General features: G+C 40.0%; 1 protein-coding gene and 1 long non-coding RNA gene across 4 annotated transcripts; one reads left to right on the forward strand and one right to left on the reverse strand.

Moving 5' to 3' along the window:
* Positions 1-22,231: 22,231 nt before the first annotated feature.
* Positions 22,232-90,450, reverse strand: AQP9 (aquaporin 9). Of its 3 annotated transcripts, XR_003969432.1 has the most exons (7): positions 89,947-90,450; positions 60,907-61,033; positions 57,282-57,419; positions 55,584-55,702; positions 50,173-50,390; positions 23,769-24,053; positions 22,232-22,946 (listed from the first exon to the last, which is right to left on the reverse strand). XR_003969432.1 is itself a non-coding variant. In XM_030318090.1 (6 exons), the coding sequence occupies exons 1-6, from the start codon at positions 90,055-90,057 to the stop codon at positions 23,984-23,986; spliced, it is 783 nt and encodes a 260-aa protein (XP_030173950.1). In that variant the 5' UTR covers positions 90,058-90,450; the 3' UTR covers positions 22,315-23,983. The 3 variants fall into 3 exon arrangements, 2 of the variants coding, with proteins under 2 accessions (XP_030173950.1, XP_030173949.1); XM_030318090.1 differs by having other exon boundaries at positions 22,315-24,053; XM_030318089.1 differs by lacking the exons at positions 22,232-22,946; positions 23,769-24,053 and adding an exon at positions 43,620-45,529 and having other exon boundaries at positions 89,947-90,443.
* LOC116738140 lies at positions 46,957-64,081 on the forward strand. The gene is made up of 3 exons (XR_004343785.1): positions 46,957-47,046; positions 61,470-61,472; positions 64,046-64,081. It is a non-coding gene; the product is annotated as an uncharacterized LOC116738140 (long non-coding RNA).
* Positions 90,451-144,179: the final 53,729 nt, after the last annotated feature.

Genomic DNA, 144,179 nt, shown 5'->3' on the forward strand with positions numbered 1-144,179 from the left:
CCTCTGTGCTTTGTGGGGAGTTTCTGTGGGTGTGGTACACACATACCACCGCGGGGTCCGCAGATGTGGAGATTCATCGTAGCTACTGCTCACCAGACAGTCTAGCAGCTTGTGACTCAGGGAGAGAGAGAGGGCTATGGAAGAGGGGGTGAGTGGCCTCTCCAGAGAGCTGTCAGAAGACAGGAGACAGAATGAAGCGAGAACAAGCTGCTTAGGAAGTCCACAGGGCGTAGAAATGTGTAACCCAGTGTGAGCAGGTAAGGAGGAAATGACTTAGCCTCTGCTGGGAATAGAAGTGTGGTTCTGTTGGCACTAGGTCCCCAGGAATGCTCACACATCCAGGCGTATCCTCTGCTTGTAAATTCTGTGTCCTCCACACTCCCTTCACCAAGCCGAGGAAGGCAATATTGTGCAATAAAAATAACAACAAAATCAGTAATAAAAGCTAACACATATTGGGCACTTATGTGTGCTGAGACTGTTGTAAGTGCATTACATGTGGTAGGTCTTTGATTTCTCCCAACAACCCTGTAAACTGGGTACCATAACTGTCCCATGATCAAGATGCAGAAGTAGAGGCACAGAGAGCTTGAAAAACACGTCCAGGTGGCAGTGAAGGAGGGTTGGCCTATGTAGGGATTGAACGCATCAATTTTGAGGTCAGACCATGAGGTGCTCCATGTTTGGCTTTGGACAAGTTAATTAACACAAATGAGTTTTAGTTTTTCATCTTTAAAATAGGACTAATGATAGTTCCTCTGTCTCAAGAGTTGTGGTGAGGATCAAACATCATTCTGGCATTTGTACGCCTGGTACATAAATTCATCACCAAATGGTCTACTATGAGCATTACTTCCTAGGATCTTTTAAGTCTTTTTCACTCTAGCTGCTCCCCACCATTTTCCTCCCCACATGCCCATACCGTTGCCATCTAAAACCCGTGTGCGTGCACATGTGTGTGCATGCAGACGTGTGCACTCCTGGCCACTGGGGAAGAAGAAAAATGGGGAAATGGCGCAGCCACTCAGAACTCAGGCTTGGGTTGGGACTTACACAATTGGCTGTGGCATCCCTGGGGTGTCCTCTGCCTGCCACTTTTTGTTTGCTGATTTATTTTGATTTGACACACCAGGGCAGATGGCTGCGGGGGAGGGGGTGGGTAAGAGTCAATATTTGGTGACATGGGAATAATGCATTTGCGGAATTAATCAGCCTTATAATTTTTGGCTAGTTGCCGTGGCTGTGGAAAATCATGTGTCTTGTATAAATCAGAGTAAAGGGATGGCAGCACTTCCCTGCTCCTTGTTTTTCTTTATTCAAGCCTCCTGCCAGCGTTCCTGCCCTCCCAGTCAAGGTCATGCTCTCAGGCACCTTAGGTACTGCCAGCTGTGAGAGGCTCACCAATGGCTCTGAGTGGTGGGCTGGACTTAGTGCCTTTCAGGGGTCATGTGCATTTTAAAAGGGCAGTGGTTCAAAAACCAGCAAACGGGTTTGGAAAATAATAGAATCACCAATGTTTTGTTTTGCCATAAAAGTGCAGTTAAAAAAAAAACCTAATATTTATAAAAGGGTATTTTAATACTGAAAGGTAGGAAGAACATAATTTCAGAATAGAGGATAGTTCTTGAAATAGAAGAAATTTAGTTTAATGAAAACACTCTCCATCATCTTTATTTCTCATTTCATTGATGACTAGCGAAAGCCTCCTAACAGACTAGCCATGTGTTCTTTGTATGATATGGAGGCAAGAAGACAGACAACTGAAATAGAGCTTCATTTGGAATTCAAGTGGGTATCATGACTGGAGATGTGGGGGCAGAGGCATGCTACTCGGTTCCTCAGTATTCCCAATTATAAAATGGGTATATCGATTTCCACCTCACTTCATGAGGTGATTCTGAGGCTTAACTAGACAATTTAGATAGAAACAAATGGCAATCTCTTACCATATTTGAGGGGCCCTTGGGGGGGCAGTGACAGAGGTGTCTTTCGGTGGTGTCCCTAGTGTCAGCTGCATAGAAGGTGCTCGATACAAGTCTAGTGAATGAATAATATACAACAGGTCAAAGGTCAAGGGAGTGGCTACAAGAGCAGGGAGTCCAGACAAGACCCGAGGGGAGGGCACTCCCAGGACAAGGGGCTTAGCTGTTTCTCCTTCCCCTTTCCAGGCTGGCCACTGCATTATTCTACTTATTCATAAAGACTAGATACAACACCCAACAAGACTCTTAAAACTCCAGTAAACTTCAGCTTGGAATCTAGTTAATTTTCTTTTCCTCCAAGAGAACCGTTCAAGTTGTGACTGTTGTTAATGTTTGTGACACACTGGGTTAGGGTATGGACTTTGTAGCTGGACTGCCTGGGTTCAAACACTGCTTTGCCCACTTAGGAGCTGCATGCTCTTTGGCCAATTTCTTAATCTCTCTGTGCCTCAGGCTCCTTGTTTATAAATGGTAATAATACCAGAACACTCCTCATATATGAGGATGAGATGAGTTAGTACACACCAAGTTCTCAGCATTATGCCTGGCACAGTGTAGGCACTCAGTAAATGTTAGTCTGCTCTTATTAATGCTCAGTGAGATTCCCTCAAAGAATAGGGAGTGAAGGGGCACCTGGGTGGCTCAGTGTGTTAGGTGTCTGACTCTTGATCTCAAGGTCGTGAGTTCAAGCCCCACATTTGGCTCCATGCTGGGTGTGGAGCCTAGTTAAAAAAAAAAAAAAAAGAATAGAGAGATAAATTATCTTTTCAGTGTCCAAGTAGATCTCAACAGTTTTATATTTTGTGTGTTTTTTTAATTTTTTTTTAAGTTTATTATTTTGAGAGAGAGAGAGAGAGAGAGAGAGAGAGAGAGAGAGAGAGAGAGACACAGCAGGTAAGCAGGGAGGGGCAGAGAGAGGGAGAGAGAATCCCAAGCAGGCTCCACACTGTCAGCACAGAGCCCAACGCAGGGCTTGAACCCACGAACCTGTGAGATCGTGACCTGAATCAAAATCAAGAGTCAGGTGCTTAACTGATTGAGCCACCCAGGCACCCCTAGATCCTAGCAGTTTGCGTCAAAATTTGAGAGAGATGTGTGGCTTTCAAGACTCTGATAATTGACTATTTTGACTTAATATTTTAATGTGTTTAAAGATAGATGGTGTCAATCAAACACAAGGGCATAGTCACCATGGAAACTAAGAAAAAGGAGAGGCCCCAAGACAAAGGGGGGTAGTGTCCATCTGAGCTCTGTCTTGGTTGGTAGTGGTGCCTGGAGAATTAACCCTCATCTTTTCAGGGTTCCCAACTTACTGTTAAGTCAGACTCTAAAGTAGAGATGTTTGCCCCAGGCAGTCTTAACAGCTGCCACCTTTCACCTGCCTAACTCCTCTCTGTCCTGACTCAGGGCCACAAAACACCTTTCCACAGCCAGTGGGCTTCTCTTCCAGATCCACCTTCAGAAAGAGAATGGCATCATGGCCATGTGACCATGATCAGTTGCTCTGTGTCTACTCAACACCAAAGGTCAGATCATAGACCACAGTCAGGTCATTAAGTGAATAACTGCCACACTGGAAACCTCTCAGAAGACAACTGTCAGTCTTTTTCTTGAATTTCTGTAGACAGAAGCCTTTCTCTGTCAGCTGACATAGAGACAAAGGGGTACCTCCCAAGTCCGGGAAGGGCCAGCAGCCAATGTGCTATGCATTGCTGACAAGGGACAGACATTGAACACCCTTGACCAAGATCAGACCCACCTGCAACAAAAGTCCCCAGGTAGCTTTTCCTTCTCTCAATGAACTCTGCTGCTGAGCCTGGCAGATGCTACGTGAGACTCAAAGGGCCCTGTAAGAGTTGATTCGGGAAGTGAAGTAAGCCACATCAAGCTTTCGATTGTCCTGGAACAACAGTGACCACAACCATGTCTTTGACCCCAGCTGTGTCACTAAATAGAAGACAACCTTAGTGACAGGAATGTGGGCTGGATCACCTCGGAGCAACTTTCAAAATGTCCTCAGTCCTACTGCCACAACAAGGTCTTAGCAGTTGAGAAGGAGCAAAAGGAGTTAGAGAACTTTCTTCTCTTCCCCACACCCTCCAGACTTCTCATGCTCCAAGCCACCACTTGTGCTGCCATTCCAGCACAAAGGAATGGCAAAAAATGCCATATTTCCCTGTCTCTGACATGCACCCATCCTCCAAAACTCAACCTGAACAGCAGAGCTGAGGAGTTTGGAGGCCCTGGATCCGTGGTTCTTGATGCCTTCACCAAGAAAATTCCTTCCATCGCTTTACTTTATGGGCCCTGTGTTTTGAAAGATTTTCGTCTCCCAGCTGAACAGCATTTAATAAGTAACAATAAAATAATTAACCCAAGACTTATATAATTGCCAACTGAACTTTCGCTTGGCAAATAACCATGCTGAATTCATATAATTCCAGCCCCAAACAAAGAAATTTAATGTTTTTTGCAGTCTGGGGCAACCAGATCTCCAGTAAATATACCTTCAGGTAGGCTGGCTTTCTGGCAGAAAATTGCCCGAGGCATCTCAGTGACTGTTGTCTAGGCTCTCTGGAGGTCTGCAGGCCCTCTAATGGGGACCGTCAATCCAACCTCAAACTTCATTTTTCACATAAATTCATGTATTTGTTATATTGGGACAAATGGACAGGTAGCTGACATTTATTGCATTTCTACCATGGACAGGACATTGGGCTAGGCCCTCCTACGTATGTGACCTCATTGAGAATTCACATCATCTTTATGAAATAGGTGGTGCTATCATATCATCCCATTTCACAGATGAGGAAACTGAGGTAAGGGTAAGGCCATACAATTAGTTAAGTGTCAGAATTAGGACACTGACCTGGGGTTTTCTTGTTTTGTTTTGTTTTTTAATGTTTTTTCTTTATTTTTTGAGAGAGAGAGAGAGAGAGAAAGAGAGAAAGAGAGAGGGGGAGGGGCAGAGAGAGGGAAGAGAGGGAGACACAGAGTTTGAAGCAGGCTGCAGGCTCTGAGCTGTCAGCACAGAGCCCAACGAGGGGCTCAAACCCATGAACTGCGAGATCACGACCTGAGCCGAAGTTAGACGCTTAACCAACTGAGTCACCCAGGCACCCCTTTTCTTGTTTTGTTTTAAAAATGTTATTCAAATATAATTTATAGACACTCACCCACTTAATGTGCACAATCCAGTGGTTTTCAGTATATTCACAGAGTTGTGTAATCATCAGTACATTTTTAAAAACTTTCATCACCCCATAAAGAAACCCTGTACCTGTTAGCAGTCACTCCCCATTTCCCCTGCCTCCTCCTCCTGGCCCTAGGCAAACACTCATCTACTTTCTGTCTCTGTGGATGGACTTGCCTGTTCTGGACATGTCATAACAACTGACCCCGGGTTTTAGACTCTAAAATCCACATACACCAAACTCTAGTCGAGGGATCAAGGGAGATTACAAATCCTTTTCATAATTTTATACACTATTTCTTCTTTAGCTTTGAAAGTACACAGAATGCTCAAATGGTACATCCTTCTTGTTCAAAGCCCACAAAAATGCAAATATTATTCCATATCCGAGTAAAAAATGGCATGCAATTTTTTAGCTGTCATATAAACGAATTTAAATGGTTACACTTGCTATTCTGCCATACCAGTCTTCCAGGCAACCCCCGAGCATTCTGAGAGACAAGACCTCTCTGTTTGTGCCCTCTGTAAGCCCTCCTGTCATTTGGGTTTGAGCCAGGTCACCATGGCTGCCTTCAGATTCTCTAGTGTGTCTCCCTCTCTGGGTTCAGAGGGTCCTGGCCCGGGAGGTGTGAAGTCCCCTTCTACCTGAGAGACCTTTCCGTGTGTGTCCCAGCTTTCCTGTTCCATTCTCCTTAACCTTCCCTTACCTGCAAATTGCTGTTGGCAACATGATTTATTCTCTTGCCATCGATGGTAGGGATGTTTAACACCCATGTCTAATCGTTTTCCATAGAGAATTCCCCTCTTGTCAGTTGCTCTGTCTCTCCGATTCAGGTTCTCTTTTCCCAGGTGATTAATTATTCCTGCTAGATTTGTCCTTTGGTATCTCTGGGGTCTGTTCTGAAAGTCTATCTTGAGTTTGGCTTGTGCCTTGGGTATCAAGTGAAAACTGCTCACATCCAGGTTATAGCGGGGCTTAGACAGGCGTGAGGAGTTATCACCCCATTCATTGACTCATTCGTTTTTTTTCATTGGCTTGTCCGGAGCATTGTCGTCTTACCAGGCACTGAGGTGTGTGGGATACGGCCCCTCCCCAGGCAGTGCTCTTTCCACCAGCCCTGCTTCTCATTTGAAGGACAAATGCATGGCGTATCAGACATGGGTCTGAGCTGGGCTTCACGAAGCTTTCAGATAATCAAGGGGCCTCTCTCTGGAGGGTCATATTTGCTGAATATTTCAGGAGGGAATTTTTTTCTTAAATCAAGGGCTGATTCATTACAGGGAAAATTAAAAATTAGCATGATTTTAAAAGATGAAATGTGAGATTTCGAACACATTTTTGGGCTTGTGGGGACTTTCTTTGACTCCACCCTCCCCCATTGCCCCAACCCCACTTATCAGACCCACGCCTAAACCAGCTTCAGGTAGACATTCATAACTCTTTGCTGAGCATAAGGGTCTCTAGGTCCAGGGAGATGAAGGAACCTCTTGATTCTGCTTCTCTTACTATTCATTTTGGAAAATCTGTAGACAAATCTACAATACAGTGTTTGGAACAGTATCTTTTTCACTGGGTCTTTCTGACAGGCATCTGGCAGCGATTTCCCACCCAAGGGCCCAGGTCATCCACTGAGCCCTCCCAGCCTCAACCGAAAGTCAGAGAGGTACATCTTCTTCACTGAGCCTGGAATGTAAAAGCTGTTTTGTCACGCAGGGCTGGGCCCTCTTTTCCAGACAGGGGAGGTGAAAGAAGATGTTAATTCTCAGATAAGCACCTATGCTGCAGTGTCTCTGGTTTGAGCCACTGGCAGTGTGGCTGGCATCTGCTTCCTAATCAACCAGTGCCCATGCTCGACTGGTGTTTAAATGTTTTGAAATTCATATCTAACATCAAGTCGTCGTTAGTCTTCTTAAAAAATGTTTACTTATTTATTTTGAGAGAGAGAGAGAGAGAGAGAGAGAGAGTACGAGCAGGGGAGGGGCAGAGAGAGAGAGGGAGAGAGAGAATCCCAAGCGGGCTTTGCACTGTCAGCGCAGAGCCTGTCACAGGGCTCGAACTCGCGAACCGTGAGATCATGACCTGAGCCAAAATCAAGAGTTGGCCACTTCACTGACTGAGCCACCCGGGTGCCCCCAAGTATTCTCTATTTTTAACACTTCATCCTATTATATGATCTTAAATGCTTGCTTCTTCCATATGAATGTTTCTAGGCACCCCCTCAGATTATCATGTCTAATTTACAGCCAGGGATGGGGTCACCTCTCCCACCACTGCTGTTGGACCAACCAGCAGCACTATAGTTCAGAGCATGGACTCACTAGCTGTGAAACCTGGGCATGCTCCCTAACTTCACTCTGCCTATTTCTTCATCTGCAAATGTAGCCACTAATAGTTCACACGTTGCAGAGTTGTTATAAAATGGGCCGAAATATGCAAGGCCCTGAATGACATACCTGGCACATTAGGAAGTTTTAATAAATATTTCCTGTTAGTTCAAGAAGAGTGTATTGAATATATATGTGGCTGAGAACTTTTCATACCAGGAATAGCTTTATTATTTTGTCTTCTTGTGCCCCAGTTTAGGGACCAATGCCATAACAAAAGAATGAGTCCGTTTATAGGGATAGAGTTACCTTAGTGATTTCCCTTTTTTCCTTTAGGGATTTTAAGGTTCATTTCTGTTCCTTTTCTTTTGACGTTATGTTTCTCTTCTGCTTTTGTGTGTGTGTGTGCGAGCACGTGTGTGTTTGCTACTTCAAGATATGTAATATTTGCTTAATTTCTTGTGTTTTGAAAGACTTACAAATTATTAGTACTTCAAGGGACTGGCCTCTGGATCCCAGGGCATCCTTCTGGGATACCATCGCAAGGGTCCATCTAGTCTAATCCACTGAGTGAGATGAGGGCTCTGGCGTATCACATATCTAACAAGATTTTCTCCCTAACTCTAGAAGATATGCTAAGCCTGCCATTTACATCTTCCCCATTAGTAATTATAAATGCACACCATTATTTCTCTTTTGGTTCTAAGACCCACTTAGCAAGGTCACAGTTTGGCATCATATACCTTCAGAGAAAGAAAAAAAGCCTTTCCCTGTAACAGTGAAATCCCTCTTTTCTCTAACTAGGGAAATCTGTGCATTGTTGGGCTCTAATTTTATCTCTTTGTCATCTGGGCCCATCTTTCTTTTTAAAAGATTTTTTATTTGTAGGTAATCTCTACACCCAGCATGGGGCTCAAACTTGCAACCCCTAGATCAAGAGTTGCATGGTCTACTAACTGAGCCAGCCAGACACCTCCCCACCCCCAGGCACATCTTGCTTAATGGAAGCCTCTGTCTTTATTTGTTTTTTTTTGTTTTTTTTTTTTAATGTTTATTTAGGCAGAGAGAGAGAGGGAGACAGAGAATCCCAGGCAGGCTCCACACTGTCAGTGCAGAGCCCAGCATGGGGCTCGAACCCACAAACTGTGAGATCATGACCTGAGCCCATATAAGAGTCGATCGGATTGCTTAACCGACCGAGCCACCCAGGCACCCCTGCCTTGTTTATTTCTAGCAAACCTGTCTTCTCCGAGGGGCTAGAGGATTTAAAACCAAACTCCCTCCTTTGTATTAAGAGGTCATTTGAGCCATTATGATACGGGTTTGAAAACCACTCTCATAAAAGGGTTCTATAAGAGAAGTTTGATCAAGACTGTCTAGTTCGATGACTTTGGAGCTCTCTCCTCTCCATTTGAGCTCACTTTTAGCTTGATTCAGATCTGGACCATTGATTCTTTGAGTTTCAAGTGTAGAGTTTCACATTTCTTTTTAAGTGAATGGAACTCAATATGCCTTTTCAGTGAGTTATTATATGTGATCATAGAATAGATGACATCACTTCCTTTATAATTATTTTTATACATCTCTGCCTACTCAGCCTTACGATTAGGTACAAACCATAAAATGTTGGAGGTGGAAGGAGATTTAAGATCATGTAGATTTAATCTCTCACTCTACAGACAAGGAAACTGTGAGAAGTGAGGTGATTCAGAGTTACACAATTACAACAGATTAAGTTTCCTTATAATTTTCCTCTGCTATGTGAAAGTAGAGAGCCTTCCTATGAAATCTTTCATAAGCAGAAGTGGTGTAAAGCAAAAAGAAAGAAGGAAAGAAAGAAAGAAAGGAAGGAAGGAAGGAAGGAAGGAAGGAAGGAAGGAAGGAAGGAAGAAAGAAAGAAAGAAAGAAAGAAAGAAAACGAACTTACCATTAATTTACATGGAAAAATTGAGCATTCCCAGGCCTTAAAAATTAACCTCCTTTAGGCTTTTCTGATACTTTAGGACCCATTTTGCTAAGGGAAGCACAAAATAACTGAGATAAAGCACGGATACTCCTACTCCGCTTGACCCTGACATGCTGAGTGTAGTTCCCGGAGGAGCTTGGTGGCGCCACTCTCTTTCTCTGCTCTAGCGCACCCTACCTCTGGAATGACACACTGCAAAACAAATACTGAACACTAATTTCGTTTCCTCCCTTTTCTGTAGAAACAAAAATCCCCTTTGTATTTCTTTTGGTCAGCAAAAACAGGTACCAATGTTGGTTTTTCTTTTAAAAAAAAATTTTTTTTTAATGTTTTTATTTATTTTTGAGACAGAGAGAGACAGAGCATGAACGGGGGAGGGGCAGAGAGAGAGGGAGACACAGAATCAGAAGCGGACTCCAGGCTCTGAGCTGTCAGCACAGAGTCCAATGCAGGGCTCGAACTCAAGAACCGTGAGACCATGACCTGAGCCGAAGTCGGCCGCTTAACCGACTAAGCCACCCAGGCACCCCCAGTGTTGGTTTTTCTTAAAAACAAAGTGGTGCAATGTGAACTTTCCAAAAGCGGGGAATATCTGTAGTTGTTTGATTAAAGCGGCACTTTGGAGCCACTTGTGTTGTAAGTTGGGGGAAAGTGTGAGGAGGAAGAGAAAGTTTGACATATCAAAGTCAATGACAGAAAGCAAACTGGAACATTGTGTGGCTGGTGGATGTCAGAATGGGGAACTGGAAGGTACCAGATAATCAAAACTAAAGATGGAGTGCAAACAGGAGATGGAGGTGAACAGTCAGCATGGGGAGTCACCAACAGCTGGTCAAGTGTCATGGAGCAGAACTGTGAAAAGATCCTGGGGGATCCATAAGCTGTGTTCTTAACTGCATGGATTCCTCTCACGGGCTCATCTCTTTTAAAAATATGTTTTCTGCGTTTTTTTTTTTTTAATTTTGTAATTATATATATATAATTAAGAAATCTGGGGCGCCTGGGTGGCTCAGTTGGTTAAGTGTCCGACTTCGGCTCAGGTCATGATCTCATGGCTTGTGAGTTCAAGCCGCGCATCGGGCTCTGTGCTGACAGCTCAGAGCCTGAAGCCTGCTTCAGATTCTGTGTCTCCCTCTCTCTCTGCTCCTCCCCCACTCATGCTCTGTCTCTCTCCCCCTCAAAAGTAAATAAACAATTAAAAAAAGTAAAAAAAAATCAAATAGTGCTAAAATGCTTATGATATAAAACAGTAGTTCCCTGCCCAACCCTACATCAGCTGCCAGTCTTTTGCCAAAGGGAACTGCTTTGAAATTTTATCTGGTTTTTCTGGGAGTTGCCTTCCCATGTTTAAAGAATAGGCATACGTTACAATTTTTAAATGTTACAAGAGATGAAGATTTAATATCTCCACCTTTCTTTCCACATCCTCTCCCCCAAATTTTATCATACTTTTAATTATATCAGTAGTTAGTATTTGCATGATTATAGCTGCACATAGTCTTCACTGCAGGTTGCATCTTCTCGCCACGTGCTCCATCATGTAATCTATCATACCACCCTTTGCCTGGGTCCCCTTCTTTTCTGAATGCTCCTTCATACCTCCCTGCCTTTTCCTGCTCTCACTGTGGAATTGTGCCCCTCTAGGCCTGCCCCACAGGCATCAACCTGGCATCTTCTCTTATTGGCTTTTCTAGGTTGGATTTACTGTTTCCAGGTTGCCATGTCTTCCTCTTTCTTGGCTTACTTATTGGTCTTGCTGGTGCGTATCCTCTAGTCACTTTCTAAGAAAAAAAATTCCATTTTCTGAGTCGAATTCTGTCGTCCTACTTGATTGATGGTCTGGATATAGAAGCCTAGGTTGGAAATTTATTTTCTTTAAAGTTTTGAAGTTGTGGCTTCATTGTTTCCTTGCTTTTATGGTTGCTGTTGAGAAGACTAGCACCATTCTGATTCTCATTCTGTTGCAGCTTGTTCCCCTGGAAGATTCTGGAGTCATCTTTTTTATCCTTGGTGTTCCAAATTTTCACACTGTGGGAAGTCTTTTTCATTTGTTTGCTGATCGTTCAGAAGGTTAAGTGTCCTGACACCAGAGTCGGATGGCCTGGATTCAAAACCTGGCTCCAGCAGGTGCCAGCTATGGTGCGGTTAGGTTACCAGCCTTCTCTGTGCTAGCATCTTTGTAAAATCATGAAGAGCCTCATGATATTGTGTGAGGATTAAAATAAATAACACACATGTAGTATTTAGAGTAATCCTGGCACAAGGTGGCAACTCAGCACAAGTTTTTGCTGCATTGAAACAGTCACTGCCAGCATTCAGTTCTCTAGACTGCACAGGAAAGTGTGTCGTATTCTATTATGTATCTCCCCCAATAGGTCTAGCTGCCATTCGCTGATGGCCACATCCAGGAGGATCACTGGCACCACAGGCCAACATTCTTCAAGGCCTCACAGCGGAAGTTTTGATCACTGTTGACTTCTGTCTCTGTCAACACCAAGCCTTCAGTGGCAGCTGCTCAGATCCTTCCTGCCACTGACAGGCATGATTCAACAGGGATTCTCCTAATTCCTCATGCCACCTGTCTTTGCCACCTGCCCTAGGAATTCCTTGTTCCCACTGAGGCATGAGACCCTATGGGTCCGCTCAGCACCCACGTGTGCCTGCTAGCTTCCAGCTGAGACACTGCAGCAGACACGCAAGCATGTGGGTGTGTCACTGGCTCACGCCCACCTGCCCAGCCACTATATTGCTCCTGCCACTGCATTGGGATCCCTTGGTGGCCTCTGGAAGCTGCCTCAAGGCCTCAAGAAGTGCAGGGGAGGGAGGGTAAAAATCCCATCTGACCAATGACAGTCTCCTACTTCCTCCTGTTTGGAAGGTGAGGAGGCCAAAAAGCAATCTTCTGTGTTTGTTACCCATCCATTGCCAGCCTCGGGGCACCTTCTCTTGTATTTGTTCCCCCTCCTTTCCTACCTTCCTCCTTCTTTTCCCTCGTTTCTTTCTTTCCTGCAATTGCACTTCCTGATGAAGAGTTAGCAAGTAAACTGGTGCCTTTCATAGGCAACCCAGACTAAGACACATTGATTTCAAGAGCACGGGCTCTGGAGCTGGACTCTGGGTTTGAATCCTAGTCCTGGCCCTGCTGACCACAATGCACTGGACAGTTACTTAACCTCTCTTGTGCTTCAGTTTCCTCATCTCTGTAATGGGATAATAACAGTAGCTACCTCACAGGGTTATTGGGAGGAGTAAATGAGTTAAAACTTATAAAACACATAAAAAATACCCAATTAATGTTAGCTATTGTGGTTCAGTTATGTGAATTTTTCAGTATCATTTTTTTGACAGTTCTTTTCTTGGTTCTCTGTTTTCTAAAGTATCTCTTAGGTCAATATTGGTCTTTCTGAATCAATTCTCTCTGTGGCTTTTATATTTTCTGTCATATTATCCATGTCTTTATCTTCGTGTCCTACTCTATGAGAGATACCATTTTCTTTATATTTTAAGCCTTCTATTGAGGTTTTATTTGGGAAACCGGATTAGAATTTCCAAGATTATTTTCTTCTGCTATTGTTTCACTTTGATCGTATTTTCTTCTTTTGGGGAGATGTTAAAACAACAAAATTCAACCCTAGTAAATTTGAAGATCTAATTGGCTTCCTTAAGTGATTCATGAATGGATCAGCTTCCTAGCCAGCAAGCTCAGAGATGCTCCCAGGAACTGCACAAATGCGAAGGCTTTCACAGGAAAGAGGGTGGGACAAGAAGTTATTAGCAAAAGAAAAGAAAGGACCGTTTGAGTCTGTGTCACCTTTCCTGAGGGGAAAGGACTGGGGTCTCATTAGGTGGATTACCTCATCTTCCTTTGCGGGATGGAGAAGGCCCATGTGACAGATTACCTCATTGCCGCTGACCAGAAAATTCCTGACTGACCGGTTAAGACTGCATTTCTGGGGGAGGCTGAAACAGTAATTAGGTTAGTTATTAAGCCCCAGTTTGGTGACATGGCCTAGCATAAGTTATTATATTTGGGGGCTGATTTTTTTTTTTTAACAGGAGGAAGAGTATGTAATGTTTTCTTGTATATTTAAGGATCTAATTAGAAGTTTCAAAGGTTCCCCCCTCCGCCCCCATATTTGACATTATTATTGATAGGGGAAACAAAGACAAATGAAAAATTAAATTTCCTTACTGCCTGCAGCCCACTGACAAGTCCTTGAAACAGGCAGACTGACATTCCTCTAGGAGCTCAGCTGCCTCGATGATGACACTTTGCTAGGGGCAAAAGAGAACCTTAGCTTAGCATTATCCCAACCTCCAGGATCCTGTAAGTCTACTTTAACATATAAAAATTCCTCTGGAAAGTTCCTTTATATCAACCCCCCCCCCACCCATGATATATGTTGGCAATCATACTTCAAGCTTATGGCCCCCTGATATACATCTGAAGGGTCTCAGGACTGAGTTTTTACTAAACAATAATAAATGACCTTTTCCTAACAGCAGCTAGCCCCTCAAGGTCCTGGAAATTTTGCTCCCAAAATTCCTTATAGGTTTACGGTATCCCTAACCCCTTCCCTACCTGAAGGTTTATAAACAGTCACCCCCACCCTGTCACAACCCCAGTGCAGATCTTTCTGCCCTTTGGTCCTGTCCCTGTGCTTTAATAAATCACCTTTTTGCACCAAAGACATCTCAGACATCTCAAGAATTCTTTCTTGGCTGTCAGCTCCAGACCCCCACCACTCCAAAACCACATCATTACCTATTCATATAGGTTTTGGTTTTTTTTTTTTCCTGTCTCTATTGGTCATTTTCAAAGAGGGGAGGGGAGATTTCCGGGAAGAGTGGGAAATTTCCTCCAATGATTGATGATCCTTGGTTGTCGGTTTATATTTAAGACTCTTGCATAAATAAACTGATTGGAAGTTCTGTGAGTTACCTTTGTGTATGGGGCAGAGGGGCACAGCGAGGGCAGCATGTGGAGGTCCTTCCCCTGAGGCCATTCCCTTTCTCTGGGGAGGAAACTTCCCCCTGTCTGGGGTTGGGATGGGGCCTGCAGTCAGTGTCCAGGGCAGAGGAAGGCGCCTGGGCCCCAGTCACTCCATCTGCAGACTTTCAATCACTCCTACTATTTTCAGTCCAGATGACTTGTCCCTGTCCTCAGCTGTACCTGCCGTTTCTAAGACTGACACCTTTCCCTTTCAGTTTCTGCACAGATCCCCTTGCCAGGGCCACTCTGCCAGCTGCTGGCAAGGGCTAAGGGTTGTCATTTTCCAACCTTCGGTGACAAAGCCAGCTTCCATTCCTCTGGCATGCCTGGCCACTCTGAACTGACGGCCCCCACAAGTTCCAAGAGCTTTCCATTCACCAGCTCCCCACTTTCTAGAAATCAGCTGCAGTCTCTTTCCTTTATGCCTTCCTGTTCTTTCATCCTTTCCCCTACCCCCTTTTCTTTCATTTGAATGGGTCTTTAATCAGAAGAACTCTGTCACCTCTTCTGAGAGGCCTGTCTTCCACCATTTAAAAGGGAACATTATATGCCCCAACATGACCAACAGAATAGTTTTCAGTGCCTGATCATTCACTGCAGCAGAAACAAGGTGAGCCAAAAATGAAGCTTTTTGGAGGGGCTCTTGGGAGCTTCTGTTGTGGAATCCAACATTTCTTCTCCATAAGCCTGGGCTTGCTCACTGTTGGAGCTTCTCCTCCCCTTGGGTATGCTGATCCTTGTCCAACTTCCTGTTCCTTTGTCTTAGTGACAGCACTCCCCCCCCCCCCACCAGTTTTTGCTTTTTGTTCCCAGATGCGGCAAATGCAATTCCAGTTAAATTTGAACTTCAGGTAAACAATGGATAGTACTTTTAGTCTAAGTCTGTCCTGTGCAATATTTGGGACATACTCATAACCACAGTATTTTCGTTGTTTATCTGATATTTAAATGTAACTGGGCATCCTGTATTTTATCTGGCAACTGTATCCAGGTGGCCTTTCTTTGATACTCGGAAGGTCAAGGTAGGCTTCACTCAGCAGTACAAAAGGGCTTTGTCTTCACACCATTTCTTGTCTTAAAGGGACCTACAGCTATTTACATAACATATGGCAGTCTCACACTCCGTGCAGTTGTAAATTAGAGCCTGCTTATTCATTGTCGAGTTAGGAACTCAACCATATTTCTCAGCTGTCTTCGCTTTCCCAACCTCAGATTTCATAAATAAATGTGTTGTTCTAATAGTGTTTGTGCCATTGTGTCGCCCTTTGTTCATTGTCTGTACACACTTGGGGCCCCGGGGCGAGATGGCCCTGCCATCCTACTGTGACACTGCCTCCACAGCCAGCATGCCTGGGTTATTCTTCGGAGAGTGTGAAGGTAATTCTTACCAAATCTCAGTTTTTAAGAACATTATTACCACATCCCGTGGGGTTCATCATTAACAGGTGCTGACAGGTGACAGGTGTCTGGAGAAGGATTTGTTAGTACTTTGTGCCCAAGGACACAAACTTGACGGAGGACACTTGTCCTACAGAAAAGCTAAATTATGATTGAACCAATTACACGAAAGAACACAGGAAATGAATAGAATGAATATAAACTGCTCGGGAAAGCAATTCACAAAATAACATTAATGTTTTCATCTAATCCCCATTGAATCATCCTCCTTTTTTAGGTCATTTCCTTAAAGATACTCTTCTTTTTAAGTTATAAACCTGTCTGCGTTATTTCACTCCCGATTCTCTGTCAAGAACTCTCCTAGGTACATTCCTGAGGAGATCCAAGGGGGTCAGCTATTAACAGAGCGGAGCTAAATATATCCCTTCTGGGAGCCTCCAGCCGTTACTCCAGAGTTGGCATCCTCTGTCAGCTGGAGTTGATTTCCTTCCTGCTTCCTTTCCAACTGGCAGGGCTGCCTCAACAGGGGCCTCAAGGGTCAGCCTCAGAGGTTGGCATGATGAACTGAGAGACTTTTTTTTTGGGGGGGGGCGGGGGTGGGGGAGAGCACAAGTGGGGGAGGGGCAGAGAGAGGGGGACAGAGGATCCGAAACGGGCTCTGTGCTAACAGCAGACAGCCCCGGGTGGGGCTTGAATTCATGAACCACGAGATCATGACCTGAGCCGAAATCAGACGCTCAACCCACTGAGCCACCCAGGTGCCTGGAACTGAGAGGCTTCTTAAAGGTTCTATTTACATGACGTGGTTGCCTCATTTGCTCTGCATTGCCACCACACCACACACATTTATACTACTCTATATATCTTGCCTTCATGTGAAACATAAAGCATACCCCTGACCTAGCAGCAAAGACTTATGCTAAAGGAGTGCTTTTATACAGAGGATTTGCGGGGTTCATCAAATGGTGGGGATATTTTGCCTCCCCACTCCCCCCCACCCCCATGGAAAGAAATGAGGGTCTTCAAGCAGAGAGTCTGAAATGGAAAGTTGGATATATATATTCTTGGTTTTCTTGGGACTAAGGGGGTTTTCCTGGGACACTTTAGGACAAACCAGGACAGCTGGTCACTCTCCATCACCTTCCTCATCCACCCTTCAGCATTTGTTCTTGGACTAGCTGAGAGAAGGAGAGGCAGGGAGATAGGTCACCGCCTAAAACTGAGCTTTGGGCCAAACAATCCAGAGGTGTAGGGGGTTTTCCATGAAAGCAACATAAGGAGGTACCAATAATTTTTTTGGAAAGTATTTGTGAGAAAAGGAACCTTAAGAGATTAAAGGGGAAAATGTAATTGCACTTCTCATTTGTAAAACCCCTGTAAAGAGCTATTCAAAATGTTTGTTAATAGCTTGTTTGCATTTTTCTATTTTAGAAAATGTTTCTAGTAAATTAGAAATTTGAAATTTTGTGATTTTAAGTCTTAGGGCTTGAACCCAGAACCATAATCTGCAATTTCGCAAATTCTCCAACTACCCTTGCAGACTTTACAACCCATGGCACTCTGCCTCCACCTGGTGGCAGTGTACGTAAATTAATCTTGGCCACCACTCCAACTTCCATTTTTTTGTACATGCTGAGAGCCTTCCTTTTGAGGAATTGAATCTTAAAAACCAAATTATAAAGACACCAATTTGTCTCATATGATACAATGGTCCTTCCTGTTTGGAATGCAGGGTCAATGTTGAGCACAGACTATGTTTTTCTATTTGCTTTATACCTCTTCCTGTGAAGTCCTATAAGCCCATGAAGCCTCATAAAATAATTGATTACCTTAATCTCTTAGAGAGCATAAGAATATTATAAGTTGACACTAGGAAGCGCATAATTTGTGAAACTATTATAAGTGTGTAGATCTTAAATTATAATAATCAAATAATACTTGTTAGAAATTTATTGATCAAAGATGGGTCATCATAACCATTATCACACTGAGTTTGACAGTTCACATTGGGGGACTTGATTGTAATTGCTTTTGCACAGGTAAATCTCCCCCCCCAACCCCCACTTTTTAATATTTTTTCTCTTCTTATTTTGTTGTTTCTTCAGCATGTGAAATAATTGCTAGAGTTCATGGATTATTTTATCATCGGCATACTTTGCGGAAGCAGAAGACTCAAACCTCACTTGTGCACATTCCTCATTCTTTGCGGGAAGTCATTTCACTTCCCTAGGGCTGGGTTTCCAGGTGTGTAAGGTTGAGATGATAATTATGTATGTCATCAGCTTGGTGTAAAAGTCAAATACTCATGTGTGTGTGCATACACGGGTGCTCTGTTATCCAGATGTTAGTCTCAGGGGCTTAATTATCACTTGTAAATTGAAGACAACGTTTCCAGATATTCCTTCCTAGCTCCTGGCCCCCTTTCGCTCTCTGTTTAGATCCCAGGACTGAGCCTCCCTGGAATATCGCCAGGAATCCTGACTCCCTCTCAGTGAGCTGGCCTTCATCCCTGCCAGGACCTCCCACAGGCCCCTCACACTCTCTGCTCATACCTCCCAGCCTCTCTGTCCCCCACACCAGATGAGAGTCACCTGTGCCTGAGGAGAAGGGGCACGGGGCCTGGACTGGGTGAGGATTCTGTGGGGTGGGGGCCGCCATGGTGGGTGTGGGTGACACCAGGGTTTGTTGCCACAGAAGGAGCAGCTAGAGCTAATGGAAATAGGGGAAGTGTGGGGCGTGGGGAAAAGAAAGGTGGTCCTCCCCCATCCCACCCTCCATCTAAGTCCTCTGACATGAGTAAAATAATTAAACTTTAGGTCTAATTTTAGGATCGATCTGTTCCAGAAAGAGGAGAATCCTATATCTCCCTGCCCCTCTCCCCCATCACAAAAAATGGGGCGGGGACGCATAAACACTCTATCCTATCTTCTACCTGCTTGTGTGACTGATGTTCCTTCAGTAAGAGGCAGGCCTCTGGCTTCACTGAATGAAAGATGTGAGAAAGTGTTCTGGAAACGCAGAAGGACCAGGCTGGGGGTAGTTGAGTGGGGGTTGGGGGCTTGGGGGGCTGCAATAGGAAAAGAATCCCAGATGGTAAGGTTTGCACCCACTCCTGAGGAAGTACAGTTCAGTCAGTTGAAAAATGGAGTGTGAGAAAACATGGTCCTTTCCAAGAAAGGCGAATGCTATCCTGTCCATCTAAGCCTCCACCATTCCCTCTTCTGAGCTGTGTCTGGGCCCCTCTCCACATGTCACCCTAACCCACCCCCCTTTGCACAGAGGCACAGACAGTTGGCTTGTTTACTGGCAGGGCTCGTCCGGCAAGCACAGGATCGTGTGGCATGCATTTTTGGAGAACCACTTTGACGACACGCCTCATCTCACTAACCTGGTTTTATTTTTGCCTTCCTTTCGATTTCTTCATAAAATAGAAAAAAAAAAAAAAACCCAAAACCCTGTCAAATCTTTTTTTGAAATGAAGTTGAGGTTTCTGGCATTTGGGTCATTTTCATAAGCATTCAAACTCACTGCAGTTGGCAGGCTCTAAGTGCTTCCTGTAACTCTCTTCTGTGTAATGTAGCCATGTAGGGTTTACTTCTTGGCTTCTGTGCCATTCCCACCCTTGGTGATGCAGTTTCTGAAGGAGAAGGAGGAGGAGGAGGGGGAGGGGGATGGGGAGTGGGAGGAGGAGGAGAGAGAAGGAGAAGGAGGAGAAGGAGAAGGAGACAGAGAAGGAAGGAGAAGCAACAACAGCATTTCCATCTGCAGATCCTCCTCCTGCTGCTGAGGCTCATGCTGTCTGGGCAAGAGCACATGTTGGGTTTCAAACCTTCTAGAATAAAGTGGCAGTCTGCCCTCTCCTGTCTGGAGTCTGAGGCCTAAACCCATGGAGGACCTGCCAGGGCCATGTTTGGAGAATGGTTCATCCTTTCATGGAAGCCTGCGGCCAAACCTTGCTTTAGCACATCTGACATTGGAGAGGCAAGGCCCACCGCAAGCACCTGCCAGGTGTATGTCCAGACTCTCCAGGCTGTGGGGGGTGGGGGCTACATTGGAGGAGCCAGAGCACCTGGGCCCTGTCTCCAGTGTGGCTGGCAGAAACATTCCTGAGATACAGTGTGCCTTCACAAAATATTTCACGTGAGGTTTACCCATTTAAAAAGCCTTTCTGTGTTTGTGAAACCATAAATGGGATACTGTCTACTAGCTCATGTAACACCTTTCATATAAAACCCAAAGGAAAATCTTTTGCAGGAGATGAATGCCAGAAAACATTTTGTCTCTCTAGATAAAATTCTGGTGTGAAAAAGAAAATTAAAACTATGTAATCCATTACATTTTCCTCCAAGTCCTGGGTGTCAGAAAGCTTAGAGTGAAAGTCATTGTCCAAATGTCCTCACTTGCTCAAGTCAGGTGGCTGAGACATATTTTCCTTCAGCTGTTTTTAAAATTACATGATCTGCTTGTTTGTCCATTGACATATCTGTCCTTCCATCCACCTATTTTTTTTTTTTTTTGGATTGAGTTTTAATCTGTAAAAATGCTCAAGTCCTTGGCAGAAGCAGATATGAGGGTACAGACTAAACTTGCAACTAATTCCTCAAGATGTGGAAGAAATGGCCAATTCAGAATTGCAAAATTTCTTCACATAGTACATTCAAACATTTTTCAAGCATTACATGGTGAAGCTAGGAGACTCACAAATGTAGATTGGGACCAATTTTGATTTTTTTTCCACAGGAGTGTTGCACTGGGTGAGTGAGGGGGTACAGTGTTGCAGGGCCAGCAGCAGTGGGGCATATCTGGGGTGGGGGAGTAAGGGTGCCAGCAGCCACATTCTAAGGGACTATTTCTGTTTGTGAGACCTTGACTGTCTTTTCCTGCCATAGTTCTAACCCATGCTCTTGGGGTTAGAAAAATTGGCTTTTCTACTACAAAGCTGTAATCATCAAGACAGTACAGTATTGGCACAAAAACAGACACATAGACCAATGAATTAGAATACAGAACCCAGAATTGGACCCACAAATGTATGGCCAACTAATCTTTGACAAAGCAGGAAAGAGTATCCAATGGAAAAAAGACAGTGTCTTTAGCAAATGGTGCTGAGAGAACTGGACAACAACATGCAGAAGAATGAAACTGGACCACTCTCTTACACCATTCACAAAAATAAACTCAAAATTGATGAAGACCTTAATGTGAGACAGGAAACCATCAAAACCTTGGAGGAGAAAACAGGCAACGACTTCTTTGACCTCAGCTGCAGCAACTTCTTACTAGACATGTCTCCAAAGGCAAGGGAAATACAAGGAAAAATGAACTTTGGGACCTCATCAAGATAAAAAAAACTTCTGCACTGCAAAGGAAACAATCAACAGAACTAAAAGGCAACCAATGGAATGGGACAATGTATTTGCAAGTAACATATCAAATAAAGGGTTAGTATCCAAAATCTATAAAGAATTTACCAAATTCAACACCAAAAAACAAATAATCCAGTGAAGAAATGGGCAGAAGACATGAATAGTCACTTTTCCAAAGAAGACATCCAGATGGCCAACAGACACCTGAAAAGATGCTCAACGTCACTCATCAGGGAAATACAAATCAAAACCACACTGAGATACCTCACATAGGTCAGAGTGGCTAAAATTAACAACTCAGGAAACAACAGATGTTGGTGAGGATGTGGAGAAACAGGAACCCTCTTGCACTTTTGGTGGGAATGCAAACTGGTGTAGCTGCTCTGGAAAACAGTGTGGAGGTTCTTCAAAAAATTAAAAATAAAATTACCCTATGACCCAGCAGTACAACTACTAGGACTTTATTCAAAGGATACAGGAGTGGTGATTCATAGGGGCACACGTACCCCAATGTATATAACAGCACTATAAAGAATATTTTCCAAATTATGGAAAGAGCCCAAATGTCCATCAACTGATGAATGGATAAAGAAGATGTGGTTTATATATACAATGGAATACCACTTGGCAATGAGAAATAATGAAATCTTGCCATTTGCAACAACGTGCAAATGGAACTGGAGGGTATTATGCTAAGTGAAATAAGTCAGTCAGAGAAAGACAAATATCATATGTTCTCACTCATATGTGGAATTTGAGAAACTTAACAGAAGACCATGGGGGAAGGAAAGGGGAAAAAATAGTTTCAAACAGAGAGGGAGGCAAACCATAAGAGACTCTTAAATACAGAGAACAAACTGAGGGTTGGTGGAGGGTGTGGGGAGAGGGGAAAATGGGTGATGGGTATTGAGGAGGGCACTTGTTTGGATGAACGCTGGGTGTTGTATGTAAGTGATGAATCATGGGAATCTACTACCATAGCCAAGAGCACACTGTATACACTGTATGTTAGCTAACTTGACAATAAATTATATTTATAAACAAACAAACATTAAAAAAACAAAAAAGAAAAGCTGGCTTTCCTGCTTCTAGCCAGTTTTGTGAGCTCCCTGGTATCTTGTCTGTAGATTTTCTTTCTCTTTAAATAAATCATACTGAGTTTCTATTGCTTGCAGCCAAGACTGCTGATGCCTCTCTTCCAAATTAAGTAGTTTAGTGATTTGCTTACTTAATCAGCATTCCCTAAGCAACACACCAATGTGAGGTAGGCATTATTTCTCTTCATCTTATGGATGTAGAAATCGAAGCTCATGAGATTTGTTTTGAAAATTAATATTATAATCTAGTGTTTGGTGGTTAAAGTGGCGTTTTCCATTTCTTTATGATCTTCCTGTGGGCAGAAGTCAACATTTCACCTCAAACCCTGGAGAATTTTGAGGTCTCCTCACGAGGAAAATGCCCATGTGCAAGACTCCAGCAATGACCCACCCAGTTGGAGTTGTGCCCATTGTCCACAGGGAACCAGGGTTTGATGACCAGAAGACCCTTCATCTGTAAGAACTACAAAGATCCCAGTATGTGGGGTTTTTGGTGGGATCTTTTTTGACCAGCACCACTGGGTGACTAAATGGGGGAGTGGGAGATGATTTTTCAAATGAATTCCACTGAAACAAAGCTCTTCTTCCTCTGGTATTCAAGGTTAGGCTTAACCTTTCTCCCTCTTCTGGAAAAAGAAAGAAAAGCAGTATCATTTGCTTGTAAAAGATAAAACCTTTACTTCCCACAGTCCTGGGGGCAGGTAACTGGAGATTTGTGATTGTTTGATGAAACTATGTAGACAACCAAGTAAAGGCAGTTCTGCTAACTTGAAGGTCCCTCTTCTGAAGGGCATAGGCAATAGAAGTCCTCCTGGCTTTTGAAGCCTTGTTGATAAGTATGTAACAAAGGAAGTAGAGTTGGGAGACTGGATAGGAGAAACTTTTGGAAAACTGGTGGGAAACTGGTGGGAAAGGATAGCCTTTCTGGGAGAGAGACCAAGGCTTTTCTGGAATCATGTGAGTTGCTGGTAAGGGCAGGGGTGGAGTGGGGAGGAGAAAATGGACTCCGGCTACATTCTGCATTTTTAACAACCTGCAAATGAACTACAGAACATTGCAGAAACTCTTAGCCTGACACCCCCTCTGCCTGTTGTTCTTGTGTTTTGCTATTTTCTAAGTCTACATTCTTTTGGCACTACAGCTATTTCCAGTTATCACCATCTCCACCTTTTGGGGAAGTAAGTTTGCTCCACTGACAGTCATGTCATTTTTCAGTTCCCACTGTGGAAAAGGTAAAGATAGAGCTGGCCTATGATGCGTAGGGACTCAGGCATCATCAGGTCCCTCTCTTGACCATTATGTATTGGCTTTATGTTTTCCTATTACAGATGAAATCTCTCTACTCAGCAGGGGATCTGGCTACCAGCAGCTGTAGGTTCTTACACTCAGAGCTTTGCTAACTTTTTCCCCCTAGTTCTAACTTTTACAGCCCCCAGAAGGGACTCTACGTGGCTTGGATCAGGTCATATATTAATCCCAGGCCAATCATTGCAGCTAAAATAGCCACCTTAAAAGATAGCCACTCTGATTTGGGTCACATAATACAGTGTAGAATGGGATGGAGGGAAGGTCACTTCCCCCCTTGCCTCAGTGTCCACAATTATAAAGTGGGGAAGTTGGTTCGCTGGATCTCAAAGACAGTTTTCAATTTTAAAATATTCCATCATGGTGTCAGGTACTTGCTGGCTCTTGCTTCATGATGTCTCGTTTCATAAATATGCCTCTGAAAAGACCTGGAGATACATGAAAAAGAATGAGGAAGATATTTACAAATTGATTTGGAGTAGCTTTCGGGACATATTGTTGGGTTAAAAAAGTGAGGTATGATAACGTATATTGTACAATATTCTTTGCCCAGAAAGATGGGAAAGTGTGTGTGTGTGTGTGTGTGTGTGTGTGTGCATGTGTGCACACGTGTGTTTTGCAAAAAGAAACACAGGAAGAATAAACCAGAACTGAAGTGGAGGGAATAGGTATGGGAGCATGTGAATGTCTTAGATACTTGAAAAAATAAATTGAAGGGGGCAGAAAGAAGCAAACTCTAAATTGTAATACAGTTTAAAAAAATGAATCTAGCTGTATATAATATCAATAAAATAACCACACAGAGAAAAGAACTGATTTCATTGAGGAGGGCAACTGTTGGGATGAGCGCTGGGTGTTGTATGGAAAACAGTTTGATAATAAATAATATATATATACATATATATAAAATAAATAATTTATAAATATAATAAATATATAAACATAAATATGTAATATAATATATATAAATAAAATAAATTAAATTTTAAATAAAAATAAAATTAAATAAATAAATTTTAAATAAAATAAATAAAATAAAATAAAAAATATATATATATATAAAAGAACTGATTCAAGTAAGTTTTGATATGAGGACCCTGGCTGACCATCCCTTAATAGGATGTATTCTAAGAATAAAAAGAATTCAATGGCATCCAAAACTTTAGTGTATTTATTGGGTATTAGGAATGTCAGCATTATAATTTTGAAACTATAAATAATATAGGAAAAAGCAAATAAGTAGACATAGTAATATTATTAGGAATCAAAAGTTTACTATAAAGTAAATGAAAATAGAAAATAAAAGAATTTTTAAAAACCTATATTCAATTTGAATATATGAATTCTTGAAAATATATTCTTTGAATATATGAATTCTGGAATCTATATCTATATCTATATCTTTGCCCACTTGAAAAGACTTATAAGTAATGACACTTAGTTACTATGAGCGTACTACTGCTCAGATCGATGTGAATATTATTCTGCATTAAAAGGAAACAAGGAAACAAGACTCTTTGGAGAATGGTTGAATTTAGATCCAGGTAAGGCAAATGTGAAGTGAATCAGAAATATTTTATATTGCTAGATAGCAAGGAGGAACTCAAAAACCCATGTGTTCTTATGAAAAGGATACAAGATCCACCTTAATGGGGCTCCCTCTAGCCAAATTTGGGACCATTTGGACATCAAAAAGAATAAAGAGAGTAACTGATTACAAATTAAATTTTAAAGGAAATTCACGAAACCATAGTAATATAAAGTAAAGGAAGAAGGAGGGGGGGGCGGGCAGAGAAACACACACATGCAGAGTGGAAGAGAGAGAGACGTAGGAGAGACAGAGGAAGAGAGACAGAGGAAGAGAGAGAAGAAATAAAAAAGGAAAGTTCATCTTTACAGAAGAATGTTAGCTAATAAATATAGAAGGGAAGATAAAATGAGGCAATCCCTGCAAACCCAACATAAGGATGAATTCAGGTGAGGATCTCAATGGTGTTAAGACACTTAGGTGAAAGGTTTGTTCGTATGACATCAAAGTGTTATCCCACAGATTACTAATGACAAAGCAGGAGAAACAGCATCTTTACTTTGGAGAGATCTGGCCATCACCACCTTAACCAAGGGTCAAACTTAACCTGACGACTACTGGGGCAGCCTGACATGAACCTGCTCCTGGTGGGAGGCAACATGAAGAAGAAAAAACTGCCCATGAAGCATTCTTGTCCGAGGTGTTTAACCTGAATGTGACAAGTCACCAGCCCTAACTTTCAGTGTACAGAAAATATAGAGGGAGGAGTGTGCAAGATTTCATGACAGAGAAATAGCCATATCCAGAATGTGTGAAATGTTCTACAAAATAACTGGACTGCTCAGAAAGTGAATGCAAATAAATTTTTAAAAAGAAAGGAAAAGAAAGAGAAGTGTTGTCCAATATGTTAAAATGTTAAAGTCTAAAAACCTAATTGACTGGAAGAATTTGGTACAATTACAAATATGAATGCAAGCTGGATGTTAGAGTATATGGAATTATTGTCATTTTCTAAGATGTGATTATGATATTGTGGTTATATGGATGGATAGGTGATTGGTAGATTGTAGGAGATAGATAGATAGATAGATAGATAGATAGATAGATAGATAGATAGATAGAAAAACAGACAGGAACAGAAAATTAAAGTCAGCAAAATGTTCACAATCGGTGAAACTAGATGAAGAGTATATTTCTTTCCTATAGACTTGAATTTTTTCCCAATAAAACATCAGGGGAAAATGCCTGACTGTATAACATCTGACTTGGAAGAGTCCTTCGATTTTTACCTTCTAAATCTTTCAGTTTGTGAATTGTAAAATTAAAACCCAAGGAGGTAAAGCAGCTTGCCCAAGGCCCCAGAGTCAGCAAGCAAGACAGCTCAGCCTCCAGTTATTTTCCACTACTCTTTGCTGTCTTGTGAAAATTATACTCACTTTTAATGTAAAATTCTTTTTAATCTCTTCTTGTATTGCACTGGCTTCCATATTAAAATGAGTTGGGGAGGGGAGGGCACAGTGACATCCATGCCCTGTCTCTCTCTCTCTCCCTAGGGCCCTGGTTTCCACTGCTTACTAGACCTGAGACTCTGGACCACAGGACACCCTGGCTGTCTCCTAGATGGTCTCACTTAGCCCCCATCTCAGCTATCAGGGTTTCCCAGTCTCCTTGTTTCATTAACTTGGTGCCACTCCCACTGACCTGGCTGAGTCATGTTTCTTAATATTCTTGGGCTGATTTTTAAAAAGCTTCTTTGAAGTATTGAAACAATGCTAATATAACCAAGTCAACATAATCACATTTGGCCAAGCTAATAGGAAACCTCAGTTTTAAACAAAAGGTTATACTCAGGACAGTATCTTCCTACAATTTCCAGAAAAGTAGCCTGCAGCACACCTACCTATAAATACAACTACAAGGCTAAGAACATTTTGTCAGTTAGTGACACCATGAAAACAAAACATTTTCCAATCAGCCTTTCTTCTCCCGTAGGAAGGGAGATGGTGGAGATACCACTCTCTGGAAATGAAGCGTAAACCATGGGGCTTACACCTGCTACGGTGGAAGAGTAGAAACCACTCAAGGATCTTCAATAAGTTTGGATTGAAACACTCTGCTAGTTGACCCCTTCCCCTTTTTTCATTTGCATTCATCATTACATTTTCTCTTTCCCATTCTGATGTGCCTACAGTTTATTTTTGTGTGTGTGGTTGACTGAAACAAAGTGATTGTTATACTTCATGTGTATTGGAAGTTTGGTATAGAAGATTCTAGACACCCAACTCCTCTCCCCCCCACCTAGTTGTTGCTTACAATGAACCTCTTTTCAATGAATATCTAATGAAGGTAGCTGTTAAATAAAAATGAATGCTATGTATAAAATTGTGAAATGTTATTTTCTACCTTGTAAAGAAAAAACATACCAGTGTGGAATGTATAATTTATAGTCAAGCTGGAAGACTGTGGTAACTCAAATGGCATCAGGCATGGAGTGGGCAGAATGTAAAGTCACCAAGAAAAACTGGAAGATATTCTAGAGATTGCAAAAGAATCCTCAGGAGTTCAGTGTGTTTGCTGAGTAAGGTCCTTGGAAAAACATTCCTGTGGGTTCATATTATTGGCACTCCAAATGAGAGACATAATATCTTTTCCTGAATTTATTGGGCTGAGTTTCTCAAGTCTAGTGTGTTGTGTGTCTGCTGCATATGGCACTCTAAAATTAACTTGAAAATAACAAGCTGCTGGCCTGGATTTTATTTGGTCTGTGCAACATTTTTGAAAATCAGAAATTTGCACATAAAAGCCCAGATTCCCAACTTTTCTCAACATGTTGGAAGATCTGACAATAGTGGGCTTAAATTTCTTCCCAGTAAAGGTTGTCTCCCTTGGCCATGAACTCTGTGGTTTGCCATAGTCCCTAGAAGTCCCTGTTGTTATATATCCAGGCAATTTTATTTAATTTTTTTAAATGTTTATTTATTTTTGAGAGAAAGAGTGTGAGTGGGGGAGGGGCAGAGAGAGAGGGAGACACAGAATCAGAAGTAGGCTCTGAGCTGTCAGCACAGAGCCCAATGCAGGACTCGAACTCACGAATGGCGAGATGATGACCTGAGCTGAAGTCAGATGCTTAACCGACTGAGCCCCCTTGGCGACCCCCAGACAACTTAACTTAAATGGCTAGCTTCTGTAAGCATCTGAGTTTGAGACCCACATTTTCTATTTTCAATTCATTTAGATAAAATAATTTCTTTTGACAAAAATGGGTGTTTATATCTATTAAGGCACCTCATGTGCTCAAGGCATGAAGTGCCTTACGAGACATTTTATATTGCATTATTTCTTTTGCTCCTCCTTTGAAAGAAGTATAATTATTATAACCACTTAAAATCATAGAATTCTGAATCTTGGAGAGGCTGTGTAACTTGCCCATGGTCACACAATTAGTAAGAGGCAGAGCCAGGATTCAAACCCAAAGACTACGCTATCAGATAAGTGAGGCAAAAGAGAACATTGAAGTTGCAATAATCTGTAGCTAATTTCCTTGAAGAACAAGAAAACAATTATAGTAGCGTATGAAAGACCACAAGTCAAAGACCCAGGAACCAGGATTGAGACAGACTTGCTTTTCGGATAACCTTACCACTTATTATTTTGTAACCTTGGGAAATCTCCTTTCTTCCATTGGCCTGTTTCGTAATTTATAAAATGAGGGTAGGAAGGGTGAATAAGGACACCTCTAAAAGCCCCTGACCTGTCTCGCTCTTTTTGGTACCTAATCAGAGAAAGGATTTGTTCCTTTTCTTTGGCTCCCTCTGCTGACATAGAGCAGGAGAACACATTTGTTGCCCAAACCATTTCAAATTTAATTCAACTGTTCATTGAGGGTTTGCCCTTTACAAGGTCATGGTGGGAACCTGGTTACTTGGTCAGAAAACTTAGACCAGCGATAATTATGAGTTACTTCCTGATTGCTGCTGAGAAGAGCAAAAGAAGTGATGGTCTAAAGTGATTCAAGATTTTATTATATACATGGAAATCATAGAATCAGAAAACATCATCATTGTCGTCACCATGGGAATAATGAAAGCTAATATTTATTAAGCACAGAGAATAGGCCAGTTGCTATCTAAAGTACTTTATCTACTTTCATTTCCATTTTATTCTTAAAGTAATTCCATCAAAGTTGTTGTTTATTATCCTCACTTTGTACTGGGAGGGAAATTACAATTCAACCCCTTCCTTTTTCAGAAGAAATTGAGGCCCAGGGATATTAAGTGATTTATCCAAAATTATATGGCAGCTGACTGCTGGGAGAGCTAACACTAGAAGCTGTCCAGAAATATTTGTATTTATTTTGTTTTGTCCAGCTTCTTTAATTTAAAATCTGACTGAAGAGATGGAATATACCAAGGAATAATTAACAGGGGGAGGTGTATAATTAGAAACTTAGTTTTTGAGGTGGAAGGGGGCCTTGGAGTCTATCTAGTATGACTTCCTGTTCAGACAGAAGCTTCTCTCCACACCCTTGACAATTGGATACATAGCAGTTGAGTTGAAACCTACCCCCAGTCCTAATTTTGTGCACTGGAGCTATACAGGGTATATTTAAGCTGTCTTCTGTATACAGTCCTCCCAAAATTTGAAAACTCTTGTGAACTATAAGACATCATGTCTGTGCTAAAATCTCCAAATGTATTTGTCTTTCACCTTATATATAAATTTTATTTTATTTTATTTTTTTAAAATTTTAAAATGTTTTTATATATTTTTGAGACAGAGAGAGACAGAGCATGAGCAGGGGAGGGGCAGAGAGAGAGGGAGACACAGAATCTGAAGCAGGCTCCAGGCTCTGAGCTGTCAGCACAGAGCCTGACGTGGGGCTCACACTCTCGGACTGTGAGATGATGACCTGAGCTGAAGTTGGACACTTAAACAACTGAGCCACCCAGGTGCCCCATCACCTTATATATAAATTTTAAAATAAAATTAATTATAAAATTCATTGCCTTCCTCCAGTGGACTCCAAAGATGGGCTCCAACGAATGATTCCTCCTAGTATTTATGTCCTTATGTAGTCCCTCCCATCCTGAATTTTGACTGTCCTTTGACCTACATTGAATGGGCAGAAGTGACTGTGTCAGTTTTGGTCCTAAGCCTTGAGAAAGTCTGACACTTAGAGTCATTGTGCTCCGTGGAAACAAGCCAACACGTAAAAAGTTTAGCTGCCCTGCTGGGGAGGAAATGCCTGGGAGGATAAGATAGCATGTGGAGAACTGAGGTGTCAGCTCTGTGAGTGAAGACGCCATCTTGAATGTTCCTGCCCAAGGGCCTCCAGAGTGCTTCAGCCCCAGCTGTGAACTGAGCAACTGCAAGAGAGATTCTGAGCAAAACCAAGAGAAGAAACACACGATTGAGACCAACCAACACACAGAATCATGAGAGATAAGAATAAAATTTATTAAGCTACCGAGTTTGAGTGGTTTTATACCAATAGAAAACTGAAACAACCCACTCAGAAAATATTTCCAGAACCTAAATTGGATGTCTAATGCTGAGGATGGAAAGAATAGTGTCTGTTTATCCTGGCACTATTAACACTGCCCCAGACTTATTTTCCATTTAACAATCATATCATCAGATTGAATGTGTAGTTAACATCTCTAGCATCTGTCACAGGATGGCTGTGTGCCTACTTCTCTCCAATGTCTTCCTTAAAGGTACTATGGACCTAAATAAAAGATTCTGTATCTTTTTTCTTCATAATTTTTATCTGGTCTGCTGTGACTCAACATTCCAACCTGATGAGATTTTTAGAAAAAATTTTTTGCTCTGTTATCTAATAATTATTTCTTTTGTCCTCTACAATTTGACAAACATGCCATACATATTTTATTCAATTCACTGATAAAATTGTTGACTGGGCCAGGCAAATTCAGAGTCTTTCAGCAGGGCACTGGAGGCTTCCTGATGAGTAGGTTTGTTCCACTGTTTGAGCAACACTTTTAGGAAATGATCATTCCAGCTACAGGTCTGTTTAGTCTGTTGTCCACCAAGCTGTTTTTCTTCTTCTTTATTCTTTACAGTGACATTGTACAGCATTTTCCTTCCCTGACCTTTGTGGGTATAACTTTCCAGTGAAGTGGTTTAAATATAGTCTGGCATGATGGGCTGTTCATCAACTCATGTAGGCTTCTAACAAATACCACTTTATTTTCTACACAATCATAAACAACTTGTTTTGGAATCTGAACTGCACAGGTTTGGTAGTTAAACACACCTGGGTCTAAATCCTAGCTTTTTATTGTGAGCTACATCAAGTTATTCAGCTTCTCTGAGCCTCAGTTTCATCTGTCAAATGAGGATAATAATACCTTCTTTAGGGGTTTTATGTGATGATTAAAATGAGATCATGTGTGGAAAACATTTAGTACCATGCTCATCTTGTGATATCTCAATACATGTTGCATTTCATTATTGTTCCTGTTTTATTATCGTAACAATAAGTTGTTCCTCAATCTGCGGTTTCTAAAATTGACCTCTTTCTTTTCACTTTTCTGAAAATTTGAATAATATATGCCAATCCCTAGTTTTATGGCACTGTGTTGAAGAATATAGCAAAAATAAAAATAGTACTTCTTTCTATCTGCCATCTGTTAACATTAACCATCTGCCCGAAGCTGTAGGCCTCTCGCTTTTTTTTTCTTTCTGCTCAAAACAGTGATTAAAATGAGTCCCCGCCCCTGCATCTAACTCATACCTTTTGTGTTCCTAACCTGTTTCACATGGTTCAACTCATCTGGGGCTCCAACCTCCATCAGACAACCCCATTGGACCACTCTTTTGCTTCTTTCATATTTTGCATAGGTCTGTTATCCTGTCATAGTTCTGTCAACTCAGGAGTAGGTTAGGCCAGACCTAGAAGTTATTAAGCTCTGCCAGAATGGTGTAGAAAGCCACTCAACACTAAGAAGTCATTTGCTCGCGGGTTAGGGAGCAGGGCTTGGAGAAGCAAGAGAGCACTCTAGTCATGAGGGAACTGGGGCACCAGAAAGGGAAATGGAATAGAATTATAGTAGCAAGGACCTGGGTACCAAGTCATAGGATGGGGTGCAAGGCTGACATAGTGAGATACTAAAAAGTATCAAATCCAGAGTTCCTTACATCTCCCCTCTAAAACTGGTGGTATCAGGGTGCCTGGGTGGCTCCGTCGGTTAAGCGTGTGGCTTCGGCTCAGGTCATGATCTTATGGCCTATGAATTCGAACCCCGAGTTGGGCTCGGTGCTGACAACTCAGATCCTGGAGCCTGCTTCAGATTCTGTGTCTCTGTCTCCCTCTCTTTCTCTCTCTCTTCCCTGCCCCTGCTTGCATGCTCCCTCGCTCTTTCTCCCTCCCTCTCTCCTTCCCTCCCTCTCTCAAAAAAAAAATAAACATCAAAAAAATTAAAAAAAAATTTTTTTAACTGGTGGTATCAGATCTTAGGTCTGAGTTGAATCTGTAAGTAGGATTAGGTGGTCCACTGGTGGGGGTAATTACTGTGCTGCCCCAGCACAGAGCCAAGTGAGATACTGAGATGTCCTCTAAGAGAATTTCCAAGATTCCTGACACTTGCTTATCCTATCCAGTTCTTCCAGCTGGTTTTGAATTTAATCTTGAAGAGCCTTTCTTTTACTGATTTCTGAGACTTTTGAAACATCGCCATATTGTAAGACTAGACAGAAACCTATCAGATACCTTTCTTTCAGCAGGATGATAATATTTGACTACAGCTGAGTGGGATCCAGGTCACTGGTGACTCTCTGAGTACTCAATATGTCAATTTTATGTTAGAACAGATCTGATTAGAATGGAGAGAGGCAGTGATGGGTTACACTTCACAGGGCAGTCATTTTTAATCCACTTTAACAACCTAAGGGAATGGTACTGGTTATAATCCTTTGGCTGTCTGCAGCATCAAGGTGCCCTTAAATGTCACTCAAGGGGCGCCTGGGTGGCGCAGTCGGTTAAGCGTCCGACTTCAGCCAGGTCACGATCTCGCAGTCCGGGAGTTCGAGCCCCGCGTCAGGCTCTGGGCTGATGGCTCAGAGCCTGGAGCCTGTTTCCAATTCTGTGTCTCCCTCTCTCTCTGCCCCTCCCCCGTTCATGCTCTGTCTCTCTCTGTCCCAAAAATAAATAAACGTTGAAAAAAAAAATTAAAAAAAAATGTCACTCAAAAGCTATCTAAGACTTTTGCCATTTCTTAATCTTTTTTAAAAAATTTTTTAATGTTTGTTTTTGAGAGGGGGGGGAATGGGGGAGGGGCAGAGAGAGAGGGAGACACAGAATCTGAAGCAGGATCCAGATTCTGAGCTGTCAGCATAGAGCCAGACACAGGGTTTGAACCCATGAACTGTGAGATCATGACCTGAGCTGAAGTCAGATACCGAACCGACTGAGCCACCCAGGCGCCCCCATTTCTTAACCTTTTAAAACAAAACAAAATATTCCCTTCCCATTGTTTTTAAAAGAGGTGGAGAAGTAGAGATGGGGAAATAAACCTCACCTCCTAGAGATAACATCTCTTAACATACTGGAGTGTATTTGAGCTAGCTTCTCTCTGCCCTCCTCTCCTCCCTAGTCCTTCTTTCTTATCCTCCTCCTCTGTCTCTCCTTAGACCTCAAGGGCAGAAAGTTGAGTTATTTACACTTCTCAGTCATGGCACATTGTCAACATTTGCATGTCCTTGGCTTTGCTTCTATTTTATTTTATTATTTTCCCCCTTCATTCTGAGTCTTTATCCCAGTCCTCACTCCTGCTAAGGGTAGCCATTCTAAGATGCTATATTCTTGCATTTGCATATATCATTGAAGAATATGTTATATTTATGCATTTTTAATTTACACAAATAGTACTTACTATAGATCTTGTTCTCTCTCTTTTTATTTTTTAACTTGACACTGTTTCTAGGATCTATTTAAAGTGCAAGATGTCCATCTGGCTCATTGCTGCTAACTGCTGCATGATGGTTGATAACATGCATCCACCACATTTCATTTCCCTAGTGATGGACTTTTAGATTATTTCTAACATCCTTCTGTCAAAAACAACACAGTAAACATCCCCATGCATATGTCCCTATGGATCTGATTATCAGAAGTATATGGACAGGAGGGAGGTGCTGAATCACAGGAATACAAGTACCTACTACAACTAAATGCTTCTAGGTTGTTCTTTAAATGGTCATGATACCAACCTGGCTAGCCAAGTTGGTAGAGCATGTGACTCTTGATCTTGGGGTTATGAGTTCAAGCCCCATGTGGGGTGTAGAGCTTACTTAAGAAAAGCTTATCTAAATGGTCATAACATTCTTTTTTATTGAGAGATAATGTGTTTCCTGTAAAATTTGCTCTTTTAAGGTATATAATTCAGGTTATAGATTACTCACAGAGTTGTGCATCTAATTCCAGAACATTTATAGCACTTCCAAAAGAAATCTGGTATATATTTGCAATCACTCTCCATTTCCTCTTCCTCCAGACCATGGCAACCAGGTCCTGAAAACCCTACTGTCTGACTCTATAGATTTTCCTGTTCTGGACATTTTGTATACGTAGAATCATATTATGTGTGGTCTTTTGTGTCTGGTTTCTCTCACTTAGCAGATTGTTTTCAACGGTCATCCATGTTGTAGCATGCATCAGTACTTCATGCCTTTTATGGCTGAATAATATTCGGTTGTATGGACATACCACATTTTATTTTTCCACTGATCAGTTGATGGATGTTTGTGCTGCTATTTGGTGTAATGAGTAAGCGTCTATGAACATTCATGTGCAAGTTTTTGTATAGACATTTTTGTGTAAATATTTTCAATTCTCTTGAATATGGACTTAAGAGTGGACTTGCTATGTCATATGGTAACTCTCCTTAATCACTGAGGAACTTTTTCTGAAGCAAACATATCATTTTACATTTCCACCAGCAATATACGAAGGGTCCAGTATCCAGACATCCTAACCAACACTTGTTGTTGTCTAGCCATTCAAGTAGGTGGGAAGCAGTATCTCATTGTGGTTTTGATTTGAATCTCCCTAATGATTAATTATTTTGAGCATATTTCTATGTGTTTATTGGGCTTTCTATGTATTCTATGTGCTTATTGGCCATTTATATATCTTCTTTGGAGAAATGTATATTTAAATCCTTTGTCTGCTTTTAAATTAGTTATTTGTCCTTTTATTATTGATTTCTGTTAATTTTTTATATATTATGGACATAAGTTCCTTATCAGATATATGATGTGCAAATATTTTCACCTATTCTATAGACTGTCTTTTCACTTTCTTGATGGTGTCCTTTGAAACACAAGTTAATTTTGATGAAGTCCAGTTTATTTTTTTTCTTTTGTTGTTTATGCTTTTGGTGTAAGCCATTGTCTAATCCAAGGTCATAAAGATATATGCCTATGTTTTCCTTTAGGAGTTCACTAGTTTTAGCTTTTACATTTAGAGTCTTTGATTCATAATGGATTAATTTTTGTATATGTTGTAAGACGTGGATCTACATTCTTTCCTTTGCAGGTATATATCCAGTTGTTTCACTATCATTTGTTGAAAGAAACTTATTTCTCCATTGAATTGTCTTGGCACTTTTGTTGAAAATGAATTGACTGTAAGTGTGAAGGTTTGTTCCTGGGCTTTCAATTCTATTCCATTGTTCTATGTCTATCCTTATCCATACTGTCCTGATTACTTCAGCTTTGTAATAAGTTGTAAAATCATGCAGTGTAAGTCCTTCAACTTTGTTTTTTTCAAGATTGTTTCGGGAGTGTTTGACAGTGTTACCATTAGTATTAGTTTTCTATGGCATATATAACAAATTGGCACATAGTGGCTTCAAACAACACAATTTTGTTACTTTACAGTTCCATAGGCCAGAAATCCCACATGGATTCACCAAAATCAAATCAGGATTGCATTCCTTCCTGGATGCTCCAGGGAATAATCTATTTTCTTTTTTAGCTACCAGAGGCCACCCTCATTCCTTGATTCATCACATGCTTGTCCATCTTCAAAGCCAACAATGGTAGGCCAAGTCCTTCTCATGATATTCTCTCACTTCCTCTTTCTTCTACAGTCACATCGCCTTCTCACAATGTTTTACAGTTTTCAGTGTACAAAGCTTGAAAGCATTTTGTTAAATTTATTTGTAAATTTTATCCTTTTTGATACTATTATAAATGGAATTGTTTTATAATTTCATTTCAGATGGTTTGTTGCTAGTGTATAGACATAAAGCTGATTTTGGATTCTTGATCTTTTATCCTACAACTTTGCTGAACGTATTTATTATATCCAATAGTGTTTTTTAATTTTTAAATTTTTTTAATGTTTATTTATTTTTGAGAGGCAGAGAGAGACAGAATATGAGCAGGGGAGGGGCTGAGAGAGAGGGAGACACAGAATCTGAAGCAGGCTCCAGGCTCTGAGCTGTCAGTACAGAGCCTGACATGGGGCTTGAACTCATGAACTGTGAGATTGTGACCTGAGCTGAAGTCAGAGGCTTAACTGAGCCACCCAGGCCCATGATATCCAGTAGTATTTGTGTGTGTGTGTGTGTATGTGTAATCCTTAGGATTTTCTACATACATGATTCTGTCATCTGGAAATAAACACAGTTTTACCTCTTCTTTTCCAATCTGATGTCTTTTACTTCTTTTTCTTGCCTAATTGTACTGGCTAGGATTTCAAGTAAAATGTTGAAGTATCTGAGTAGACATAACTTATCTTGTTCCTGATCTTAGGGGGAAAGATTTCAGTCTTCCATCAGTAAGTATGATGTTGGTGTGTGTTTGTTGTAGATGTCCTTTATCAGGTTAAAGACACTCCCTCCTATCACTAATTTATTGAGTGTTCTTATTATAAAAATGTTTTAGATTTTTGTCAATTGATTTTTCGGCTTCTACTAAAATGATCATGTCATTTTTGCCTTTTATTCTATTATGGCTTATTACACTGACTGTTTTTCATACATTGATCCAATCTTACATCCTTAGGATAAATCTCTGTGATCATGGAATATAATTCTTTTTATATGTTGCTGGATTCAGTTTGCTAGTATTTTCTTGAGTATTTTTGCATCAATACTTATAAAAGATTTTAGTCTGTAGTTTTATTGTAATATCTTTGTGTAATTTTGGTATCAGGATAATTCTGGTCTCATAGAATGAGTTGAGCAGTGTTTTCTCCTCTTCCATTTTTTGGAAGAGTTTTTGAAGAATTTGTACCAATTCTTCTTTAAATGTGACGTGGAATTCACCTGACAAGCCATCTAGTTTTGGGTTTTTCTTTGTGGGAGGTCTTTTGATTATCAATTTAATCTTTTCATTACAGGTATGTCCAGATTTTCTATTTCTTCTTGAGTCAGTTTGAATGCTTTTTGTCCTTCTCAGGAAATTTTTTTTTTCAAAGTTATCTAATTTGTTGGTATATAGAAGTTCATAGTATTCCTTTATAAATCTTTTTATTTCTGTATGTTCAGTAGTTATGTTCCTTCTTTCATTCCTGATTTTAGTAATTTGAATCGTATTCCTTTTTTCTTGGTTAATCTAGCTGAAGTCTTGTCCATTTTGTTGATTTTTCAAAGAGCCCAGCTTCTCATTTTGTTAATTTTCCCTATTGTTTTCTACTTCCTTTTGTTTTGAAAGTTTTTATTTATTTAGGTAATCTCTGCACCCAATGTGGGGCTTGAACTCATGACCCTGAGATCAAGAGTCATATGCTTTTCTGACTGAGCCAGAGAGGCACCCCTGTTTTCCTGTTTCCTATTTCATTCATTCCTACTTTAATCCTTATTATTTCATTCCTTTTGCTTGCTCTTAAGGTGTTTTTTTTTTTTATTCCAGTGTTGTTAAAATTGTTCCGAGTTTAGTTTGATCTTCTTTTTCAGTGTCTTAAGGCAGAAGACTAGGTTGTTGATTGGAGTTTTTTTTTCTTTTAACATATGCATTTATAGCTATAAATCTTCCTTTGAGCATTGCTTTCACTCTATCCCATAAATTTCCATATGTTATGTTTTCATTTTCATTCATCTCAACGTATTTTCTAATTTTCTTTGGATTTCTTCCTTGACCCATTGATTATTTAATAGTGGTTGTTTAATTTACACATACTAGTGAATTTCCCAAATTTCGTAGCTATTGATTTTTCATTTCATTGTGGTCAGAGAACATATATTGTATGATTTCACTGCCTTTTTAAAATGTTTATTTATTTATTTTGAGAGAGAGTATAAGTAAGAGAGGGTCAGAGAGAGAAGGAGAGAGACAATCCCAAGCAAGTTCCACATTCAGTCTAGAGCCCCACATGGAGCTTGATCTCAGGACCTTGAGATCATGACCTGAGCCGAAATCAAGAATCCAACACTTAACTGATGGAGCCAATCAGGCACTGCTGTATGATTTCAATCCCTTTAAATTTATTGGGATTTGTTGGCCTACTTATAGTCTGTCCTGGAGACTTGTCCTGCTTCATGTATTTTGGAACTCTACTTTCAAGTACATGTATGTTTACACTCCTTAGGTCTTCTTGATGCACTCTTTTATCATTTTTAAATGTTCTCTTGGTTTCTAGTAACAGTTTTTCATTAATACCTATTTTTCTGATATTAGTAGACACTTCTCTTTTGATTACCATTTGCATGGTGTGTATCCTTTTCCATCATTTTACTTTCAACCTATGTTTGACTTCCAGTATAAAGGGCATCTTTTGTAGACAGTATAAACTTAGATGATATTTTCAGATTCATTCTGCCAATCTCCATCTTCTCACTGAAGTGTTTAATCTATTTACATTTAATGTAATCATTAAAAAGGTAGAATTTACAATTGCTATTTTGTTATTTGTTTTCTATATGTCTTATGTATTTTTATTTTTTTATTCCTCCATTATTACCTACTTTTGTGTTAAACATATTTTGTAGTTCAGTATTTTCATTCTCTTGTCTCTTTTACTATTTTTTTGAGTTATTTTCTTAGTGGCTGTCCTGGAAATTACAATAAATTTATTAATTTATACAACCTAGTTCTGATAAATAGCCACTTGATTTCAATATTGTAAAAAAAACCTAGCTCCTATACAGCTTCATTCCCTCCTCACTTCATGCTGTTGTCACACAAATTACATACTTATACGTTATAAAACTATCAATAGAACCATGTAATTGTAGTGTTATACAGTTATGTTTTAAAATATGCCATGTGAAAAAAGTTATAAACAAAAGACATGTATACTGCCTTTGATATTTACCTATGTAGTTACTTTTATCAGTCTATTTCTCATGTGGATTTGATTACTGTCTAATGTCCTTTAATTTCACCCTGAGAGATTTCCTTTAGTATTTCAAGCAGTGCAGATCTATCGGTGACAAACTCTCTCAGCTTTTGTTTTTCTGGCAAAGTCTTAACTTTTCCTTTATTTTTTAAAGGGTAGTTTTGCTGGACATATTTTTGCTGGACATAGAATTCTTGATTGATGTCTTTTTCTTTTGTTACTTTGAATTTACTATCCCACTGACTTGTGGCCTTTATAGTTTCAAATGAGAAATCATATATTAATATTTTTAAAGATTTCTTGTACTATTTACATACAGTGAACTGCACAGATTTTTCAGTGTAAGTTTTGACATATGTATACATCTATATAATCTTTAACCCAATCAAGAAATTTAAAACTTTTATTTCCAGAAAATTTTCTCTAGTCCTTTTATAATCAATACTGCTGCCCACCTCTGCAGCAAATAATACTCTGATTTCTTTTTCCTGCCCTTGAGCTCATTAAAAATTTAACCATACAGTATGTACTTTTTATGTCTGATTTCTTTTACTCTGCATGTTTTAAAGATTTATCCATGTTATGGCATGTGTTAATAGCATGTTATTTTTAAAGTTTGTTTGTTTGTTTATTTGAGAGAGAATGAGTGGGGGAGGGACAGAGAGAGAGGGAGAGAGAGAATCCCAAGCAGGCTCCACACTGGCAGTAGAGACCCCAACGCAAGGCTTGAACTCATGGACTGTGAGATCATGTCCTGAGCCCAAACCAAGAGTTGAACATTTAACTGACTCTGCTACCCAGGTGCTCCTTTAGCATATTATTTTTGATTATTGAGTAATGTTTCATTGTAAAAATATACCACAAATTATATATCCATTTTCTTATTGATGGGCATTTGGATTTTTTCCAAATGAGGGCTATAATGAATAATGATGCTATGAACATTCTTGTATAAGGCTTTTTGGAAGACATATTTTGTTTTACTTGGGTCAATACTTGAGAGTAAAATGCACGGTCATGGAATATATGTATGCTTAATTTTATAAAAAAACACTTTTACAGAGTAGTACCATTTTACACTTCCACTGATAATATGAGTTCAGCTACTGTTATTAAGTCTATTTTGGAATTACCCATTTTAGTGCCTGTAATTTAATACATTATTGTGATTTTAATTTGAACTTCATTCATATTCTTATTGGCCATTCATATATATTCCTTAATAAAGTGTCTATTTAAGTCCTTAGCTCATTTAAAAAACATCTGTTTGTCTTTTTTATTGAGTTGAAGGAGTACTTTAGATACTCTGGGTGCAAGTTCTTTGTTAAGTATATGTATTACAAATATTTTTTCCCAGTCTGTGGCTTGCACATTCATTTTCTTAATGGTACCTTTTAATGGGTAGAGGTTTTACATTTTGCAGAAGTCTGATTAACCTATTTTTATTGCTTTATATTCTTTTACAAGAATTCTTCTAATCCTAAACTTGTAAATATATCCTCCCATGTTTTCCTCTAGAAGCTTTAGCCTATGATCCATCTTGAATTAATGTTTGTGTATTATGTTACTATGAAGTAGGAGTCAAGATTTCCTTTTTTCTATTCCTTTATTCATTACTATTTTTTGAAACCTGTGTCCTTTCTCTATTGGATTACATGGACTCCTTTACTGAAAATCAATTTACCGCATAAATGTGGATCAAAGTCTGTATTCTCTATTTTGTTTCATTAATCTATTTGTCCCTCCTTAGGGACATGCTCTGTTAATAGCACACTGTCCCTGGCTGTATAGAAAGTACTGAAATCAGAGAGTATAAGTCCTCCAATTGTGTTCCTTTTTTCATTTGTTTTGGGTCTTCTAGTGCCTTTTCATTTGCATATACATTTTAGGCTCAATATGAACTTCTCACTTGTAACTGCTTTTGCTTCATCCCACAAATTTTGGTATATTTCCATTTATATTTACCCCCATGGTATTTTTTCATTTCTGTTTTGATTTCTTCTTTGACCCACTGGTTGTTCAGTAGCATGTTGTTTAGTCTCCACATATTGGTGGATTTCCCAGTATTCCTCATGCAATTCATTTCTAGTTTCATACCATTGTGATCAGAAAGATGCCTGATACAATTTCAATCCTCTTAAATTTGTTAAGACTTATTTTGTGGCCTACCACATGATCTAACCTGGAAAATCTTCCATGTGCCCTTGAGAAGAATGTATGTTCTATTGCTTTTGGATGGAATGGTCTGTATCTATCTGTTTAGTACATCTGGTATAATGTGTTGACAATAAAAATACCTAGCTAAACCATAAAACTTGTGTTATTTAGGACAGTATGACCAGTCTGACTCCTCACACAATGGAGTCGAACCAATTAGGAATTGACAACCCAGCACCTAAAGTTGTCTAGCCAGTAAGGGAAAGAATGATGGGGGAAGGGACATGGGTGCTGACCAGAACCTTATAAAACAAGGACCCTTACCTATAGTTGCAGGCATTAGCTTTTGAATGCCCCCTCTCTGTAACGAGAGCTTTCATACTATTCTTTTCTGGTCTTATACTCTAATAAACTTCTGCCTGCTGCTCATTTTGTGTCCACCTCTTCATTTTTCGAAGTGGCAAGACAACGAACCCGGGTATTGAGGTAAAAAAAAATTCTACAACATTTATATAAGACGTGTGTGTGTGTGTGCGTGTGTGCGTGTGTGTGTGTGTGTGTGTGTGTGTGTGTGTGTGTGTAAACAACTTAAAGGAAACAATAATTTATATCTTAAGGATCAGATTTTTAAATGTGACATTTATCCTTTGCTTATCCTGTTCAACAGCTGAGTATTAACCTTGGTTCTTACTAGTTAGAAAAGTCTGGGGTGCCTCGATGGCTCACTAGGTTAAGCGTCTGACTCTTGGTTTCGGCTCAGGTCATGAACTCATGGTTTGTGGGTTCATACTCCGCATTGGGCTCTGTGATGACAGTGCAGAGCCTGCTTGGGATTCTCTCTCTCCTTGTCTCTCTGCCTCTCCCTACCAATAAATAAACTTAAAAAAAAAAGTCCTACAATATTTGACATGCTTTGACATCTCAACAAGTTGGAGAATCATAGAGAAATTCTGTTTGTCATTAAAATAAATACTTTCTATTAAGTTTCATGATTGACAAGGAGGGTGGGGGATGTTAAAATTCCAGCTCCTAAAATGTCTATTTGAAAAATAGGTTATTTGGCTCCAATTGACTTCTGATACTGATCATTCAACCACAAAGACATTATCTTGCATAAGAACCTGCCACAGGCAAACTCACTTGTAAACTGGGGCAGAGAGAGAATGTGAGCACCTAGAACAAGAGGAGCTTTTTTTTCCATTGAAAAAAAAAGGCTTCCTGGGTTTGATTTCCATAAGTGTGCATTTCTTCTTTATAATTTCAGTCATTAATCACCAAGTAGTGTTTAATGAGCACCTGCATAGATCATAAATTACACAATTTAACCTGAAAACTAAAATTTTACATTGCCTCTTCCTCTAATAAGTATAATCTACCCTGGGGCTGTTCCTGACTTGTTTGGCATCTCTGTTTTTGCAGAACTTGAACCAGGGCACAGGGTTTCAGTGTCTTCTCTTATTCCTCACCTCACTTTTTTTTTCCAAATCCAGGGTCTCTTAACCTCTGCATTATTGCCATTTTGGGCTGAATAATTCTTTATTGTGGGGGTTGGGGTGGGGCTGTCTTGTCTTTTGTAGGATGTTTAGCAGCATGCTGACTTCTATCCACTAGATGCCAGTAACTCTTCTGCCGCAATTATGACAACCAAAAACCTCTCCAGACATTGCCAAATATCCCCTTGCAGGGGGTGGTGGAAGGGAATGGAAAGGGGGCAAAACTTCCCCCTATTGAGAACCACTGCTCTCAAATCTCTGAGGATCCCAAGCCTATGAATGCTACCAGGAATCACCTGGCCACCTCCAGACATGGTTCTCAAAGAAAGCTTAGACACATATAATTTAACTAACTCAATGTTCTCAACCCTGGCTATGCATTTGAATCACTGTGATATTTACAAAAGAATAACTGGGTATTAGTAATTTTTAAAAGCTCCCCAGGAGATCTGAATTTGTAGACAGGATGAACATATGTACTTAGAAGTCATAATACTCCTAAAAACTTAAAAAAAAACACTAATTTTATTTCAGAGAGGAAATATCCAGGTAGTTTCAGAGCAAGGAAAAAAAAATTCCAGGTTGGTAGATGGTAGAACATAGGCCACTGGAAACATTTCACATTTACTTTTTGTTCTGCGATCATCACAAATCAATTGGGAAAGTGGATACCTCTGGGAAGGCTGGGCTTTTTAACAGTTTGAGAATGAATCACTTGGTGTAGGGCAATTTCTCTGGTGCTTGTGAGTTACAAGCTTGTGTAAACTTGTCACCAAAGCAACATCAATTAGAGCACTTCACAGGGAAGAGCCTGACCAACAGGAAATTCCCCAAATGTAATGTTTGTGATTGGCAGAGAAGGAAGGAGGGGGAAGAGGAGCAAGATTTAGCAAGTGCAAGCAAGAGAGGCCTTCTGATAACGTTTTTCAGCACATGAAAAGTACAACCAAATTGCTACCTCTTTCCTTTGTTAGTGCTTCAGTAACAGTGGAAATAAAACCAGATGATAAAGGTCTTTATATTTTAGGATCCCAGGAACATTATGTCCAGAAGATGTGCACATTCTGGCAACTGCCAATCCATGTCTTCTGGCTGGCCAAGAATCTTGGCCAGTTATTGATCTTCAGAAAGGTGTAGGATGCATTAGACAAGGCTCAATTTTCCTTGTGGCCTTCGGCAACTCACTTAACTTCCCTGAGCTTCTGTTTCTTTATCTGAGAAAATGGGAAGCATGGCATATACCTCAAACAATCACCATGAGAATTAAATTAGATAATAAATATGGAAGTGTTTCGTGAGTTGTAAAGCCCAATAAGGTAATGCTATCTTTCCAGGGACCTTCTATCCTGAAGATTCCTCTAGTCCAGGTTCCAGTGGCTTTCAGTTTTGACTTCTAGGGCATGTGAAGAATAATGGATGAGTGCAGCCATTGACATCTTTTTTCAAACGTCTATCCTCAAGTGGACAATTAGGAAAACACGTTTGAGTTAAAAATACAGAGTGATGTATTTTTCATGACTGAGGTTACAGTTGTATTTTAGGTTATTATATACCAAAGACAAGGAAATTAGTTGGTGCCCTCTAAAATGCAAAGAGCAAGAGATTAATCTGATAAATGGTTTCCGTTAAAAAATTCCATTTGGTTTCCCAAATTTGTCTTGTCTCCTGAGGTTTCTGAATGCCACAATGTCCTTCCCCTGTGCTTTCCAGCTGTAGTCTACGTTTCCTTTATTCCCAGGTTTGAGGAATATCTGTATTCATACAAAGATAGTGGCACAACATAACTACAGAGTTAATGCTAATCCGTGGACATATTAACTGAAATCACTATTTTGTCTTTCAGTTTAGTTTTGGTTGATACTCAAAAGGTAATCTTTGTGGAATTTGAAAACAAGGCTTTTGTAATGTCATTTCATACAAGTAATGCAGCTAAGATCATCCAAATAAGTCCATGGTCAAAGTTCTAAATGATTAGTGCTCCTCCACTAATAAAGATTCCCATCAAAGGATAAAATAAACAGAGCAGGGAATATTCAGTGCTATTCTGGGGGAAGCTGGTGGAGAAGAGGTCGGCATTTGCAAGCTTTTACTTGAATGCTTTTACAGTTAGGTGCCTCACACGGCTAGCAGAGAAAATTGGATGGATTCCATCCTAGTCTTATGAAAACACAGATGCCTGGATGCCATCTTTTCTGAAGAGAATACTAGTTCAGCCAATTGCAAACCCAGAACTGAGCACACTACTACATTATCACACTAAGTTCATATTTATCTGTTTTGTCTTCAGTTTGCTCTGTCTCGAAGTCTGGGTCAGGGTCTGGGTGGTGGATTTCAATGACAAGCACATAGATGAGGCCTCCAATGACAGCGCCAACCAAAGGGCCCACTACAGGAATCCACCAGAAGTTATTTCCAGCTCTGAAATCAAACAAGAAATTAGTGATATTGCACTTGGACCTTTCTCCTGATATTATTGTTTAGTTATCCACTAAACAAGCCAGTCTTTCTCAGGCTCATGGTTCCCTTTTAACTCAGCAAGAACTAAGCATAAGGACACTCACTGTAGCTTGGCAACCATCATCCTGGATTTTCCATTTACCTGATTTCAGATGATCTATTCCATTTTCCTATGAGTACTCTTGAGAGAATATGCCCCATTTATTTTCCTTTCAGAAAATATAGTCCCTGAACCCACTGTCAAAACTGAAGACATCTAGGGATAGTTCAGGTTGATTACTCAGGAATTGCCTTTCTTGTATCCTGAAATGATGAATCCTGGGGATAATGAATGGAAAGGTGTGGAGGGGTTCCTGGAAATCATCCATCTATGAGGGCAACCACAAAATAAACAATCAGGAAATGTTTATCAATGAATGAATGAATTTTAAAAAATGAAAGGTGGATATATGAATTACCTACTAAATATAATTTAGTTACATGCTTATTTTTTGAGGTCACAGCTTAAAGTTCCTCTCTGATAAGGGTTTTGTGCCATGATTCTGTCTTCTGAAGAAGTCTTCAATGACGGTACATTATACTAAAAGTATAGTTATGGGAGAAAGCAGATGCCTTTGTAAATTGTCACCATCTTTTTCAGAGACAGGAAATTGATTTAAATAGCTCCATAGAAAGGAACATGATCTTCAGAAGCAAGCAAAACTGTACAATATATTGTTCAACGACCTATATATTTCAGATAAAACTTTTTAAAGCGGGGGAATGGTAAACACAAATATTCAGGATAATGCAGAGGAGGCAGGGGAAATAGCAAGAGCACACACATATACTTGAGGACTTCACATTGTCCTACCTAGAAAAGGTTGATGGCTTTCCTTTTTATCATTCTGCTTAATAACTACGTATATGTTCCATGTGGCCTTTTGTTTCTATCACAGTTTGATTAGAAAGGATAATAAAGGAAATAAGCCCTGCCCTTGAACTTCGTTCTTTCATCTGCATGGTGGTCTCTTCTACCTGGATCATTCAAGCACTCCAAAATCTTAGATTAGGAATGCAGGGTGGAGGGAAGAGCACCGAGGGTGAGCACAGCAGCCACCAGATGTCACTCTTACGGCACGGGAGAGAGGAAGCTGCACTCGCTGCTTTCTCAGTGCCCCTTCACAAGCCCCCAAGGACTTTCCTAGGAGAGGCACGTGGGCTTTAAAGAGCTAGGAGACTTCTCTTTGGTAAACACATGAAGCAAGTCTAAGCCATCTAATTTGTCTACCATTTTCTTTCGTTCATCATGATTTAATGGCGTATCTCACTGTCATTTAACAGATTAGTGTCCCAGATATCTGCCAGGACACATGTGCTCTTTTCACTGGCTGGGCTCTTCCTTCTATCAGGGCTGAACCTGTTGTGCCAAGGTCACAAGTCATAAATGAAGGTCCTCACATGTAGTATCCTTCTTGGCCCAGTCTTAAAAGTCCACAGTGTCATTTGCACGCTGTGATTGGGATATTCCAGGAAAACGTCTGTGTTACTTGCTTAAGGTACATACCATCATCAGGGATTCATTCCTTTGGGTAAACTATTTAAAATATTAACAATACTCCTGAGATCCTTCATCTATGAAGTCATAAACAACTTAATATGAATTAGTGGAGAGAGCTTAGATGGGAAACATCCTAATATTTAAGGGAAAAGCAATAGTCAGCTAGAGTCTGTTGACTTGCCCTCGTTGGACCCTCTGGTGCCCCACTCCGCCATCATCCTCACTGCCTGTCTTACAGGGGCAAGTGAGGACTTGAGAATAAGGCAGTCTTGGTTTTATCTGAGACCGTGGGTGTAGATCCAAGCTGGGATATCTTCTGAGATGCTTATCAGGGATAGGGAATCCTGAAAGGATGGGAGAGTCTGGGAATACTTTGGAGACCTGTTATCCCTCAAAGGTTTTCTCAGAAGTTTTTGACAATTATCGGCCAGCCAGCTCTTTCCTAACTGGTTTCTGATCCTCTACTCTCCTTTTTATCCATTTTATGTAGTGATGTCAGATTAATTTTGCTAAATTGGAGCTCTAAACACATCAAACTTTTGCTCTAAATCTTTTGCTACTTCCCATAATCTACACAATAGGGAGTGGCCAAAACCCAATTTTTTCATTCTGGGACTTTAGATCCTCTGTGATCTAACAAGAGTTGTCCTTTCCAGCCTTCTTCATGCAGCCTTCCAGATAGACTAGATCACATGTCATTTGAACATTTGTCTTCGTATACAGCAGCATCTCTGCCTGAAATATTCTCTTTGTCCCTGTTTAAACATGTCCAAATACTATAAAATGTCCCTACTTCCACCCCTATAATTCCTAAATTTGAAGCTGAAAACCGTTCAAGTGCTGGTTTTAATGAGTCAAATCTGTTTAATGCCATTTGACAACTTCAACTTGTGTGAGAGCCTATGCTAACCCCTCTGAAACAAAACACAAATAAAGCTGAAGGACAGCAACTGGTTTTTGTCATCTCCAGCACAGCTCCTTGAATGAGAGCTCAGGTAGCTGCATGGATGAATAAATGAATGAATGAAGGGAGAAGACCCTGACAGAGGGACACGGAGCTCTATTTGGCACTAGGTGATTGTAGCATTTTGCCACAGACACGATCTCCTGCATATACATAATAAAGCCAAGAGAGAGTAGGGAAAATCTCTGCCTATCTTAGAACCACGATCACTCTTAGAGCTTTGGATGAATCACCAAGCAGGGCTCAAAGGGAGGCCTTTGAGGCATCTTTGTTCAGGGTCTGTGTGAAGCTAATTGAGGTGACCTGGTCATGGGGGCAGTGGTCTCCTAGAGCGAAGCTCAAGAAGGTGGAATTAACGAAACTCATAGGTTAATTTTGGGCTCTGGTTATCTTTCTGACATATGTTTTTCATTCTCTGTTGGAAGAATACAAAAGATCCTTCCTAGTTGGAGACATTTTGTTCAACCTTTTCATGTTCTAGTGGTAATCATTCTGGAACAAGAGCCCTTCACCTGTGGTACTCTTAACAATTTGTCTGAATAATTCTTTGTTGTGGGGATCTGTTGTGGGTACTGTAGGATGTTTGGCACTATCCCTGGCCTCTACTCACTAGATGCCAGTAACAACTTTCATCTCCACCCTCCCCAGTTGGGACAACCAAAAATGTCTCCAGGCATTGCTAAATATCTCTGGGTGGAAAAAAATCACCTCTGGTTGAGAACCACTGCTGTAGAAAATTCACTGCATTACTAGTTTCTTAAAGATAGGGGATGTGGCTTGGTTTTCTTTGTATCCCTCATCTCTTAGGACATGTCTGGAATATAGTGTTTATCCATTATTTCATTCAGACATTTATTAACTTCTATGAGACTCTGTATATGACAGGCCCGAGTCTTGTCACTGGGAGTGCAGCAGTGAGGAAGCTGCCAGGTCCCTGTCCTCAGCATGCTTATACTCTAGCAGCTCTCAACCCTGTCTCTGGTATTCTGACTGGTATCAGTTATTTCAATAGCTAGTTTTTCACATTGGAGAAGACAACCCAGCTTACACTTAAATAAGTCATAACATGTATATGACTATATGTATAGGTCAGTGTTTAGAAACACTCAAGTCTTTTCTCATAGCAAATATCAAACTAACATTTCCTTACACATGTCTCTCCTGCCTCTCTTTCTCTGTATTAGATCCCTGTTTCCTGATGAACCAAGTGAGTTCCTTTCCCAGAGAGAAATGTGATAAAGGGATGGGGACAGGCCACTGTGATTTTATGGGGCAAAAGTGGGAAGGAAGAAATGGGTACAGATTGTCCTGGAAGACTGGTCCCGACAGTTGGCATGTTTCCACAGCACATTCTGAGGTAGAAAGCATGGCGTCTTGCCTTTTCTTATACACAGGCCCTCTTTTATGTCTGTTCTACCAGGGACTTCCTACTCATACCTCAAGACCCAACTCAGCTCTCACTTCTTCAGTGATGCCTTTTCCAATTTCCCCAGGCATAGCTAGCTAGTTACTCTCTTGTCTAGCACTTAGTTTTAGGAGTTGCCAAAGCACTTATTATGTTGCTCAAGGCTAGTGTCTTAGCTGATTTTGAAATTTCCTTACCTAGCACAGTGACCACAGCACAGATAGTGTTCAGTAAAGATAGGTTGAATGACTGAAGCATACATAGCATGATTCCCTAGAAAGAGCCCTGTAGTAGTATCGGAATATGTAAATTCTTGCCGCAACTTTGTATCAAAGTGAATCTGCAGAGAAGTTATACAACCAAAATATCCACATAAAACCATATATCAATTGAAGATTGATTATTATTATATAGGGCAAGGCTATCTCTTTTGGAATTTACCTGGAGCCTCTCTCTCTGTCTCTTTCTCTCTCTCTTTCTCTGTATCTGTGTCCATGTCTGTCTTCCCCACCCATCTCCTACCACACTGCATACCACAAATCACTAGCAAAATATTCCATACTGATGACCAGAGTGTGCCCTTAATCTCCGTGCTCCCGTCTGAACTCTCTTTGACTTCCATAGTCCAAACACAGCTCTCCCCAGTAAAGCATAGCATGAATCTTTCTCTCTCCCCTGACACCACTGTTACTTACGTGAAGACCTCAAACCCCCATCCTGCCAAAGCAGTGAAAAGCCTGGGACTCAGGTCTCGAGCTGGGTTCATGGCACAACCACTGTTCAATCCCAAGGAGGAAGAAATGACAATAATCAGGAGGCCGATGGCAATGGGTTCTAGGCCTTTGGGGACTCCCAAATTTCTGGAGTCAAAAATGGCAAAGACAATCATGAGGAGGAACATGGTGGCCACTACCTGCGGAAGGAGAAAATACATAAGGGACTGAACTTGTATTCTACTCATTTGCCCACTGCAGAATTTACCTCCTCTTGTTAAAGAACAAACCTAGTAATGACTAACATGCATTGGTGAGCAATCCTAGATGTGGGTGCCAGTGTCATCCTCATTTACACATTAGTTACGTGCCAAGGTCAAACTCAGTGAGCGGCAGTCAGGTGTGGACCCAGAGAGTTCAGCTCCGGTGACTCTTACCTTCACTACACCATTCTGCTAAGCTACTACCCAGCTAGCTAAGCAAGGAACTAAGGCCCTCAGTCAAACTGGCAAGACACCAGTGGATAAACGGGTAAAGGAAATGAACAGAAAATTCATAAGAAAAACAGAATTAAGAAACAAATAAGTGGGAAATTCTGATTCATAATGGAAAAATGCAAACACTACTAAATGTTAGGGAAATGATACCAGTTTCCTCAAGCTCTTCTGGCAGAACTAAATGTACCACTCTCAAAAGGAAATTCAGCAGTAATTTAGCAATATGCATTAAAAAATCCATAAAATTATCTATTCAGTTTGACCCAGCTAGGTATCTGAAAACCATACCCCAGAAATAATCTAAAATATGAAAAAAAATCATAAAACAAACATGCTCACTTCGGCATTATTTATAGTGCTAAAAAATTGGAAGAGATCTAAAAACATATTAAATAGGGAAAAAGCTAAAAATAATGGGAGTGTCTATTTATGGTCTACTCTACAGCCATTAAACACAATAAGTATAAAAACTATGTGATAATATTTAAAAGTGCTGATGATATTAAGTAAAAAATATATGCACGTTGTATTTCATATTTGAAAAAACGTGCATAAAAGAAATACTGTAAGAAAACATTGTAAGAAATATTGTAAGAAATACAATAATAGGTATTCTGAAGTAGTGCATTCTAGTTGGTATTTTCCCCACTATTTATTTTCTGTATTTTCCAAACTACTTAACCACTAATTGATGGACACTATTCACTGAATACCTATTATGTGCCAGGTGTTTCATATGTTTATCTCATTAGCACTTCCTAATAACCATCAGATAAATCCTATTATTATTATTATTATTATTTTAAGTAATCTCTATACCCAACCTGGGGCTCGAATTCACAACTCCAAGATCAAGAGTTGCATGCTCCACTGACTGAGCCAGCCAATTGCCCCAAGACAAATCCCACTATTACTCTCAGTTTACAGATGAGGAAACTTGCAGAGAAATAGGTTAAGAAACTTGCCCAAGGACACACAGCTCATAAGCAGAAGAATCAGGATGAGAACCAGGCAACTGATTTTAGAATTTGAGTTCCTCATCCTTTCATCTGTTTTCTAACACAAGAAGATTAAAAGTGTTTGTATTCAAAGAATCATGTTATCCCAAGGGCGCTCTTCCCTGGAAAGTCTTTTCCCACTCTCCCAGGCAGGATAGAAGCTTCCACCTCTGGACTCCCATTACATTCGACTTTACTCTTATCACAATCCTGATCACCCTGGTACAGAGGGATCTGCTTACTTGTCAGATTGGGCACCAGACCCTGAAAGTTGAGGAAGGAACAGCCATGGAGCTGTATCTGGCTCAGTAGATGCCAACAAATATCGGCTGAATGAATGTTTATTAATTAAATTGTGGAATATCCTTGAACAATACTTAGAGGTAAACAATTTTGTGCTCTTGAGATAAACTGACCCAGAAATACAGCCATGGTGGCCAGAGTTCTGTTGTGTGTCCACTGACTAACAGTTGGTACTCTCTGGAACTCTCCACAAAGCCTAAAGAATACAGAACCTTCAGGGGTAGCCCATGGTTGGAGCATCAGGGTTTTCTAATATTCATTTTCTCTACTTAGCTATGCATAATAACTGGCTTAAACCCACAGCTCTTAGAGAAACTGGCAACTCACTTTGAGAAAAGGTGAATGAAGTGAACACAGTGACTGAGGCTTAGGAGATCATATGGGGATAAGCATCGGGTAAGAGATGGCAACCCTCAGTGAGGCTGGACCTCCACTGACCAGAAGACCAAGCAATTTTCTTGTCACCAAGATACTCAGTGGTACATCTTGAAGACAGGAATTGGAAGAGCATGTAACATGATATAGGATTGCATTATAAGAACAAGTTTGGGAGGGAGAGAGGGCTGGCTAAAAATTGAAAAATAACTGCTTATTGAGGGATTTTACTGCTACCTACCGTGTATTAAGCAGGTATTATTGATGCCGTTTATCAGAAGACTAACCTGAGGCTTCAGTAGGTTCTGAGTGACTTGTTTCAGGGCAGATGCTTGGAAAGAGGCAAGACCGGGCCCCATCTCTCAGCACACTGCAGAATTCTGAGGGAGGCTTGTGTCACTCTCCTGCCCCCGGAGTGGCGCTGTGTCAGGGATGGCTTGGCCCCAGCTAACTCTCAGGAGGAGTAAGGAGGACAGCATTGCACCAGGACTCAGGGGGGAAATATGTGGGGCTAGAGGCTTCACTTTGCTCCTCACATTCTCAGAAAAGCCTGAGAGCACAGGGATGAAACCCTGTGACCACACTGAATGAAGTATGCAAACCACACTGAATGAAGTATGCAGTGAAGCCACTGCCCTTTTCAATGCAAGCCAGGGTTTCAGAGAGAAAGTCAGTATTCTTTCTCTCTTAGCTCGAATGGAAAGGACCTGAAATCACAGGAGACATCTCTAAAGGTCCCTCAACAGCTCTTGACTCTGCTCCCCTCTTCTTCATTATGAGATAAACTGTGCCTGAATTTAATGGAACGTAGGGATCCCTGAGAAACCCAACTGTTTGCCATCCCCAGGGTCCATTCTGAGGCAGCCCCTGCATCCCTTACTGATTCAGCAACTGCGCCAGTCAATGTGAACTGTTCCCACCCTCCCTGTCCTCCAGGCACTTTGAACCATTATCACCTTGCCATTCTCTCTCACTTAATAGAGACTGATGCCCAGAGGGGTAAAGGACGCCCACCATCTTGTCTCCAGCAATCCTGCGTTCTCTCCCCTCCCGTCTTTTTCTGTGTTGCTGTCCCAAGTTTATGAAACAACTTCCCTCCTGCTCCTTTCCTTCAGATGACACCAGTTTTTCCTAGTTTCCAACTGGCTAATTTAGTCTCCAGGCTGGAAAGGACCTTAAAGGGGACACATCCCACCATGTCCATCATCTGGTGTTTGAATCTCTGAATCCAAGCTTTCCAGCCCTGGAGGTTACCCAGACAGGCCTACCACTAGACAGCCCTAATGACTGTTGTCCTATGACAAAAGGGTCTATATTTAGCCCAGCCCCAATTGCTAGAAGAGTCTTCCTTTTATTGAATATAACTTGATCTCACCATAATTTCATTCATGTAGGGATTAAATATTTTATAATTAGTATATAAATACTGGTGTACAAATTTTACATACTTAATATGTAAGTATAGTAATAAATATTTATTGAGTACCTGCTATGTACTAATTTCCACCAAATCTCCATGGAGGGTATACACACCAAGTCTAACTTTTTTTGCACTTGACACTCCCTCAAATCTTTGAAAGCTACTGGTACATGATGATCACATACATCCTCCCCAGCTCCTGCACGCACACCTTCTCTAGAGCAAACATCCCTACTCTCCACTCATTGCTGTGTGACCTTTTTGGATCCTCTCTTTCAGTAGTATGTCCTCTTGAAGTGTGACATTTGGATGAGTCTGATACTCCAAGTATGGAAATAGAGTAAGACCCTAAACTACTTCATTTGAATACAATCTTCTATTTTTTAAGCTTATGATAACATTCCTTTTTATGGCAGCTACATCTCTCTGTGTCTTTTCCACCAAAACTTTTCTTATCATCCCAGCTCACTTAGACTCTCTGTTCCAAATTACTAATGTGACTCCTACAGTCCAGTTTCCCATCTAATTATCTTCACTTTTGCAATGTTCCTCTTGTTCTTAGGTGATCATTTTGTTTTTCACTGGATTCTAAATTCCTGAGCAGAGACTGTTTACAATACATTTTCCTCATATTATTCATTTTATTCTTACAAGTAATTTGATAAGTACTACTACTATCCCCACTTTACAAATGAAAACCTGAGACCCTGAAAGTTCAGTAGTTTAGCTAAGGCTACTCAGGGATTTGGGGCAGAACTGTTATTTTAAGTCAGGTACTCAGACTCCAAATCTTGGATCTTTACAACTCCTGTTTACTTGTCAGTCCCTCCAGCTCCAACACAGGGCTGAGCATACAGAAAGTGCTCAAGAAAGACTTGTTGCCTATTTGATTTATTGATAAAAGTGGGAAGGAAAAAGGCTCAGGACATGAGGGCATAGTTTCTTTCATCTATCTTAAATGGAGGTGGACAGAGTTGGCAAACTGGAAGATTCATTTTATACACATGCTCACTCTTCCCTGTCCCATTGTATAAATCCTGATCACAAGAGAACAACTTAGAGTTGCTGGCGATGTCCTCTCTCCCTTTTTTCCTCCCTCCCTCCCTCCTGGTCTCCTCCTACCCTTCCTTCCTTCCTTCCTTCCTTCCTTCCTTCCTTCCTTCCTTCCTTCCTTCCTTCCTTCCAGGTTGACCAGCAACCTTCCTGGGATACAGTAAGGGAGGAAGAGACTATCAGGTTGATAATGTTGATCCTCCAACAAATAGACCAGAATAACTGTTCATTTGGCTACATCATAGATGGTGGGTGCATCTTGTTTAAATGCCAATAAGGTGGAGACACTTCTAGCTACCTTGAGAGTTTAGATAAACCTGTGCATATGAGGAGACACAGAGGATCAGTGATACTCTAGGCTCAACTACCACACTTCACAGTCCTTGAATTGAGATAGAAATGTCTTTTCTTATGGCCTCCCCATTCAGATCATAAAAGAGACCGTAATCCTGAAACAAACCCTATTTGCTCCTTGAGGGGTTGAAATGTCTAGTCATCTGCTCTCTTCTGGACCTCAAACAAAGTGAAACAAGTGTATGTATTAAAGAGGAACCAGAAAACTTTTTTAGTAGTGTCAACTTTGGTAAAGGAAAAAACTTGTTAACAAAAAGCTTGGGTTATGCCTAATGACCTCTGACTTTGGAAACACAGCCTTTCCTTTCTGCTAGCCTATAATGCAACTATGCTTTCCCCTTACTAGATCATATCTTTTCACCAGAGTTAGATCTTTGTTAAATGTACACTTACTTGGTCTGCAAATGCATTTGTCAGGGACAGATATGGAGCTGGGTATGTCGCAAAAATGTGTGCTGTTGCATTTTCTCCCACGATGAGCAATTTTCCACCAGCAAAGGACATAAGTCCATCTATGGAAGACAGAGTTCTGGAACATTAATGCCCTCCTGGCAAAGCTGAGTGCAGCCTATGTCCTGTTTGTGCTAAATAGCTACAATCATTCAGGTTCAGCTTGGCAGATCCACACTGTTTGCCACTCCTCACTTCATAGCATGGTAGTTTTATGTTTTTCTTTTTTTTAAGTTTATTTATTTTGAGGGGCGGGGGAGGCATGGAGAGAGAGAGAGTGGGAGATAATCCCGAGCAGGCTCTGCACCATCAGCGCAGAACTCAACACGGGGCCCAAACCCACAAACTGTGAGATCATGACCTGAGCCGAAATCAAGAGTCAGGCACTTAATCGACTGAGCCAACCAGGAGCCCCCATAGCATGGTAGTTTTAGAGATGTCCAAAGAAATTCCAGGATACCAGGTCAAAGATGGAAAGCCCTGGTTGCCCTCTATGGTTCACTCCAAACTTGAGCCAAATCCTTAGCCATTGGATCTGGGGAACTAATATTCTCTGGGGGAAATTCTTGGAATTTTTGATATCAACCAAATGTCAAAGTGGAGCTTTGATGTACTGTAGGCAGAACTCATAATTCCCAGAGGGTTCTCAGTAACCCCCAATATGAGCCCAGAAATTGGGGGTGTGCTGTTGTACAGTGAAGATGCCCTCAGAACAAGGGAGACAGCAGTCCTCGACCCAGCCAGCGCTGGCCCCAGGCCCTCCTGACACAGCAGCTGGCTCTCCAAGTTTCTGATGTGGGCTGCAATTCTCTGTCATTCCTCTTAGGCTCTCTTTCTCAGAAAGACACTCTGTGGGAAGAAGCCTTCTTCCACGTTGTATTTCTCTAAGGCATGGTTTCATAAATTCTAGTTCTTAAGGGCTTCAATTCAAGAGTCATAATGTAGGAGACTTAACTTGGGTTAGACAGAAGGATCTATTTTAACAGTTAATTTCATACAATCTCAAGATTTTTTAGTTTGAAGAGTCTTAGAAGTCAATTCTCTCATTTTCCGGAGAAGGAAACTGAAACAACAAAGTCAGATGACTTACTTAAGTCACACAGCTCTTTACTCACACAGCACAGAGTTAAAGTCTGGGGCTTCAATCGTCAGGGCTGTGTTTTCACCCCAAGACTGCTGCAGAACAGAAGTCCTGGTCGTTGGACGGAATGGAGAAGAGATCCCCACCTTGCCTATTCTCAACTATGCCTCTTCCTTCAAAGACTTTGTTCCAGATTCTTTCTCTAAATACTTACTCATCATATCCTTTGCTACCTACCAGTCAACACCTCCTCTCCCAGCCAACTCAGAGAAAGCTTGTGGAGAAGCCACTGGCTTATTGCTTATTTTGTGCATGTTCACATTGTGGTACTGATTGGATCTAAAAATAGACTTCAAGTTCTGCCCTCCGTTTAAGCTTGTGACCATTTTCTTAAACAGGCTTCATGAATTTGTCCTAATGATAATGTTGGTCCCATTATTTAGAACCTAGAATTCTTAGAACTGCCTGTCAACTGCGGAACTTGTTCTGCTCTTGCCTTATCTTATCTCTTCCTACCAAGTAATTCTGACTTTAAAATCATGGCCAGCTGTCCTACTCACCATAGTAAATGCCAAAGAGGGCTGCAGCTCCTACAAAGGCTCCCAAAAACTGGGCTCCCACATAAAAAGGAAATTTGAACCATTTCATCCGTCCAAAGAGACACATTGCAAAAGACACAGCTGGGTTGATGTGGCCACCTACAAGAAAGATAAGATGATTAGGGATGTCAGCAGCAGGCCAGGGAGAATTATTATGAAGAAAGCCTTATCTAGAGATCCCAGGCAGAATTCAGTCTTCTAGGTAGAGAACTGTATGTGAAGAGACAGAGACTTAAGCATTTGTGAGTGTAAGTATGTGTGTAAGTGTGTGTGTTTGTATTTGAGTGGGGAGGAAATGGGAACTAGTAACCTGCAAGTGTCATTAGACACTGTTTAGAGAGTTAAGCTTTCTGAAAAGGGAGTCAGATATAGAAAGAAACTTGGACTCACGAGGCTTACTTTCTGTCTATATCTATCATCAATCTACCATCTAGCCATCATCCATCCACTGGGCTTTATCTATCTATAAAACGGTAACCTCAAAGAGATTGATATAAACTGATAACTTCAATATATTTTTAAGTCAGTATATTTATACAATATATTGTTTAAGGCTTAAATCTGCATCTAGTAATTCCTTGGTCCACATCCAGAAGGTCTAAAACAATCTTAAGATGGAAAAGAGATGTTTAAGGGGAAATGAACCCTCATAAGCACTCTGAGACAGAGACCTCATTCTTCACCTTGGCCTTCACACAATGAAAGGCACATAGCAAGTGTTCAAAATATGAAAGCCGAATAAATAAATAGTCAGAGGATTTTATTCAGGTAGCTCAGACTGCAAAAGTACTGAGAGGGAAAGTTGTTTGGGAATTCGAGAGGGTGTGTTCAGGATGGTGCCTTGCAAAGCAACAGGTGATTTCTCCTGGCAGAGATGAGCGCACAGCCTGGAATACTGCTGGACAAAGCAGAGCGGTGTAGTGGAAAGAACATGAGTGTGAGGCACAGAGAATGCCGCCCTCAAGTCTTGGCTCTGCCAAGGTTGTTGTAACGATCAGATGATTCATACGAAGAGCCCGGGGTGGAACTGGAGCCTACCAGGCCTAAGACGGACGTCTTATGCGAGCAGATTGAACCCTTTCAAGGTGCTGTTCTGGGCAAGTGACCCCCTTTCCCGCACTCAGAGACCATTCTGTGATAGAGGCAACCTTAATATTTTATTTGTCATCACACAAAGCTCTTTTGTTTTTTCAAGGATTTATACTGCTTATAGAATGCTACATCCAAAACAACCACCATAGCCTAGGTAACAGTAGGCAGTGTGAACACTGTCACGGGGGACGTTTCAAAATTAATGGAGGAGTTGTGAGATCCGATTGGCCAGATTTGAATGGCAGACCACTGGCATGTTCACAAGGAAGCAGGGTGTGGTAACTTCCTTCCAGTAAGGTAATGTTTTCTATTTCAAAACCAGATGTCGTTTGACTTCACCAGTCTGTGACCACAAATGAGATCTTATTTATTTTTATGCCCAGTGCGCATTGGTTATTTTTGGAATCCTCAAAGAGGGCCTCGTATGTGCCCACAAACCAGTATGTTAGCTGTAGCCACGTGAGAAAGTCATCTCCCCCACAGTCTTCCTATCCTAGTCCCGTGGCTGCTGAGACAACCAATACGGGTGTCTGTGTGGATGTCAGTGGTAGGCTGGTGTGTTGTCCCTGCACCTTCCCACCAGTGGGAATGCACCAGTCTTCAAGGAGCCTCTCCAGAGATGGGGAGATGAGCTTCCTTTCCAACCCAATGCCATCTTGTATCAACCGGACTTAGAAACTGCTGTACTTGTATTTTGGGGTCTCACAGGCTCTCGTGAACAACTTGGTCAGCTCTTAACCCTCACCCAGAAACAGCCTCTAGTGGAAACAGTCCCATCAGCTCTGGTTCTCGCCCCTCTGGCCACAGGGGCTTAACCCAGGTCTAGGGGCCAGATGGGAAGACTTCACACCATCCCTCACCCTCTCTTCCTTTTCTTGCTGGTCTCTGCCCCTTTTTTTCCTATGGTGACTGCCCATATCCCTGAGTATATCAATGGATACAAACAGACATGGGCTCCAGTGGTGATGAAAGCAATTTCTTACACTCCTAGGGCCTGGGGTCAATTTTTCTAAATAAATAGAATTCAATTCAGGGTGTTATGCAGGTGAAATATTCCCAAACCGTGTCACTACCTAAAAAACAGCTGAGAATGCACTCATGTTTATATCCCACGGTTTGTGGAAACCACACTTGTTGCGTGAACATAGGAGGGCCTTGGGGGGCAGCAGTGGAGCCTCCTGCATGCTTGTTTTAAGCCACAACTATGATCTGTGCCTGCTGTCAAGGCCTGCACTGTAATCTGGCCTTGGCACAGTCAGGATGGTCCCCTGTGTGCTCTTGTGCTTAGGTAGGCAGTGCAGCCCTGGGATCACAGCAAAGGCTTGACGAGAGAGTGAACATAAACACTGTTCATGCCAAACGAATCACACATACAGGCATCTCTAGCCTGGACCACCCCAGGATCTGAGTCCATGTGCTATGGAAAGGGTGCCAGCCAGCAAATGACTGTTCCAGGTGCCCAGCTCAAGGAGGCTCCCCCAGGGTCTAGGCAACCATTCTTCAGCACTCCAATGGCAGTATCTGTCACCAGGCCAGCTGGCTAGCATGGTTGTCTGGCAGGTCTGCTCTGCCCAAAGGCCCTGCTTATAACGCCCTTCCCATAATAGACCACTGTGAATATTGTGTGACCGTGGGGACATGAGGTTTGCTGTCACGTAGACCTGCATCAAATCTTTGCTCTGCTCTTTGCCAGTTGTGCGACTCCAGCAATTTATTTAATATCTTGGCGCTCCACTTTTCTTGGTGGGATGTAGACAGTAATGCCTGCCTTAGAGGGCTGCTTTAGAGAAAAGAGATAAAGTATGGACAGCCCCAGGATAGCACCCAGCACGTGGTGTTTCCCTTTCTTCCTTTATCCCCAGTGGTCCTGCCTTAGTGTTCTGACAAGGATTCTGAAAGATTCTGAGTGCCTTTGAGAACTGGATCATTTCCACAGTGCTCTCCTAAGTCCCCAGACTGCGTTAAATATCATCATTTCATTTTGCTTCTCAGAACATTGTGAGTGGCTTCTAATCAGGGCAGAATTAGCCCATGATCTGCTTGATGAGACCTGCACTTCCATGAAAGCACCAGTCATTTTGCAAGTGGCATAGACTTTTTCATTGCTGTGGGTAAAGGTCCAGGGATTTTTCTCTCTTGGAGTGATCTTCACTGGGCTCGGCATGGGGTATCCGAGAATGGCTTCCAGGCATGGGGTAGAGAAGGTAAAAGATCATATTGATGGAAGAAGAATACAATATAGTGACTAGATTTAGGGGTCAGCTAGTTCTGAATCCTAACCCCATCTCTGTCTCTTGCTAAATGTTGCCTTTGCACAAGTCACTTACCGTTTGCTGTCCCCTTTGATTTTAACATCTATAAAAATAGAATCAAATACATATTCTTTCAGGGTTGTGGAGATCCAAATAAATTGAGGTATGTAAAGCATCCAACACTAGGCTAGCACACTGGAATGGTTGAATTAACAGCAGCTATTATTATTTCTATTACTTACCAGAGACACCTCCAGTCACATAAATGGCCATTACAACTGCCATTGCAAATCCAACATTGATAGTGACAATTCCTCCCAAGTGTCCACGACTGAGGATAGCTTGGGCAACAGAGCCACATCCAAGGACCTGGAATGAGAGGAAGCTTCATAAGTGGGGATGGCGACTGTCAAAGACAATGGAAAGCCACAGGAACAAGAAAGATGTTTTAAGCAAACATGGAGATTGGGCTGCCTCAGGCTTCATGCAAATCAAATCGTAATGATCCCGCTGTGCACAGAGAGCGAAATGGTGGTTCTGAAGCTGTATCTGGCTTACAGATGAGGTTTCTGGGCCTGCAGCATTAACATTTTCCCCATACTTGTAAATCGGGTAATTTCACACCATGATCCAGGGTTCTGCTCTTAGTTTAAATCAAACTTTTTATTTGAGGCAGTTGTAGATTCCCTTGAGGTTATAAGAAATAGCACAGAAAGATCCCATGTACTTTTTACCACTGGTTCCTTTTCATCAATCAGAAGATCTAGCAACCACAGGGAAATAATTTCCTGTAGCAGAGCAGCAGCTGGTCACTCCCTTTAAATTAATGTTTATTTTTGAGAGAGAGAGCATAAGTAGGGGAGGGGCAGAGAGAGGGGAGGCTGCTCACTCCCTTTAAACAGAGCTTGTATGCTCCCAAGCGGCTCACTCACTTCACTCCACTCACGGAGGTCTCCTTCCTGGCCCCTATAGGAGAGCTGGCAATCCCTGCCCTAGAAGTTCCCAGTGTAAGCCATCTCAGGCTCACAGTCATATGCACATCTGACAAATGGAAAGGCCATTTGTGCCATGTACAAAGCCATGGGAAAGGGCATCTGATGTGCAAGAAAACAAAGGAAAAGTGGCAGGGGGATAGCATTGGCAATCTAGCTCTCCTCATCCCCATGTCTTTTCTCCCTGATGAGGCTGTACTTTCTTAGGGAGCCGGGCTGCCAAACTTACTGCTCCCCATGTCTTTTCTCCCTGATGAGGCTGTACTTTCTTAGGGAGCCGGGCTGCCAAACTTACTGCTCCCCATGTCTTTTCTCCCTGATGAGGCTGTACTTTCTTAGGGAGCCGGGCTGCCAAACTTACTGCTTCTTGCATTCCCTCTGGCACCAAGCACAGAGCTGTGCTTATAGGAAGCACTCTGCAAACAGTTATACAGTAAAGATGAAGTAGGATCTTCCATAGTCTTCAGCTGTAGAGGGTATTTTGGAGAATGGGATAAGTATTCAGAAATGTCTGGAACAAATATATTATGGTACATCTACTCAGCAGAGTACCATGCAGCTGTATCACAGAATGAAGCAGATCAGTGTGTACGGAAAGATTCCCAATATATACTATTAACTTTTTTTCATATTTATTTATTTTTGAGAGAGGAGAGAAAGTACAAGCAGGGGAGGGACAGAGGATTTGAAGCAGGCCCTGCACTGACAGCAGCGAGACCAACACAGGGCTCATACTCATAAATCATGAGATCGTGACATGAGTCAAAGTCAGACGCTCAACCAACTGAGCCATGCAGGCGCCCCTATATTAATAACTTTTAAGAAAAGATATAGAGCAGTGTTAAAGCACACTGCCAATCGTATTCAAAATATATTACATTAAAACCTTGGATTGTGAGTAACTTGTTCTGCAAGTGTTCCACAAGTGAACAAACATTTCTAATAAATTTTAAGTTGATAAATGAGTGATGTCTTACAATACGAGTAGTATGTGATGCCTAACATCACATGATCACAACCAAGTTAATGATTCTCTCTCTCTCTCTCTCTCTCTCTCTCTCTCTCTCTCTCTCAGTGGGATTGTAGATGATTGTTTCTCATGCTCAGATGCTCGGTCTCAGGCTGCAGTGTTTGGCAGTTATCATTGATTTTTCAGAATGTTAGAAAGTGCCCACAACTGACACTAGTGTATTTTTTGTCACTTCAGAGCACCTATGGACAGTCCTCTGCTTTTCCAAACAAAGTAAGCTTAGGAAAGAATGCTTTGCTTCATTCTAGGTCAGACTGCCTGCAGATAGAGACCCCTTCTTCTGCTGCCTTATTGACAATTACATTAAATACAGTATATGACAAAAGTTTATTAATATTGTACTATAGTCAACATCCATATGAGCATATACAATGGCCCCCATGCAGAAAAAATTCCATTGAGTCAGTAGATAGCAGTGATTCCATAAGGGATTGTGAAAGTCGTCCTACACAATAACCCTTCTCTCTCTTGTCTCCCTCACACCAGCCACAAAGGTTTTCAAAGGCAAGTAAAAAAATTTTTTTTTATTTTCTTTAGTATTTTGTATTATATTACAGGACTGTAATCATTTCTACATGAATATTTTTGAGTTGTGGAATGAATCATCTGAGTTTCCATTATTTCTTAAGGGAAAATTTGCTTTGATATACAAGGGCTTTGGATTACAAACATGTTTTTGGAACTAATTATACTTGCAAACCAAGGTTTTACTGTGTATGTATTTCTTTTTACATTCATGAGCCATGTCTATGAACACAGATCAGGAGATGGTACTTCCATGGGGGGAGCTAAATGGCCAGTGCAGATACTGGGAGAGCAATTTTCATTGCATACTTTTTTTTTTTAACCATGTGTTTTAGTTTGTTTGTACCTCTATAACAAAATACCACAGACTGGGTGGCTTATAAACAACAGGCACCTATTTCTCACAATTCTGGAGGCTGGAAGTTCAAGATCAGGATGCCAATATGGTCAGGTGAAAGCCCTATTCTGGGTTGCAGTCTTCTCTGTTGTATCCTGCAGAGCAGAAGGAACTGAGCAAGCTCTCATAAGTCTTTTAAAAGGGCACTAATCCTATTCATGAGGGCTCCATCCTTGTGATCTAATCATCTCCCAAAGGCCCTACCTCTAATACCATCACTGTGGGCATTAGGTTTTTAGCAAATGAATTTGGCAGTGGTGGGGGGGACACAAATATTTGTAGCATCATGCATTTCCTAATTTTTAAAAAATGAGTCCTATATTTTCACTGAACAACTAAAACCATTTAATCACGGTCCATTAAGGAAACATTTGATGAGGGAGTGTTACTGGGAAAGACAGATTAGTTACATGTAAGTCTGTTAGAAAAGCAACAAGGGGCGCCTGGGTGGCGCAGTCGGTTAAGCGTCCGACTTCAGCCAGGTCATGATCTCGCGGTCCGTGAGTTCGAGCCCCGCGTCGGGCTCTGGGCTGATGGCTCAGAGCCTGGAGCCTGTTTCCGATTCTGTGTCTCCCTCTCTCTCTGCCCCTCCCCCGTTCATGCTCTGTCTCTCTGTCCCAAAAATAAATAAACGTTGAAAAATTTTAAAAGAAAAGCAACAAGACAATAAATGGCCATCAGCCATCCTCATGCTGTGGTTTAAACAGCTAGTATGCTCCTGGAGGAATAAGTTCTGGACTGCAGGATCATTAAATCATTGCTCTTTATATTTTGAATTGGCCAAACTTTTTCTAGAATACATGGCTCAGCTTGGGTTTCATAATGAAACAACAACTTCAAGAAGGACTCAGCATCAAGTAAAGAATATTATTTAAGGACACGTGAGGAAAGGTTTCAGAAATAAATATGCTCAAGGAAAAAAGAGATTAAACATGTGAATGCCTCTTATCAGGAAGATAATAACCAGCCACTAAGTGTCTCTTCACAAAAGGATGAGAAGTGTGAACCTGAAGTAGGAGAGGTAGCACATAAACAATTTCTTGACAGTGATGGATTAATTCTAAACCGCTCCCCCAGGGTGCATTTGTGAGGTCTTTCATAGAAATATAATATACAAACAATAATTTCATACATATAGAATGATTTTGTTTTACTCCTCCCTGAAGGCAGAGAAATTATCTTGATGGTCTTTCAATAGCCTCTGTAATCCCCAATTCTAAGACATATTGACTCACCTCAGTGCTAACTGCTGGATGGTAGGGTTAAGTAGGTGGCTTGATATCTTGAGGGACGCCCTTGGGCTACCCATCACACATGCACTGGCTTGGCTCCAGACCCTACACTGAATCCTAAGTGAGGTTGTACTAGGAACATGTTCCCCTTTCCTTATTCAAAAACATCCCCTGGGTCCATTTCATAGCCTATCAATTTCACTTACACTTGACCTATTTTTTTCCCAGAATCTCTATCTATTATAATAACTCTCTGAATTAAAACCACCACCACATTGGTGTCTTTCTTTCTAATTTAAACTGAATTAACTGCCCTGTGCACAACTTCCAAAGTAACTGGCATTTTGGCAGCATCTTCAGAAAACAAGAATAAAAGTTTAGTGACAACTGCCATGACTTGATTTAGACAATGCGGTGTAATGAGACACATCCGGACACAGGCCAGTCCTGAAATATTACTGCTTTCCATATAAGCATCTTCCTGCTTTTATGGTCTGATGTGCGTGCACTCGTGCTAGTCTAGAGGGGACAGAAAAGTTTTAAATGGCCTGAGTGGATTCAGGGAGGCCTCTGCCCTGTCAAATTTCATAATGATTAATACTCTCCTTTTCCACCCCAGATGCTGAAATGGTTTTTTTGTTCTTTCCTCGGGAGGATAATCGATGCTGTGTGCTGTGGGAAAGGAAGGAGGACAAATGAACAGTGTGGGGACTTCCCTGACCATCAGAAATTGCCACTCAGATTTCAGCCCAGATTTACATCATTGCTTTAAAATTTTAAAATACATTTATTATAGTCTCAGAGGCAATGAGGAAGTCAGGCAACTACCCTCTAGTATCACCCCTTGCCTGCCTCGTCCCACCTGAATTTACTGCACAGGGAAGCAGTCCTTGGATATCCTAATGTATCGTGGCCTGATTGCTAGGGAACTGGTCACCCACTCTGGTTTCCTTCTTCTGTGTGCCCAGTGTAGTTTTTTTCCTTCCAAAATGAAAGAACTTTCCTTCATGGTATTACTGAGAAATTTTCCAACCAACTCCCTGCCCTAACCTTTGAAAAGCCTGTCCTACCATTCTCCTTCTTAGATACAGAGAAAGCCTATTATCATATCCACTTTGTCTCAGTTTTCTGGTCTCCCTATCTGGAAAGCTGTTTTGGACCCATTACCCATTCATAACTCACCACACCTAACCTTTGTTCTTTGAAATTCAATCGTACTGTCCATACTATACAAGTAGTGCTTAGTTGTTTTCCAAATGCCGGACCTTGGTTTCCTTATCTAGAAAACAATTTCTAAGATTCCTTTCCATACCCACAGCAAACACTAGGCTGGTTTATTTTGTTTTATTGTTTCCTTAGGTGTTGTGTTTCCCACGCCCACCATCCCCTCCTTGTATGTGGAGGCCATGTACAGACCTTCAAGTTCTGTTCCACCTTCTTGTCAGGATCTAGCAACTGCTCAGTCTAACTGCCTTCTCCAGGAGAGTTAGAGAACTCACAAAAGCATGTAGAGGAGGAAAGGTGTTACAAGTCATGGATCTGGTCCTCACTGTGTCCTTCGCTGTGCCCCCAAAGCTCCTCATTCATCTCTCATTCATATTCTCCCAATAGCTTCACCAAGCTTTCTCTTCTTTCGTCTGCCAATCCACCAACCTCCTTTCTGCAAATACCACCACCTTCTACTTACTCCGTGCCTGTAAGTTGCCTTGAAGCTCAATGACAATGTAGAATATCACATTTGTATTCGTTATCCAGCACTATGTAACTACCCCTGAACTTAGTGGCTTAAAATGACAACATTTATTTTGCTTGTGAGTCTGCAGTTTGGGCAAGGTTGGTCAGGGCATTTCAACTCTGCTCCATTTGGTGTCAAGTATGATGGTTCAAAGTTGATAGGATTATAATTATCTAAAGGCTAACACATTCACGTGTTTAGTGGTTGATATTGGCTCTCAGCTGATGCCTTAGCTGGAGCATTGGCCCAAACACCTACAAATGGCCTCTCCATGTGGACTGGCTTCTTTACAACATGGTGGCTCGGTTCCAAGTGTGAGCACCATAGTCTCCAGAGCCTGGGGTCTTAAACCCTGCATGATGCTCTCTCCTCAGCCTTAGCACCATGCTGGTTCTGAACTCAATGGCACACATACTGGATCTTATATAGGCATTTCACCAACAATATCCTAAACAGGTATTCATCTGGTCCATGTTGGATTACTGTGAGGCATAGGGAGCTCATTATCACATCAGGCAGTTTGTGCTATATATTTTTTCATTGTTCCATTGGCTGGGGAGTCCTTCTTTATATGAAGTTGGAATCCTCTCTCCTGTAATTTCTGTCTATTAGCTCTAGGCCCATTCTTGGGACTATAAAGAATAAACTTCTTTCACATACCGGGCTTCTAATAAATGGAGGGAGCCTAAGGTCCTCTCTAAGTTCTCTTTCCTGGATGCCTGTCCCTTCATTTTTGATTCCTGAGAGTCAGATTCCCAGTGAGTCTCACCTGGTTGAGCTCTGGGTTGTCAGCATTCCTCTTAAAACACAGGGCCCAGAAATGGACACAGTCCTCCCTTATTTGTGTGTCATGTTCTGACATGGTAATTTATCCTATACCCTCTGCTCATTGCTTCTACTGCCATCTAGTGGGATACTCAGGCACAGGATGTACTTGAACTGTTCACGTATCTATGCCTGATTTTCCCAATTTTATAAGGTATACAAGATCATGTGTTAAACTTCTTTGTCTCTGTAACAGCATCTAGAATATTGGATGTAATTAAATAAACAGATTTTAGCTGCTGTTTCCAGGTACGACTGTCGGTGTCTGTGTAAATGAACATGTCAATTCTCAGTCTCAGCTTGATTATCTATTAAAGCGTAATAGTAATACCAGCCAGGCTTGTTTCATAGGATTGTTTAGTAAAGGTGCAAATGGGATAACAACAATGAAAGCACTATTTAAATGACAAAGGGCAATGACAAGTGCAGGATATTATTGCTTTTAATATAAACTAAAAAAGAAAACCCCCATTTTGGGTGAGTAAGTTAAGACCAACGGACTCATGAGCTTAACCACTGACTCACTGATGGGTAATAAAGCCAGGGAGAAACACATCTATGACATGTATTACAAATAGTTGCTGTTTCATTCCTAGTAGTGGGATAAATTTGCAGAAGAGAGAAAGTGGGAAGCTGACAAGAGCTTCACATTGTTTTGCCTATTTATGATTCCTCTCCAAAGATGGGTCCTTTCATATTTGGTGGGGTTTTAGTGCTTTTGGTAGGAAAGCAACACAGAAAGGGGAGAGGGTAAATACTGTTGTTATTATCAGGCACCACATGTGGCAGGAGTGGGAGAAAGAATTTCAGTGGAAAAGCAAGAAGGACATTTGAAAGGCAGTTGGACTGGTGACCAGTCATTCTCAATCACCCAGGCCAAACATTCTGGAATCATTTGTATTCCCTCCTCTTCTCTCCCTTTGCCATTCATACCCAATCATTCTCAAATTTTCTGAGTCTTCTTCTGCAGCCCCCAGCCAGTGTCCTCACCCCCAGTGTCTCCCCACTCAGTGACCATGCCAGATGAAGCACAACTTATATGCCATTACTCAGGAAGTAGCAGCACAAACACCTCCACCTGGTCCTCAGGGCCCTCTGGTGCCTTGCCTCGTGACTCATCCACTTTCTGCCCGGTATTCTTCAGCATAAATCTGCATCAGCCAGGCTGGTGTCCCAGTCACTTGAGTCCTTTGAGCTCATGACATTCATTCCCACCCTGTACACCTGCTCATGCTATACCTTCCAGCAAAATGTCCCTTCTCTTCACTTTCCCCAGCCAAACCCAATCTATTCTTAACACTGAACTGAAATCCTACCTCCTCTGTGGGGTTTTTCTTTGACAGCTTCAGCCTGCAGAGGCCTCTTCTGCTTCTTCTACTATGTCTTTACAATGTCATTTCATTATATTCCACCTTGCCTTGTGTCACCCCACCAAGACTGTAGCGTCTGCCACAGCAGCTCAAACAATATCTGATGTAATATATTAAAATGTCTAAACATAATCAGGGAAAATAAAACCCTGTGTAAATGTCTTTTCAAGAGAAACAGTCAATTTCAGGGTGGGATGTGAGAAGTGGGAGGTGTGATTTCTAAGAAATATCAGTTGGGCTGCTGGCAAGTTCCCAACTGAGCCATGACCCCTACGACAAGCTGATTACTGGACACAGATCAAGTTATTATCACAGACAAATGCTGGAGATGAGGAGAAAGGATAATAAGCCTACTATTCTCAAAACTCTTAGGTATCTATTACCTCCTTTACAGTGCCAACCAAGATATTCCCAACACAGTACACAGTGCATAATAGACCCTCAACAAATATTTATTTAGTCAGTATGTAAAACAGAGACTCAATAAACATTTATTTAGTAAGTAGGTAAAAATTGAGCCCTTTCAGAAAAACAGTCATTAATAAAGGCTAGGGATTCTTTAGCAAAATGTTTACAAATGTTTGCAAATGCTTGCAACACGAGGCCAATGATCACTAGGGAAACTTGTAATTATTATAAGGGGTCTGTGATTCTTTGTGTGCATCAAACATGGTCCAAATAAGGGGAAAAAAAACCATGTCTCATATCTACTTTTTGTAGTTCAGTATTTTCAGAATTAATAGATACTGAAAGAAGAGTTGAAAGGACTTCTTGGGAAATACTGTCATGGACTTTGGAGTTAAGGCTCCATGAAATGCTTACTATCTTTACTCATCCATTTAGGGTAGCATGGATAAAGAAATATAAACACCAGCTATGACCTATTTGGTGTGTTCTTTGTGCTGGGTTCCATGCTAAGTGCCTTACCTGTATTACTTCATCATTATCAACTTATGTTCACCCTAGGAGAAAAGTATGGTATTATTATCTCCCTTTTATGGATGAAGAAATTGAGGCTGAGAGAGGCCAAGCAATTTCTCTAATGTTACATAATAAAAAATAAAAGAGACAGAACCTGGATTTGATCCCAGGTCTGTCCTAATCAGAGGCCTGTGCTCTTAACCATTACACATTGGGTGGAGTGAGAGGTCATCAGAAGGAACAAATACCCCCGAGAATTGATAGAAATATTCAGGTAGAATGCTGGGCTCCCACAGTGTGGGATCAGGGCACCAGTTTTCCTATCTCATACTGCAAGTGAAGGGCTGTCCGGGAATGCTGAAGGACTTGGAGACCCATGATAGCAGCCATCTGTTATCAATCTACCCAGTGCAAACAACTGCATTGTAAACCAGGTGTATCAGTCCAAGGGGGCTGAAGGCCTGAGGATGATGCTCATTTGGGGACTCTTCTTATAGTTCTTGGGCTCCTGTACCAGGGCACGTGGCGTTTCTGATGATAACAAACATGGTCACTTTGGTCCGACACTTGTGAATTTTTACCAAAGTTTCTAGTGACCCAGCGAAAAATCTTTTCAGGCCCATTTCCCTTCTTTCTCAGAGACCAGTGAGATAGGCTGGTTGACTAAGTGCAGCTTTTCAGTTTATGCAAAACCTGTTTCACTGATTAACATTTGCTTGCTCTCTTGCTCCTCCTGCCATAGGCAACTTCCACTTTTGTCTGTCTTCTTTCCTCTTGGTGTCTCGCAACTTTGTGGTCATCGGGAGAAGGTACACTCATGTGCCCGATGCTGACCAAACCTGCCTGGTACCGGAAGTGAGTGGGCTGAGATAATGGTGGGGCAAGGCCTTTATCTGTACTGATGAACCACACCCACGAGCCACATAGATGGCACTGGCCAGCATTCTGGGGCCTTATTAGCACTCCTATCTGTTCTCAACACTAAGATCCAAGAAGTGAAGCCATTCCCCCACTCTCACCTGCCCCTTTAACCAGACCCAAGAAGTAACCCAAGGGGCCATTGTAAAATGCCCCAACATTTCCCAAGCTCACCTGGCTAGTATTTATTTATTACCATTCTCTTGAAAACTTTTCTAAGAAGGGAATATCCTCCTTTAATTTAGTAATGCCAGTTTGGGACATGTTTGTTGCGTCTCACGTGGGAAGCAACCATGTGAGCCAAGAATGTGAGTCATGTATGACTGTTTACCTTGTACATTGGTGCAGGTCTTCTTGAAATTTAGGGGAGGAATATATTTTAAATGAAAAATATCCTTTAGTGGAGAATTTGTCATTTAATGTAAATGTTCATAAAACAGAAGTCAGTATTCAAAGAGTATGCCTGTGGCAACATTTGTAATTTAAATGAACTGATTTGTTTACACACACACATATATGTTACAAATACTCTCTTTTAGTCCCCATAATAACTCCAGGGAAGGAAAACTCTGCTGTTTTCTTCTAAAGAAACCGTTGGACAAAGAAATTAAGTAATTTGCCCGAGGCCATACAACTAGTGAAAAGATCTTTTGGAACCTAAAATTAACATTTGTGTCCAAAGGTTGTGTTTCTTTACTTACCCTAAACTGCCCTCAACTGTACCTGAACAAAATAAGTAGTGTGTCCAGATTTGTGCTTTACAAGTCTGTCTTTCAAAAAATGTAATATAATAAACTAAGATCCCCAAATCTGCAAGTAGCCCTAATTGTGATCTGGCATTCACCCAGCCATTCCTTCCTCTCGTCATTTATTCCTCCATATATATGTACATTCGGCACATGTGGTGCCTCATGGTAGCAGGGGTGCAAACAAAATTCAGACACAGGTCCTCTAAGAGCTCACAGAGTAGTGGGAGAGGTAAGATAGCTGAGAACCGGTAAGAAAAATATGGATGAAGTGTGGTGCTGTTATTTAATATTCTAAGCTTGTTATTTTTTTTTTGATGTTTATTTATGTTTGAGAGAGAGAGAGAGAGAGAGAGAGAGAGACAAAGCGTGAGTGGGGGAAGGGCAGGAGAGGGAGACACAGAATCTGAAGCAGGCTCCAGGCCCTGAGCTGTCAGCACAGAGCCCGATGAAGGTCTCAGACCCACGAATTGCAAGATCATGACCTGAACAGAAGTTGGACTCTCAACTGACTGAGCCACCCAGGCACCCCACTAAGCTTGTTATTAGTAAATGGCTTAAACATTTATGGCTAGAGAAAGTATACCTGGAAATATGGTTTTATAGTTTAGTTTTACGACCTAAGTGAGCTATTTTGACATTTCAGTCTCCCCAAATTCTTGAATTATCTGATTAATACCCCAAATTATTGAATCATCGTAGTATTTAATAATACTATTAAATCTGAGATGTATTAATATATGCACATAACAGATTGGCCTAATGAGCAACTTGATTAAAATTATATGAGATCAAGATTTCTCTTCTGGTACTGCCTGAAATAAAAATGGTTTTCACATGATTGCCTCAATCAATTTTGCCAGGTGTTAGGATGAGAAAAGAAAAGGATGACAATCTTGCACTGAGGAATTTGATTTCCAATAGCAGGCCTCTTATAAACAGATGATATTGAATAGAAGGCTGAGGCCCTCACAATCTCTCCACTTGCCCTTTTCTGGTGAGAATAGTTTGTAGAGTGTGGTTAAGGACATCTTGAGAGCACAGTCACAAACTGGTGGTCCATGACTGAAGACAGTCTATGAGTGGGATTGACTCAGTGATATGCTTGGCCTACATGGTGATTTTTTTTTTAATTTTAGAAATTGTTGCTAGTATTTAATCTTATTTTTTAATGGTTATTTATTTGTTTTGGGGGGTGAGGGGCAGAGAGAATCTAAAGCAGGCTCCATGCCCAGCGTGGAACCCAACGCGGGGCTCCATCTCATGAACCATGAGATCATGATATGAGCTGAAATCAAGAGTCTGAGCTTGACCTACTGAGCTACCCAGGCACCCTTGTTGCCAGTATTTAAAAAGAAAAATTACACATAGACCTTTTTTTTTTTTCAAACTTGAAAGTCTGATAAAAATCTACCCCATTCCTACTTGGCCACAGTGGAGACAGTCTGGGTGGCAGATGCCTCCTGAGACAGGACAGACACTTCCTTCTTAACCTTGCCATGTCCACTTCACCCATATATGTTACCGGCCTCATCTCAATAAGCTTTGGGGCTACTGACTCCCATCTTAAGCCCTGGGAGGAGAAATCCATTTCGCTTTTGGTGTCGGTGACTTCCTGACCCCACAGATATCCTGGTGATAACAGCCCCAAGATGAGATGCAGCACAGACTCTCAGTTCCTGGAGAGAGAGTCTGTGGCTACCTTCAAATGAAAGACTGACTATGGGCAAGACTTTAAGGTAGCAGTGATAGGGAGACCAAAAGCACAGTCTCCATTATTATTTTGTACAGTTTATTTTGAGAGACAGAATGCATGAGTTGGGGAAGGACAGAGAAAGAGGGAGAGAGAGAGAATCCCACGCAGGCTCCACACTGTCAGCGCCGAGCCTGATGCAGGGCTTGAACTCATGAACTGTGAGATCATGACTTGAGCCGAAATCAAGGGTCAGACGCTAAAGTGACTCAGCCACCCGGGTGCCCCGTATAGTCTCCATTCCTGAGAAGGGAGTCACTTTGGGCCTTTGCCAGAGGTTCTCCTCCTCCTATAAACATTTTGTTTTTTGTAACTGGAGAGGAAGGAGAACAAATGCCAATCTGTCAATACATTCTCTGCAAACCTTGGCCCTTCAGCCTGTGCTGTAGGTATATGTTACTATAAGTCGCACATCCTACCTATCATACATCTATTTAGTTTTTGTGACTATATCCACTGGAAAATGTCATGATAATAGAAACAACAACAACAGCTAATATTTTATTGAGTGCTTTTTATGAGTTAAGTACTTTCCATACATTAGCCCATTGGTCCTCACATCAACCCTTTGAGTCAGGTCCTCTCTCCTACTTCCTCCATTTTACGAACAAGGGAATGAAGTTTAGAGAGGTTAAGAGAATTTCTCACATTCACACACATGGGGCCCAGGTTTGACTACACATGATTTTGACCACTGGATAGGTGAATGTATCACCTGTCATGTATAGCACATGTATCACACTGTCATGTACATTGCTTCCATTATTCTTCCCAACATTTAATCCGCATTTAAAAATTGGAAGGCCAGGGCGCCTGGGTGGTTCAGTTGAGTAAGTGTCCGACTTCAGCTCAGGTCATGATCTCATGGTTCGTGGGTTTGAGCCCCAGGTTGGGCTCTGTGCTGACAGCTCAGAGCCTGGAGCCTGCTTTGGATTCTGTGTCTCAGTCTCTGCCCCTCCCCGGCTCTCAGTCTGTCTCTCTCTCTCAAAAATAAATAAACGTTAAAAAAAATGTTTTTTAAATAGAACAAAAAGTGGAAGGCTGGAGAGAGACAAGCCAACACAGACTCTTAACTATAGAGAGCAAACTGATGGTTGGGGTCGGGGTAATGGGTGAAATAGGTGATGGGGATTAAGGAGGGCACTTGTGTTGAGCACTGGGTGTTGTATGGAAGTGTTGAATCACTATATTGTACACCTGAAACTAATATTACACTGTATACTAACTGTAATTAACATAAAAACTTTTTTTAAAAAAATGGAAGACTGGATAACCGGACAGAATTCATACAGCTAATAAGTGGCAGAATTTGAGTCTGGAACCAGGTCTTCTGATTTCTAGCTCTGTGTCCCTCCTGTGCCAACTGCTGCTGTTTTGGTGGGTCTGTTTGTTCCCTTTATTAGGACAGGATGCATATTTATGCACAGCTTTCTAGTCAGTTAGTTTTCAAACTGGAAAATAAAATGTTCTCAGTCATAACAAAAATAGTCACAAAAAAAAACCCAAGACTGAAACCTGGACCTTCTGGTTAAAAATAAAGTATTTGATGGTATGTGGCCTGAGAAAATATCAGGATAAGATCAATCACCCCTCAAGAACCAGCTGTACTTGAAAAGAGATGATGTTAGGGCAAGCTCATAAAAACAGAGGAATCTGAAATTTGAGAACCAGGTGAATGGGCGAATGGCCAACCTCAGTGCTCTCTAAGTAGAAAAGAGGACCAAGCACAAACTTGGGTCTCAGAAATATAAGGTGATAAACATCATTCTTTCTCATAGGATGAAAAGAATGCTCTCCTTTTCTGGCCTATATCAGGTGTTCATGTCCCTCCACTCATCCAAAATAATGCTAGCTTGGACAAGAACTTGGTCACAATCCCTGGGTCAGAATTAGGAACTAATTAAACATTTATTTATTAAGGTATGAGTGTTCAATAGGATAAGCATGGGTCTGATGATGCTGTACATAGATGGAGGGTTGCTGAGGACAGTTCTCTCCCCCTCCCCCACTTTTTTTGGTAAATGTTTATTTATGTTTGAGAGAGACAGAAAAAGCATGTGAGCAGGGGAGGGACAGACAGACAGACAGAGAATCCATCGCAGGTTCTGCACTAACAGCAGAAAGCTTGATGTGGGGCTTGAACGCACAAACCGTGAGATCATGACCTGGGCCCAAGTCAGATGCTTAACCAATGGGACCACCCAGGCACCCCAAGGACAGCTCTCTCTTTATTCAAAGTGGCCTAACAATGTTAAGAACACCTTGGGTCACTTTCAGTCTGGAAGATACCTGAAGACAGGAATTCTGGGCAAATTTGTTTCTTAGATTCATTCCAGACCCGGTATGTTCCACAGACCATCAGTTCCATGAGATGCTCCTCAAAAAAAAAAAAAAAAAAAAAGGGATCTGTGCAGGGGCCATGCTAATCTCTGTATTTTTCTAATTTTTCTCCAAAGAAGACATACAGATGGCCAACAGACACATGAAAACATGCTCAACATCACTCATCATCAGGCAGTGCAAATCAAAACTACAATGAGCTATCACTTCACACATGTCAGAATGTCTAAAATAAAAAACACAAGAAACATCAAGTGTTGGCGAGGATGTGGAAGAAAGGAACCCTTATGCACTATTGGTGGGAATGCAAGCTAGTGCAGCACTATGGAAAACAGTATGGATGTTCCTCAAAAAATTGAAAATAGAATGACCATATAATACAGTAATCACACAAGTGGGTATCTACTCAAACAATATGAAAACACTAATTCAAAAAATATATGCACCTTTATGTTTATTGCAGCATTATTTACAATAGTCAAATTATGGAAGCACCCCAGTGTCCAATGATACATGAATGGATAAAGAAGATGTGGTATAAATACACACAATGGAATATTATTCAGCCATAAAAAGGAATGAAATCTTGCCATTTCCAAGGTGATGGATGGATCTAGAGGGTATAATGCTAAGCAAAATCAGTCAGTCAGAGAAAGACAAATACCATATGATCTTACTCATGTGTGGAATTTAAGAAACAAAACAAATGAACAAAGGAAAAATAGAGACAGACCAGGAAACAGATTCTTAACTATAGAAAACAGATGACTACCAGAGTGGAGGTGGGTGTGGGTGATGGGTGAGATAGGTAATGAGGTTAGGAGTACACTTATCCTGATGAGCATTGAGCAATGTATAGAATTGTTGAATCACTATATTGTATGCCTGAAATCAATATAACACTACATATTTACTATACTGAAATTAAAATTTTAAAAAGGGATTTGTTGGCGTGACTGGGTGGCTCAGTTGATTAAGCGTCTGATTGTTGGTTTTGGCTCCAGTCATGATCTCATGGTTTGTGAGATCAAGCTGAGTCGGGTTCTGTGCTGATAGAGAGAAGCCTGCTTGGGATTCTCTCTCTTTCCCTCTCTCTCTCTGCCTTTCCTCCCTCTCTCTCTCTCAAAATAAATAAACATTAAAAAAATAAAAAAGGAATTTGTAGTCAAGTAAGTCCAGGGTCTATATATTCTATTTCCCTCTTAGAGTTTATAGTGAACATTAAAAGCTCTGATAAGTCCTATAGTTGAAGAAACTGCTTAACTTGGTTTAAACCAGTGTTTTCCAAACATATTTGGGACGGACAGCATATTTTCTTTCACTTAATTCTTATTTGCATTTCACGGAACTAGTATTCTTCAGAATACATTATGAGCAACTACCTAAAACACCTTGAAGGGAGAAAATCTGCTGAGTCAGCTCTTTTAGGGGAACAGGGGATTGAAGAAAATGTACATGAATATGTAAATTTTTTTTCAAATACAAAGGGTATACAATAAAATATAAGAAATTTATCTCTTGGTGTGTGTGGGTGGCTCAGTCAGTTAAGCATCTGACTTTGGCTCAGGTCATGATCTCACCTGTATTGGGCTCTCTGCTATCAGCACAGACCTCGCTTCAGATCCTCTGTCCCCCTCTCACTCTGCTCCTCCCTTGTGCACAAGCACTCTCTCTCAAGCAAAAAAAACTTAAAAAATAAAAGAAATTTGTCTCTTTCCCATCCCAGATTTTATATTTTATTCTTTACAGTAACTAATATCACTACTTCCTGGTATATCCTGTAAAAATGTGTGTGTGTGTGTGTGTGTGTGTGTGTGTGTGTGTGTATGTGTTTATACAAATAGGAGTATTTTATACATACCATTTTCTGCTGGCTTTTTCAAGTTGTTAGCTTAATGAATCTTTTCATAACAGCATATAAGAATTGGCCTCATTATCTGTAATTCCTATATAGCAGTTCATTGTAAGGATGCACCCCAATTTCTTTAACCACTTATTTGTTGATAGAGGCATGGGTTTTTCAGGAGGTTTCCTCCCTAGAAAATCTAAACTTTGAAATAGAGACTAAGGCATGTGGGCTGATTCTAGGCTGGGAGAGAAATGAAGCCCTCAGATCTTTTTTGGTCTTGGCTGGTCATGCCGGGACTGTGTGTCTTAGCATGATCAGCCAATCTATCATGATGGAGAAGGGGGGCACATTTTGCTGGCATATTTTCTCTTAAAGCATTTTCTTTGCTTGGTGGGTTCAGTGGGCTCAGCAATCCTACCAGGACATGAAATAAGGTGCCCACTACATGTATGGAGTAGACTTCATTGCTGGGCTGTTGTAGCATTTTGATCAGGCCTATCAGCTACCTCACTTTTATGAGGCTTCTCTTCCTCCCAGTCCTTCAGTTTATGCTGTATCTTCATCATAAGGCTGATGAGTAAAGAGGAGACAACGTCTGCTCTCATTTCTATGTTCTCCTTTCTTGTCAAGTAATGGAAACATGTTGCAATGGGCTTTGTCACTAAAGAAAAAAATGAACCAAACCCATTCTGGAAAGTAGAAAACAAAAATACTTCCTCTTTGAAAGTCAATGAATGTAGCAAGTTTTCTGAGTCAAAATTCAAACTCAGGGATCAAAAACAGAGTTCTGTTTGGCAGAATTGTTTGGCTTTAGGAATCTGTAGCCTTTAGATCAATGACCCAGAACAGACTTTTCTCCCCAGGTCTTTTGGAACTCTGAAATTTTCCAGGCCAGTCTGGCCCTTCATGTTCACTGTTGGTAAGGGGAACTCTATAGGAAAGTCCTCCTTCAGCTGATCCTGACTCAGGCTGTAAGGACTAGAAGAGAATCAGCTTCATTTGGAGAAAGCATGGGATTTCCTAGTTAGTCATTCATGGTCACACATCCCATGTGGGGGAAAGGGAGCAGAGAGACATTTTTTTTTTAATGTTTATTCATTTATTTTTGAGACAGAGAGAGAGAGTGAGTGAGGTGGGTGGGGAGGACAGAGAGAAAGGGAGACAGAGAATCCCAAGCAGGCTCTGCACTATCAATGCAGAGCCTAATGTGGGGCTCAAATCTACAAAACTGTGAGATCATGACCTGAGCAGAAACCAAGAGTCAGACACTTAACAGACTGAGCCACCTAGATGCCCTGCAGAGTGCCACTTTTTTGGGGAGAGTGCTCTTCAACAGGGTATGCACATTCATCAGTCTTCCTTTTCTAGTTTTCCACTTTACAACAATCATTTCTTGTTGGTGACATGCCCAAGCAACCTCCCAGAAACAAATGTAAGCCTGCTGTGGAAGAACAACCCCACAGTGCCGGCCGTACAGAATTCCCACAGAGAAAAGCAAACCCTCCTGGAAGAGTTTACACTACAAATTTACAAAACACTAAAGGAAGTTTTCTTTTGTGAATGAGAGTGCATAAAATAAACAGGATTATTAGTTCCCCCAAAACTTGAGATGAACAGAACAATCATAAAATACCATCAGTACATTAGGCTTTAGTGAGTTAGGGAAAAGAAACACATGAGAAGAGAAAAGAAAAGCAATTTTTGAAAAGAACCAAATAGAACTTCTAGAAATGAAAACATATTAATGAAACTAAAGACTTAATGAATGTATTAAAAGATTAGATACAACAGAGAGGAATTCGTGCATTGGAAAATAGATTTGAGACAACTACATAAAATTCATCATGGAGAGATTAAGAGATACAAATATGACAGAAGGGTAGAGACGTAAATAAAAAAAGTAAGAAGGTCAGGCATATATGCACATTTAATAGGAATTCTATAAGGAGAAAACAGAGAGACTGGGGAGAGGCAAGGCGATTAAACTAAGAATTTTCTAGAACTGTATAAATTGTGAATCTTTAAATGCTGATAAACAATGAATCCTGAGCGTTATGTGTAAAATAAAATAAGCCTTAGTCATATTGTAGTGAAATTTCAAGGGAAAAAAAAGGGAAAGTCTTTTTGTTGTTGTTGTTGCTTTTATAATTTTTAAAATTTCAGTATAGTTGAAACACAATGTTACATTAGTTTTAGGTGTACAACATAGTGATTCAACTTCTCTATATGTTATATTCTGCTCCTTTCCAATGCAGTTACCATCTGTCACCAAACAACACTATTACAATACCATTGACTAGATTCCCTATGCTTTTATTCCTGGAAGCCTGTATCTCCCACTCCCCTTCACCCATTTTGCCCATTCCTCTATTCTTCTCCCCTCTGGTGACCATCATTTTGTTCTCTGTATTTATAGGCCTGATTCTGCTTTTTGTTTATTTATCCATTCGTTATGTTTTTTTAGATGTCACATCTGAGTGAAATCACATGGTATGTGTCTTTCTCAGTCTGGCTTAAATACCCCCTCTATCTAGGCCTGTCCATGTTGTCGCAAATGGCAAGATCTCCTTCTTTTTTTATGGCTGTATAATATTTGTGTGTGTGTGCGTGTGTGTGTGTGTGTGTGCCACATAAAAAGAGAAACTCTTAATAGAAACTAGGGAAATTCAGATTAAGACAAGAATTAGATGAACACTAGACTTGTCAACAGCAATAAGAGACATTGGAAGGACACCTGCGAATTGCCAAGCAAAACCAGTTGTCAACCTCAAATTCATCAGCCAATCATTGAAACTTGAGAGTGAAATAAAGAAAAACTCAGGCAAACAAAGACAGGGAAAGTTTATTCCTCACACACCCTTTCTGGAAAATTTCCTAAGGAAAGGTTTTTTTACTGCACAAAGAAGGAAAATGCACCTAAAAGTAATGCATATATGTATAAGTAATTAGCAAATAAACTGATAAGTGGTAGTAAATTTAAATAAGTAATCATCATTAAAAATACCAATAATAAAAATATTGGAGGTAGAATTTAAATATCAGACAATAATGACATGTAAGATAGAGTGGTTGATTACAATCAGGATTTTAAAAAGTTTTTGTGTTGTTCAGACGGAAAGAAGTTGATTCACTTTAAACTTTGTTAACTCTAGAATACATTTTTTAAAGATGAAAGGGTAAATACTTAAAAATAGAACAAGCACAGGAGAAAGGGGAGAAAAAGAAACCTGTTCAACTCGATGGAAAAATGTAAGAAAGGTCACTTAAAAAGGGGGGCCGGGCACCTGGGTGGTTCAGTCAGTTAAGGGTCAGACTCTTGATTTCTGCTCAGGTCATGATCTCACAGTTTGTTCATGAGATTGAGCCTCTGCTTGGTATTCTCTCTCTCCCTCTCTCTGCCTCTCCCCATTCATGCTGTCTCTCTTCTCTTTCTTTCAAAATAAACTTTAAAAAAAAAAGATCAAAGCAGAAATTACTGAGTGAAAAAAAAACACATTAAAAATTAGAGAGAATCATCACAAGTACAGTAGAGATATTAAAAGCCATATGGAAATACTATGAAAAATTATTTCACAATTATTGCTTTCACTGTATTGATTTTGAAAATATTAGCAATTTTTAAAAACTATGTTTGAAAACACAAGTGAAGTACAGTTTCCTAGAAAAAATATAAATTGCTAAAATGTAATTAAGAATAGAAAATCTAGGGGCTCCTGGGTGGCGCAGTTGGTTTGGCTGAGTGTCTGACTTCGGCTCAGGTCATGATCTCAAGTTCTGTTGGTTCAAGCCCTGCATCAGGCCACATGTTGACGGCTCGGAGCCTGGAGCCTGCTTCATATCCTGTGTCTCCCTCTCTCTCTGCCTCTCCCAACTTGTGCTCTCTCTCTCAAAATAATAAATAAACATTAAAGAAATTTTTAAAAAAGAATGGAAAATCTAACTTAGACAATTAGACATAAGTTTTAGAGAAATCTTGTACACTTCTCTCTCTCTCGCTCTTTTTTTAGTGCATATGCTAAGTAATCTTCAAGGAGTAGGTAATCCTTACTTTATACAAAGTGTTTCAGAAAATATAAAAAGAGGGAAAGAACTACTTTTCATGGTGCTAATGTAATCTTGGTGATTAAATTAGACAAAGGACAACATAAAAAGAAATTATAGTCCAAATCCTTAATAAAACATTGCAAATGAAATGCCACATGATTAGGTGGAAATTCATCTCAGAAATGTAAGGATGGTTTAATGCTAAAAACATTGTCAATGTAATTTTCTTCATCAACAGATAAAAGAGTAACCCCTATGCTTATCTCAATAAATATAGAAGAGATACTTTTTTAAAAATTCAATAAACATCCCTAATGAAAGTTTTAGTAAATGAGGGGCAGATAGGAATTCCCTTACTCAAATCAAGAATGCCTACCCAAAGCCTATAGGAACTATCACACTTAATGGTAAAACATGAGAAGTAGATTCTTTAAAGTTGGGAATAAAATAACAATGCTACAATGATAGCTTCTAATAACCTTGTACTAGGAAGGTTTTAACCATGGTAATAAGAAGAAATTAAATATTAAGGTCTAGAAAGAAAGAAAATAAAATTTCTCATATTCTCAGGGAAAAAAAATTGTTTGCACCAGCACAATCCAATAGAACTTTTCACATTAAGAAGGGCACTTGTTGTGGGAGCACTGGGTGTTATATGTAAGCGATGAATTACTGGGTTCTAATCCTGAAACCAATATTGTGCTATAGGTTAACTAATTTGAATTTAAATAAAAACTTGGAAGAAAAAAAAGAAAGTAATTATAACAAAAATATATGGCATTGGTGCTGGTTTGGACAGAGAAATCACTAGAACTAAAAAAAGTTTTGACATACAACCACCTTTATATATGAACTGATATATGATCTATCTAACTGGTATATGATATCATCACAATCAGTAGAAGCAGAACAGACTGGTCAAATACATTACTGAAACAATTGGCTATTTTACCAGATAAAGGGCACCTACTCTGCACCATACACCAGAATAAATTCTAATGATTTAAAGACTTAACTATGAAAAGTAAGATGTTAAGCTATAAGAAAACACAAAATATCAAAATCCTATTATAATCAATAAGAAAAAGTTAAAAAATGCAGAGGATATGAGCAGGCAATTTAAAGAATAGGAAAGCTAAAGCTTCAGTAACCTTGAAAAAGCTGGTGGATTGCACTAGAAATTCATTAAAATTACTAGTGAAATTCTATTTCTTTTTTTTTTAAGTTTATTTATTTATTTTGAGAGAGAGAGAGAGAACGCACGAGGGAAAGGCACAGAGAGAGGGAGAGTGAAAATCCCAAGCAGGCTCAGCACTGTCGCATGTCAACGCAAAGCCTAACACGGGGCTCAGTCTCACAAACCGTGAAATCATGCCCTGAGCTGAAATCAAAGGTCAGACACTTAACCAACTGAGCCACCCAGGTACCATAGCTTCTTATATGTCGAATGGGCAAAAATCTAAAAGTTGGATAATATCAAGGGTCAGTGAGTACATGGAAAACGGAGACTCCTATGTTGTTGATGGTACTTAAATTTAAAACCACTTTAAGAGCAATTTTACAATATGCATAAGTTGAAGATGCACATGCCTAGGGCCACCAAACCTACTTCTAAGTATGTACTCAGAAGAACTCTGGGACACACTTACAGGACACGTACAAAGACGTTCACTGCAGCAGTGTTGGTAATGTGTTGCAAACCACGTAACAGTTCACGAGGGGAACGGATACACACACCCACCGTACTACAAAAGTAAAATGAATTGCCCACACCTACATGTCCCCAAATAGATAAATCTCAGAAAGCGTATTTGGGAGGAAATTTTCAAATCGTAGAAGGCATACAAACTATGAAGCCATATATGTACATTTTGAAAACATATAAAACATATATTGTTTCAGGCAACAGCAGTGGAAGTTCAAAAGCATACATGAGAACGGTAATTTCAGCATGGTGAAGAAAAACCAGAGATTTGATTCTAATCCCAGCTCCACCACATATTTGCCTGTGGGCAAGTTGCTCGATCATACTAAGCCTTCATTTCCTTATCTGTAAAATAAGAAAAATTCCCTTACCTCATGAGATTTTTCCAGAACCAATGATTGTCTGGGTACAGTGTATGTTCAACAAATGTTTACCCCTTTCCTGGTCTTTTGTCCTCATCTCATCACCATGCTGGAAGGCAGAGAACCTTCTGCATCAGCCTTCTCACAGCTGCTAAAGGTACAGGGCAAGGGCCCACATAGAACCTTACATGCTTAGTTCTTCCACACTTTCATATTTAGAACTTGGGACTTTCTTAAAGTGACAGAACACCCAGTACAGAAGTACAGACCCATGAGAGGCTGAGAACTAAACGTAAATCGAAAGTAAATAATAAGAATCAGGTGGAATTGACTGTGGTGGAAAAAGCATTTGACAGAATCCTGTGAGTGTGTGGGTCTCTGTTTCTTCATCTGAAGGACACAGAGGCATGGCATTTGGGGCCAGAATCAGCCAGGCACTGCTGACAGCAGAGGCTTCTGCCCAATCATATGTTGGCAGACTGACAGCTCTAGCTCAGTGGGACCCTCATCATTGGCAGCCAGGCTTGGAGGGGGACAGGTCTTTGCAAAGTCATAAGCCAGACCAAGCAGAGAGGAAACAGAGAAAGGGCAGGTGACTGTTGAGCAAGAAAGTGTGAGAGAAGAGTTATGGTGTCCCTTTATTCCCCCTTGCCTATTGGTCCCTTGCTCTGAGCCACAAGGTGTCCTCAAGGAGAATCCAGAAAATAGAAGCTCTAGGGGAAACACAGTGCATTGCATGGTCAATGTGTTCATTAAGGACATGAAGATATGACTGAACCACCTCAGAACCCTAGTGTTACAAGAGCTTTGAGTGTGTTTGTAGATACTGAAGTGGTCCATAAAGTCTATGCTAATAGAGCTTCTGTAAAATTTCTCTGCCAGGATCATATCTGCTCTATATAATCATCTTTTGGTACCTTTACTATCTAATGTATTTTAGGCTATAAAATTAGTAAAGTTCTCTTGAGCTTTCCCATGAAAGGAGTTAATTCTCATCAAACAATGGTACATTAGTAATAACTAAAGCCAAGATATCAAGCCCAGCTCTCACATTCATGGGCTGGGTGACCTTGGGTGAACCTCTTAATTATGTTATACCTATTTCTCCCACCTGGCAAAATGGAGTTGATATCTTTCTCTGTATCTCTTTCTTTCTCCTTCTCCCTCTCTCTTTCTCTCCCTTCCCCCCAGGAAAGATATAAATATAACAATAAACAAGAATCTATATGAGATGTGCAACAACATGGATGGATCTAGAGAGTATAATGCTAAGTAAATAAACACCACATGATTTCACTCATATGTGGACTTTAATAAACAAAACAAGCAAAGACAAAAAGAGACAAACTCTCTAGAGCACAAACTGGTAACCAGAGGGAAGGTAGGTGGGGGCTGGATGAAATAGGTAAAGGGGATTAAAAGTACACTTATCATGATGAGCACTGAGAAATATATAGAATAGTTGAATTTCTATATTGTACACCTGAAATATAACACTGTATATTAACCAAAATGAAATTGAAAAAAATAATCTACCTGAGAAGGCACTCTATGCCTCTTGGAGGGAAAACTCAGTGGAAACCAAGAGAAGTTTATGCTTAAGGCAGTGTGGGCTCCACACTGACTCAAAGGACATATGATTGCATCAATCTGTGTGTCAGCTTCCCCATCAATAGGAAGGGCCAGCAACATCTATCTCATCCGGTTCTCAGAGCTGTCCTACTAGTACCTGGAAATTCTAAATATGTAGCAGTCCCAAATGTCCTGAATTATGCCCTGCAAAGCATTTATTTTAAGAACTGGCTTGTTTTAAGAATTTTCTTATTTTACTCTAAATGCTAATCATATATTCTTTTGTTTCAAAAGCTCTCCAGTATGAAATAGACCCACTCTAAGATCTGAGCACACTTTGTAATAATAATTTTAAAGACCTAGAATTTCTATAGTTAGCATATCTGGTATCTCTCCAAGAACAGAATGGCAAACTCAGTGACTTTGGCAAGGTGGGAAGTTTGGTCATGAAGTCACGGAGGAAGGCAGAAGCAGACATGGAAATCACTGTGGGGTTTGACATTTGTCATGTGCCATCCATCTCACTTCCTCCCTCCCTCCTGCACTGCCCACTCCCTTATGCCCTCCACATCCTGTGTCCCAGGTCTCTGCTCATTCTATTTCACCTTCAGGGCACAGATCGAGGCTATTACTTTTAGCAGAAATATTTACATTTTTTCAATCTTAGAGATGCCAAAAGGTAGATCTCTAATGTGCAAGCTTGACAGAGTGAGACAAGAATTTAGAGTCTTTCCCAATACACAAGGAGATGATCACCCACTCATAAATTCTGCCCTGGAAGGATGCCCTTCCACTACAAGAGGAAATATAGCTGCTTGCCGGGCTGTTCACCTCAGCATCTTCAATAGGATGAACTCTGTATCAAAGAATCCGGAAACATTTGAAGACAGGAAAGGTGCATGGAGTGGTGAGGAGTAAACATAGCTGCTACAAGAAACGACTAGAGATTCTGGGAATTTCAGCCACCAAAAGACATTTTAATTGAACACACATTTATGGGGTCCCATTTACGTATGTGCAGAGTTCTGTGGCAGATGTTGGGGAAAGGAGCCTGCAAGATGTCCAGAAGGAGACAAAGAAGCCGTTTTCAAGTACTACAAAGACTCTGAAGTAGAAGAGGGGAAGGGGCGAGCATGGGGAAAGGGAGCCAGCATTTTATGAGCAGTTCCTATCTCAGGAGCTTTACATGTAGTGGGTATTTAATGTGCAGTTTGAAATCCCCAGGCCCTGAGCCATGTGCAGAAGGCTAAGGATTCCCCTGCTCGCTCCCTTCCCCTTGTTGAGCAGTGACCCTTGTTGAGCAGTGTTTTCTGCTTCAGAAAGCTTTGGGGGTACAACTCATGGTCTGGCCTCATCAGGTGCCCACCAGTTAAACTCACGTGACTGCAAGCAAATGAGAGAGCTAACTCATGGCTCCAGTCTATGGAGACGTTCAAGTGGAGGGAGTCTGATTTACTATCTATCAAGGACATTGTGGAAGGAACTCCAGCAATGGGTGGGAAGTGTAGGCTCTAGAATTAGAAAGAATGCCAGTTCAGTGCTTTCCTGGTTTGGGCCAGTGACTTCATCTCTTTGAGGCCTCATTTCTTCAATTGTTTATGAGTAATAATAAAGCCTTCCCAATGCAGCTATTGTAGGATTAAACAAATGTATGTAAAGAAGCTAACATATGGTAGGTACTTAATACATACTCCCTCCCTACGTTTGCAGCTCAAGGCTTTGAAACCCTTCTATGTATTAGGGAAGATCCACTGTGACCCCTGTCCCTGGCACTAGCAAAGGTGAAAAGGTATACCTATCCCATGTCTATAAGCCCAAATTAGAGCTAATTCTTTGGCTTATAACCTAGTTATTGCTGTTTTTAGTTATAGTTTACAAAGAATTTTTCATGAACCTTAATGCTACCAGTGGGCCTTATTAGTCATTTGCACCATGGTATAAATGAGTTTAAGATACTTCTTCTAAGGGCAGGTTTTTGAGAGGAAGGAGGAAAATGGCACCAGACTCTCAGGGTCTGGGGGAAAAGCCAAATTTGAAGGACTGATGAGTCCTGCATATCCTCTGCCATCTTTTTTTTTTTTATGTTCCCTTTTGCCCATACCTTGTCAACAATCAAAGCTTTCTACTATACAAAGCAACATATTATGCACATTTTCTAATAAAGCAGAAATAATTATTTTGGCTAAGAGTTGAGCAAAGCCACATAATTGGTTAGTAAAAATATTGTGTTGTGTGAAAACTTCTGGCATATATACCCCCAAGCCTTAATAAAAATATTATAATCACAATTATGGATTCCATAAGAGTTTGCTTTAAAAAATAAATGTACAGTGGAGATGGAAATGAATCATTTAGGAAATTATTGGCTTTGGCCAGAAGACACAAAGTTTTATTTTTCAATATACAGTATGAAGATATGTGTTTAGCTCCCACCGTGAATGGTAGGGGAAGACATGCTACTAATTGTATGAGTCAATGGCTGACGGTAACTTTCACTTACTCAACTCGGAGGGAATGAGATTAAGAAACAGCTTCTTGTTAAGAAAGGAGGGTTTAAATTAAAAAAAAAAAAAAGGGTTTTTAACTTTTTCAGTTGCAAAATGGTTGTTTAGTTCACTTCCTCCTCCGTGTTTTCTGCAGATGACTACAGACTGTAACTGAATTTGCTTTACTTCTCAGTACCACAGGTCACCATAGAGCTGCATCAAGTCTGTAGTGACATCCACTCTCTTCTTTGGGACCAAATTTCAAGTAACATGAACAGTTTTTGTCTCGCTGAGGGTGATTTTCCAGTAAGCACAGAGTAAGATCAGAAGAATCATGGGCTTGGGGCACCTGAGTGGCTTAGTCCCTTAAAGTGTCTGACTTCAGATCAGGTCATGTTTGCACAGTTTGTGAGTTTGAGCCCCGCATCGGGCTCTGTGCTGACAGCTCAGAGCCTGGAGCTACTTTAGATTCTGTGTCTCCCTCTCTCTCTGCCCCACCCCTGCTCACACTCTGTCTCTCTCTCCTTCAAAAATAAACATTAAAAAAAATTTTTTTTGGGGGGGCTCCTGGGTGGCGCAGTCGGTTAAGCGTCCGACTTCAGCCAGGTCACGATCTCGCGGTCCGTGAGTTCGAGCCCCGCGTCGGGCTCTGGGCTGACGGCTCAGAGCCTGGAGCCTGCTTCCGATTCTGTGTCTCCCTCTCTCTCTGCCCCTCCCCCGGTCATGCTCTGTCTCTCTCTGTCCCAAAAATAAATAAACGTTGAAAAAAAAAATTAAAAAAAAAATTTTTTTTTTAAAGAAGAATCATGGGCTTTTATTTTCTCTCTTTTTCTCCAACCACCCGCCCTCCCATCCACATTCTTAACACGAGTGAGGACAGTCAAGAAAGAGTGCAAATAGCTGTCCATTTGCCTCAAGAATACTTGAGTGAATTCAGTAAAAAGAGGTTCTCAGAGACCAGAACACTTATGACTTTCTCTCAATTTACACTAGTTCAATTTTTTGAGTTCACACTTGTTTCTTGATTTTGGCTTATACTCCTAAATTATGTATTTATACAAAGCAAAGAACTTTATTCTGAGATATAGCTGACTTATAAACATTATATTAGCTTCAGAGGTACAATATAATAATTCAATATTTATATATATTATGAAATGATAACCACAATAAGTCTGGTTAACATTTATCACAACATAGTTATAAATTTTTTTCTCCTGATAACAAACTTTATCTATGCTCTTAGCAACTTTCAAGTATGCAATACAGTATTATTAACTGTAGTCACCATGCTGTATATCAGCAAGAACTTGTAAGTTTATGGACAAATCTCTATAACTTTAAGAAAAATGAAATTATTAATATTGAAGTAGGGAATCTTTGAGTGGATTTTTAAAAAAATTTTTTTTCAACATTTATTTATTTTTGAGAAAGAGAGAGAAAGAGAGCATTAGCAGGGCAGAGAGAGAGGGAGACACCAAATACAAAGCAGGCTCCAGGCTCTGAGATGTCAGCACAGAGTCCAACACGGGGCTCGAACTCACGAGCCATGAAATCATGACCTGAGCCGAAGTCAGATGCTTAACAAACCAAGCCACCCAAGAGCCCCTTGAGAGGATTTTTTTTAAAGCAAGTTAAAGTCAGTGGTTGTTGCATATGAGAATAATTGAAAATTTAATTTTCTGGCTCCAGCTGAAAATTCAGGATCCAAAGAATGCTATAGCATGCAATAGGGTGGAAGCTTAGAGCCCGTGCCACTTACATAAACTATCCAGTCTTTCCTTAATAGCTGTGCAGTTCTCTGGACAAAATCCTTGAGTGGTTCTTAGAATCAATCCTTCTGTTTATACACACACACGCACACACACACACACACACACACACGCACACGTTTCTTATAACTGTTGTATTGAAGATCTTTAGATATCAGTTTCAGGTAAAAAGAGGGGGAAAATGAGGTAAAACCAAAGATGGATGATTGTAGAATGCATATTTCTATCTAGTGTAATTTCTAACTTGTTAAAAGTCAAATGATATGACAACACAATCTTTGCCGAGCACTTGTAATACTGAGCTGTTTCTTGCCACTCATATTTATTGACTGCCAGTTCTTACTTCAAGTGACTGAGTCACCTCAATATTTGTGGGAAATAAACAAGGTATAAATCAATTAATCAATGAGACAAATTACTAATGACTGATTTTAATCAAAGCCAGCTCAGAATCTCAGTAAATTGCTGAAGTGAAGAAAGTAGTTCACTCCCCCTCTCCTGTCCCTATCAACTCTTGTGAATAAATGAAATGTGTAAATGGAAACCCAACCTTGTGGCCAGTACAGAGCCAAACAGCCCGGAAGGAATGTGCTATTTCCTGGAAGAGATGAATCTAGCGACAAACTTAAAGAAAAGAAAACAAAACTATTCATTGCCAGCTGGGTAGAAAGGAAGGCATAATTGGGTCAGGATTCAGGAAACACTTACGATCATTATAAAGGTGCCCAAGAACTCAGAGATTGTTTCTTTAGCTAAGGTGCTCTTCAAGACCAGTCTTTGCTTGAAGCTCTTCCCCTTTCGTCCTTTCCCAGGCTGCATCTTGGGTCTTCTCCAAGGACCACTCTCCACCAATACCTGCTTCTTCTGGTCCCTACTTCACTTGCACATGAAAATGGAAGTTTTGACAACTGCTCACAGATTCCTGGAGATGTCTGGTGAGCTTCTCTGACTGTACAAACACTGTCCCAATTAGAACCCGTGACTTAATCCTCTTCTGGTGAAATTGTCATCTCCTGTTCACAGTTGTTTATTTGAATTAGCAGGTTAGAACCTGAAATCCCCCAAACGATCCTTTTTGTGCCTGATAGATTAATCATTACCTTTATTCTCAAGGTATTTTTTTCTCTGTTGGTTTTTGTTTTGTTTTGTTTTGTTTTTTTCTTCAAGAGATGAGAAAAGAGATGTTGTGCTGGTTGTGTTGCCAAACCACAGCGATGGGCTCCTGTCCAGAAGATTTGCATGTTACACAATTGCAGTCTTCTGTTTTCTTTTTTTTTCTTCCCCTGTTCAGAAGTGGGTGGTTGGGGTGTAGTTTGGGATTGTCATATCAGGTACAGATACATCCAGTGTAAACATTCTCTTCTGAAGGAACTTTTCATGCACGTTGGAGAATATGAAGCAAATATAGATGTATTGTTCTGCAAGATTAATCCCTCTTGTTTTCTTCCAATGTAATTCCAGTGATTTAATGACACCTTCCTCAGGGTGGTAAGAACAACTGCATCCATTCTAGAGATGGAGAAACAAACATACAAAGAGACCATTGCAAGTCTTTAGGACAGGATGGATCTCCTCCTTGGTTACTGTGGCTGGGTTTCATCTACTGAGGATAGACTGGGATCCAAGAATTAAAATGATGGAGAAAGCAACTTGTTGACTTTCTTCTGAAGGAGGATTCTGGTTTGAAAATCTAGTTACTCCCTTTTGTTTACCATGAAATATTTAAGCAAAATTCATAGAAAATAAACAATAGCAGCTTGAAACTGTTGGAGATCACTGAGCCAGAAAGAGATCAGTCTGAGTATATGCCACGCCAGTTAAACAAGAAAGGGGTTAAATACATCTAAATAATCCTTCTAGGTTATGCCATTTAAGTTTGATGAATTATCATCCTTGTAGGCAACAAATTGTTTAGGACTAGCTTCCTGTCATGTCAAATATTTAAGCCTTGTTTTTTAAAGCTAGTTTGTCTGAAGAGATAGAATGCATCAGTTGTTTTTGAATATCAAGGCAGTGCCATGGAATTAGTACCCACGCTTTGTGCTGCTTCCCAACCCTCCCACAGAGAAGCCAGCTCTGTTTCAGGTCTTTCCCTACCTTTGCAGGAGGCCTACAGTCATTTTCAACTGAGGAGGCAGGCAGGAAGGGAGGGAGGTGAGATCTGGCGAAAACAGCTATTGAGAGTCAAAGGACAGAAGGAGATACCTAATCTGTAGGTGAGGTAGAGTTTAGACCTAAAGAAATTATAACTTACCTGAGGGCACATCATTGCAGAGCCAGGACAAGAATGTAGCATTTTGGCTTTAATTCTTGGTTAAGTTATCATGGATACCATTGTCCAGAAGGATTACTTGTGACCACACTATTCCGAAGTCCCAGTAGATGAACCAGAGAAACAGGACTTTATTGCTGTGACTACAACTAATATCATACAAGGGTGTTCTTTGGTCTGTTTATTCACTCATCTAAGAAATATTTATAGCATATTCATTATGTGCCAAGCACTGCATTTAGCAAAGCACACATAGTTCTTGTCCTTTACAGAGCTTAGAGTCTAATGAGGAAGACAGGCATAGTGAAACAATCATACACACAGAAATATGAAATCATAATTGAGATGTATGCTATAAAGATATAAGACATACTTCTATGAGCGAATAAAGCAGGGGGATTTCACCTCAGTGGAGGTATCTCTGATGGCTTCTCTAAGGAAATCATGTCCGAGCTGAGATCAGAAGGAAGTGTAGGGCTTCACTACCTGAAGTGGGGGAAGTGCATGTTCAATGGCCTTGGGCAGTGGGGGTGGGAACAGTATGATGTTCTGGCCAACCTACTAGCTGGCTCCCAGGGACAATGAAGGAACATGGTGCAAAAAGAACCTGAAGCCATAGGTGGGAGTCAGACCATACATTCTGAGCCCTATAAATCATATTCAGGGCAAAGCAATGATAAGCCATGAAGGTGGTTTAAGTGAGAACACAACACCACCAATTTGAGTTTAAAAAAAAATCAACTTGGGGCGCCTGGGTGGCGCAGTCGGTTAAGCGTCCGACTTCAGCCAGGTCACGATCTCGCGGTCCAGGAGTTCGAGCCCCGCGTCAGGCTCTGGGCTGATGGCTCAGAGCCTGGAGCCTGTTTCCGATTCTGTGTCTCCCTCTCTCTCTGCCCCTCCCCCGTTCATGCTCTGTCTCTCTCTGTCCCAAAAATAAACATTGAAAAAAAATTAAAAAAAAAATCAACTTGGGGGCTCCTGGGTGGCTCATTCGGTTGAGCGTCTGACTTCAGCTCAGGTCATGATCTCACAGTTTGTGAGTTTGAGTGTCAGGCTCTGTGTTGACAGCTCAGAGCCTGGAGCCTGCTTTGGATTCTGTGTCTCCCTCTCTCTCTGCCCCTCCTCTGCTCATGCATGCATGCTCTCTCTCTCTCTCTCTCTCTCTCAAGAATAAACATTTTAAAAAAAATCAACCAGGTTATGTGGTGGAAAGGGGATTTGAGGGTGCCTGAAGTGGTCATATGTAGACCCACTGGGGGATATTATAGAATTTCAGCACTGGGTGGTGGCTTTGACAGGGAGAGACATGGAAGGATTCAAGAGTTCTTTGTATATTAAAATTGGAAGAACTTGGTGATTTGGATATGGAAGGTGAGGAGAGGGATGCAGCAAAGTTGATCATTGGGTCCCTGGCTTGCTGGAGAAAGAGGTGCTAAGTAATGGGAGAGGAAACACTAGAAAAAGACGAGGATTGCCATGGAAGATCATGACTTCTGCTTGTGCCGATTAAGCCTTAGGGGCTCTCTAGTGCTTTGGAGACAAGATGGTAAGTGGGAAATAATTTGGTTCAGAGGAAAGGTCTGTGTGTTCATAGATGTGATCATTGAAGCCAAGAATAAGGTGAGGTTGCCTAGGGGGAGAATTTGAAGAAAGCAGAGGCTGAGTTTGTGGTGCTGAACATTTCATGCTCAGGGAGAGGAGAATGGAATCTTTGTTATGTCTTTTATTCTCCTTTCAGAAAAGTCACACTTTCACTTTCATCACCAAGAACTACTAACTTCACAGTGAACGTAACTCACATTCCCGCTTGCACCCTCACACCAAAGTTCCTATTAGAAATATGCGGCTGCTTAGTTTTCATTCATTCATTCACTCACTCATTCGGTTTTACTGAGTATACCATGTGTCAGGCACAGGGGATTCAAAAATTAGGAACACAGATCTCTAGTATAGTCTAAGTGACAAAGACTTCCAAGTGAATACATCATATAGTAAAATAGGAGCATATGCAAAGCATTGAACTAAAATTACAGCTATCACCACATGGACATCTGAGAGGTCACTATCCATTGCCAACATATTGACTCCTCCTTCTGCCAAGACTTCTAGAATCATAATCCCTGAGATGCATTGCCATGCTGACTCTCCAGGGCTAGCCTCCCCAGCCTTTTCTATCCTCCTGACTCTGTCACTCCCTGACCCCAACGTTCTCTTCTTCCCTATCTGGTTGTACCCTGAGTAACCATTTTGGTTCCACTGATGGGATTCAACAAGTCTGGTGTTCATAAGGAAAATTATCTCACACTCTCACCTCACTTCCCCAACCTCTTCTACTTGGCCAACTTTATCTCCACTTTAGTTGAGAAGCCCTTTGATGGCTATTGTTGGGATGTGTTACCATCTTCCCTTTCAGAACCTTTCACACCAAGACATACCTCGCTGACTAAAACTTCGAGTTCTCACATTTCACCCACTGTTTTTCACAAATGTGTGGAACATCCTCCTCTTGGACTCAGTCCCTCAGCTCCTTCTTCTCCACCCATCCTTAACCTCATGATCATCCAGGTTAACAATGCACTTACCAGTATCTCAGGCTCCACTGGCACATTGACTTTCTTCCACATCCACATTACCAAAGCCCAACTCTGAGTATAACCTAGCCACCTGTTTTTCTCAAGTACTCCCTTCCCAGGCTACTGAATGAAGCTGGAGATCATCATATTAATGTATTGGTTGACCCTATTTAAGATCATTGTGATCTATCATCAGCAGTGGGTACATAATCTTAGTTGCCCTTTTATTTCAAAGATTCCAGATTTTAGTGTGCATTAGGATCACCCACCTTCAGAGAGTATGCTTTGGTAGATCTGGGTTGGAGTTCAGGAATCTCATAACATATAGCTGATGACTCAGACACCTTGCCTCATTTCAGGCAGCAGCAGTGCACTTTCTACGCCTCTCCAGATAGCTGTCCCAAACCTCCTGCTCAGCTGATAAACTTTTCTCCCAATCCATTGAGGGGGAAAAATGGGCTTAATAGCTATCATACGTTTTGTGCCTCTCATTCTCAAAAAATTGTCCTGCTTTTATTTGTGTTGTCCTCTTTTCCTTTCCTTCTTTCTACCGTTAGCCCGAGGTTGCTATGCTATTCTAGCCCCTCTAGGATGGCAGTTGATTAATAATCTCCTCACACTCCCTATCTCTTTTCCCCAGTAGCTTCTTTCCCAGGGCCTACAAACAACAGAATAGGTCTTACCTATTCTGAAAAGCATCCCTTCCCAGTTGTTCCGCCTCAAATTCTTTTTTTAGTTAGTTGGAGCCACTACAGAAAGACTGAAATTAGGGTGCTGGTATCGTCGGGTTTGGGTGAGGACACATGTTCAGGTTTGTAGACAGCCACCTTCTTGTTGTATCTGTGCATGGCAGAGAGACCTCCTACCTCTCTATCCCTTTTTTAGGGCACCAATCCCATGATAGGAACTCCACTCCCAGGACTTCATTCAAAATCAATTTCCTCCTGAAGGCCCTACCTCTGAATACTACCACATTGAGGACTAGGGCTTTAACATGAATTTGTGGGGTGGAGGCAGGGGAGACATAAACAAGCAGTTCACAGCAACCATTTCATTGGTTTTCTCCACATTCTTTCTTTTCTATCTGGGGGAAGAAATAACCAGTTCCCCTCAAGCATAAAATTATGTTACATTGAAAAAATAAAACTAATTCAGAAGTACTTAAATTAAAACATACAAATGTCTCATAATCCCAGCCCTCAGAGATTACCACTATGGTTATATTCAACCGCAGGTTAAACTATATCTCTCCAGAATTTTTTTTCAGTAGATATATATAATTTTTTTCCCTAATACTATGTTTGTAGGGCTTTTTTCCACTTACAATATTTTGCTCATCTTTCTATGCCAATGTTCATCTTTTTAATGCTCATCTTTTTAATGACTACATAATATTACATTGTATAAATATGCCATAATGTAACAAGCTCCTCTTGATAGACAGATGTTTCCAATTTTCCCCCATTAAATGAACATACTTATGTAAATACTTATGTACCTCTTAGTAAAACTTCCTTGAAGTTAAACTATTTACTAATCAAAGAATATGCATATATCAAGTGTTTTAAAAGTACTGATTGCTCCCATTCTTTTCAATATTGGTTAATATAAATCCTTTCAAGCTTTTCCTAATAGTTAAGAAATGGTATTGTACTAATATGCACTTATTTGGTTAATGGTGAGGTCAAGCATCTTTCACGTGTTAGCTATTTGTACTTAATCTATTATAAATTTTATATTTTTGTCCTCTACCCAATTTTCTTTTTTAAATATAATTTATTGTCACATTGGTTTCCAGAAACACCCAGTGCTCATCCCAACAAGTGCTCTACCCAATTTTCAATATAATGTTTAATTTTATTTATTAATTTTAACTGCTTATTTATTTATTTTTGAGAGAGAGAGAGAGAGAGAGAACAAGCAGCAGAGGGGTAGAGAGAGGGAGAATCCTAAGCAGGCTCCATGCTCAGCACAAAGTCCGACATGGGACTCAATCTCACAACTGTGAAATTATGACTCAAGCCGAAATCAAGAGTCGTACACTTAACTGACTGAGCCACTCAGGTGCAGCTATTTATTAATTTTTGTCACTCTTTACAATATAGGATATAAATATTTTATATATTATATGTGGCAAATCATTTTCCACATATATTTTCCAAATATATTTTCCAGTTACTCATTTATCTTTAACTTATGATGGTATCTGGTTGTTATATAGTTTAGAAAATTTATATACTCAAGTCTATATACCTTTTTCTGTATGGTTTCCAACTTTGTTATTTATTCTAATAAAGACCTGATCTACACCAAAATTACGAAAATACTAAACTTTGTCCTATATTTTTCCAGTATTTTCATGATTTTCTTTTCACACTTAAATTTAAAATTTTTCTAGATTATGATGTATGGCATAAGGTAGGACTCTAATATATTTCCCAACTATTTTGACAAGTTTTCCAACACAATTTGACTTGAAACTTCATCTATATATAAAAAATTCCCTAACATAAAATTGTGATTTTTTAATTACTCTAGTCCTACTATGCTTTTAATGTTTTTCTGGTTAGAGAAGTTACCCTCCTCAATATTATTTTCAAATATTTATTAGCTAGGTGAACTTTAGAATAATTTAGAATCATTTTTTAAGTTCCATCTTCTCCCACCATTAATGAGAAAGCATTAACGTTATAGATAAAGTTATAATGTGAATCTTCCCGTTCAGAAATATAACTCCCATCTCTCTATTCATCTTTTTTATGTTCTCAAGCAAAATTACATTGTACACATTCTCCATTGGGTCTTGTAAATTCTTAAGTTTATTTGATACTTAGTTATATTTATTTTTGGAGTAAGGATGGAATCCCTTATTTTATTCTATTTTCTAACTGACCATTGCAAGCAAAACTGTATTTCTGTGTATATATCTTTTAACTGTCTATCCTAATGAACTTTCTTATAGTTTTACATAGGTTTCTAGTTGATATTGTAGTGAAAATTGTTAGTTGCCTACTTGGCATCTATTAAATCCTTTTTCTAATAGTACCAGATTTTCATTTGGGTATCTTCTTTTTATTCTATGCAATTATAGGCTTTGGGTGAAAGATTAGTTATACTCGGGTTTAAAGGTAAACACTGATGAGTCTAAGCCTATCAGAATCATTTTCCCACCCTCAAAAACATGCCTAGTTCAGGAATAATAATGTCATTTAATTTGGGCCAAAAAATTTGAGGGGAAGCTTTCTAGGGCTTTGAAAAGGAATTCCTCAATTCTTTGAAAGCTGTAGGAATCCTCTGCCCAATTCTCTACCCAGTTCTCTATCATCTCTTGGACATGAACAGGGAAGCTTATAGCCCCAAATATTATAGACACCCGTACTATAATCTTTGGGGAAACTAGGCTTCTAATTAAACAGGTAGAATATAAATGAAGTATAAATAATCATCATTCACTCTTTTCCTTTTTAATATTACTATTTGTTTCTTTTTCTTGCTTTTTAGTATGGGCAGAAGTCATTGCAAAAATATTGAATCATAATAATGAGAACAGGCAGGGGGGCCTGGGTGGCTCGGTCAGTTGAGCGTCCGACTTCAGCTCGGGTCATGATCTCACAGCTCGTGAGTTCAAGCCCCCTGTCGGGCTCTGTGCTGACAGCTCAGAGCCTGGAGCCTCCTTTGGATTCTGTGTCTCCCTCTCTCTCTGCCCCTAACGCACTCGCATTCTGTCTCTGTCTCTCTCAAAAATAAATAAACATTAAAAAAAAATTTTTTTTTAAATAATGAGAACAGGCATCCTTGTATTGTTTCTAAGTTTAAAGACAATGCCTTGATTGTACCATTCATTGCTTCATGTTCTTTATTTATCATACTAAGACTTCTTAAAAATTTACTAAGAAATGTTATTTTAAAAACAGGAATGGATAATGGGTTTCATCAAGTGTCTTCTGAATATTTAATGATGAAATTGCATTTAAAAAATTATTCTGTTAATCATTATGTCATTAATTAATCATACTATATTTTGAATGTTCTGTTAAAATGACCTTGCATTCCTTAAAGACCCCTACTTGTCATGATACATATATACATGTACTGCTAAATTTAATTTTCCAAAATTTAGGTTTTGATTACTCTTTTGGACTTGGATATTCACCATTAAAATGATAAAAAGGTGATTTGTGTTTTATTTGTCAGACTTTATGTCAGACTAATACTCTCCATAAACAAACTGGAAAGATTTCCATATTTCTCTATTCTATGATACTGTTTAAATAATCCAATAGATATCTGTTCCCTAGAAAAATGATAGGCTCCATTTATATACAAATATGAGCCAAGCTCCTTTTTGGGTAGTAGATCTTTGAGTATTTATCACAGTTACTGTTGTTATATGTCTTAAGTGTTTTGGTCAGTTATGCTTTTCTATACATTCTTTTATTTAATATAGATTTTCAAAATTAACACAGACACATCATATAATTTTAAAGCATCTTTTTTCATTTCAAGTACTATTTACTTTCCTCTGTTTTCTCACTGGTCTCAGTTGCCAGAAGTGTACTATTTTTACTGTTATATTTGAAGAAGCATGACTTGATTTTGTTTGTCAATTATTTTCTGTTATTTAAACTCAACTAGTTTCTGAATGAAATCTTGCCATTTGCAACAATGTGGATGGAGCTAGAATGTATTATGCTAAGGAAAGTAAGTTAGTCAGAGAAAGACAAATATCATTTGATTTCACTCATATGTGGAATTTAAGAAACAAAACAGATGAACATAGGGGAAGGGAAAGAAAATAAGATAAAAACAGAGAGGGAGGCAAACCATAAGAGACTCTTAAATACAGAGAACAAATTGAGAGTTGCTGGTGGAGTGCTGGGTCGGAGGTGGGCTAGATGGGTGATGGGTATTAAGGAGGGCACTTGTGATGAGCACTGGGTGTTAAGTAAGTGGTGAATCACTGAATTACACTTGTGAAACCAATACTGCGCTGTATATTAACTAAAATTTAAATTAAAACAACATAAATTAATAAATAAAATAAAAGTTTCTTATTTTTATTCATATATTTCTCCTGATTTATATAAATTTCTTTTACTGTTCTTATTTATTTCTTTAGGTTTACTGATTAATTTATTTTCATTTTCATACAAAATTGTTCAACATATTTTTAGGGACCAAACTTAGGTGGTAGACCTGTGAAGAAATGTAAAGAGATGATAAACAACAAGCTCAAGATAGAGGTTACCTATCAAGCAGTGGGAGAACAGACAGATGTGAGGAACCACACAAGGGACTGTCAGGTGATGGTCCTATTGCTCATCATAAACTGGGAAGTGGCTTCATAGATGTTCACTGTATCATGGATTTTCATACTTTATATCTGTTTTATTAATAAAGAGAAAAAATAAAATATCATTGAAAATAATAGAAAAAAATGAGCTCCCTGCTTCCCTCTCCTCACTGATTCACCTTGTACATCCTTGAGAGAGGAATCTTTTATTTTTTTTTTATTTTTTTTTTTTCAACGTTTATTTATTTCTTTTTGGGACAGAGAGACAGAGCATGAACGGGGGAGGGGCAGAGAGAGAGGGAGACACAGAATTGGAAGCAGGCTCCAGGCTCTGAGCCATCAGCCCAGAGCCCGACGCGGGGCTCGAACTCACGGACCGCAAGATCGTGACCTGGCTGAAGTCGGACGCTTAACCGACTGCGCCACCCAGGCGCCCCGAGAGGAATCTTTTAAAATCATGATTTAATTACAACATTCCCTTCCCTAAAACTCATGGATTCCCCATTCTCTAAGGGGTAAAATCCAAATTCCCTAGACTGACAGTTAAGGTCTTCATCTGCTCAAATGTATACATCAATATCCCCAACATGATTCACTCCATTTTATCCAGAAGAGCCCATATAGTTCCCACAAAATGCATTGCTCCCTTCTTTTCTTTGAATTTATTTATTTAAATTCAAGATAGTTAACATACAATGCAGTATTGGTTTCGGGTGTAGAACCCAGTGATTCATCACTTACATATAACATCCAGTGCTCATCACAAGTGTCCTCCTTAATGCCCATCCCCCATTTAGCCCATCCCCCCACCCACTCTAGTTACATCTATGTTGTGTCAAATGGCAAGATTTCATATTTTTATTGCCAAGTAATATTCCACTGTATGTGTGTGTATGTATATATACATATACATATATTTATATATGTATATATATATACATATACATATATATATGTGTGTGTATGTATATGTGTATATAAATACCACATCTTCTTTATCCATTCATCAGTCAATGGACATTTCAGCTCTTTTCATAATTTGGCTATTGTTGACAGCACTGCTATAAACATTGGGGTGCATGTGCCCCTTCAAACCAGGTATTTGAATAAATACCTAGTAGTGCAATTGCTGGGTCGTAAGGTAGTTTTATTCTTAATTTTTTGAGAAACCTCCATACTGTTTCCCAGAGTGGCTGCACCAGTTTGCATTCCCAACAGTGCAAAAGTGTTCCCCTTCTCTGCATCCTCGCCAACATCTGTTGCTTCCTGAGTTGTTTTAATTGATTTGTTTATTTCTGCCTAGGAGTCCTTGCTTGTGTTCTGTCCTTTCATCTGGAATGCCCATTCTCTGCCTCTCTTCTTTTCCAAATCTTATTCATCTCTTCTTTTGAAGGTCAAACCCTCTTTCTAACTCATTTATGAACGCTTCCTCACAATTCCACTGAACAGTGAAATATCCCATAATCAAATGCCTCTACCACTCGTGGTGTAAATTGCTCACTTCAGTCTTAAACATATACAGTTTCTTAACCCTTCCTATCTGTGTGTGTGTATATGTGTATATATGCACGCGTTTTTTTCCTCCCCATATGGATGATAAACTTTTCAAAAGTAACAACTATTTTTTTTTAATTTTTTTTCAACGTTTATTTATTTTTGGGACAGAGGGAGACAGAGCATGAACAGGGGAGGGGCAGAGAGAGAGGGAGACACAGAATCGGAAACAGGCTCCAGGCTCCGAGCCATCAGCCCAGAGCCTGACGCGGGGCTCGAACTCCCGGACCGCGAGATCGTGACCTGGCTGAAGTCGGACGCTTAACCGACTGCGCCACCCAGGCGCCCCAAAAGTAACAACTATTTTTTATGTTACTTGCTATGGCCTAAAAGGTTTAGTATAGTAAACATTTGTCATATAAATAAATATGCTTTTTCAAAAAGCTTTTCATGGCATGGAATGCTTTGAAAATGCTTCACACTAGCACTCTCAACAATAGCCAAATTATGGAAAGAGCCTAAATGTCCATCAACTGATGAATGGATAAAGAAATTGTGGTATATATACACAATGGAGTACTATGTGGCAATGAGAAAAAATGAAATATGGCCCTTTGTAGCAACGTGGATGGAACTGGAGAGTGTAATGCTAAGTGAAATAAGCCATACAGAGAAAGACAGATACCATATGGTTTCACTCTTATGTGGATCCTGAGAAACTTAACAGGAACCCATGGGGGAGGGGAAGGAAAAAAAAAAAAAAAGAGGTTAGAGTGGGAGAAAGCCAAAGCATAAGAGACTGTTAAAAACTGAGAACAAACTGAGGGTTGATGGGGGGTGGGAGGGAGGGGAGGGTGGGTGATGGGTATTGAGGAGGGCACCTTTTGGGATGAGCACTGGGTGTTGTATGGAAACCAATTTGTCAATAAATTTCATAAAAAAAAAAAAAAAAAGAAAATGCTTCACACTAAAATAAAACTTGGAAACAGTTTTCAAAATTAATTCCAATGTTAATGTGTTGAAATGTGTCTAGCTTATATTGTGTGCTGTGATATTTAAATTTCCCAGTGGTCCTTCCTTTCAGAAATATTCTCACTTAAATAGCATTCTAATGGAGCCATTTTTATCCAGCCACCATGGTACAGAGATATTTTCACATGTCCCAAGAAAAACTTTTATTTCTTTCATTTTTTTTATTTTTACTTTTTTAATGTAATTTATTGTCAAGTTAGCTAACATACAGTGTATAAGGTGTGCTCTTGCTTCAGGAGAGAAACAAACTTTTAAATGTTCCACTTAAAATTGACCAGTAATGTGCACAACAGAACCTCTATCCTATCCTGTCCCATGTCCTGCGACTCACCCTATCTATGACCCCTAGTCAAGAGGTTCAGGAGTGAGGTAAGGAACTGTGTGTCTTAGAGGTTGATGAGAGGTGGGTGAGACTTTGGGAAAGAATAAGAGAGATTACAGAGTCACATCAAGGTGGTCCTGTAAAATATAAAGTGTAAAATCTCATGAATCAGGAAAACCTATAAGTCTGTCTTTACCAGACACACAAATTATCTCACAAATGATCATCATAGAAGTAAAATTTAATAAGTATTTATGGAGAATGTAGTATGCGCAGGTTGCTGGCCTTTTTTAAAATAGCTTTTCACGTTTTATCAAGCATTTGCATAAATCATTTATTTTCACCTCAAAACCAGCATGTAAAGTAAAATATAAATTACAAATTTTTGTGACTTGGCCTGTCTCTCATACTACGCCAATGCTTAGAAGGTTAGAAACTATGCTATGTTAGATACCCCGCACCTGGTATGCCTATGGCATGCAATCTTTGAATAAACACATGTGTAATTAGGGAGAGAAGAGAATCCTCACTTTCAGTTGAAGAAACTGAAGCCCAAGAAAGTGCAGTGACCTGTCCCAAACCATGTAGTTAGTGAAACAGTGAGGATTCAAATCTGAACCTTTGGACTCTGGATCCAATGCACTTCTGCCATTGCTTGGACACAACAGAGAAACCTGATTTTGCCACAAACGGAAAGATTTTGGCTTATGGGGAGGTTTTTATTCAACCTTTCCTAGTTTCTTTACAAGTATGCGATTTCATAGAATGAACACGCTATAATTGGGAAAAGGTTTCTCGGGTAGAATTGCAGCCCTGTGAGAATGAGGCTGAGGCCAAGGGCTTGGCAAGTGCCACTTGGTCTGGTGGACTCCACCCCGCAGCCACATGCATCTCTCAATCACACAAAGCTGATCACAAAGACTGAGAATGATCTTGTACCAATTCATCTCCAGAACCGCAAAAACAAAAGCAGGTGCCCTCCTGAAAGTGCATTAGCAACAACAACTGTATATAGCTCCGTTACTATTATAACTGCAACTTTCGTATTTCAGAAGCCTAAATTCTTCAGCAAGTTGGGGATCAGGGTGAGAAGTCACACGTCCCACAAAGATGCCATTCCCCTGGAAGTCCATGCAACCCTCACCCCCCACTAGCAAGGATGCTGGACACGAAATCCTGAGAAAGACGTTGAAGAGCCCCCGAATCTCTCACCAATTGGGATAGGAGTCCATTGTCTGCTTTTCAAACTCTACCAGTGGACACCCCCAAATGCCTACTGGTTGCTACTTAATAGACTAGTGTGCTCTCCATATAGTCCTGAGAACCTGGGATGTTCCTTCTTGTTCTAGCCCATAGCTAATACTCTTTCAGTTGGTTATATTGTCAGTCATATGTATGAAGTGCTCCATCAGAGGACTTTCCTTTCAGAAGCTTCTCCACAAATTTTAATTCTAACTGTTCCATTAAGCCAGAGGACACAAATATCTGTTTTCAGGGCTCTTTTCAGGGTAATCCTCCTCTAACTTTATATTTGTTGTAGCACAATGGGGAGAAACAGCAATGATCACTGATGCACTTCCAGTAAAGAGATTAAGTAAAGGGTTTAAGTAGAGAGTGACCTTTACCTGACCCTCAGAGAAGATGTGGTGCCCCAAGCTAAGGAACATCCTGGAGCTCTGTCCATAGGAGACTCCCATGAGCCACTGAGGCACACATGGGAGGTAAGTTTCCCTCATGTCCTGAATCCAGTAAGGGTGGATTTTCAAAAATTTTTTAATTTTTTAAAATTTAACTTGTTGGCTGATGAAAAGTATAATGATCTCTTGAAATTTTAAAATAAATTATAGTTTCCAATAGATCATTATCTAGGAACTCATTGCAAAATATGCCACTGGTAGCAAAGCTTTTGTCCGTGGTAGTAAGTTAAGAGTGTGTGTGTTTTGACATACTGTATTTCTCAATGGAAATACAGTCTCAGAATACCTCTAAACATCTTTTAGTTTAATACAAAGAATTTGGAGACTATGATAGTGGCCACCCATATAGACCTTTTGCAGATTAATCTCTGAATAATTGATCAAACCCCCATGTAGCTGAGGTGCTTAAACAGTTGAACTGGTAAAAATAACCAATTAATTAATAATCACATAAGCATTACAGAAACAAATTTAAAGTCAACTCCATTTTGAACTGAATCATCTGAATTGAACATAGTCATGACTAATGTGTGATCAGTGAGGGGATCTTTGACTCCATGATTTTCATGACCTCTATGAACTGAGTTCATTGATCTTCTGTTTACCCAAACATTTGCTCAGGGAGAATTTGTTTAAGGGAAAGTGTGTTGACTAAAAGCAAGGTCACTTTTACTTGTGTTTGTTCTATGATATCAAAGGGTTTAACTGTTGAAATTTGGTATGCTACTAAAGAAGATGAAGGAAAACATTACAATTAGTTTAAAACAAAATGGCAGTCACTTAATATTTATCAAATGAGCATTTAATGTATAATTTTAAAATATCTGTTATATTTGGTACATGGAGAAAGGTGAAGTGATATCTTTCTATCCACTGTCTGAAACATATTGGGCATATTGCCTGTATTGTCTATAGTATGATACATTGTTCCTATCCACATTAGGTCAGCTCAGTTCAGCAAACAGTTTTTGAGTATACAAGTGCCTGCCATTGTGCTAGGTATAATGAAGATCATGCTGGGCACATGAAGATCAATGAAAGCAGCCTGGGCCTTCAACATTATCTCAATATAATTAAGAAACTACGTAGATTATTGGTAAATTTGATAAATGCATGAATGATCAAACTGGGTGAACTCTAAGAGCATAGAATTCCTAGAACTTCTTGTCCCTAAAAAGATGTTAAAGAGAAAGGCTGACTCTCTTGTGAAAGGAGATTGTCTTTTGAATGGAATCAACTGAGACCCAGGATGTTGTCTTCAGCTTCATAGATCTAAAACTTAATTTTACTATGTTTCCCAAATGTGACTAAGCCCTGGAAGCCTGACTCAAGTTACCAAATGCAGCAGATGCTAACTAATAAATGGCATGCCTGTTTACTGTTTGTGATGTGGAAATCCACCATGTTACTCCTCTTGGTTGACCTGCACACATCTTTTCAGTGGTCACGTCTTCATAGAAGCCAACTTGGGGAAATATGTATCAGGACAGGGGGAACTGGCCACCTTAACAATTGCTTCTTCCACCCGCAGGCTGGCTCCCTTCAAAAAACGATTTGCTTCCCATTCTACACTCAAGGATTCTCGCTGCAGGCTCCAAATCCACCTGAATCTCATTACTGCATCTTGTTGGCTTCTTTTCATACTCCATTTTCCTCAACCAGCTTTTCACCATTCAGTTCAACTGGTTTGGGATTGCTATTTCCTTAGGTGGTCCCTGGTGTTCCACCTGACTTTCACCCCTGGCTCCTGTCCTTCAGATAACTCTTGAAAAAACATAGAAACTCTTGAAAAGGAAAAAGTTATCCTTCAGATAACTTGCTTCCAGCAACCAGAATCCTCCTCCAACCAGTAGTCTAGCACTCTCATCCTTATCACTTTGTCCTGGAGAGGATTCAAAAAGTAACCTGATTCACTCTATCTATCCATGGAAGGAACTAGAACATTTGTCCATTGATTATGACTCCATTAGCAGTTCTGGAGACCATTCCTTCTTTTGAGAGACAGAAGAGTGTGGGGTTGAATTTGTAGGCCCTGGAGTTAAGGGAGCTTGAGTTTCTATCTTCGTGTCATCACTCAACAGCTGTGGAACTTGGGGCAAGTTATTTTTTTTTAATTTATTTATTTTTAATGTTTATTTTTGAGAGAGAGAGAGGGATAGCATGAGCAGGGGAGGGACAGAGAGAGAAGGAGGCACAGAATCCGAAGTAGGCTCCAGGCTCTGAGCTGCCAGCACATGGGGTTTGAACCCACAAACTATGACATCATCACCTGGGCCGAAGTTGGATGCTTAACCGACTGAGCCACCCAGGCGCCCCAACTTTGTGCAGGTTATTAACTGCTTTACACCTCAGTGTCCTTATTTGTAGAAAGGGAATAATAATAAGGCTGTTCTGAGGAATAAATGAATTATTTTATATAACACAATCCATATGGCACACAGTAAGCACATAACACTTATCCCTACTCTTTATCTATACTTTTTCTAGATTCCAAGCAGCCCCTTTTTTCTTTAGGACAGCACAGTGACCTCAGATGTTTCACAATACAATTGAGTGGGTTATAGTTGCAAAGTAACACTCTCTTGACTTGATATAGGACTAGATTAGATTAGATAGCACATTCATTCTGCATACCATCTCCAGGGTATCCAACTTAGCAGCTGCCTAATCACAGTGACAACAGTCACCACTTATTGAGCACTTTTGATGTGCCAGGCACCATGCAAATTGCTTTACGAATATTACCACACATAATGTTGACAACATCCTTGTAAAGGAAGATATTGTTTTTGTAGTTCTAAAAGTTGAGGAAACTAGACTTCATGGCCTTAGGACATTTGCTTGGGATGGGCAGCAACTGGAGGAGATCTGATATGAACCAAAGTCTTCCTAGTTCAGAACCCATGCTTTTTTCCAGAATGCTCTATTCTCTCCCTCCTAAAATTCAGAGTGGCCTTTTCCTTAAGTTGTCTGCATAGTGTAGGGGCACCTTCTTAAAGACTCCTCAAATAATGACACAGATTTCATTGTCCACAATCAATTCAGGCCAGATACCCAGATCTTCTTGGGACAGCCCTGGTTGTACCTTTTGGCACTAGGCTATCCTGCATTTTGTTTATTTGTTTTGCTTCTCTTGGTGGTACTGTTATTTTGGCACTGATTCAGGACTCCTTATCTTAATGGGAACCAGTGAATTGAACTTTTCTGTCGGACTAGCCCTCTGACTGAAAACCAATTCACTAATTGTAGAGTTAATGAATTCTTAACCTAGATTTCTAAATTCTTTTCCTCCTGCAGACAGATTTCCTCCTGCAGACCCCCGGATATCAGTCATTGTATCAATTAGAGGAATTGGTGGCTGTATACTGAGGACACCATTCTCACAACCTGAGGCTTCCATGGTGGCTTCCATGGTGATCATTCCATCCCTTCTCCAGCCCTACTCAATTCCTGGCTGAGGAAACAGTCCCCAAAACTCTACCCTTTGGGTGCTCCCTTGAGCCTGAGTCTGGCTTCTGGGTTTCCCTCACCCACAAATGCTCTCCTTGGAGATCCTAAATCCTGAGGTAAACTAGGAAATTTGATTTTGGCCCCAGGGGCAGGCTTGTAACTGGGGCCCAAGGGTGCAAGAGTGCCTGGCTCTGGGGCCCCCCCAAGGAGACCAGGTTCAACCACTCACCACTGACAAAATCCAAAGGCAGAGAGTTGAGTGGTGGTGAAACAAGAAAGGAAGTTATTTTAGTGAGGCCAACAATGGGAAGACAGTGGACTAGCTTCTCAAAGACTGTTTCCAAAGTTCTGAGAACACTTCCAGGTTTATGTAAGGAGAATGTGGGACAGAGGTCAGTGGGTACATGCAGGTGGGCATTACAGGTCAGGTGGATCATTGTCTTGGGGTCAATTTTGCTGGGTCTTGCTGGCTCAGGGCAGTTGTTATTGCTTGACGGGGTAGTTTCAGTTCCCCTCATGGGATGCTCTGTCAGCCGGGTCTTTTGCCTGAGTTAAGAGATAAGCTGGAAAGAAGAACTTAATCAGTTAGAAAGTACAGACTGAGGTCAAAATAGAGGTAGGTGAAGTCCTCTTTCAGGCTCTGTATCATGGGTGTTCCCCCATAACCTTTCCTGGCAAACTTTCTTGTCTTTCCACCTTCTCCATTTCTTGTTAACATATCTTCATTCTCTTGGTATCTCAGATTCACAGTCTTGGAGTCACCTTGGTGTATGTCTGTCCTTAGGCTGCACACCTAGTCTTCTACCATAGTTGCTCTTACATTTATGTCATCTTTCTATCTTGCTGTCATAGCCTTAAGCCTCTTTATTATATGTATGAGGTATTAAAATAAGCTGTGAGCTCCAGAGTTTTTAACATGTGAACCAAACACCCCCTAGATGGTAATACACAAGCTTTAATGGGCCTGTAAAACCCCTGAAATTCTTTTTAAAAATACTGATATGCTATGGTGCATACATGCATTTTTCTTTTTTTTTTCCAAGTTTTTACTTAAATTCCATTTATGTAACATACAGTGTAACATTAGTTTCAGATTTATAATTTAGTGATTCATCACTTACATACAACACCCAGTATTCATCACAAGTGCCCCCCTTAATCTCCATCACCCGTTTAACCCTTTACCCCACCCACTTCCCCTCTGGTATCCTTCAGTTTTTTTCTCTATAGTAGTTAAGAGTCTGTTTCATGATTTGCTTCTCTTTTTTTTCCTCCCCTATGTTCATTTGTTTTATTTCTTAAATTCCACATATGAGTGAAATCAGATGGTATTTGTCTTTCTCTGACTGAATTTTTCGCTTAGCATAATACTCTCTAGCTCCATCCACATCATTGCAAGTGGCAAGATTTCATTCTTTTGATGGCTCAGTAATATTCCATTGTATATATATATATACATACATATATGTATGTATATATATACCACGTCTTTTTTATCTGTTCATCAGTCGATGGAAATTTGGGCTCTTTCCATAATTTGGCTATTGTTGATAATGCTACCATAAATATCAGGGTACATGTATCCGTTCAAATCAGTATTTTTGTATCCATTGGTTAAACACATAGTAGCACAATTACTGGATCATGGGGTAGCTCTATTTTTAACTTTTTAAGCAAACTCCATACTATTTTCTAGAGTGGCTGCACCATTTTGCATTCTCACCAACACTGTAAGAGGGTTCCCCTTTCCCTGTATCCTCACCAACACCTGTTGTTTCCTATGTTGTTAATTTTAGTCATTCTGACAGATGTGATACCTCATTGTGGTTTTGATTTGTATTTACCTGATGATGAACGATGTTGAACATCTTTTCATGTGTCTGTTAGCCATCTGTATGTCTTCTTTGGAAAAATGTCTATTCATGTCTTCTGCCATTTTTTACCTGGATTATTTGAGTGTTGTTTGGGTGAGGAGTTGTATCAGTTCTTTATACTCTACACACACACACAAACACACACACACGCACACACACACAATATACACAAAATATACACATTTTGGATACTAACCTTTTATCAGATATGTCATTTGCAAATATCTTCTCCATTCTATTGGCTGCCTTTTAGTTTTGTTGATTGTTTCCTTCCTTGTGCAGAAGCTCTTTACTTTGTTGAAGTCCTAATAGCTTATTTTTGCCTTTGTTTCCCTTGCCTCAGGAGACGTCTCTAGTAAGAAGATGCTATGGCCAATGTCAAAGAGGTTACTATCTGTGTTCTCCTCTAGGATTTTGATAGTTTCCTTTTCACACTTAGGTCTTTCATCCATTTTGAATTTATTTTTGTGTATGGTGTAAGAGAGTGGACAGTTTCATTCTTTTGCATGTTGCTGTCCAGTTTTCCCAACTTATTTGTTGAAGAGACTGTCTTTTTTCCATTGGATATTCTTTCCTGCTTTGTTGAAGATTAATTGACCATAGAGCTGTGGGTTCATTTCTGGGTTTTCTATTCTGTTCTATTGATCTTTGTGTCTTTTTAATGCCAGTACCATACAGTCTTGATGATTACAGCTTTGTAATATAATTTGAAGTCCAGAATTGTGATGCCTCCAGCTTTCCTTTTCTTTTTCAAGATTGCTTTAGCTATTCGGGGTCTTTTGTGGTTCCAAACAAATTTTAGGATTGTTTGTTCCAGCTCTGTGAAAAATGCTGGTGGTATTTTGATAGACACATTAAAATGTGTAGATTGATTTGAGTATATTGACAAATTTTAACAATATTTGTTCTTCCAATCATGAGCATGGAATGCTTTTCAATTTCTTTGTGTCATTTTCAACTTCTTTCATTGGTGTTTTATAGTTTTCAGAGTACAGATCTTTCACCTCTTTGGTTAGGTTTATTTCAGGAGTATCTTATGGTTTTTGGTGCAATTGCAAATGGTATTGATTCCTTAATTTCTCTTCCTGCTGCTTCATTATTGATGTATAAAAATAAAACAGATTTCTGTACATTGATTTTGCATCCTGAGACTTTACTGAATTTGTCTTATCAGGTCTAGCAATTTTTTGGTGGAGTCTTTTGGATTTTCTATATAGAGTATCATGTCATCTGCAAATAGTGAATATTTTACTTCTTCCTTATGAATTTGGATGCATTTTATTTCTTTTTATTATCTGATTACTGAGGCTAGAACTTCCAATACTATGTTAAATAACAGTGGTGAAAGTGGACATCCCTGTCTTGTTCCTGACTTTAGAGGAAAAGCTCTCAGTTTTTTCCCATTGAGGATGATATTAGCTGTGGGTTTTTAGTATATGGCTTTTATTATGTTGAGGTATATTCTGTCTAGCCCTATTTTGTTAACAGTTTTTTATCATGAATTAATGCTGTACTTTGTCAAATGCTTTTTCTGCATCTATTGAAAAAAATCATATGGTTTTTATCATTGCTTTTATTGATATGGTGTATCACATTGATTGATTTGTGAGTATTGAACCACGCTTGCAGCCCAGGAATAAATCCCACTTGATTGTGATGACTGATTCTTTTAATGTACTGTTGTTTCAATTTGCTAGTATTTTATTGAGAATTTTTGCATCCATGTTCATCAGGGATATTGGCCTATAGTTCTCTTTCTTAGTAGAGTTTTTGTCTGGTTTTAGCATAAGGGTAATGCTGGCCTCATAGAATGAATTTGGAAGTTTTCCCTCTATTTCTATTTTTTGGAATAGTTTGAGAAGAATAGGTATTAACTCTTCTTTAAATGTTTGGTAGAATTCCCCTGGGAAGCCATCTGGCCCTAGAATTTTGTCTGTTGGTACCTTTTTTTATTACTGATTCAATTTCTTTGCTGTTTATTGATCTATTCAAGTTTTCTATTTCTTCCTGTTTTAGTTTTGGTAGCTTACGTGTTTCTAGGAGTTTATTCATTTCTTCCAGTTTGTCCAATTTGTTGGCATATAATTTTTCCATAATATTCTCTTATAATTGTTTGTATTTCTGTGGTGTTGGTTGTTATTTCTCCTCTATCATTTGTGATTTCATTTATTTGGGTCCTTTCTCTTTTCTTTTTGATAAGTCTGGCTAGGGGTTTATCAATTTTATTAATTTCTTTTTCAAAGAACCAGCTCCTGGTTTCATTGATCTATTTCTATTGTTTTGTGTTTTTTGTTTGTTTGTTGGTTGGTTGGTTGGTGGGGTTTGTTTGTTTGTTTGTTTGTTTGTTTTTAGTTTCTATATCATTTATTTCTGCTCCACTCTTTATTATTTCTCTTCTGCTGGTTTTAGGCTTCATTTGTTGGTTTTTTTGTAGCTCTTTTAGGTGGAAGGTTAGGTTGTGTGTTTGAGACTTTTCTTGCTTCTTGAGGTAGGTCTGTATTGTTATTTGCTTCCCACTTATGACCACTTTTACTGTATCCCAAAGGTTTTGGACCATCATGTTTTCACTTTCATTTGTTCCCATGTATTTTTTTTTTTAATTTCTTCTTTGATTTCCTATTTGATCCATTCATTCTTTTGAAGCATGTTGTTTAGCCTCCATGTATTTGTGGTCTTTCCAAATTTTTTCTTGTGTTTGAATTCAAGATTCATAGCATTGTGGTCAGAAAATAGGCATGGTATTATGATCTCAATCTTTTTTTTATCTGTTGGGGCCTGATTTGTGACCTAGTATGTGATCTATTCTGGAGAATGTCCCATGTGCACTTGAAAAGAATGTGTATTCTGTTGGTTTAGGACATATGTGCATTTTTCTATGTAAAATAATAGTTTTCAGCAGTCTCCCAAACGGAGATGTATTGGTTTGCCATTACCACTGAAACAAATTACCAAAAATTTACAGGCCTAAAAAAACAAGAATTTATTCTTTTATAGTTCTGGAAGTGACAAGTTTGAAATCAAAGTGTTGGCAGGGTTGCATTCTTTCTGGAGGCTGCTATGTCCTTGCCCTTTTCTTAGTTTGTACAGCCCACCTGTACCCTGTGGCTTGTGGCCCCTTTCTTGCATCTTTCCAACCTCTTGCTTCTGTTGCCATATCTACTATTACTTATGCTGATCTGCTGCCTCCCTCTTAAAAGGACTCTTGTGATTATATTGGGCCCACTCAAGTAATCCAGGATACTCTTTCTTCCCCTCCCAAGATCCTTAATTTAATCACATTTGCAAAGTCCCTTTTGCCATATAAGATAAGATTCACAGGTTCTGGGGATTAGAATATGGACATCTTTGGAGGGGGTATTATTTAATTAACATAGGAGTCATTGCCCCAAATATGCTATCCTATCTTAACTGGCTTCTTTAACAACTCACACAAGTATTTGTCAAACATCACTCTCATCTTGCCATTGTCTGCATAAAAAGTTCACAATAATTTCTGCTTACTTATCAGGTAAATACGCTCTCTGAGCCCAGCATTCAAGGCCGTTAGTCAATTACTCCAATAGATCTCTCTAATCTCATCCCCAGTGTTCTTCTGCCAGGACACTCTGTCATTCCCCTAAGAATGCTTTATCATTCCCATCTTTGCCCCTGTTCACACTGTCCACCTGCCACACATAACCTCCTGACTCACTATTCTCCACTACTGTAATTCCCTTCCTTTTATCAAAGATTTTCCTCCATGTCATTTATTATTCATATGTTTTTTTTTATGAAGTCTTAGAGTCATTGCTGCCCAAAACTATAATCAAGTATGATCCTCTAGCTGAGGGTGAGCAAATATTCTAAGGGTAGAAATTTCTTTTACATTCTTCAAAATGCCTAGAGGGGCTTATGAATGAAAAGCTCCTTTTATCTGTTCCACCTCTCCCCAGAAAACAAGTCTATACTTCACAAATACACTGTGTCCTTCTTTCTGGTCCAACAATAGTTATTCTGAAATATGGTCCATCATGTGACTTACATAAAGAAAAAAAAGTTTGATGGACAAGAATTTTAAGAAATATCCAATTAATAAAACCATCTTTATTTCAACCTCTAATATTTAAAAGCTTAAGAGATATTTTGCAGATGTTCCTCCCTATAAAGGATGGAGAGAGCACAACTTAGGAAAGTTTGAAGAGGTGCATTATCTTACTTTGAGTACAAAAGAATGTGTTGTTTATTTATAGTGAGTTGAAAATACACTCAGTCTATCTTTTCCTTTTCCCATCAATTGGGGATAGGCTTGGTCAAAGTACCTGGGCATCTTCTTGTAGAATTCTCTTTAGAACCCCGGGCAAACCCCCTGGTTGATAATAGGGCCCTTCCACCTTCACCTTTTCCATCTGCTTCTCCTCATGGCTCTAACTGCAAGTTGTCTTTCCTCTAAGAACCCAGTTTCTTTTGTGACTTTATTTCCAATAGTTCATTCTTCTACATCCCCTTTCCTGCCTGCATCTCTGGGACAAGGGAAAGAGACCAGCTTTCCTGAGTCATCACTATTTCTTCTACCTTCATTTATTTGAGTTCCAAATTCTTTGGACACAATATCCTTCACCCTCTTTTATTTCTGTCATCTTTTGATCACAAGAGCATGCGAAGTCTCCATGCCCCAAACTGAGTCGACTCTCTTCCTTGTAAAGCTTCTTCTCTCTCCTGTGTCCCCATATCCATGAATGGTATCACCATCCATCCAGTCACTTCATCCAGAAACATCCTTAAACTTGCCGTCCTGCAAACCTGTTTGCAGTCCATCATCATGTTGTGTCGATCCTGTCTCCTTTATTCTTCCAGAATTTGTTCTCTTCTCTCCAGCCTCATTGTCACAGATTTAATCCAAGCTGACATACTTTCTTATGTGGACTAACTACCACAAGAGTTTTCTAATGGAACTGGCTTGTCCTCTGGTCTTGTTCTTCTCCAGACCATCCACCATACTGCTATAAGAATGACTCTCCAAAATGCAGACTGGAACATGTAATTATTCTATTGTCAACCTTCCACCGGTTCAGTCAGGCCATGTCTCAGTTGAAGGATCAGGCCAAGTGGGATGTGGTAGAGTCTATGGGTGACTTCTCTAGGAAACATTTCCTGGCTCTTACTTGGTAGAATGCACCACTTCCTCCCTTGTACCTTCTCTCACACGTACCCTGTATATTATTCTACCATAACACCCATAACACTACAACACACAATTGTTCATATTCCTATACTTTCCTATGGAAAGAAACCCTCTTGAAAGTAAAGACTGTGCAGCAAACAATGCTGATGCCTTGCCCCATGACCCTTTTGCTGACTCTGAGCTTCCCTGAAGCTGCAGCTGACAGCTAGTGTGCACACTGACGCCTTCCTAGCTCAAGTGTTATGTTGATCTCCTCTGCTCCATGAGGGCTTTCTCCTAGGCCATAGGAATTTGCTCTGCTTTGCTCTGCAGAGAAGCACAGAAACGCCAAGGATGTAACATTTCCAGGGGAGAAAGCTCAACCAATGAGTGACAGAAATCTATGGATAAATGCTCCAGCTTCCTGGCCCTCGATAGGACAATTCTGAGCCATGTTCTACATAGTTCCACAGAGGATTCACAGAGAGATTCAGCCTCCATTGTCCACAGTGATGACTCACTCATGCTTTCCCCATTCTTCCCCTTATATTCTCTGAGATCATCTCCCAAGTAAACCAACTGCACCCTAATCCTCATCTCAGTATCTGCTTTAGGAAGGATTTCAAAGTAGGGGTGAGAATTTCTTATTCATTTTATTGGCACATTTTAAGAGCTTAGTAAGTTTAATATATGAACCAAAGAATAAACTAATGAGGGTTGTGATGACTCCAGGAGCCAGGTGGGAAGTTGTCCTAGAGTCAGATATGATAAGCAGGGACCGGACAGCAGGGAATAAACAGAGTTGTCCCAAATAGAACCAGTGGTAATAAAGAGGTTAGAGCCAGAGAATGTGCAGAAGTTGGGGCAAAATCTGAAAAGTGAACCCATAAACAAACTACTTGGATGGCCCAAGATTAGCAGGGACCACAGGGGCTTGTTTAGACCTAGAAGGGACTGCTAGGAGTCAGGGGTAGAGGTCAGAGTTGGAGTGATTTCTTTGAGCAACAAGGCAGAGCAGGGCATCTTGTGATATGCAGCTCTCTTCTATATGTAAGGGATGCCTGCCCAGCTTAATCCTTTCCCACAGCTTACAACATCAGTCTTCATGAACTAGCCCATGAACTCACATATTATTCTAGACTCATATATCATCACTTCCCCTAAGAATCCTGCTCAGAGTTCCTACATAGCTGTAGTTTAATGTGTGGTACCCATCTATGCCATGTCGTTTCCAGCTTCCATGCCTTTGTCAGTGCAATTTCCTTGGTGCAGAAAAGCTTCCCTTACTGCATCATCCTATTTAATATCCAATTGTCCTTCAACACTAGGCTCTAATGTTACCTCCTCCAGATGATTGTCCCTGATCTCCTCCTCACTATTCCACAAAGTCAGGTGACTCTCTTTTTGCCACATAATACATGTGCACAGAGCCATCAGCACCACCCATCCTAATTGTGGTTGGCTTTTCCATCTCCTTTATTAAACTGTGAGCTCTTTGACAGTGGAAGCTGCAGCTCTTTCCTCCTGATACCCAACTTTTTCTTGGGACCCTGGCACAATCAGCACATTTAAAGTAGCTGTGGTAACATACATTTTATTTACCAATTCATCACATAAAAACAGAGTGACTAGATCACAAAACCAAAAATCCATCATTAATAATTATTTAAGTTTTTTGTTTGTTTGTTTGTTTGTTTGTTTGCTTGTTTTTTGAGAGAGACAGAGGCAGCATGAGTGGGGAGGGGCAGAGAGAGGGAGACAGAATTCCCAAGCAGGCTCCATACTGCCAGCACGGGGCTGGAACTCTGAACTGTGAGATCACAACCTGAGCCAAGTCAAGAGTCAGATGCTTAACCGATGGAGCCACTCAGGTGCCCTCATCATCAACAGTTATAACAGAAGTTAAGTGACAAAACCTCCCCACGACTTCCAAAATACAAAGGGGAGGGAACAAACCACCAATAGCTACAAAACATGAGCTCTATTGGCTTCTTCTGCAGAGAAGGAATCATACCAGACTTTTTGACAACAAAAAAAAGTATCTCAATTTTCATTGGGCTCAGTCTTTCAGGCTGATAAGTGTTGAGACTTTCAATTCTCATTCTAATGAGCTTCTTAAAAAGAAGACTTTAAAAAGATCAGTTTATTTCCAAAATATTGCTGTCATTTATAAATTTGAAAAATGGCCATTGTTACAAAAAGAACTTGCCAGCATATGCTTTTTAAGTCTCTCATATAATGCTTTTCAATTATCTTAAAGAATGTATACCATTCACATTTCCAGCCCTCACATTTATTTTGGGTTCCTTCTTTCATTCCTGAAACTGAATGGGTGACTGTGCCAGGACACAGAGCGTTAAGAGTAGAAGAAATACAAGGGTCCTGATTAAAAACAAAACAACAAAAAACTCCCACTCATTTTAAATTCCAAATCAAGAAGACCTGGTCCATGCCAATTTAACATATAAACATTCAAATTCTTATTTTTGACCAGGACCTATGTTCACATACCTGGAAAGAAATTCTACCTCTGATCCAAGAAACTTAAGTTTCTGAACTGTTTATATCGGTCTCCATTAAGTAACTACCCAAATATCATCAACAGAGAGAGACACAACTAATTGAATTGAGTATAACTGATGTCAAGCTCCTGAAACACTTCTATTTATAGCACAAACAAATAATGAAACAAGACAAACCCTTATAATGGAACCATGTTTGGAGACTAAAACAAAGGCTGACGGTATGTCTCCAGCATGAATGGAAAGAGAAGACGAGCTGAGCTAGGGACTGACAAAATTAAAGTGCCTGTGGAGGAAAGTGACCTGAAAATGACAGAGTGGAGGGACTGCCTAGGTTTATTCTGGAGAAAAGAATGGAGTGGGACATGATAACTGTCTTTGAATATATAAAGGGCTTTGATGTAGGAGACAAAGCAGATGGCTCCAGAGCCAGGACTAGGATTAATGGGTGGAATTAATAAGGAGGAATATTTGAGTTCATTCTTAGGAACAGAACATTTATTTGTCCATACTATGCCTGTCTTGGGTTTAATGGCAAGGATATCTGACTCCACCCATTTAGAAGTCACAGAAGGCTCTGTGACCCTTCTTCCCAGTGGGTCTGTAGGCAGCTTGCTCTTGTTATCCTCATCATCGCTTCCCCCACTAGCAACAAAAGTGCCCCAAAGCCCTGTATCCTGCTGCCACTGCTGTTAATGTAGGCACTTCTTTGCCACCACTTCCTTGGGGACTCTGCTTTTTTTTTTTTTTTTTTTTTTTGAAATTTATTGTCAAATTGGTTTCCATACAACACCCAGTGCTCATCCCAAAAGGTGCCCTCCTCAATACTCATCACCCACCCTCCCCTCCCTCCCACCCCCCATCAACCCTCAGTTTGTTCTCAGTTTTTAAGAGTCTCATATGCTTTGGCTCTCTCCCACTCTAACCTCTTTTTTTCTTTTTTTTTTCCTTCCCCTCCCCCATGGGTTTCTGTTACGTTTCTCAGGATCCACATAAGAGTGAAAACATATGGTATCTGTCTTTCTCTGTGTGACTTATTTCACTTAGCATCACACTCTCCAATTCCATCCACGTTGCCAGAAAGGGCCATATTTCATTCTTTCTCATTGCCACGTAGTACTCTATTGTGTATATAAACCACAATTTCTTTATCCATTCATCAGTTGAAGCACTGCTAGGAATTTATCCAAGGGATACAGGAGTACTGATGCATAGGGGCACTTGTACCCCAATGTTTATAGCAGCACTCTCAACAATAGCCAAGTTATGTAAAGGGACTCTGCTTCTTACAAGCTAAAGTAGAATTCTCCCCACAAGTGATTACAACTCTTTTGACCAATTGTAGATTGTTAAGCCTTTGAATGACCTGGGGGTTGACTACTGGAAAGCCACAGCCGGAGGTTGGCCCTTGCTTAATCTAATCCATATAAACTATGATTAGCAAAAATTGTTCTACAAGATCTAATATTTGAATGCCACCCTTTACAAGCTTCTAGTGCTGATTTAGTTTATAATGTTTTTATCCCATTGACCATCAAGAATCCAATCACTATTTTACCTGCCTGGAGTTCATTTTACTTATCTTTGTATTCTTTTTTCCCAGCATAAAGCCAGGCTCTTAGGCCTGTAAACGTTGAGTGCATGAATGAAGTCTGCAGGCAAATCTGAGATGCTAACAGGAAAAGAAGAAAGGTACAGTGAGTACTCACCACTGTTTCTCACTGTTTCATGGTTCTGTTTTTATGAAAATTCTACTCAGCCTAAGAGATGCAGGCTTTTTTAAATGACAGAACTTCTCACTTTTTTCAATAAGATAAATGACTAGACTGAAAAGGACACTTTGATGAAAATCCATAAAATAACTCACTCAGTGGTAAGGACTGGAGGTGAATATACATACCAGAGGTCAGCTCGGGGTACATAAGAGTCTAGCTTCTGTTTAGAGGAAGCACCTGGAGGGAGTAGGCAGTAGCACTTTTTAACAACTTACCCTCCAAACAGAGGCCCTGTCCTGGTTAATTCTTGGCTGCCATAGCAAAGCTTTCTTCTGAAATGTGTCAGGCACTAGCCCTCTTCCTACTTTCCCTAGGCTGCTGCATATTTATTTTTTTTAATATTTTATTTTACTTTTGGGAGAGAGAGAGAGAGAGAACAGGGGAGAGAGAATCTTGAGCATTCTCATGAGTACTCTCCAATTGGTAAGGCGTTTACTGTAGTAACAAGTCAGTAGTCTTTGTAAAAGCTAAGGAAAAGTCCTAAAAGCAGATGCTGTCCATGTCCCCATGGAGCGCTGGCAAAGGTACAGGGACTTTAGGACCTGCTATTATCCATGGCACCTTGCTGAGTTTGGGAGAGTCAGCTGGCATCCACAGAAGTAATGCGTACTGCTGGCCAGGAGGATGGGTCCTGATGGACAATGTCTGCATTCATTTCCCTAGATGCCGTAACAAATTACCACAAACTTAATGGCTTGAAATAACATAAATTTATTATATTATGGTTCTGGAGATTCTGGAGATCAGAAGTCTTGGGCTATTCAGAGTGAACCAAAAAGAAATGAACAAGCAAACAAAAATGAGAGAAAAGGATTGAAGCAATTAGGCAGAAGGAAACAGAGGAGACAATCCAACATAAGGGTAATTGCTATCTCTATTATAGAAAGCCCAAAAAATAAGACAGAAAAAAAAGTTTTCAGAAAAAAATTTTTAAAAATGTTTATTTATTTATTTTGAGGGAGGGAGAGGGTGAGAGAGAGAGAGAGAGAGAGAGACAGAGAGATATTGTAAGCAGGGAAGGGGTTAAAGAGAGAGGGAAAGAGAGAATCCCAAGCAAGTTCTGCACCATCAACACAGAGCCTGATCCAGGGCTCGAACTCACGAACCATGAAATCATGACCCAGGCACTGAGTCACTGAGCCACCAGGCACCCCACAGAGAACATTTTAAATGTCTCTAAAGCAAATGAAAAACTGAATCTTCACGTTGAAAAGACAAACCATATATACCAGTAAAAATAATACAGAATGACAAATAAGGGCGTTTCTAGTTAATGAGAAAAGAACTCTTCAAGCAAATAGGCAAAAAATGAGACCTATATTTATATATATAATGCAGATATCCAGTTAGTTGTTTATATAAAGTGTAAGAACTGATACTATGAAGTCTAAAATATCATGTAGTGGTTGAGGCTTCTGGGGGCATCCATGTGAGGAAATATAGGACTTTAGTGTTTAAAGTCACATAGTATTTACCTTTGACAGTGTGAGGGAGTTTGTAGGTTGGCAAGTTTTTATAACTATGCAGCTATTTATAATTGGAGAGGGACAGCACAGCTTTAATAGGTGCATGTAGTACATGAACCTTGATATGACCTAGGTGGGCACAACTTTAGCCCAAACAGATTCAGTTTAGCTTCAGCCTGGTTGAAGCAGGGATTAAATTATTGGGTACTATGTCACATTACCCCAGGAAAATTTCACCTCAAAACAGGCAGAGCTTTAAGGTACAAATGTTTTAGGCATTAGTTGAATGAACAATTTTCATTGCTTTTCTTTGCTTTATCAGTAAGGTTAGCGACCATGACTTTAGACTCTAAAGAGAGCTAGGACGATTCTACTTGGGCTCCAAAACACTAAAGTGTGAGTTTCTTGCCAGGTCTAGTTAGGAAGAACCACATAAGTCCCTTTGTTTTGAGCTATCACTAGGGCCAAGAGAAGTAATGGTGAATGACTTAGCTTCTTGGAATCACATATTTGTTCATAGGCTGAAGTGGTCTCAGGTTGGCTCTGGTTTTGTTGGTTTGGGCAGTTATGACTATGGTTTGAGATCTGGTTTCTTCTACAAATGGTGGATAATTGTATTCATGAGCAGATCAAAAGGAATAGAAGCTTTTATTATAAAGAGACCATGGCATCCTTCCTGGGCTCAGGAAGAGAAATTTCTTAATGAAATTATTACAAACCTAAAAGTAAAGAAGAAAATAGAAAAGGCCTATATCTACAATATTGTCTTTAGGAATAAAGTATGCTTAGGAAATAAAGAAAGTATTGTTTGAAAGGACTAGATGTAGGCAGTTTTGTGGGCAGTGGAGATATACAATTTGGGTGCCTTCTTAAGAAAAAGAATACAACATTTTATTTTTCTTTTTTCTTTTTTTTTTTTTTTTTAATTTTTAACGTTTATTCATTTTTGAGACAGAGAGAGACACAGCACGAACAGGGGAGGGTCAGAAAGAGAGGGAGACACAGAATCCGAAACAGGTTCCAGGCTCTGAGCTGTCAGCACAGAGCCTGACGTGGGGCTCGAACTCACGGACCACGAGATCATGACCTGAGCCGAAGTCGGACACGTAACCGACTGAGCCACCCAGGCGCCCCAAGAATACAACATTTTAAATGCAAAATTAATGACTCAACATGCTTAACTTTAAATGAAATCCAACTTATCAGTCTTTTCCTTTTTAGTTTTTTATATCTTGTTTAAAAAAATCCTTCCCAAATCCTAAGGTCATGAAGATACTCTTCTATATAATCTTCTTAGAGATTTCTAATTTTGTCTTTTATATTAGATTTTTAATCATCAAGTATTGGTTTTTCTGTATCCTGTAAGGTAGAAATCTAATTTCATTTTTCCTCATTTGGATGGCCAATTGTTTTAGCCTCATATGTTTAAAAAGTCTGTCTTTTTGCCCCTTGCCCTTCAGTGCCCTTCTGTCAGTACTCACATAGATCTTTTCTGGGCTCTATATTCATTCCAGTGGTCTATTTCTTTATCTCTGAACAAATGTCACACTAACTTAATTACTATAGCTTTATAATAAATCTTGATACATGGTAGAGCAAGTTCTCCCAACTTGTTCATTTTTAAGAGTATCTTTGATCTCCTGGGCATTGTGTATTTCCACATATCTTTTAGAGTTGAGCTATTAAATATCATGAAAATACTAATTGGGATTTTTATTGGAATCGCATTAAATAATCATGTGGGCAAACTGGCATATTTACACATTAAGTCTTCTAAGCCAGGAGCATTAAATATTTCTCATTTATATAAGTGTGATCCCAATATTAGATAAAAACCAGCTTCTCTTTGGCGTTTGCCAGATGATTTTTGACAATTTTTTTTTGACAACTGTTGATTGTCTTTCAACAATTCTGGGGGAATTCTCAACCTCATGCTTCTTCAAATACTGACTCTTTTCAATTCTGTTATTCCTCTCCAAAATTCCAAGCACACATTCGTTAGTCCTTCACAATCTAGCCTCTGTACCTCTTTACCTCTTTCATATTTTCTATCCTTTTAGCTCTTTGAACTACAGTCTGGAATTTGTCTTTGACTGTATCTTCAAGTTCACTCATTCTTTCTTGAACTATGTCTAATCTTTAATAGCAAATTTAATATGTTTACTTTCAATCATATTTTTCTTTTCTAGAATTTCTATTTGATTCTTTTTTTTCCAAGCTTTTTGGTTGTTTTTATAGTCTTCTGTATATGTTCAAGACTCCTTTTTACCTCATTAAGCATGTTAAACATATTTTAATACATGTTAAGCATGAATTTTATATTTTTGGCTAATTTCATTATCTGAAGTCTTTATGGTTCTAATTCTGCTATGTATTGCTTCAACTCTTCCTCATAACTTATTTTCTTGTGTTCTATGATTTTAACTATGAATTTATAAGTGGGAATTCTTTGAGATCAGGATGAACTTTTTTGTTCCTACAAGAAGGATTTGTACTAACTTATTCAGGTTGCTGGGAGGATTATCTTTCTAGGCACATTTTATTTTTACTTCTTGCATGATGATACTTGCATTTATATTTTTGAAACAATCTCAGATTTATAGAAAGTTGCAGGAATTATACAAAGAACTGTATTCCTGAACTATTTGAAAGTAAGTTGCCAAATGATGCTGATCACTTCCATTCACCTTAGTGTTGCCCACTAAACACACGGACATTCTCTCACATAGAATGATAAAACTATCAAAATCAAGAGGCAACCATTGATATATTACTATTACCTAATCCTCAGAACCCATCATGTCTCAACATTTGCCCCAATTATGTCTTTTATAATAGAAGAAGGCAGTCTAGAATCATGTGTTACATTTAGTTATCACACTAATTCTTCAGAGTCCTTCAGTGAGGAAGGGTTCCTCAGCTTTTCTGGACTGTCTTATCTTGATACTTTTAATCATTACAGACCAATTATTTTGTACAATGTGCCATAACTTGGATTTGTATGAGGCTTCTTTATTATTAAACTGAGAAAGAACATAGTAAATCAGGTAAGAGTCTTGGACTGAGAGTGGAAAATAAGCTCAAGAACTAAAAAAGGTAAACCCTAGCCCAAAAGAATGGTTTTCTTTAGAAATAATTAATATTAATGAGATGATTTTGAAAAATAAATGTTGAGGCTGTGTAGGGGTACGGTGAAGTGCTCATATCCTATGGTCTCACCCCTTATGGCCAAATATCTTAAAAGGCAAATCTACTTCTACTTCCTCTTCACCCACTCACTTCAGCTCCCACCATTCTAGAGAATAAGTTCCCCTTTTAAAGGTCACCAATGAACTTTTAATTCATTCTTCTTGAACTTCCTGGTAAAAGTGATACAGTGGACCACTCCCTTCATTATTTTTTTTCTTAAACAACTAGACTGAGATATAATTCACATATCATACAATTCATTCCAATAAAGTATAAAATCCAATGACTTTTAATATATTCACAGAGTTGTGCAGTGATCATTACAATCCGTTTTAGAACATTTCATTATCCCAAAAAGAAATCCCACTCTCCTTAGTCATCACCCTCCAATCCTTCCACCTGCCCACTGCCCCTCCCCAGGCCTAGGTAACCACTAATCTGCTTTCTCTCTCCATGGATTTGTCTCTTTTACACAATTTATATAAATAGAATCTCACATGTAGTCCCTTGTTGACTGGCTTCTTTCACATAGTATGTTTTCAAGGTTCATCCATATAGTAATGTATAACAGTCCTTCATTCGTTTTTTTTTTTTTTTATGAAATTTATTGACAAATTGGTTTCCATACAACACCCAGTGCTCATCCCAAAAGGTGCCCTCCTCAATACCCATCACCCACCCTCCCCTCCTTCATTCGTTTTTATGGTTGAACAGTATTCCATTGTACAGATATACCACATGTGTTTATACATCCATTAATTGATGAACATTTGAGTTGTTCCATTTTTTTGCTACTGTGAATAATGGTGCTTCCTTTCATCTTAAAACTCTTCCTTCTTCTGGTTTTGGCACCACTTTATGTCATCTTACTTTAATGTTTTTATGTTACCTTCCGAATTAAGGAAGGGAAGAAGGGAGGAAGAATGGGAGGGAGGGAGGAAGGAAGGGAGAAAGAAAGAAAGGGAAAGAAAGAAAGAAAGAAAGAAAGAAAGAAAGAAAGAAAGAAAGAAAGAAAGAAAGAAAGAAAGAAAGAAAAGAAGGAAGAAGGAAAGAAGGAAGAAGGAAAGAAAGGGAGAGAGAGAGAGACGGAGGGAAGAAGGAAGGAAGGAAGGAAGGAAAGGAGGGATAGACTTGCTTTTCTCTCTCTATCCCTGCTCATCTCTCTCTCTCTTTTTTAATTTTGTTTAATGTTTATTTATTTGTTTTTGAGACAGAGAGAGAGAGAGAGAGAGAGAACACAAGTGGGGGTGGGGAGGAGAGAGAGAGGCAGACACAGAATCTGAAGCAGGTTCCAGGCTCTGAGCTGTCAGCACAGAGCCTGATGTGGGGCTGCAAACCAAGAACCGTGAGATCATGACCTGAGCCAAAGTTGGATGCCTAACCGACTGAACCACCCAGGCGTCCCTCTGTTCATCTCTCTAAGTGGATTGATTTCAAGCCTGGTTTTTAGGCTTTTTTGTATGTTCCGTTCCTGCCAAAGCCACCATTTCTCATCTTCCAAGGACCAAACAAAACCTTCTAAATCTTCAAAGTTCATCTCAAATACTACCAAAAACTATCCCATGTGCTTCTAAAGTAAATTTTTGCATGCTTTGCTTTTGTCACTCTTACAAAACATACTTCACACTATAACTATTGATGTACTCACTATCTTCCCTAACAAACTTAGTCCCTGAGGGCAGAAACTAAGTCTTACCTTGTAGTTTCTTGCAAACTTGAGTTATTCAAAGTAGGGCTTGATAAATATTTATTTGTGAAACTACTTGAGGGGAATCATGTGAATTGACTCACTATTTCAAGAAGAGTATCTACACAATTGAGGGAGAATTATTTTGGAATTCTGAATTATCCAGAATCTAAAACTTCTTATTTTTAATTTAAGGAATGACTATAGAGAAGGTGACTATTGTCTTCTGAATAATTCCTATCACATTCAATTTGAGACAATGACTCATTTTTTAAATATACTGTGACGCAACGTGAATTCTAACTAAATATCTATGTATATGAAGTGAATGGTGAGTGACTTACAAAAGTGGTGATTCACTAGAGTTAGGGGCATATAGTTTCTAAAACAGTACTAAATTCTAGACTTTTACCTAAAAAAATAAACAAAATAAAACAACAATAGAAGAATACAGACAGCCACATTCAGTGGCAATGTAAGATAAGAGTTTTATAGTCAACTGAATGGAACTGCCACCATGGTCATTATATGCCTGGGTTTGTGGCAGAGAAAGATTTCTGAGACTGATGGCAAAATAGTGAGAAATACATCATAAGTCATTCTCAAAAGATTGCTAACTCTGTACCGTTTATGAAGCATTCTTGTCTATAAAATTTGGAAATGAACATAATCAGGCCTCTAGATCCAACCATCAGTTTATAGGAAGTTCAGGAGATAAAAGAAAAAGTTGAGTAACATCATGAATCCAGAACAACAGCTAAATACAGAAAGTAAATAATTCTATAACACAAATAACATGTTTGTTTCTAACGAATTGATGGCATAAAGTTAAAAAATATAAGAAATTGGGGACTATTTTTAAACAAGAGACTTAAGCACAATAAATGCGCTCTGTGGGCCTTGTCTGAATCCTTATTGCAACAAATTGACTAAAACAAATCTCTTTAAGACAATCAAGAATATTTGCATATCAACCAGGTTACAGATGATATTAAGGAATCACTCTTAATTCTGTTAGGTATAAAAATGCTATGGTGGTAAGTTACAGATGCATGCTCAAGTATTTACATGTGACATAACACAGTGGCTAAGATTTGCTTTAAAATATTCCAGAAATGCAAAGTGTTGTTAAGTAAAATGAGTTTGACAACCTGTTGACATATGTTGAACAGCGGGTAAGGGGTACATTAGGGGTTGTTAGAATTCTCCTTTTCCTTCTGTCTATGTTTGAAAATTTACATAACACAAAGATTTTTTTTTTTGATTGCTAGTAAAACAGATTTGGATTTAATGAAGATATGCCATGTACCTTCTATAGATAAGACCCGGTGCTAGGTGTAACACTTTTTTTTATAAACTATACCCTATGTAACTCTCAATATATTCCTGAGAGAGGTATTCCATCTTGTACGTGAGGAAGCAGAGGTGCAGAGAGAGTAAAGGGTGACTTGGCCTTGCAGGGTTGGTAAACAGTGGAATTAGAATGTAAATCCAAATCCTATGACTTTAAATCCAAAACTCTCTCATAGCTATAGCACAGCTATTTCATAATCTTATCAATAATTTTAACAATTTTTAGCCTATAAATTAAACTGATTCCTTTTTATGTTATTGATGATGGGAAGACAAGAGCAGAAGAGAAGGGTATGAAAAAATTCAGAAGTTCATTTCTTTCTATAAGGAGATAAAATCTTAAAAAGAAGGCCAGGAAGTGTTGAGTGTTATTGATCAGAGGGGAAATCAACTTTAGGAGATGGAGGACAAGAACGTGTGACATCAGTGCCTTCTGGGAAAATGGGAAATCAGACAAGATAATTTTGAAGATCGCTGATACCGAACTGCACTGATTCCACTCCCCATTGCCCTGGTTACACTTCCCTCTCCTTATGTTAATGGTATTTTAGTGAGGAAAACCACTTGCAAATGAGTGACAAGATGATTAGAGCGAGAGGTTTGATTAAGCCCACCCATGCAGGAGCACATCCCTTCAGTAAACCTTTTGATGCCTCCAGGGCTGACTGATAAATGGGATGTGAACCTAGTGTTTTCTTGCCCTGCCCGCACAGGCTTAGCTGCTGGCTCCAGTCTCCCTCCTTTCTTTCTGCTGACTGACTTGAAAAAGGCAAGTTATAGCTATTTTCAAGTTAAATGATCAAAAACTTTTGAAGTAAACCTAGAGAAAATACTCTGATCAATCTTAGCATTTTCTAGCAGATCCACTTTCTGGGTCCCTCCTGGTTCTATGTCACATAAGCATAGTGGCACCTGGCAAGTAGCCCAGGGGGCTCTGAGGGGTGGCTTTACTTCTCACCTTCCCACAGAACTCAGAATCCAGCTGAGTGCCCAGGAGGATTTAACAAGCCATCATACTTCAACCAGCAACCTATGCAGGTCTCCAACTCCCAAGGACAGTAACCTTGGGAAATTGTGGGGATTTACATAACAACAGTAAGGGACCATAGCTCCTACCCAGTAGACACGGTAACATAAAATAATTTAGATAGTCTGCCCTCCTATTCCTGCCCCATTCATAATACCCCCCTCTTCAGACTGTAACCCATATTTGGAGATAAGGCCTTTTAAGAGGTGATAAGAAAGTAATCCTATCTGACCAGTGTCCTTAGAAGAAGAGGAAATTTGTACACACAAAGAGATACCAGGGATGTGCTCACACAGAGTAAAGAGGAACATGAAAAGGTAGCCAGAGGGCAGCTATCTTCAAGCCAGGGAGAGAGACCTCAGGAAAAACCAAACCTAAGGACACCTTGATCTTGGACTTTCAGCCACTAGAGCAGTGAGAAAATACATTTCTCTGTGCAAGCCATCCAGTCAATGGCATTTTGCTATGGCAGCCCTAGCAAACTAATATGTCATCATTTATTTTGTCTGGATGCCATGATGACTGAAGGGAGAGAGATTTTTCAAGTTCCAGACAATGGGATTCTTACATTTTGTTTGGAAATTAGGCTGTGGAAGGAAGGAAGGAAGGAAAGAAGGAAGGAAGGAAGGAAGGAAGGAAGGAAGGAAGGAAGGAAGGAAGGAAGGAAGGAAAAACAGCTGTATACATATCCACACATAACTACACATAAATGTGTGCTATTAAATTGCCAAGCTGATTTCATACTGATTCCTTAGGTTCCTAGAATAATAATAATAATAATAATAATAATAATAATACTTAAATAGCATTTACTATGTTCTAGGCAATGTTCTAAAAACTTCATCTACTATTTAACTCATTTAATCCTAACAACAAACTCACAAGATAGGCACACTGTTATTATCTACATTTCAAAGGTGAAGTAACTAAGGCACAGGGTGGTAAAGTACTACCTCAAGGTCACAGAACTAACAAGCGGCAGAGTTAAGATCTGAATCCAAATAGTTGGCTCCAGAGTGTGAGTTGTTAGGCACCAGAACTATGTGCAAATTCTCACAGTGTGTTGGAAAATGACTGAGTGCCAGGGCAGATGCTGACACAGGGAGAGCTGAAACCGTCCACATATTAAAAGGCTTAGCAGGCCAGATCTGAATATCCAACCAACCAGTTGAGTATAACCTGTCAGTTTGTCACTGTGTGGGTAAAAACAAATGAAAGCAGTTTGCCTTCAATTACAGCTATTGAAAAAAATATGGCCTAAGTCCATCATGCTTTCTGGTACACAGTGAAAAGAATTCTGAATTTAAAAACTAAAATATGTAATATCAAGGCCCTGCTTTATTACTGAGAATCATTTTATGATAGAAGACAGGATTCAGTGGGCAGAGAGGGAAAGATTAGGGCCGGAGGTCCCTGGGGGGGGGGGGGGAGGGAAACACCTATTTTGGGACAATGCTGGGAGTGTCTGACCACAGCAAACATCCTCAGGCATAAGGTTCCTCTTTTTTTTTTTTTTTTAATTTTTTTTTTCAACGTTTATTTATTTTTGGGACAGAGAGAGACAGAGCATGAACGGGGGAGGGGCAGAGAGAGAGGGAGACACAGAATCGGAAACAGGCTCCAGGCTCTGAGCCATCAGCCCAGAGCCTGACGCGGGGCTCGAACTCACGGACCGCGAGATCGTGACCTGGCTGAAGTCGGACGCTTAACTGACTGCGCCACCCAGGCGCCCCCATAAGGTTCCTCTTAAGAATGTAACAGACCCCACCTACTCCCTCTCAGGTTCCCCCTCAGGAATTTGACAAAAGACCTAAGTATGGCCATAGACCACCCCTCGGACAATGGAAATGAGCCAATCGGGAATGGACAACCCAGCACCTAGAGCTATCAAGTCAGTGAGAGTAGAATCTGAGAAGGAACAAGGGAGAATGGAAGAGGGAGGGCTGACCAGAACCTCATAAAACAAGGACTCTCGCCTATAGTCCTCTGGCATTCACTTTTGAATGTCCTCCTCTCTGTAGAGAGCTTTCCTTCTATTCTTCCTATTTTATACTCTAATAGACTTTTGCCTGCTGCTCATTTTGTGTCCACCTCTTCATTCATCGAAGCGGCGAGACAACAAATCCCAGGTATTGTGATAAAAAATCCTGCAACAATTTAGCCTTCAGCATGTTGCTTAACTTAGAATCAGGAAAGCTTTCCTAACTATAAAATAGAGATAAAATACTACCTTGTGAACTTAATGTAAGGATTGAGTAAGGTCATGAATACGAAAGATCCTGACAGAAAGAAATTGCTCAATATGGTAGTCCTGGAAGTTGAATCACAAATGTAACCAAAATGAATAAAATTGCATGATAGTGCATGTAAGATATTATTGCCAAGTACTCCTAGATAAATTTAGAGATGAGTCTAATACTTAGCAGGAAGAATGAAGCACAAGCAAAATGAAGGAAAAATTTTAATTCATTTTATTTTTGGCCTGCATTGCTTTTCTAAATACCTCTTAGACTTATACATTCTACTATATATACATGACAACAGGCAACAGTTAAAGAGTCTTGCTCTAAGTGGTGAATGATATTGTACTGTTAACACTATATGACCAAATAATGTATGTTAAGAAACACATCATTACTCCTTCAGTATTTACAATCATCAAAAATAGTACTCTATAGTATAAATCATATAGGTCTCAGGATTATCATTATTTAACTCATCTGTATTAAAAAAAAAAAGCTAGGATCTACTCCCCCAACAGTTGAGATCCCCTTTCCCTCAAACATGTCCTCCTATACCCCCTACAAAACTCCAGGACTATGCTTTCTTCTGAACCCAGATGCCGATGAGCTAGAGACAACAGAAACTCTAGATGAGAAGATTGGCACCATGACCTTCACACTTAGAGAGAAGGCAGGAAGACACCAGCTAGGAGGAGTGTGGTGTGCTGTTGGGCACTAGACATCATTAGGGAGGAATGAGGGCACCATGAAAACAGACTTGAAAAGTCTAGGATCTGGATATAAGAAAGTGGAGAAAAAAGCTGAGATAGGGGAGAGTGAAAGAGAGTCAGCTCAAGTGTTTTGCTCTCTTTACTGACTGTCACCATTTGGGTACATAAAAGTGAGAGAGTTCCTAAACCAAACTAAAATTAAGAAAGTTTGCCTAAAAAATCAGAAATGCTTTCCTGCCCTACCATTCCCTCTGATCTGGATAACTGTAATAGCTTCCTGTCTTCCCAGCCTCTAAACCACCCTTCCACCACCATCCTATTTCCATATCGCACCAGGGCTATCTCTCTAATCTGCAATTCTTATGCTCTCCTCAGTGTTTTTAAGATGAAGTCATGCAACTCTTTGGCATGACTGTATTTGTTATCCATTGCTGCATAAAAAATTACTCCAAAACCAATTGGCTTCAAATAATAATAATCATTTATTATCTCTCAGGGTCACTGTGGGTAGACATTCAGGCGGAATATAGGAGGCCTGGTTTGTGACTGCTTTGCAAGGTCCAGGGCCTTGCACGAACACTCACCGGCCAAAGTCATCTAGAGGCCTGTTCATCCTACATCTGAGCCCTAGCTGGGGCCAGGAGCCAGAACACCCACACTTAGCTTCTCCACTTGGCCTGGCCTTCCTCACAACATGCTGACTTCCAAAGACAAGGGTCCAGAAACAGAGGGAGGGAGGCAGGAGGAGAAGGATAGGAGGAGGGAGGGTAGGCGGTAGGGTGGAAGCACAGTGGGTGGAAGTCATAGTGTCTTCTACAAACGAGCCTTAGAAGAAGCCTTAGAAGTCATGCGGCATCACTTCTGCCACATCCTATTGGTCAGAAAGGTTATAAAGGTATCCCAGGTTCGACGAGAGGGAACAGAGCCCTCACCTCTGGATGGAGGAACGTAGATACTGTGGGATGGAATATATATTGGTGAAGTAATTTTGAAAAAGTATATCACTTGAAAAATACAGTCTGCCACATGGTAGACCCTTCACTTCCCACCTACCCTTTCAGCATCATTTCCTTCTACTCCTTGCCACTCACTCTACACTTTCCATACAGACCTTCTGTTTTGCTTAGTTTTTTTCTTTGAACGTGACAAAATTTTCCTGCCTCTGTACCCTTGTATATGCCACTCCTTATACTTGGAATGTCCTTCCTTCTCCCTGTTACCTTCATAGTAAAAACCTTCTGATGATTTAGGTCCAAATTAAAATGTGTCTCTGTAAAGCCTTCTTGTCCCATGCCCCCAAAAGGTTAACTATTCTGTTCCCTAGGATCCTATGTATGTTATACATATCTGTGTCTTACAGTATTATCTGGTTGAGTTTTTTTTTTTTTATGTTTATTTATTTATTTTGAGAGGGAAAGAGAAAGAGAGAGTAAGGGAGGGGCAGAGAGAGGGGGAGAGAGAAAATCCCAAGCAGGCTCTGTGCCTGATGCGGGGCTCGATCTCATGACCCCTGAGATTATGACCTGAGCTGAAATCAAGAGTCAGATGCTTAACTGACTGAACCATCCAGATGCCTCTATCTGGTTGAGTTTTTATCCTCATCAGACTGTGAGCAAGTCAAAGAAAAAGACAAAGCCCTGTTACTTATTATGATTATTTGCATATTTCCCTGTTCTCTTCTGGTTGCCAAATATTCAACACAGTGCTTAGCACAATGTCCCATCCATTAAATGTGAGTTGAGTGGCTAAAGAAAACTGTGAGGCAACCTGTGGAAAATTACCATTTCAGGGGCAAGGTGGCTTTCTTGACCTTCTATTGCAATTATTTTTTTCGGCTTCTACTGCTGCCTGAAATAATTTATATTTTTAAACTGAGACAGAGACAGAGAGAACGATGGGTAGTACAAATGCCTGGTCAAAGCAAAACACTGCCTCAAAGTACGGCTGATGACAACAAAGCCATTTCGATGTATCTAAGAAGAAAGGTTTGAGAATAAGGACTCACTGGGGGGATGAGGAGGTGAGAGCACTGGCAACCAGGGGAAAAAAGCAAAAAGCTAAGTATATAAATACCAGCAACAAATTCTGCTGTACTCAGTCAAATCTTGCTTACTTTCAGCTGCTTCTGAACAACTAGAAGCTGGGGGCAAAAATCTACCTGATTTTGGTTCCTCAATGGGAATGCAGTCTACGATTTTTCTCTTCCTCCTGCTCGTCCACTACTTTCCCCGGTCACTGTTGGCAAAGAGTTGCTACTGTTGTGGCCCCACAGGACTGACAGGAGTGGGAGAAAAGTCTCTACATGCCAAGATCATACATTCACAGGAGCCCCCAGGTGGACCTTAGATTAGGCTCTGGCATGTATACTCTGGTGACATTATCATGAGGTCTACAGTCTCATTCACAACTCTCCTCCTTTTGGTCCCTCCTTTCTGGAATATGGCTTCTGGTGTAAAAGGTGATGGGCTTTATCACTGTTTCCCCAAACTACCTGATCATAAGAATGCTCTGGAAGAGCTCCAGTCATTAAACACACACTCCTGGGACTTTCCTTGGAAGACTGATGCAGCAGGAGTCTATTACATTCAAGACTGATGAGAGAAGTTTAGGAAAGCCCAGACTAGATGACCTCGAGTTCTCTTGTTGGTCTTGAATGAAGAGTCTACTTCTCTTACACATGGTTATACAATTAACCCTCCAAAGTCAGAGCTCTGAGCGGCTACTGCCACATCAAGGAGTTTGGGCTTCCTCCTACAGGCACTGGGAAGCCCCTATGGAAATGAGTAGCCTAACCATGGTTGGTATGTTGAAAGATCACTCTATCAGCTGAATGAAGGGTGGTATAAACCAGAAGCAGGAAGGACAAAATTATTACAATAGTCCAGACATCCATTTCTCCTATCAGTAGCTCAGAGCATTCCTCCTTCCCACATCCCACAGGAACTGACATGGTATCACTTGCTTAATTTTACCTGAAATTCATTCTTGTCAGTGTAGAAGTTTGCAGTGTAGAATCTTTGCTATTCAAGAGATAAAGAGGAACAGGACAAAAGCAGTAACATTAGAGGTTGAGAAAAAGGGCAGGACAGAGAGAATGGTAGTGAGCTAAAAGATACAAAACTTGGTGAGGAGAGGGTTAACACAGAGACCAGTCTGCACCTTGCAAGGTTTTGTAGCCAGTGAAGTGTAAGTGACCCCTACTTCCTTCTTAGCAACAGCTCCAGGCCTTTCCTGTTCATCACCTTGCTTCCCCCTCCTATGATCCAAGGAATTTGCCTTATACCTGGGAATCCTCTGATTCATGGGTAGACCTTTTTCTGCTTTTGCCTGGCTATTTACAATGTTGAATGGCAATAACATACACATCACTCTTCTCTAGGATTTGCTACCATATAACCCAGGTAATATCTTCATGTAAAGAGGTGTGTGAGGAGGTGGGGGGGGGGTTACTCTAGCTCCCTGTTCTACTAAATCAATTTCTTAGCTTATCATCTAGGCTCCGTCCTTACCATTGGTCTACAGTTATGTTATACTTTTCCAAAATTTGTTTCAGTATTCCTGCCACCATACTAGTCCTGCCTATGTGCCCTACCATGTAGATACAGTTCAAATGCCATCCTTCTTCTGGTTCCCATAGAGACATAACTACTTTATTTTATTTTATTTTTTAATATATGAGATTTATTGTCAAATTGGTTTCCATACAACAACCAGTGCTCATCCCAAAAGATGCCCTCTTCAATACCCATCACCCATCCTCCCCTCCCTCCCACCCCCCATCAACCCTCAGTTTGTTCTCAGTTTTTAAGAGTCTCTTATGCTTTGGCTCTCTCCCACTCTAACCTCTTTTTTTTTTTCCTTCCCCTCCCCCATGGGTTTCTGTCAAGTTTCTCAGGATCCACATAAGAGTGAAACCATATGGTATCTGTCTTTATCTGTATGGCTTATTTCACTTAGCATCACACTCTCCAGTTCCACCCACGTTGCTACAGAAGGCCATATTTCATTCTTTCTCATTGCCACGTAGTATTCCATTGTGTATATAAACCACAATTTCTTTATCCCTTCATCAGTTGATGTACATTTAGCTCTTTCCATAATTTGGCTGTTGCTGAAAGTGCTGCTATAAACATTGGGGTACAAGTGCCCTCATGCATCAGTACTCCTGTATCCCTTGGGTAAATTCCTAGCAGTGCTACTGCTGGGTCATAGGGTAGGTCTATTTTTAATTTTTTGAGGAACCTCCACACTGTTTTCCAGAGCGGCTGCACCAATTTGCATTCCCACCAACAGTGCAAGAGGGTTCCCGTTTCTCCACATCCTCTCCAGCATCTATAGTCTCCTGATTTGTTCATTTTAGCTGCTCTGACTGGCGTGAGGTGATATCTGAGTGTGGTTTTGATTTGTATTTCCCTGATGAGGAGCGACGTTGAGCATCTTTTCACGTGCCTGTTGGCCATCCGGAGAGACAGAACTACTTTCTCTTCTGATCTCTGTAGCACTGCACACCTGGTAGGGCACCACTGCGCTCCCTGCTGGCTTGAACACAGAGCTCTTGCATGTGAGGCAATGCTTTATGCTTCTTTATAGCCCTCAGCTCCCGATAGCGCTGCAGTTGTTTTTCTTGCATTATGAAGATGGAATGTAGTTACATATTTCACATATACCACAACTTGTTTAGTTCAACTGTACCCTAATTCTTTATTCCACAGTTTTAAGAATGACTTTGTAACATAGAAAATTGCTATTGTTTTCCTTTGTATTTAAAAAAAAATGCAGATCTCCTAATACAAACTTTGACACTTTCTCATGAGGCTATACTCACATTGGCATAAACATTTTCTTGTTTTAAATATTTATTTATTTGGAGAAAGAGAGAGAGAGAGAGAGAGAGAGAGAGAGCGAGCATGAGCTTATAGGGCAGGGGAAGAGATGGAGAGAGAGAATCCTAAGCAGACTAGGGTCTGGCTGCCAGCGCTATGCCAGAATGCGGGGCTCGATCCCATGAACCGTGAGATCATAACCTGAGCAAAACCAAGAGCCTAACTGACTGAGCCACCCAAGTGTCTCTCTAGCATAAACATTTTCTAGTGGGGGAAGCAGGGAACATTTCAATGGCTAAAACATAGTGAGCAAAGGAATATTCAGGAATAGAATTTGGGTTTCCTGAATCCTGATCCAGTGCCTTTTCCAAACAAAAACAAAAACTTATGAAAATAAACAGCAAAATCAAAAGCTTTTGCAAAACAAAGGAAACCATCAATGAAATGACAATGCAGCCTAACCAATGGGAGAAGATATTTGCAAATGATATATCAAAAAAGGGGTTACTATCCAGAACACATAAAGAATTTATAAAATTCAACACCAAAAAACCCCCAGATAATCTGATTTAAAAATGGGCAGAGGACTTAAACAGAACTTTTTCCAAAGAAGACATACAGTTGGCCAACAGACAAATGTAAAGATGATCAACACAACTGGTCTTCAAGGAAATGTAAATCAAAACCACAATGGCATATCATCTCCCACCTGTCAGAATGATTAATATTAAAAGGGAAAGACATAAAAAATATTGACAAAGACATGAAGAAAAAGGAACCCTTGTGCACTGTTGATGGGAATGCAAACTGGTATAATCACTCTGGAAAACAGTATGGAGATGCCTCAAAAAGTAAAAATAGAACTACCCTGGGGCTCCTGGATGGCTCAGTCAGTTGAGCGTCCGACTTCGGCTCAGGTCATGATCTTGCAGTTCGTGAGTTAGAGCCCCGCGTCAGGCTCTGTGCTGACAGCTCGGAGCCTGGAGCCTGGAGCCTGCTTCGGATTCTGTGTCTCCCTCTCTCTACCCCTTCCCCGCTCATGCCCTGTCTTTTTCTGTCTCTCAAAGATGAATAAACGTTAAAACAAACAAACACACACAGAACTACCCTATGACCCAGCAATTGCACTACTAGGTATTTACCCAAAGATATAAAAATACTGACTCAAAGGGGTACATGCACCCTGATGTTTATGGCAGCATTATCAACAATAGCCAAATTGTAGAAAGAGCCCAAATGTAGAAAGATGAATGGAGAAAGAATATATGGTACACACACACACACTGGAATATTACTCAGCCATTAAAAAGAATGAAATCTTGCTATTTTCAATGACATGGATGAATCTAGAGAGTAAAAATCCAAGTGAAATAAATCATGCAGAGAGGGACAAATACCACATAATTTCACTTACATGTGGAATCTAAAAAACAAAAGAATAAACAAGTAATAACAGTAACAAACAGATTCAAATACAACCAACTGTACGGGAAGTTGGTGGGGATGACAGGTGAAATAGGGATGGGGATTAAGAGGTAAAAACTTCCAGTTATAAAATAAGTAAGTAATGGAGATGAGAAGTACAGCATAGGGAACATAGAAAAAAGGAAAACAATGATCACAAGGTAGAGAAAATCTCTACAAGGTTGATTCAATCTGTTAACAGTTGATGAAAACCACTGGAAAAAAAAAGTCAATTAACATATTAAGTTCAAAATCAAATTGTGTTTCTAGGAATACTTTACACACCTTTTCAGAGAAAAGTTTAAAAATACACAAGGGGAAGGGGCGCCTGGGTGGCGCAGTCGGTTAAGCGTCCGACTTCAGCCAGGTCACGATCTCGCGGTCTGTGAGTTCGAGCCCCGCGTCGGGCTCTGGGCTGATGGCTCAGAGCCTGGAGCCTGTTTCCGATTCTGTGTCTCCCTCTCTCTCTGCCCCTCGCCCATTCATGCTCTGTCTCTCTCTGTCCCAAAAATAAAATAAACGTTGAAAAAAAAAATTTAAAAAAAATACACAAGGGGAATATCACAGGATAGTTAACAAAAGAAAACAGTTGCCAACTAGCCAAGAGTCTCTGAGAAGTCAAATGGAATCAGGACACAAAGAAACATCAGTCTCTTAAACCCACAGAGAAAAACAACTGCTTATATCTGGGCCCACCCCTAACAGCATTGAGTCCAGATAAAGAGGACAAATGGAGACCCAAGTACCATACATTTAAATATTTTACAATTTTTATCTAATGTTACCACTTATTAAATATAGCGTTCTCTTCTGATTTAACAAATAGAACTTCATGATGGCAAAATTTTTAAATATAGAAAGCTATACTTTTTATTTGGCTGAAAGCCAGCAAAATATCAAGACTACTGAATTTTATGATCATTGTGTACGTCTAAGTGTTCTGTTGATGTGTCAGCAATGTGTGGGTAACTAATAAAATAAAGACTTGCATGGTTCCTAAATTATATATATTATACATTCCACAAAATGCAAAATGCAGCTTTTGCCTTTATTTAATCAAAATCACTGTATTGTCATAACCAAGATTTCACATAATTTGATGATATTGCCAGCAGCGATTTAAAGTTTCTTTTAAGAAGGAATTATATTTAAAGTGTACAAATTTTACTATATTTAATCAGAAATGTGAGTTAAATAAAAATAAAAATAGTAAAATATTTCTCATAGATGTTTTCAGAAGTTTTCTCTAAGCTATTTAAAATTTTCTATTAAAAAGACAAAATAGAAATTAAAATTAATGAGTATCAAACTTATGAATAAAATTATCCAGTTTAAAAAAATATAATTACAGGGGTGCCTGGGTGGTTCAGTCAGTTGAGCGTCCAACTTCGGCTCAGGTCATGATCTCACAGCTCTTGAGTTCGAGCCCCATGTTGGGCTCTGTGCTGACAGCTCAGAGCCTGGAGCCTGCTTTGGATTCTGTGTCTCCCTCTCTCTCTGCCCCTCCCCCACTCACGCTCCGTCTCTCTCTCTCTCTCTCTCTCTCCCTCTCTCTCTTTCCCTCTCTCAAAAATAAATAAACATTAAAAAAATTTTTTTAAATATAATTACATCTCACAAAATATTTTTGTAAAAATGAAACTATTAGACTCAACATAATAAAGTCCACATGCAAAAAACCCACAGTTAACATCATACTCAATGGGGAAAAACGGAGAGGTTTTCCCCTAAGGTCAAGAACAAGACAAGGATGTCCACTTTCACCACTTTTGTTCAACATAGTACTGGAAGTCCTAGTCATAGCAATCAGACAATGAAAAGAAATAAAAGGCACCCAAATTGGTAAGGGAGAAGTAAAACTTTCACTATTTGCAGATGACATGATACTCTATATAGAAAACCCTAAAGACTCCACCAAAAACTACTAGAACTGATAAATGAATTCAGTAAGGTCACAGGATACAAAAATTCATACGCAGAAATCTGTTGCATTCTATACACTAATAAGGAAACAGCAGAAAGAAAAATCAAGAAAACAATCCCATTTACAACTGCACCAAAAATAATAAGATACCTAGGGATAAACCTAACCAAAGAGGTGAAAGACCTATCCTCTTAAAACTATAAAACATTGATGAAAGAAATTGAGAACAGCTCAAAGAAATGAAAGACATCCCATGCTTGTGGATAGGAAGAACAAATATTGTTAAAATGTGTATATTACCCAAAGCAATCCAGAGATTTAATTCAATCCCTATCAAAATACTAACACCATTTTTCACAGAAGTAGAATAAAATATTCTAAAATTTGTATGTAACCACAAAAGACCCTGAATTGCCGAAGCAATTTCGAAAAAGAAAAGTAAAACTAGAGGTATCACCATTCCAGACTTGAGGTTTTATTACAAAGCTGTAGTGATCAACACAGTATGGTACCGACACAAACAGGGACACCTAGGTCAGGAACACAACAGAAAACCCCTGTTTCGCTGAAAGAAAATCCAAAGGGAAAAAGGCAGTCTCTTCAACAAATGGTGTTGGGAAAACTGGACAGTTACATGCAAAGAATGAAGTTAAAAAATAATGCTACCTAAAAAATAATGAAATGGGACCACTTTTACACCATACACAAAAATAAATTCAAAATTGATTAAAGACCTGAATGTGACACTTGAAGCCATACAAATCCTAGAAGACAGTGCAGGCAATAATGTCTCTGACATTGGCCACAGCAACATTTTTCTAGATATGTCTCCTGAGGCAAGGGAAAGGAAAGCAAAAATAAACTATTGACAACATCAAAATAAAAAGCTTCTGCGCAACGAAGGAAACAATAATAAAACAAAAAGGCAACCTACAGAATGGGAGAAGTTATTTGCAAATGACATATCTGATAAAGGGTTAATATCCAAAGTGTAGAATTTATACAAATCAACACCCCCAAACCAAATAATCCAATTTAAAAAATGGGCAGAAGAAATGAACAGACATTTCTCCAAAGAAGACATCCAGATGGCCAACAGACACATGAAAATACACACATCATTACTTATCATTAGGGAAATGCAAATTAAAACTACAATGAGCTATCACCTCACACCTGTCAGAATGGCTAAAATCCACAACACAAGAACAACAAGGTTGGCGAGGTTGTGGAGAAAAAGGAACCCTCTTGCATTGTTGGTGGGATTGCAAACTGGTACAGCCACTGTGGAAAACAGTATGGCGATCCCTCAGAAAGTTAAAATGAGCCAGTAATCACGCTACTGGGTATTTACCCCTAAAATACAAAACCACTAATTGAAAGGGATACATGCACCTCTATGTTTATAACAGCATTATTTACAATAACCAAATTATGGAAGCAGCACAAGTGTCCATGGATAGATGAATAAAGATGTGGTATATATATACAATGGAATATTATTCCAAAATAATATTCCAAAAATAATGATTCCAAAAGAATGAAACCTTGCCATTTGCAACAACACGGATGGAGGTGGAGAGTATAATGCTAAGCGATATAAGTCAAAGAAAGACAAATACCATGATTTCATCCTGTGTGGAATTTAGGAAACAAAACCAATGAGCAAAGGGGAAAAAAGACAGAGAAAGAGGCAAACCAAGAAACAGACTCTTACTATAGAGAACAAACAGATGATTACCAGAGGGGAGGTGAGTAAGGGAATGGGTAAAATTGGTGATGGGGATTAAAGAGTATACTTGTCATGATGAGCACTGGGTGATGCATGGAATTGTTGAATCACTACATTGTACACCTGAAACTATATATATATAGTTATATATATATATATATATATAGTTATATATAAATATATAACTCTTATGCTAAGTATACTGGAATTAAAAATTAAAGAAATAGGGGCACCTGGGTGGCTCAGTCAGGGGTCTGACTTCAGCTCAGGTCATGATCTGGTAGTTTGTGAGTTCTTGCCCTGTGTCGGGCTCTGTGCTGACAGCTCAGAGTCTGGAGCCTGCTTCAGATTTTCCGTCTCCCTCTCTCTCTGCCCCTCCCCCTCTTGTGCTCTGTCTCTCTCTGTCTCTCAAAATATAAACGTTAAAATTTTTTTTTTAATTTAAAAAATGTAACTATTAGAAATTCTAGAGTTTAATGTCCGTCTAGCTGCCAAGATAAAGAATATCATACTTAATGTATGTTATTTCTAGACCTTCATATATACAAGTTTTATAGTATTATAAATGATTTAATATTGCAAAATATCCCAGTTAACACACACAACTGATAAGAATACCATGTTAATTTGTGACTACCTGAAAAGCCACCCAGTGGAATACAAAGAGAAGCAAGAACACGGACACTCGGCCCTCTTGGGAAATACTTCTACTTTGGAAGCCTGTTATATTCCTACTCTCTGAGAAAAAGGACTTGGCAAGTTAGCTAATTGTCCTTTTCCTCATCTCCACATTTGCACTGCTCAGACCCTGCCTGTGTGTTAATGATGATGATGCTTAACACACCAACCTTCCAGCATTCAAATGTTTTCTTTTGTTTTCAGGACACAGGACAAGGGATGAGGAAGAGCATTTTCTTGGGCCCTGAACTGTGTTAGTGGTGACAGTGGATGTCTAGGATTTACCGGCACTGAAAGCTAGATGCTGAATGATCTAGGTGCCTGGGTATTTTTATTAAATTTGCTCTTTCTGTATTTGTAACATCAGGGCCCTCAATAGCAAGGGTACCAAGACAGACATCCCTCCTACCCAGGTATTGCTTATGTTTTCTCCTTCCAGGCCCTCTGAGCAGACCTGGTGCCTTTTTTCCCCCCTGTGTTTCTTCTACTGGGAGCAACACGGGGAAGATTTACTCACACAGGCACTGTTTTTCAGATACTGAAGAGAATAAGCCATCCTTGAAACACGGTAAATCTTGTGGGCCTGGGTATATGTGTTGTCAATCATAGAGATTTTCCTTTTGAGGATCAAATTATGAATTCCTTGAGGTGTGACCAGACCTTAAGGTTTTCTTTGTCATAGCCCGGGGAGTCTGGCCAGTGCTAGGCACATTAGAAACTTTCTTCAGTAGTAGACATAATGAATATCGCAGTAATTCACTTTAAGAATATTTGACAAATGTGTACTTGATTCTATAGCAAGGACATTGGGACTACGCACTTCTGTAATTGAAAGTAAGAAATGTGGTCCTTCTCATAAGTCAAGTGGCAGCTTGAATGTAAGGAGTATGAAGTGAAAAAAGAAAAAAAAGACTTATGATGCCCCAATACGGTAGCATGCACATGTCCTGAAACACTCCTACTGTCACGTCACAGACATGAGTCCAAAGTCACTTGTTCAATTCTTGCCAATGTTGGACCTATCACATGCTTGGGAAGGGAGTTCTGATTATTTTCCCCACAATCTTGCCATCTCTAAAAAGAGTTTTTCAAATGAATTCTAGCTCTCAGCCACCTTTCCTGAAACTCGTGGCTTTTTCATAATTACTAAAAATATCTATTTTTTTCCTAGCCAGAGAAATAAAATACCAGAATTTTAATAACTGAAAATATTGCGGAAGTTCATTTTAGACCTCTGGATTTACCTAGAATTCAAATATTACTGGAATATCCAGTTCCCAAAATAATGTCTGCTTATATTTTCAAATCTATAAAATCCCATGATTTTAAAATGATCCTAAAGTATATTACAGTAAGTTAAAATTCTGTTTAATTTGTGGTATTAATTTTCTCAGAGTTTATTTTCTTAAGCATTTTTCATGAAAAACTCAGGTTAGAAAAACTAGATGACCTGAGATGAAAATCTAGAGCTGCACAGTTTTCATACTGAGAAGGGTCTGTGGAGGTGTATTTCTTTTGCAATTCTGATTCCCATATTTCTGGACAGGCAGTTATCTCTGGACCGCATATTGCATTTTCTACGTCAGCCGGCCCCTAAAACTCCTTGCAGGTATTATAGCGCACAGAAATGTTAAAACTGCAAGTTCAAGTTGTTTCACTTCTATAGCAGACTTTCCTTTTTTCATAGCAGCAGCAAAGTTTGAGTCCTTTCAACTGGCAGGCAGATGTTACCCTAGTGCAGCCTCCATATTCATTAGCCTGTAATGAATCTATTAATTGAATATGTAAGTTTGGCTAATTAGATGTAAGACATTCCTTCAGATTTAAAGGGTAATAATAAAAAATTTAAACTGCAACACCAGATCGAGCATTTAAGAGTTGATAAATGTGAACTGGAAAGTGCACAATCCCAATATAAATTAGTTAATTGCCTCTGTTAATTTAGGTGAAATACATTAGCAGAAAGGTCAATCCATTTGAGGCTTGATGTGTTTTTCAAATAGTAAATTAAAAATAGCAAATCAAAGAGCACTACAGAGTAGGAGGCATGGAATCCACTTTTCCAATCCAGAGGTGGCAGAGTGGACTCAAGTAACTCCTCTGAATTAACCTTCTGTGGGTTAACCGGTGGTTCTTAAAATAGGCTGTGCCTTAATAGACACCTAGAAGCTTTGCTAAAAATAGCAGTGCCTTGGGCCCTACCTTAGACTCGCTGAAATCTTTGGATGTGGGACCCAGCCTCCATATTTTTGTAAAGCACCATAAATGATTATAATTGGAAGCTGGGTTGAAAACCATTGGACTATTCCATGAATATCTGACCCCACCCACCCCCACCACCAACCAAGCAGAAGTGAGGTGACAACATCAATCCACAGTAGGTATGGAAGCATTAGATACATGACCTAATGTCACACACACTTTCTTTTCTTCCTAAGTGAGGGAGAAAGATCAACTGCCCTTGGTCCCTCTACTTTCTCTTCTGGCTAGGTCTGTACCAAAAGGTTTTATACTTGAGGACGTTTAACTTGGATTTGGGAAGTGGGAGGAATCTCAGCTCTGAGTATTTGCTTTTGGGAATTACAATTTTACAAATAGCTATTTTAACCTCTCCAATAACACTAGCTGGGGGGATGGTGGTGCCTGGGGTCTCAGTTATTAAGCGTCTGACTCTTGATTTTGACTCAGGTCTTGATCTCACAGTTCCTAAGTTCAAACCCCACGTCAAACTGTATGCTGACAGTGTGGATCCTGCTTGGGATTCTCTCTCTATTCTCTCTCTGTCCCCTGTCCGTCCCCACGCCCCCACCCCGCTCACATGTGCACCTTCTCTCTCTCTCTCAAAATAAATAAAACTAAAAAAAAAAACCAACAACAACCCATTAGCTGGCTTAACACTAAAAGATGCCAAACGAATTCCTTATGGGTCCATGTTTTGGAAGCTATTATCTTTCCCACTTGTGTCTTATAACCCCCATAGCACCTAGAAGAGTGTGAGGTCCATGAAAAGGCTGATAAAAGTATTTGTGAATAGGTTGTTGCCTGTCTGCCACCACCTTTCCCTCTTATTCTACACTGTATCGTCTGACTTCTTTCCTGTCTCATCTGGTCCTTGAATGATGCAGCCTCCCCATCATTCCACACACTTCTTTTTTGTTCTTCATAGATTCCATGTCAATACTTGGCTCATAATGTATTGTC

Source organism: Lynx canadensis, chromosome B3 (assembly GCF_007474595.2).
Source record: "Lynx canadensis isolate LIC74 chromosome B3, mLynCan4.pri.v2, whole genome shotgun sequence".
NCBI lineage: Eukaryota > Metazoa > Chordata > Mammalia > Carnivora > Felidae > Lynx > Lynx canadensis.

Excerpts from the sequence above, each read along its gene's own strand:
- AQP9 (XM_030318089.1), bottom strand. The coding sequence starts at position 90,057 with ATGCAGCCTGGGAAAGGACGAAAGGGGAAGAGCTTCAAGCAAAGACTG. Across the intron at positions 61,034-89,946 it reads TGGGCACCTTTATAATGATC|GTCCTTGGATGTGGCTCTGT; the intron begins GTAAGTGTTTCC and ends CTCTCATTCCAG. Across the intron at positions 50,391-55,583 it reads CAAATGCATTTGCAGACCAA|GTAGTGGCCACCATGTTCCT; the intron begins GTAAGTGTACAT and ends CTCCTTCCGCAG.